The following is a 101,386-nucleotide window of genomic DNA, read 5'->3' as shown; positions in this document are numbered from 1 at the left end:
GTATCATATCTAGTCTTTTGTGATTAATGCTGCTGCCTTAGCCTTGTTTGGAACCCATTTTGAACACAAACATTTCTGTTCAGTGGAATTAGTCGTCGAATCACCGAGAGAAGTTAAGTACTACGTAGAAGCAAGAAGCTTTTGTTTCTTTTAGTTTCGGCAGAGATGTCAAAAATGTAAAATTGTTCAACTGATGGGATGCCCAAAGTATTATCCTTGAACTTGTGTGTGCAACAATTCACCCCTTTTGGTACGAGGAATTTCTATCAACCAAGTCACTGGGCTGACCATCCAACCTATTTAGTCGCTTCTTACAAAAAGAAAACTGGGTACCAATTCTCACCCAGGCTCTCCTGATAGCATCTTCCAAATACATTATTTAACACCTATATTAGGGGTCGGGTTTCACACATTGTACCCACAAAGGCAGTAACACCTAGCTTACTACATGGTGTATGTCGGGACATAAATTAACTTTACTCCTTTTCTATCAATAAATGTCAGAATGACATGAAACACACAGAGACTTTCAAATGTTTAAATACGTCTTTATTTCATGTACAAATAAATAAATATATGCATTGTGGACAGGCAGCATTGGTTTCGTTGAACAGGAAGAAGTGATTGTGTGAGCATCGTCAGTGAGTCAGTCAGACAAGGCATGTTCCAACAATGCATGCATGAAATACAATTAAAGATTGGCTACAACCAAATTCTAGATCCATATGAACCAAAATGATCTGATTCTCTTCATGCCTACATAAGTCATTCAATAAATATTTCCTTTGATGCCTGAAAATCTACCATTACAATTGTTGCAAATGACACTCTAAACAAACATTGCAAGAGCATTATACTATCGCTGATGTAGAATATTTTGCTGGAACTGTTTTATATGCTTTGCAAGAAATGCAAAATTCAAGGCCATTTGCATTGTTAATGTTAATGCCTTAAAAATTAGGCATCCAAACTCAAGGCCTTTTCAAGCTTATAATTATGCACCTTCAATAATTAATCAATGCAAATAAACTGGAAAAGGTCATTTTGAATTTAATAGCAGCTGATGAATTAAAAGCAGTAAAGAAGTCACAATAAATTAATAGATTTTCATCCAGTTTGTTAAATGTAAGCTGAGAAGGATTTTATTTGTCTATATATTTCTTTAAACAAACTGTTGAAAAAATCTGTGGTCATCTGTGATTCACTTCTACAATGATTGTTTGGATTTGATCAAGGGAAGAAAGAATGGAATACATTTTCAATTCTAAACATCATCAACAATACATCATTGAATTTAATCTATTTCAAGGTATGGTTGGATTGATCTAAAGACTGTATCATAATGTGCTGCCTTCCTCCACCCCCTACCCCCCACCCCTTTAAGTAACATTTTACATGTCCTGTCCCACATTTCTGTCATTTTTTCATCCTGACCCCCACCCCCTAATAAATGACAAGTCCCTAAACAAGCGTCTCACATACACAGATATAAATGTAGTTCAAATTTACAAATGACCTTTATTTCAAGGTAATAAATTTAAGATACTAGTCTTGAATGCTGAACAATATATTAAATCGGTTCTGATCACAATCAGTATACCATAGCCAGCAACATGGTAGCTGTAAGGACTGATAGCTGCTGGTTTAGGACAACCACAGCAACACTTGTGATAATCTCTGCAACCTTCCCCGAAAAGCAAAACAGGAAGATTTGACAAGAACAGTCACTGTAGTAATATTCCAGCTATATGACGGCGGTCTGTAATTAAACGAGTCTCGACCAGACAATCCAATGATTGGCATCAGAGCCTGACCACCCGATCCTGTTAGTCGCCTTTTACAACAAGCAGTCGCCTTTTGCGGTAAGCATGGTTGCTGAAGACTTATTCTACCTAGTTAACAAACAATGGAACAGATGATTTGGTTGGTTGGTTTGTTGTTTAACACCGCACTCAGCAATATTCCAGCTATGTGACAGTGCTCTGTAAATAATCTAGTCTGGACCAGACAATCCAGTGACTGATATCATGAGCATCGATCTGTGTGTGTGTTTGTGTGTGTGTGTGTGTGTGTGTGTGTAACATGAAACAAATATTTGCCTGCAAAGACCAAAAAATTCATCTGATTATTTAGTCCACACGGTTATTATTTTTAAGTTCACACAAAAACATTTACCATTGGTATGTCGAAATAAAATGGTCTTGTATGTGTTTATTTAGCATAAAGTTACTTGGTATGGTCGTATGACTGGTTAGCATAAATGCTTATTCTGTTAAAAGTAAAGTGTGTTTAGTATATTACATTAATATGGATGTGCATCTACTTGTCAGGGAAGGAGTGTGCAGTGGCCAGATACTATATGAAACACATTGGATGAAATACTATTTAAGAGTTATTACATATTTGTAGCATTTCATTTTTCTAATCAAATGTCAAAATTAATTTAAACTATTTCTATCTTATATTATGATTGATGCTCTTCGCAAAAAAATAAATAAATGTTGCATTACGTAAATACATATATATTGATCACTGTTATAAAAATATATAGACATCCATATTCATTGAACCTGCAAAAAAACAAATTTACATGTAAGTAACATCATGATGTGACAAATCGTAGTCACTTTTTCACCATATATCTCTCCACAAGTTCAATCAATTTTGTACATTCAAATACTCTAATATTCTCGACTATCCAGTGTATCATATCTAGTCTTTTGTAATTAATACTGCTGCCTTAGCCTTGTTTGCAACCCATTTTGAACACAAACATATCTGTTCAGTGGAATTAGTCGTCGAATCACCGAGAGAAGTTAAGTACTACGTAAGAGAAATGGAGGTGGTGACGTCTCTTCCGAAACAAAGCCATGGTGGGAAATGGGTGCAGGGGACATACGATAATAGATCAAATACACTGGATAAATGAGGATGATACTTTATAGACATCATGTGTTTCTAGACTTGTGGTGTTATTGAGTATTCAAAGCCCAGAAATTTCATTTGGAACTGACGCGCAGCAATTGCAGCAGACACTCCCATTCATTTTAGAACTGGGGGCAGGGGTGGCCCAGTCGTCTAAGGCGCTGCGATTCGCTGTGCAGAGTTGCGTCCCTTGGGCATGCCAGAAACCTAGGATTGTGGGTTTGAATTATGTTTCTAGGTCTGTCAGCACCATACCCGTGCTCATGGCTTTCACCGAAGTGGTAAACGTCTGAGGCCTGCATCACTTCGGACTTTCCTCCCACATTAAGCTGACACGCCGTGATATAACTGTAATAATGTTAAATGCGGTGTTAAACCCAACTCACTCACTCATTTTAGAACTCTCACTTCAACTCTGGGATACCTTGTTTCCTTTATCAGGAACACAATAAAATGATACACCTGTTTGTGATATGTACAGACCTGAGCTTAACATAAAGTACATAGCTGGCCAGAGAAACATGCTTTTAAAACATCAATTTAGGAGGGAATTCAGCATCACTCTTTTCTTACTTTATACATGTTTATGAAAAGAACAAATTAGAGTGGACTGAAAAAGCAATTTCCTTTCCACTAAAAATCTCTAATTATTTGCTGGGCCTCTATGGGGTTAATTTGCCTTGATTTTGTAAAAGGAGGAACACTTTAATATTATGTTTTAAACTTTCTCTCTGCTTCCAGTCGCCTTTTCAATGCTATATATTCGTGAGTTCACCGAGTTTTCAAAAACTGTAAAAAGAATATTCAAGTTTACCCAGATTTCTTAAGTTATCTCAAAACTGAGTTTGTCCTTGTATTTGCATGTTTAACTTATTTGCGTTCATTGAGGACATTAGTAACACAAGATACAAATCACCCAGGCAAAATACAACTATTATTTCAACAGTTCATCACAATGGAGACCTAACGATGACAGTAGGGCTGGGACGGGTAACGGGTACTCGGGTCGGGTGGGTACTAAGTGAGTAGGACCCGGGTACCGATAGGACTACCCGGACCCGTGGTTAGTCACGTGATATATTGTTTAAAGACAAAAATAATCTAGAACTGTATGTTTAAACTACGAGTCACTAATATTCGCAGTTCTTTCTGACAACTACGCCCATTCCTTCTGACTTTTTTATGTTTGAATAAAAACATAACTTCAGTCAATTTCAGTGTATACACCAGATCGTTTTATACGTGTATCTAAACACATTATGCCAGGGCTACAGTCAAACTTTTCTGAATCAGACAGTTTGAGACCTCTTGAGACCTAGTAAGACCTACAGTGGGTACCCAGGTATACGGGAGTGGGTACCCGGGTAGTTAAGCCCTAGATGACAGACAATAAAAGTATGCAAACGATTTTGCTGCACAACCATAAATTGATTATTATCACAGATAATGTTTTCACAACAACTATCACTATGAATGTAAAACAAAATGAGTAAAACTATGTACAAACATCACTTAAAATAACAAATGACAACAAAACACATACACTTATATTTCTGAGGGACATATTTTTCTGTATCAGCTAATCAGTAAAGAACATATTCATATCAACAGATCCATGTATAAATTGTGTAAATGGAAAATAAATAGTTTCATCTGTTGTTTAACTTGATATCCAAAACATAACTTGTGTACATGGTGTAAGCTGGAATATACTCAAAGGCAAAAATCAAGCAAATATATAAATGGAGGATATGGATTATCGGTACCTGATTGATATTGGTACACAGCTTGTTGTCAAGACAACAGTCATGTGATTACATTTAAATGAGTATTGGCATTAAATAGAAAGTCAAATCTCAAATAGTATCTCTTATTTGGCATTAAAGCAAAAATATATCAAGTTGGGATAAATTTCAATTTCAAAACTTCAAATCTTTAGCAAATCCTAAAGGTGCATCTTCAGCTAAATTAAACAAGTTCAATTTTAAATTTTCACAGAAAAGGAGTATGAGATCACAAAATACTCCACAATCAACATTAATTTGGCCTTTAAGTATATTCTCAACAAGATCCTCAGCAGGAGTGATATATAATCAGCATTAGAGACTAAAGGCTTCATCCAAATCGAAAACTTGATGAATTTTTAACTGCAGACACAACACCGCTGCCAATCTTGGAATACAGCTCAGCTTGAAGAGCTTTCTGACCGATTGTTTCATTGTCATACTTGTGCCGAACCTCATCTCTCAGCTTCTGCGTTGCCTCAGCTACTGCTCTTGTCTGAAAATGACAGTTATCACTATTATTTTGTATTTTAGATCAATGACAATTATGGAGTTTCCTTTGAACACATGCAAGATCATGCATAACTTGTTTAGATCATGCATACACATGCTTAGATCATGTACAGGCTACACATACTTAGATCATGAATAGGCTACACATGCTTAGATCATGCATAAGATGCTTAGCCCTTACATACTCATGCTTAGATCATTTATAGGCTACATATACTTAGATCTTGTATAGATCATGTATACACATGCTTAGATCATGAATAGGATACACATGCTTAGATCATGTATAGGCTACACATGCTTAGATCATATATAGTACACATGCTTAGATTATGCATAGGCTATACATGCTTAGATCATGTATAGATCATGTATACACATGCTTAGATCATGTATAGGCTACATATACTTAGATCTTGTATAGATCATGTATACACATGCTTAGATCATGAATAGGATACACATGCTTAGATCATGTACAGGCTACACATGCTTAGATCATGTATAGTACACATGATTAGATTATGTATAGGCTATAGATGCTTAGATCTTGTATAGATCATGTATACACATGCTTAGATCATGTATAGGATACACATGCTTAGATCATGTATAGGATACACATGCTTAGATCATGAATAGGATACACATGCTTAGATCATGTACAGGCTACACATGCTTAGATCATGTATAGTACACATTAGATTATGTATAGGCTATAGATGCTTAGATCATGCATAGATCATATATACAAAAGCTTAGATCATGTATAGGACTTAGTTGATGTAGACAGAACCTCTATGTCAAATTAATTAATGTGGGAGAAAAGCACAGAGTGACGCAAGTCACAGATATGCCCAAACAGGAAAAATATGTGAAACCACCTGCAACACACTAGTGAATGAATGGACGTTGTTTTATGTCCAGTCAGCAATATTCCAGCTATATCAAGACACCATGTTGTTTGCTTGTTGTTTTACGCTGCAGCCAGCAACATCACAGGAAAGTGATGGTAGCCTGTAATATGTGAGTCTGGACCAGACAAACTAGTGGTTGATATCATGAGCACTGACCCACAGTTTGAAGACATGCATCAAGTCACCAAATGTGAGATCTGATCCACGTAGTTGTTTCTTTACGACCAGCCTAGGTTGCTGGGAACTTTGGAGATGTTTGTTTGTTAGTTGTTTAACGCTGCATTTCGTATACAAAATAAACACCCACTAAAAAATCTGTGGGAACATGGTCTCAGTTAAGAGTAGGCCCCATCTATCCAGTTTGACATTAATTATAAAATACAAATGAATCATGTCAAGGGCCATAATTGTTTTCTTTGTTGTTTCACTATCAGCTATACGACCGCTGCCTGTAAAGAATCAAGTCAAACCAGACAAACCAGTGATTGATATTATGAGCAACGATCCATGCCATCAGGGTACGTTGACACGCCATGAACAAAATCACTGTATCCGACCACCCGATCCATTAATTTGTCTCTTACGACCGGCATTGGTTGGCAATGACCAATTCTAACCCGGAATCCCCATGGGGTAAGCTTTTACACATTGGGCACTGGCACCTGTTTTAACCCATCAAGCCCGCAAGCCTTCTATACAGACATTGGAACGGAGATCTACCTGCAAGATGGTGGCATCCTTCTCTTCCTGCAACATCTGGGACTTCTTGTCCTTCAGTTCAATCTCCGACCTCAGACCTTGCTCCCACTTCTGCAGCTCCTTATGCACCCTGACAACACACATCTTGTCTCTAAACCACACATACTGGTTATATGACAGTGAATCAAAACATGACAATATAATATACAGGGAAACATCTTCACCTGAAACATATGCCATCCATAACAGTCATAGCATGTAAGGACACACCCTAGGCAGACTGCAATTCCATCAGCCCTCAGGATACCCGAGACCAGACGACACAGGATGCAGGTTAGTGTCAAGTTGCATCACTGAATATAATAATGTTACCATCATTCTGCCTAAACAATCATCTGATTTAATGGCTAAAACATTTATAAATTCTTTAGTAAGGCTTTAAAAAATTAAAGAATATGTGCTCAGACTAGGACTTTTGAAAATATCGTGCAGGCAGGTGGCGTTATTTTGGTGGGTTTTTTTTGCTTGACACAGATAATATACAGGGAAACATCTTCACCTGAAACATATGCCATCCCTAATAGTCATAACATGTAAGGACACTCCCTAGGCAGACTGCAATTCCATCTACCCTCAGGATACCATCTTCCCGAGGCAAGAGAGTTAACTGACTTTAAATGTCCAGTTTTCGCCCTTGCCGAACTAGGCTGGAATTCCTGGGCTTGATCGCAGCGCAACAAGTGGCTATTACCAGTTATGTCCCTTCTAAGCCTCTCCTTTGGACCAATCAAATTCCATCTCTCGTTTCACATTCATTTGATTTAAACAAATTGGGGGTGCCCAGTCAGGATGATCTGGTCGATGATCAAGATCTATATTGTGATAAAACAGGTCTTACATCGCAAAATGCAACAAATCACGTGAGCACCGTGTTTAAAGACATGAAAAGATTTGGAAAATATCTGTTGACAACGAGTTGGCGGTGCACATGCTTTGCAAATCCTGCAATCAACCGAAATCTGAATGTCAGTTTACGAACCGTATTTCGATTTCGTTGCGCCATGTTGATTGGACTATGCAAAGACTTGTTAGTCCAGCCAAAATGTAACTCCATAATACCAACCTAGTTCGGCAAGGGTGGAAACTGGACTTTCATAGTCAGTTAACTCTCTTGCCTCAGGAAGATGTCAGGATACCCGAGACCAGATGACCCAGCTAGGATGTGTTTGGGTGAGGTGTTTTTTAAAGCTGGAAACTTGTTTTAGGAACAGTTCCACACAATGATCGAAGAAGAAGGATGAAATGCATTGTGTAAGATAGGATAAGTTTTAAATATTATTAATACTACTCAAAAAGAAGTTAAGAACACCCACTACACTTCTTTCATATTACTTTAGTTAATCTACCATGGCATCAAGTGTTCTTAACTTCTTTTCAGTAGTATACATGTGTATTTGTCCATAAACATGAGTTCACAAGATTTTCAGGTGTTATTGTGTATTCCATCTACCATTTAAAACCAGCCGCTGTCGTAGTGGATTTTCCGGACATTGAACACTCAAAAACACTCGCAAACTTAAAATACATGTTTTTATCCAGATTTTGAAACTACTAACTTCTTAATGTTGACTCTGTGCTCCTTCTCCTTGACCTTGCGTTCCTCCTGGAGCCTCCGTGACGTTTCTTGTCGCCGTCGCTCCACACTCGCACTAGCCTTCCTCTCCAGCTACAACATCATTAATAGATTGCAAGCGAGTCTGTGGCATTTGTGGAGCTGTCCAAGCAGTGTTTTTCACATAAACCAAAAAAATTAATAGGCCATTCCCACTAACAGACTGCTGCTTCTTGATTGGCTGATATTTGTATTAATAATTAAATGAGCAGTCTGTGAAGTTTTACTGTTGGCATACTTATTTATAAAAATTGACTTCAAAATGTTTTTCCCTTTCTGGAGGTTTGAACGTAGCCTAAGTGTGCACTCTTTGCAGGTTTACATAGTATGCACACTGAATGTTACGTATATAACTCCATAAACATAGGGGGCAGGGAAGGCCCAGTCGTCTAAGGCGCCGCAATTCGCTGTGCAGAATTGCATCACTTGGGCACACCAGAAACCTATGATTGTGGTTTCGAATCCTGGTTCGCCCCGATTATGTTTCGAGGTTTGTCATCACCATAACCATGCTCGTGGGTATCACCAAAGTGGCTTTCCTCCTACATTAAGCTGACACGCTGTGATATAAGTGGAATATTGTTAAAAGCGGAGTTAAACCCAACTCTCTCACTCCATAAACATAATACATTTTTTAAGTCAATTCTTAAATTAATTGTTTCAAACAGACATTTTCTCTATGAAATCGGTTAATCATTAACTCTTAGAATGAGGTCTGCTCGGACTGCCGGACTCGGACTGCACAAGTCTAGACCCCTGATAATCTTATTTCAATTTCTGAAGTCTGCTGATTTGCTTGATGATTACCACTACATTCACCAATATCCTAGCCATATCACAAACAAAGGTTACAGGGGACCTATTCTAACCCAGAATCCAGAAGGGGTCTGAAGTTATCTGAAACAAGAGTTTGCCACTAATGTGGCTATATCCCCCGCCCCTGTTGCAGAATTTATGACATAATTAAATCCAAACACCACCCTAAAACTTTTTGACCGAGGTGGAACTTGTCCATCTTTCTGCCATGGAATCGTAAAAAATAAACATTTCTGAAATTTCTAAATAGCAAAAGGCACCAGTTCAGCATGTACCTGACAAACCTGCAAAGTTTCATGAAAAAATACTGAATGGTTTATGAGTTATGCTCCGGAAACGAACCCTACCCTCACAGAACCTAAGTCCATCTTGTTGCCATGGAAATGTAAAAAATATAAATTTCTAAAATTTCTAAATAGCAAACATGGCAAAAGGCACCAGTTCAGCATGTACCTGACAGACCTGCAAAGTTTCATGAAAAAATATTGAACTATTTCTGAGTTATGCTCCGGAAACGTGACGGACGGATGGACGGAGCCCATTTCTATATCCCTATAACACCCCTAAAGCCAGACATCACGATGAAGGATGAGGATTCAGCTTGTCACCTGTTTCCTGCGATGCACCAGATCCTGTCTCCATGCCTCCATCTCACTGTCCATCTTCTCCTGGGACTGTCGAGCGTAATCCTGCCGTTTCTCACGTTTACTCCTGTAAAGTTAGTACAATTCTATATTAAACATTTCCTATACATACTAGATAACCATAAATACATCCTTGGGGACATGATCTCTCTTTGGAGTTGGCACAATCTATCCAGCGTGACATAAATCATAAAATACAAATGAATCAGGTCAAGGGCCATATTCATTTGTTGTTAAATACCACAATCAGCAATATTGCAGCTATATGACAGTAGGCTGTAAATGATCAAGTCATGAACCAGATAAACCAACGATTAACATTTTGAGCAACTTCTCACATTGTCCCTGAATTAAACACCCCAAACATTTAGTCTTGTTACTAATACATAGCTTGATGGGGACCTATTCTAAACTGAGACCTCCACAGGATCAAGAGCCACTCTAGCAAAGTAATGTAAAGCAACAGTCAAGTTATCATGACAATCTGCAAATTATATCCCCAGCGTGTGATAGTGTGAACAAAAACTTCATCATCTGTAGGTTGGTTGGTTGGTTGTTGAACGCCGCACTCAGCAATATTCCAGCTATATGACGGCGGTCTGTAAATAATTGAGTCTGGACCAGACAATCCAGTGATTGATATCATGAGCATCAATCCACGCGTTTGGGATGGATGACATGCATCAACCAAGTCAGCAGGCCTGAATACGAGATCCTGTTAGTCGCCTCCTACAACGAGCATAGTCGCCTACAGCAAGCATGGGTTGCTGAAGATCCACCTAACTCAGATGTTCATCATCTGTAGGTACTTCTTAAGTGACTATTAAGTGGAACCTGTCAAATCCGAACTCACACTATAATCCTAATGTGGATCTCTACAACTAAACCAAATTTATTGTATTAACTTGTCACTAAACTCAAATAATCACTACCTTTACTCTGCCCTTAAGCCTGAAACTTTGACACAAAGGATATACTTTTTACATAAGCAACCTTAGAAATTAATGCTAGCCCGCTAGCCGGATACTACTAAATTGTGCTTGGACAAGTAAAACTCCACAGATAGCAGTAGTCCACACTGACCACGAGCATTTGCAGGCCATAGTTCTGAACCAGTTCTCAATGCTTCAATCTTGCTACAAATTGGAACTGAATAGGACTGTAAACATAGCAACCATTTTTTGTCTTTTTCAAGCAGGACTAACTTCATACTCTGAGGTCCACTGAAATAAGGTTTATTCTGGTCCTCTGGACTTGTCATAAATTTCTAATGCATGCAGGTGCAAGTGATGCTCCCTGATCCAAATTACCATTTCCTTCGCGTCACTTCCACTACCAGGGTCATCAATAAGCCTCCATCGATAGGGGGTAATGGCAAAATAATATGCATAGAGCAGCAGCAGTAGACAACGCCATGTATAGGTTAGCACCCTCTTCCAGGGTAATATGGACTACAGTGCACGAGGCGTCAGTCCATATAACCCACTGAGAGGTGCGATAGCCAATTCATAGGTTAGGTTAGGTTTGTTGTTTTACGCCACACTCGGCAATATTCCAGCTATATGACGCGGTCTGAAAATAATCAAATATGGACCAGACAATCCAGTGATTGACATCATGTGCATTGATCTACGCAATTGAGGTACGATGACATTCTTCAACCAAGTCAGCAAGCCTGACCACCTGATCCTGTTAGTCGCCTCTTACAACAAGCATAGTTGCCTTTTACGGCAAGCATGGGTTGCTGAAGACCTATTCAACCCCGATCTTCACGGGTCAGGCCAGTTCATACCATGAGCACGATGCACTATACGCAAGGATGCAAATACAATGAACAAAGGCTTGCTCCCCTCTCGTCTGAATTGAATCGTCAACGTATATTAATATTCCTGATTGAATGGCGATCCCAGGTGGATGTGATGACGATATGGTTGCAAGACAAGGACATTTTATTTTAAGGATTAAAGGATACTTCTTTCAATTGATTTAACTGGTGTGTAAACATCAACAGACAACAGACAGTTGCAATATTTAATAAATATTGTTGCACATGTGCCTTTAGTATTGAATTGTTATGGGACCTATTCTTGCTATAATCTACCCCGGACCTCTGTCCAAACTGGACATTCAGTCCCACACCCTGGTAAAGACAGCATCTATACTCACTGGTTGAGCATCATCTCATGATATTTCTGCTGCAACATCTTTTCGAAGTTCGATCTGGCCGACAAATGTCTCATGTCTACAGAGGAACACAAATGGTTACTTTTCTCTCTGAAACAGAACAAAAACATTATTTGCTAGATTGAAAATCAGTTTCCAACACTAGCCGCATCAGTATCAAGACTTTATTTGAATGCAGTTCTTTTGGACAAAAGGAAATTCTTACACCCTCTTAATGGGACAGGGGAGACAACTCTCATTTGAAGCCGTACTTATACTCTACCTGTGATGTAGATCAATGTTGTAGTCCACTACATATCAGCATGAAAAATAAATGCCTACTCTTTTTGACTTCATAGTGCTGGACTATATGTACAATAACGTGTATACACATGGAGTTAGTCATTTCAGAGACCATGATTAAGTATTAAACACATATGGTTGCAGTGGCTAGAGCCTATATGAAAATAGTTACACGTTGCGAGTTTGTTTTAGTAATTTTATCTTTCCATTATCTATCTTGTCTACTCTATCAAAGATAGAGGTTGAGCAAACAAAAATAACTATAAATTATTTTGTTTAATTTTCTAATTGTGGATTTTAGCTCCGGACAGGAATAACCGTAAACCAAACAAAAAGGGTTGATTAAAGTTATCCTGTTGACAGAATCCCATAGACTTTTACCACTTTCACAAAACCTACAAGCTGCTGTATGGTGCTGACAAACCTGGAAACATAATGAGGGCAAATCTGGTTTTGACACCCATGATCATGAGTTTCTGGCACGAAAAAGAGCACGTCTTCTGGCGCCTTCGACAACTGTGCAGCCAGTGCCTCCTACCCTTGTATTTTAATGGAAGGTTACCACTCGCTAAACCTTCATCCTACCTGTTCAGTCTCTCAACTTGTTGTCTATTCTTTTCAAATATTTCTCTTTCCTTATGATTTTCCAGCATCTTTTTCTGAAAAAAAGAAATCAAATAAATAAGATCAAGATCACAGTGTCCATGGGTATGCTACAAATGGATTAGGTTTGTTTGTTTGTTTGCTGTTTTACGCTGCACTCAGCAATATTCCAGCTATATGATGGCGGTCTGTAAATAATTGAGTCTGGACCAGACAATCCAATGATTGATATCATGAGCATCGATCCACACAATTGGGATCAATGACCTGCTTCAAAGAAGTAAGCGAGCCTGACCACCCGATCCCATTAGTCCCCTTTTAACAAGCATTGTCACCTTTTAAGGTAAGCATGGGTTGCTGAAGACCTGTTCTACTCCGGAATCTTCACGGGTCAAATAGATTAGGAGATATTCTAAGATGTTTCACTGAAATAACACAGTATCACACATTTCTAGCTATAGTCGTGAAAAGCATGCAAATGTTGCTTATTGATACTGTGTGCTTGAGCCAAGTCACGGCAGATATGTATGCATGTGACAGTGACAGGTTTATGGTGCTAGCCCACTGAGATACCATGCAGTTAACATGGATACCCCACTCAGACACATTATACTGTCTCCCAAGTCGACCAGTATTTGTTTTATCTCCTTAATGCCGAGTGTTAGGCAGGGTAACAACAAACACCATCACTTAACGCCTTTTGGTACGACACAGCCGAGGATCAAACCACTGACATCTCTGGGCAAACAGTCAATCCACTTTACTATGGAGGCAGTCTGTCTCTTAATAAGCAAGAGGTGCACTGATCCTTTATTCAGTTTTAGTATTTTGTGTTCGCATAATGTTAGAAAAGATTTCTGGGCTTGTCAAAATATCAAATTTTTAAAATAAATGTCAAGTTTTAAAACAAGACAAAATGAACTATTCCTTTCTGCACAATATTCACAAAAAAATCAGTGAGTTTTACATCACAGGACACCAATATGTGTTACACATTGTACACCCAGGCCATCAAACCCAGACCATCGGTAGGAGGAGCAAGCACTGTCTAGGTGATCCAACTTCCCCAACCGACAATCAGAGCAAATAAGCAAAATAACAAGTCAAAATAATATTTGTGGATTTCCATGTTTTAGAAATAAATCATAATACTGAGATTTCATTATTTGGCCACATGTGACCACACTGACCATCCTCTCGGCGTGGTCTCGCATCTCTTTCTTCTGTTCTGCATTGCGGATCTCAGCCTCCAGCCTCTGTTGAACAAGTTGTCCCACAGCCTCGCGTTCAGTGGCATTCCGCTTCAAACTCAGATCCTGTATAAAGCAAGCCATTGTGCTTCAGGTTATTGATGGTTTACTCTTATTATTATGTTGGAAATGTTTGTTTGTATATTACAACCGAGGTGCTGAGAGACAGAATGATATCACAAACTTAAAAATGCTTTTGTCACTCTAAAATGATCAAGAGCACCAGTCAATACATTTAAAAAATTAGCATCAAATAATTCTGTGTCATGAGTGAATGGGTTTAACGCTGCTTTCAACAGTATTCCAGTTATATCATGGCATGTCAGCTTAATGTGGGAGGAAAGCCCGAAGTGATGCAGGTCTCAGACGTTTACCACTTCCGTGAAACCCACGAGCACAGGTATGGTGCTGACAAACCTAGAAACATAATCGGGGCGAACCGGGATTCGAACCCACAATCATAGGTTTCTGTGCCCAAGGGACGCCACTCTGCACAGTGAATCGCTGCGCCTTAGGCGACTGGGCCACCCGTGCCCCTATTTCTGTGTAGAAATAATTACTTATGATATGGTCGTTAAAAACAAACTGTCTAAATATATCCTGATTTGTGTTTATGCCTTTATCGTGTTTATGCAGCTTAGAACTAAATATGGATGTATTTGTAAATATACTTTATGTCTGTTGCTGTTACATTATCCTACTTCTCATTCAAATTTGGTTTTGGGTACTGGAACTGAATTCTGTGAGACTCATGAAGATCCGGGATAGAATAGGTCTTCAGCAACCCATGTTTGTCGTAAGAGGTGACTAACAGGATTGGGTGAACAGGCTTGCTGACTTGGCTGATGCATGTCATCGTATCCCAATTGCGTGGATCGATGCTCATGATGTCAATCCCTGTATTTCTGGTCCAGACTCTATGATTAACACACCATTGTCACACAGCTAGAATATTGCTGAGTGTGGAGTTAAACAACACACAAAGCATACTGTGAGGTTAATAATCTGATAATTGTGTTCTAGTTGTCTGAGGCCTTTCTAAAAATCATACGTCATTTTTCTCTCAAGAATAATGGTCAGCAACTTGAGACAGAATTTCACAGAAATGAGATATGTTTTTTAATGAAGGCCTCAGACAACTAGAACAATGTTGCATTCATATTACATAATGGTCAGGGCCAGTGAAGATCCGGGGTAGAATAGGTCTTCAGCAACCCATGCTTGCCGTAAAAGGGCGACTATGCTTGTCGCAAAAGGCGACTAACGGGATCGGTTGATCAGGCTCGCTGACTTGGTTGATGCATGTCATCGATCCCTACTGCATGGATTGATGCTCATGTTGTCAATCACTGGATTGTCTTGTCCAGACTCGTTTACTTACAGACCGCTGTCATATAGCTGGAATATTGCTGAGTACGGCGTTAACAAACAAACAAACAAACAAACATAATGGTCAGAAGCTGGAGTGTGGAAGCATCATGTAGGTTTGTGATGGGTACTTGAGTACTTGGTCATGATTATTTCCCTGACCCGAATACCCGACCAGGGGAGATAACTCACATCTTCACTTCTTTAACATGTGATGCAAACATGGAAGTGACAGTGTCTGGGCATATTTTGAGTTATATGATGCCATCAACCTACCTGCATGCTCTTCCTCAGTTTTTCTCTCTCTTGCTTCTCAACTAGTTGCTGTTCCTGCAAAACACATGTTTCATCTTATATCAATTAACCCATTATGATACTTTGCCAACAACAAACATGATAACACCCATGTGCATCCAGGAATGATAACACCCATGTGGATCCAGGAATGATAACACCCATGTAGATCCAGGAATGATATCACCCATGTGGATCCAGGAATGATAACACCCATGTGGATCCAGGAATGATATCACCCATGTGGATCCAGGAATGATAACACCCATGTGGATCCAGGAATGATATCACCCATGTGGATCCAGGAATGATATCACCCATGTGGATCCAGGAATGATAACACCTATGTGCATCCAGGAATGATATCACCCATGTGGATCCAGGAATGATATTACCCATGTGGATCCAGGAATGATATCACCCATGTGGATCCAGGAATGATAACACCCATGTGGATCCAGGAATGATAACACCTATGTGCATCCAGGAATGATATCACCCATGTGGATCCAGGAATGATATCACCCATGTGGATCCAGGAATGATAACACCTATGTGCATCCAGGAATGATATCACCCATGTGGATCCAGGAATGATATCACCCATGTGGATCCAGGAATGATAACACCTATGTGCATCCAGGAATGATAACACCCATGTGGATACAGGAAAGGCATAAAAGGCACTATGATTGTCATAAGAGTCAGTGTAAACGAATAGGTAGAAAGTCCAAAATCTGAAAATATTTGATAATGACAGCTTATTGATGAACATAACTATTCAGATTTCCTAATTTGATAAAAGTTGTTTCCAAGCATGACACTCCCCCCATCTCTTGAAAATGACCCATATGGTTCTTCATTATGAGTTACAAAGGCCACCATCTTTGACTATGCACTGACCCTCATCTGCAGCTGCTTGTGTAGACTGTTCTCCCACTGTCTGCTGGACTCCAGGACCGACACCTCCTTCCCCCGTCTCAGTTCTTCCTCTGTCTTCCTCTTCCTCTTATCCGCTGATTGCTGAAATACCATCAACACCAGTGTCACTCTGTTCCCAAAACTGTGCCTACCTGCCCGCAATTGCCTCTAGCCATTAATTTCAGTTGTTTTTAGCGTTAATACTTTTAATTGAGGGTTCATGTCATACACAGTACCTAAATACTGGATTTTAGGCACGAGTGTCATGAACATTGTATGAAATGAACACAAGTATAATGTTTTATTTATTACCGAAGAAGATGTCTACATACAGAGACAAATTTTAGTGTTTACCTATAAGGACAGCAAGTCACAACAGCAGTAGACCACAATTTGTCGAATGACGTCAACAATCTTCAGCTATGAAGTTTCTAGTATGACATCATTCCAACCTCACATCACAAAAAGATTTGAATGACATCAACAATGACGTCCGGATGACGGAAACAATACACTATTGTCTCGTGGCTTGATATGACCCACCTTGATATTTTTGCCCTCGTAGGTAATAAATATATATGCACTATCATTAGCTGGATGTACAATGGCAAAATGTTGTTTTCCAGACTCGGTCTTCAGACTCATGTCTAAAGTTACAGACAAATGTTACTGCTTACAAAACAAGTGGTGGACAAGAACCCTTCACATATACAAGAATCAATTGCCCTGTCAAACTAAGAATCAAATCAGATCAAATCCATGAACATCGGTATTGCACTGACAAACTAAGAATCAAATAAGATCAAATCCACGAACATCGGTATTGCACTGTCAAACTAACAATCAAATCAGATCAAATCCATGAACATCGGTATTGCACTGACAAACTAAGAATCAAATAAGATCAAATCCATGAACATCGGTATTGCACTGTCAAACTAACAATCACAATCACATCAAATCCATGAACATTGATATTGCACTGTCAAACTAAGAATCAAATCAGATCAAATCCATGAACATTGATATTGCACTGACAAACTAACAATCACAATCACATCAAATCCATGAACATTGATATTGCACTGTCAAACTAAGAATCAAATCAGATCAAATCCATGAACATTGATATTGCACTGTCAAACTAACAATCACAATCACATCAAATCCATGAACATTGATATTGCACTGACAAACTAACAATCACAATCACATCAAATCCATGAACATTGATATTGCACTGTCAAACTAACAATCACAATCACATCAAATCCATGAACATTGATATTGCACTGTCAAACTAAGAATCAAATCAGATCAAATCCATGAACTTTGATATTGCACTGTCAAACTAACAATCACAATCACATCAAATCTATGATCAAAGACCACAGCTTATGACACTAAGGGACATTCATGTTGTTGGTTGTTTGTTTGTTGTTTAACTCCGCACTCAGCAATATTCCAGCTAGATGATAAATGATAGATGATAAATAATCCAGTCTGGACCAGACAATCCAGTGATTGATATCATCAGCATCGATCTATGCAATTGGGATCGATGACATGCATCAACAAAGTCAGCGAGCCTGACCACCCGATCCCACCTTTTAGTCGCCCTTTACGACAATCATAGTCGCCATTTATGTCCCCTACACAATAAGATAACAAACTGTGCTGTGTTCAGTTACCGAAGTTTTCTAACCCCACACCACGTATAGCTGGAATACTGCTGAGTGCGCCGTTAAACAACAAACAAACAACCATGTATAAACAATCCTTTATAATCATGGTAATAGATGTAAATCTTAGGATGTAAATCAGAAGAAGATGAAGCTGTTGTCTCTGCTTGGAGTAAGTACTTGCAAACAGAGTATATCAGGGTTTGATATTGGCTCACAAGGATATTGACTAATTATTATCTAAAAATGACCATAGGACGGACTCCTTCCAAACGTGGACCGCCTGTCTTCCCAGAGAGCTCTATCAGATTCAGGTATCCGGGTGAAACTTAAACTGCAGCATGGCATCTCAGGGGCTAGCACTATAAAACTGCCATAAGTCTGGACTGGTACAACTGGCAGACACACAACTGCATTCTCATCACTTTATACTGAAAGTGCAATAATACAGAAAACATCCATGCACACTCACACATGCATGCACATCGCCATACATGTGCAGTAATGTTGATAGCAGTGTTAAACCTGATTTCACCTTTTAATTTGCCTTTTAACCAAAAACAGGTGTATATATCAAAGCCGACAAAAATGACGACATTGATAAACATTCCAGGTGTAGGAATACATACTGTGGCGTGACATGAATCAGGTGATTGGCAAGAGGCGAGAAGAAGTGCAACAGTCAGACTCTAATCGAACCGGAAGAAGGCGTCTGTTTCAAATGACGTGGTCAGTTACCGTCAGATTCAAACATTAGTTCCCTGAGAACAGGAAGACACAGTTGGAAAAGATTGAGAAATGAAACCCGAAGACATGAAAGTTGTGGAACCGAGGCAAGCGGGGAAAAAACAGGCCAGCGAGTCTGCACATTTGCTGTTTCATTCCTTCACGGCCTTCGGTCTCAAAGGGTTGTGTGAATATGAACAATGAATGTGCATGAATTTCGCTAAATGCCCTGTGCATGACTATCGATACTCTTAAGCAGGAAGGGAATTCCCTCGAATGTAAGTTTGGGATTCCCCGACATTCCGTAGTAACGAAAGTAGTCCGCCTAGGTGGGTGTGGCTTAATTGTTTTACATTCATTGGGAAATGAATGCAATAACATGTGACCAATTCAGCTAATTTAATTATTGTATGTTAAAACCATATGTTAAAGATCTGAGATCTACTCCCCCCCTGGAACATCTCTCCCTTTACCTTCTTCATATGTCGGACTCTGTTCTCCTCCGCTAACAGAAGTCTCCTCTGTGTCTCGGCGTGGTCACGGATCTGCAGCTCCTCCCGTCTCTCGTCGTCCCAGGCCACCCTCGCCTTCTCACGCTGGGCATACAGCTTCCTCTCAGTGATGCGCTTCTTCTTCATCAACTCCACAATCCGTTTATCCTGTGTAAGAAAAGTAGGAACCTTTCAACATAAACGATGCAATTGAAAAAGTTATCAATGTTTATGAAAGTCTTACATTTAGACAGAATTTTTCAGTTCAGAATAAGCAGCCTTTTGACAGGTATATACACTCCTAACAAAAATATCAACACTGAAAACCATGCAGCAACTGAAGTATTTGGAGTGGTTCAGTGAGTGAGTAGTTGAGAGGTTGAGTGGTTGGTTGGTTGAGTAAAGTAAAGAAACATTTTTCTTAAATGTTCGGGTTATATTTATGAAAGTTATTTCATGAGTGAGTTTCATGAGTGAGTTTCATGAGTTTCATGAGTGAGTGAGTGAGTGAGTTTCATGAGTTTCATGAGTGAGTGAGTGAGTGAAAATGTCTAGTTTCCACCCTTGGCTGGATTTCCATAGTAACAGTTTGACTAGACTAACAAGTCTATTTATAGTCCAATAAAAATCTTGTATGGCATCTACAGACATTTGAAAAACTTCATGTTTTAATATAGGTGCTCAAGTTTCATTACAATATAGATCTTGATTATAAATCAGATTGTCTTGACTGCGTGTAGTTTGAAGCAATTGCAAGTGATATGACAGCTGGAATCTAAAGGGACCTAGCATAGCATACCCACTGGTGGAACTACGATCCAACCTGGAAATTCCAGTCTAGTTTCGCAAGGGTAGAAACTGGACTTTCAAAGTAAGTTAACGCCCGAGCCTCGGGACGATGGTGAGTATCATGCATGGGTCAAAAAACAAAACCATACTAACAAACAACTTGACACTACAATCACACTTCACTGACATTTGTCTTGTGTCCAACCCTACATAGGTTCTTCACAAAGGATCAAAAGCACAAGAAGTGATGACTGATGGACCTTTTAGGTCCATGATGGACCTTTTAGGCCCATAGAATCTCGTCCTTTAAGGAATATACAAAACTTTCACAAATCATCATGAATGTTATCAGATTCGTCCATGTGAATGAGACCTAGACGTTCAAATCAACGCTTGTGTTGACATGAGACACACTTTCCCCCAAGCTTATTTTCTGTTATGTAGAGGATACAAACATTTGGTAGAATAATTCATTTTTTTGGACTTGTCAGGACTTGCTTAAATACAGATTTCTGAAAAATCAGTCTTCACCTCTCAATTAAATCAATGCTATTTTTCAACGTTCTGACCATTTCTAGTGTAACAGGGATTAATTTAGTTAAATTATGTCGTGTACATAAATGTATAATTAATCATTTTAATCTTATTTCAGGTTTCAGTGATCCGGCAGATGATGATATACACATGTATATATACAAGTTAAAATTAGTTGTCAGTCCGTCTCTCTCTTGCTTTTATGTTTACTGCACAGTTCTGTGTCACAGGGCTTGTCACATTTTGGGTATAAGGGTATTTGGGTTGGTCTATTTTCCTGTCATTGTCTTTAGTGTTTTAACAATAACCCAGGCCAAGCTTCTCACTTGATTGGTCCTGTTTTCAAATATACATGTCATCCGCCATGTTACTAACCAGTCACACTATCAGGATTGCACACCTGCTTGATTATTGCACAACTCAAAGGTTAGTTAGTATACATTTTAGTTGTTATATAAATTGTAAATTAAAGTCTAATATAAATCATTGCATAAAATAGGTTTAAATATGTTCATGATCAACCTAGTGTAAGTATATACACAATCTACCATTTAACCTGTATGAATGTGCATATGGTTTGTTTTCTATGTTTAATCTGGTCAATATGATGGCTAGAAATTATTGTTTTGTAACTGTTTACTGTATGCAACTGTATGGTGTAATATTGATATATCATCAATCCTGTATTGTTGGTAATATTGTAGAAGTTCATTGTGGTGGTCACCATTTTGTATATATGTTTCACTAAGTATAATGGTAGCCCTTGATCAATGTATTATCCCTTATATAGGTTTACTATACGAGTTTGCTGTCGGGCTACTTGGTGAGTGGACACACTCCCGTGTCACCCACAGGGTAGGTTTCTTTGTACAGACTCTATGGTCTGTTTCATTATTAGGCCATGTTATTTTTATAGTCTTCATGTCAACAGATACTTTGTTCATCACATGTAAACATGTAATCATATAAAGTCACTTGTGTAATCTATTATTGTGTTATACCTGTATATGATGATATATATGCGCATTTATGTACTTAGTTCATAATGATGATAGGTTCACCACGTGTGATTTTAATTCATGTATATTGTTTATTTTTATTATTATTACAGAGTGCCTTCTTCCACTACGCTGGAATATACAGATTGTACCTCACAACCTGTAGCCTGTGGTTTATGTAATAACACCCTAACACCACTATATCATGGCTGCAACACTAGCTTAACATTTTGACATTTCAAGAGGGTCAAAACAGCCCTCGTATCCTCCCACATCCATTCCCTTTCCATCAAAACAGCTGACATCTTACAGTTTCTGGTATTTTCACAGGTGACCTGCTTGTGTTGATCTTTGACCTTGTCGACCTTGTGGATGTGTTACTCCTGGTAGATGTGTTCCGTGATGACCTGGGAATGCTGGTTGCCGAGGTGTTTCTGGTTGGAGAGGTGTTTCTTGAAGCACTGCGATTTCTAAGAACAAAATTTGTTGAAACAGTGACTTTGCAAGAGACAAATGGCAATAGAATTTACCAACTTTTGATATGACATTTAGTACCATTAACAAATTTGAATGGTTAATGTTACTTAAAAAAACGTTTTGGATAAAAATCGGTAAATGTCCAAGAAAATGAACCGATCTGAAACCCGGTTGACACTGAAGCAAACATGTCATTTTCAACAACGATATTTTAGGAATAGAGCTACCAATCATCCACTACAAGGGGTTAATGTTATAGATTCAAGAAACCAATACAGTGTTTGGCACTAACGCTGGTCCGAGTCTAGCATATATAAGGACCAGTAAAATTTAACAAATGCTGGTCCGGTAGTTTGGGGTTATTTGGGGATGAACAAAGTAATTTAAGTTTACCGGTAAAAGTCTTTTGAAATCAGTGACAGATCAATCAGATCTTAGTTCTCGCTACCGCTAAACAAAGATCTGAGGGCATCCCATTAGGGGTCACGTCAGGACGACCTCACAACCGACCAATCAGAGCGTCGCTTACCAGATCATGAAAGTGACAGTCAGAATGTGATTTTTTATCATGCAACCTCGAAAACTTTAACACGGGTATTCTGAACAACATTACGGGCTTAACGACTGAAGCTATACAATCTAGACCATCTATTAGCCATTCCAGAATGTTCTTTTGTTCAGGTTTCAAATTTTTAATCGAGAATTTGTCAAAATATGTTTCGAGGCGTAGTCACCAATTTTAAATTAACGCCAAAAAGCATGTGAAAGCTGCCTTCTGATTGGCTAATGTCGACTTCTTGTCAGTCAGTCCATTGGATGGTTAAAGTTCGCACAAGGTCGATCTAATGTGATTGTTTAACGGTAGTGAGAACTAAGATCTGATTTTTTTGAGATTGGTGACAGATTGACCCTAAACTCTATGCAAGACCTGCAACCTGAACAACCCTGTTCTTGTTCTTGCCAGGTTTCTCATGCTAATTGCAGGAGTACAACCTTCTAAAACTGTTTTAGATCAGGACCACTGTGCCCAGTAGAGACCCAACAGGACTAGTAGAGTTCCTATGAGCTTGTCCTTTGCACAACAGACATATTTTGGCCAGTATCAAGCACTGCTATACATCATGTACTTGCCAGTCGTGACTGAGAGTGTCAAATATTTATAAGATCTGGTCTTCATCGAATTCAGCAACTGGTCTTCAGCAGCCGATGCTTGTCATAAGAGGTGACTAATGGGATCAAGTGGTCAGACTAGCCGACGTGGTTGATGTATGTCATTGTATCTCAGTTGTGTACATCGATGCTCATCATGCCAATCACTGGATTGTCTGGTCCAGACTTGATTAATTACAGACTGCTGTCATATAGCTGAAGTATTGCTGAGTGTGGTGCCAAGCAAACAACACTGTACTTGCCTGACTGCTTTTGACTTGCTGGTTCGACCTTCTTTCCTAGAGAGCAGCTCATGCTTGAGTTTAAGGCTTTCATGGTGCAGTTCTTCAGCTCTGTAACCATGGTAGCAAAAGATTAACATCCCAGCAAATAACTTGATCTGTACAAACAACTTAAACAAAGTCAAAACTAGGTCACACTCCCCCTTTCGCAGCAGGAAGAAAACGTGAAAGCAACCATGGCAGCATAGATTAGAAAAGGAAAGTACATTCAGACAATGTTCTGGTCTGTGTAAGTGACTTTAGTGGTGGTAGAAACTGTTGCAAACATATTCGTAGTAATTGTCAATGGTGAAATTGGGTTTAATGTTGCGTCCAAGATTATTGCACTTATATAGCGAGGTGCAAGCATGTGTGTGTGGCTGCTTGTACTTGTCCGGACTGATGCCAATTTATAGTGCTAGCCGACCGAGATACCATGCCGCAGTTTAACATGAATACCCCAATCAGACACAGTATACTGACTCCGAGCCGACCAGTTTTAGTCCTTTAATGCCAAGCGCCAGACAGGGTTACAAAAAGTACCTCTTTTAACGTCTTTTGGTATGACGCGGCCAGGGATCAAACCCTGGACCTTCCGCTCTCCGGGTGGACTCTACCTCTAGACCACAGAGGCGGTAATTGTCAGTGACAGCAAATGATTTAACTACATGTTCCAGTCAACAATATCAACATGTACCAGTCAACAATATCAACATGTACCAGTCAACAATATCAAGTGTCATCACAGCCAGATTTAAACTGCAGAGAATGGAGGCTACTCGTGTGGATTTGCACGAGAACAAGAGTTGTGTGCATCAACATGGCAGGATTGATTGTTCTTGAGTTTCTGGGTCGGGACAGTTTCTAAAAGGCTAGCTGTACCTGTATAACAGCGATGAGGGCAAATCCCTGCATTTTCAAACTTCTCAAGGATATGGCTACAGCAAGCCATTACATCTCCATGACCTCACCTGTTCTGGACATCCTTGGTCGTGAGTCTCTTGTGGCCAACTGATGTTGCCCACGCTGTCCTCTGTCTCTGTAGCGAGCCCTTGTCAAAACCAACACCTAGAAATGGGCAAGATTACAACAATGTTTCTTAGATGGATTTCATGGAAAACATTGTTTGATCTGGTGATACATCTTGTTGATTTCATGGTTTCAGATATTTTACTAACACAATAACTTTTGTAGGCTGAAATAGAATGATATGCCAATATATAAAAAAAAATGGGAGTGCTAAACATGCTAAAAAAATATGATAATTTTATGATAATAATGATAATGTAGGTTGATTACAATTACATTCACTCACAATCAGGTTGTGATGTGTGAAATCAAGGGTGAAGTTTAGAGAAGATATAAACTGAACAGTCTCAGACCTGCTCTGGAATGAACCCAACCTATATCATGGCTGTAACTGTGTCCAACTGGATCATCCGTTGATGCAATGAAAATGCCAAATATCAAATACTTCAGTACTCCACAAACAACGAGGGGGCCCCCTTCAAGGAGACCTCAGGCTTAAGTCTTGTACATCACGTACATGTTAATCATGTTGGGAAAATCCAAAATCACAGGTATAGTTACTACAGGCTAAAACAAAATCAGGAACTCAACCAAATGAGCAACAGATCCTAACAAATCATGAAAACAACACACAACACTCTACAGAGAATTCCAGCACTTTCAATCACTAGCAGGATGCATTCAAGATTATAGATTACTAGTACAGAGCTACAGATAAGCTGTGTATTTGCATAAAATACCCCCCAAAACTATTCTAAACCCAATTACTTTCAATTCACTTGTGTACAGAAACGCATGCATCAAATGGAAAACTCAATTATTTAAAAACAGCATGTGTAAAAATCCAATGAAACTTTTTTCAGCATGTGTACAACGAAGCTAATTTCCGAAACACAATTAAAAACCTATTTACTTTCCGAGTCAACAATGGTCAAGCCTATATTTAGAACCATTATATACATCTAAAACATTATTCCATTTTTTTTTAAATCTCAAAATGCTTCCTCATTTGGGGAAAAATCCAATAGAGTGATGAATAGATGAGTGGAAAAATATTGGTTACCCTATGAAAAATGTAATAACCCAATTAAAACAGAAACCTTCAAGTAAAATCTCAATTGCTCAAAAAGTTATCTGGAGTTCCGCTGGTATTCATAACTCAAACCACAGCAACTTTCTATGGTAAGACCAGCATCAGCAAATCCCTTCGTCATCAAACCTCACAGTATTTCTCAGCAAAACCAAAATAGAGCATTATAGGGCAAAGTCCATACAAAGTGACCCTGACGTTTATGAGAATGTAAGCGAACTGGGTTTAATGAAACTTTGATCAGTATTCGATTCCGTATTCCATGTAATAAGTGCCCCGCTATGATAAGCGCCCACAGCGTTATTTGCCAATATATTGGCTAATGAACAATCCCAATTAGCACCCTACCGATTGATCAATGCACACAAGACTTATTTATTTGTGTATAATACGCACCTTTGTGTCATATGCACCCTTAACTACGGGGAATTCTGGAAAAATACATCGTGTATAATACGCACAGACTTTTCATTTGTATCATTTCAAGCTGTCAGCATAAACCATAAAATTTAACTCTTTAACCAATTTATATTCTAATAAGAGCCCCCTATTTCTAATTTTGAAAGTACTGGACGCTTATCATGCTTATTACATCTAATACAGTATATCACTATCAGCTTGATGTGGGAGGAAAGCCTGAAGTGATGCAGGTCTTAGACATTTACCACTTTGGCGAAATCCAAGAGCTTGTGTATGATACACAGTCGAGGTGACCCAGGATATGAACCCAGTCCTAGGCATGCCCAAGGGACACAACTCTGCACATTTATGAAGCAAGGGAGGTAATCACTACAAACATGTGACTCACCCGTGTTAATCCTGACTGTGTTTTTGTTTGTCCCTGTAGTGTTGTAATGTGGCTCTGTAGCAATGATCCGGTACCTTTCCTCCCGACACATCTGAAGCTTGCCTGCAATAGGGAGTCCCAAAAACACCAATGAAGAAATGTTACATGTACTGGTAATTTGGTAGTGGGGTGAGCAAAATATACTGTCCTTAGACCAACCTCACCCCAACCCCAATAAATGACCAGTCCCTTAGTTCATGTCAACACATGTATGATACATAACCATGATAACAAAATGCAAATCTTAAGCATGTTAAACTAAAATGTGTCAAAATGGATGTTAAAAATGGTTTAGCATGTTGAAAGTTTTTCAGGAAGCTTTTTATAATATTTAAATATTTGAAACATGAGGAAATGTAGATAAACATGATAAAGACAGTACAAAAGTATGGCCAAAAAATTCATCTTCCATCACAAACTTGCTCCGAGATTTTCTGTTGAAGTTGACAAAATTGACCCATTCCTCTCATTTTAACATTCTTGTATACAGGTGTTCTTAAAGTAAGGCTGGGACGAGTCCAAAGTTACTACCCGGGTACCCACCACCCTATTACTCTACCCTACGCAGTTACCCGGTGTAGATATCTAGAGATAGGTACAAACTGTCCAATTTGGAAAAGTGTGACCAAAGCCCTGGCAAAATGTATTTTGTTAGATATGCGTGTAAAATTATCTGGTCATGCATACACTGAAGTTTACTGCATGAAGTTTTATCTTTATTCAAACATATAAAAGTCAGAAGGAATGGGTGCATTGTCAGAAAGAAATAGGATCATCAGTGACATAGTGAATGCCTAGAGGTTTAGTTAATCTTTGTCATTAAACAATATATCACGTGACTAACCGTGGGTGCGGGTAGTCTTGTGGGTTCCTGGTCCTATTCAGGACCCGACCAACCCGAGTTACCCATACTAAAAGATGCCAGAAGTTAAAATATTGCAGTTGTGAGTATGTAAGAAAGATAAAGGCTAGTTTTCAACCATGTGAGTGAGTTGGGTTTGACGCCACTTTTAACAGTATTCCAGTTATATCACGGCGTGTCAGCTTAATGTAGGAGGAAAGCCCGAAGTGATGCAGGTCTGAACCCCAAGCACAGGTATGGTTCTGACAAACCTAGAAACCTAATCGAGGTGAACCGGGATTGGAACCCACAATCATAGGTTTCTGGCATGCCCAAGGGACACAGCTCTGCACAGCGAATCGTGGCGCCTTAGACTGGGCCACCCGTGCCCCCGACAACCATCTGAACATTTCTGATTTTTTCACTCCATTATTACAGAGTTTTCAGAAACTATAATTTGTCATTTCCTATCTTGTCCTTTGCAAAATGTTCCTACACAAGCATGACAAGCAGCTTGTCTCTACTTACGGACTCTGGCCTGCTCATGTTCATCGTAGATGTTGTAGATGGTACGGAGGGGGATGTCCTGGGGTAGCAGCTCCTCCTGGAACTCTGCCAGCGGCTTGTACAGCAGGTCCACTGGCTGGGGAATGAGAAGACGATGCTTACCTTATATAAAATACATCCTGTTATTTCTTATGAATTGCCTTCAGGAATCTAACTAATTACGTCATTAACTATTTGGGATGTCACTGATTGGAAACTGTAATATTGACATATATCGACTCAAACGTATCATGATATATCGATTAATATGAAAATCAAATTTCTGCCCTCTTATTATCTATCTTTGCCTCTGCAATCTTAACAAATGTAAATGTCTCTGTATCAGTGATTTATGTATCGATATATATATAAAAATCTGCATGGATACACAACTGACAATCAATGCATCAATAAAGCTATAAATGATCACACATATACACAAACTGCCAACACACCTTGAGAAGTATGTTACATGCATGATAACCTCAAGACAGGCAAGTTTCTATGATCATCATCTTCTATAATTAGCACTTGCCCAAGTCAGTTTTACCAATGTTAAAGGTATCCCAATATTGTAAATATTGTCGCTGTTTATGGTGTTTTCTCCTTTATTATCACTATTTGTCATGGTAAAACTATTGAGGTTAAAGTACATCCCTGAGAGTGACTTTATTATCGTTTGGGTTGCAAACTGAATGAGAATGATGAATGTTTCTTCGTTTGCAGCAGAGCAAACCTGACTATCAAAATACCCAATACCTGACTGTCAAAAAACAGTACAGTAACTGTTAAAAAAGTAACAAAACCAGCTTACCTTTACTGAGAACCGTGAGCAAGCCTCAAGTGACCTTGGACTTGACAGCACATACTTGCTGTCTTCAAATTGAGGGTCTTCAAAGTTATTAAGATCAATCTTAATGGGTAGGTAAGCTGGAAAAACAACCAATGACAGTTTCTTCATGAACAAAATCACCTTCATGACAAGCAACCTCACAGTTGTATTTGCTCAAAAGAAAATTATTATTTTAACACTATTTAGTGGCCCGTCATTTATTATAGGGGGGATTGCCGTGAGATTGGAGATTGGGGCAGGAATTGTAAGCAAAATATGATGCAGTTCTAACTTATCTAAGACCAACCCCACATTTAAATAAATGACCAGTCTCCCCTAACATGCATCTGATTGTGAAGTAAATGTATTAAAACAACTTCAGGGTTGGCTACTGTTGCTAAGAAAGCTTCAGAACAGTTGACATACTAACCCTCAAAAACTCCAAAAGTAATTGAAAGGTGGAAATATATACACAAAATATGTGAATTTCTCATATCATAACATATTTCTGAGTGTTTCTGAGTCAGCAGCTTTGATGAGGTCATACCTCCCTTTATGATATAATGCGATAAACCATATCATCGCTGTATTGGTACATCTCGTAATCCACACACCCTGTCAACTGTTTACAAATGTAAATCTAAGCACAATATTTCATTGCTTGGTCGCATACAGGACTTGTTGCGGTATGTCACGGCTACTCAAAAGTATACATGTTAACTTTTTATGATAGTTTCTGGAAAGATTTTGAAGTGGAATTACCCCTACCTCCATTGTAAATATTTAGGAAAGAACCCATTTGTTTTTTACCAAAACTGTGTCGTACACATACTGATTATGCAAAATCCAAAACAGGAAGTGGTGTAAACCACATAATCCACACATATCACACAACAAAAATAGAGTTGCTCGTCCTTGAGTCAGTGATCATGGTGATGACAGGTACCAAACGGATAAAGAAAATCAGCATCGATCAATCCTAATTGATGTGTCATAAAAGTTGGACAAAGAACAAGAAACATTTTTCGTATGACAAAATTAATAGGTTAGAAAGCGTGCGCCAGTACGATCCACTATAAATTAACTACCGCAATAATATAGTCTAGCGTACCATCCTGAATAGAATCTATGGCTTCAGTTTTATAACAAATACAGGCCGGGTATGACTAAATTCTCATCATCCACAAGACCGTGCATCTAAAGTTCATAACATTCTGAAGTTTTCTTAACATGCTTAAAGGTATCGTAAAAAGTCTGCCATTTATATCCACAAAAGTTATGAGTTCTTCAAACGTTTTCTAATTTGCCGCCGAGAAAGAAAAGCATGCAGGTGCTTGCACTGGTCAAAATGTAAATATATCCATGAGATAGCTAAATAATAAAGTAATGCATTATACTAATCAACTATTATAGTTACCATTGTCATATCCCGATGTTTCTGACGTAATACTTATCCTCGTTGTCATCTTGTTTATGGAAAATGTGCCTAAAACAGCATCCAAAGCGTCATTCGACACACATAACAACCGAACGCCACCTTACGGTAAAGTGACGGGTTGAGTAAAAGGAGTAACGAGATTTTCTGGAAAAGGGAAAAAGCAAAATATAATGGAAACGCCTTAGCACACTCAAGACTCTGATATATATGTAAAATACAACAAAACTTGTGTATCTGAATATAGCACTAAGTGTTAATAGCAACGATATAATATGCTATTTACTTTGTGTTCGTTTGAAATATTCCTGAATTTAGTTAAAGCAAGCCGGAAGTCGCATGAGAAATGAGAATGGCAGCCGAATACTTCAGTATCGGAAGTTCTGTTGCTATCACAACATGCCACAACATAGAATATAGAGGAGAAGTTCTTGCATTTGACTGGACGTCAAAAGTCCTTGCTATCAGTATCCTTTTTTATGTAACATTTATCATACTGTTTCTAAAAAAATGTGAACGAATACGTCACGGTGACTGCGTTCAGTTTTCGATCACTATGGTTACTCTAGATCATCTGAGAAGACATGTGTTTTGTGTTTGACCCCAGATCGTATATGTTTATTCATTTAAAGACATTTGTTATTTAGTCCGTTACCTGTGAGTTTTTCATAAGAATATTGTTTATTTTGTAGTTATATGTTGACTTGTGGTTGATTTCAGTGACAGATATGCCATGTCGAAGTTTAGATGTCAAGCAACATAACATGTGTCAATATATTCACATAATGTTTATATTTCTTTAACCTCTAAAAGAGTCTGACCCTACTAATGGAGCCAGGGGTCAAAGTGATGTCAAGCTCATCAACTTGGCCCTGGTCAGTGATGTAAAGGTCCTGAAAGAAGCTGAAGATCCGCCACAAGCCCTCACAAATCTCAATCTACCCAGAGTAAGATAATTATTGTGAAAGGAAGCCTAGTGTATTATGACAGAAGCTGCGACATCATAGCTATGTATTGTGTACTGCTCTACTTTTGCTGTCCAAGATATATTGGTTGCTAAATCATAGAAACAAATTTTTCATACAGTATCATTTTGTTATTTAAGCCAAATGCTGATTTTTTTCATCAGTCTCAATGCTTGAGCGATTAATCTAGAACTGAGGCGAGTATTTTGTCCCCAAATCTGCACCGAATGTTAAAATTGCCAAAGTGACATTAATAATCTCTGTATTTCACTGATATACAATGTAAAAGAGGTTTTGACACTTGATTGTACATTATTGAATGCAATTTGAATTTAAGAAACTAAGTACTTTGAATGAAAGATATCCCAGTTTTGAACAAAATAGCGATGTTTTTCCAAATTTGCCTGCCAAGGGCACTTAGTTTGAAATGCCAGATAAATCTCTGCAATTGCACACAAATTGTGTTCAAATGCACGTTTGACATGTTGAAGAATATCATGGAAATAGGTATCACCCCCATCCAGTTCATCATGTTCATATACCTTTTTTGTACACCAAATAGCAAGGCTATTGATTGTGCCAGACCTTTTGGACTCCCATCTGAAAATATTTCAGTCAACAAGGGTATTGTCAAAATAAGAAAATAGTCCAATCCTGAAGAATTTCTTTTAAAATTGAAAAACATGTATATGCAAATTACTCCAAATGGTCTATCCCTTGAAGTACATTGATGTGGTAGCCTAAGGTTGATCTAACTATATATTCTGTCACGAACATTACCCAATGACTGATCATTTTGTATTACGGACAGTTACAGATACTAGAAGTCACATTGTTTTGATTTGTGAATTAAGTGTTTGTCATACTGATGTATTAAGTCTAAATAAAAGCAAAGGAATCTGAAGAAGTGATAAAAGGCAATGAAATTTTTAACCTGTTTTGCTCTCAAACAGTACCGTCTGCCATGTCGTATTCAATGAAAAGTCGGTCCCAAAAATATTTTGCAGTTGGTATTATTATTTGGGGTCGAATGTAATCATAGTAATGCCTGCACAAAAAGGCTTTTTTCAATATGGTTTTACATAGATGAGTACTAAAATGAACAGTGGGGGTAATTCAAGGTGTATATGCATGGTGTATATTACCAGATCATCATGTTTGCTAATAGACCAGTGAGGGGCGGTCGGGTAGCCTAGTGGTTAAAGCATTCACTCGTCACGCCGAAGACCCGGGTTCGATTCCCGACATGGGTACAATGTGTGAAGCCCATTTCTGGTGTCCCCCGCCGTGATATTGCTGGAATATTGCTAAAAGTGGTGTAAAATCAAACTCACTCACTCACTCATTAATAGACCAATGAAATTGTTTGGACAGATAAAGAGCCGATTGAGAGATAGTCTAGATGAGAAGCGGAGACAAGTTAACTATGTTGGAGTCGGTGTACCACCAGAAGGACAGAAGATTTTCTTTGCAATAACAAAAACGTAAGTAAATTTCCTTTCTTTCACCCCCAGTAGTGATTCCTGGATGACCATGACATGCTTCGATCTCATTAAATTCAGATCTTTGACTCTTTGGCATGAAGATCTGACAATAACGACCTCTCCATATAATGTTCTTGTTAACCAATCAGCATCGAGGCATCACAATTCTTGGTACGGGTGGGCAAAGCATCCAGACGAGCACATCCGATTTCTGTATCTCAAAAGAATCTAAACAACCATTCTGAATGCAGATACAAAGGCTGTGCCTGCATTCACCATCAGAGATCTGGTCAGGTTACTGGGATATATGTTATCGTTAAAATATGTCTAAGATACCGAAAATTTGTGTCTGACAGATGCAACGTTTGAGACACAGATTGCTAAGCAATTTAATGAGGACACTAGCAGGATCAGCACTACATCTATACTTGGAGACCTCTGTGGCTTCGAGTATTTCACCAAATTTAAGACAGTTGGATTAGGTCTAATTACTCTGAATATGTTTTTTAGCTGTGTTGCACATCAGACTGCATTTTTATTATGAAAATGTAAATACCAGGAAGAATCTCAGCAAACGTGATGTTACATTCCTTTTGATAAATGGCAATTACTTTAGCGGGCAGACCAATGGATTGCCATGAAAAACAATTACCAGTACTGACCGTTATTTGGTGCTAACCAGAAATATTCATGTGTAGGCAATTGTCTTTATGTTGATATGTTAGCTATGTCACTGGCGAAGAAACAAGTTTCAATTGGAACTGTATTGACTGTTTTGTCACTGTTTCAACTGCCGAAGGGCAATTAAACTTTAAAATTCTACTTACCCAGCAAAAGCTAAGGGGAGATGTGCAAAATAGAAATGACTAGTCTGCAGTTGAAAATTTATGATGCATCTTCGATTGCTTCAACTTTTTTTGCCGAGCCAGCAGTGTATTTGAACCAGGAATATTTGTGTGTTTGTTATGTTGAACATATTGAGTCTTTATTTTATTATGTGTGTGCCTCTGTGTGTCAGTATCAGTGATGTGCGGTGGGACGGCAGTAACATCATCGTCATGGACGAAGTGGTCATCAAACCCCCTTACAGATATGAAGACTGCAGTGCACGCAAGTCTGAGTCGTCACAAGCACTACAACACGTCAGAAAAATAGTAAGTTCAGTTCTACATTCATGTTGCTGATGGCAATAGAGATTTTTCATGCCAGAAACCTGTGATTGTGGGTTCGAATCCCGTTTCGCCCTGATTATGTTTCTGGGTTTGTCAGCACCATACCCGTGCTCGTGGGTTTCACTGAAGTGGTAAATGTCTGAGACCTGCATCACTTCGGGCTTTCCTCCCACATTAAGCTGAAACGCCGTGATATAACTGGAATACTGTTAAAAGCAGGGTCAACCCCAACTCACTCAAATGGTTGACAACTAGCCTTTATCTTTCTTACATGCTCACAACTGCAATTTTTTAACTCACTCAAGTGCAGGATGTTTAGTATTTTGACTTACGAACTGAATAAACTTGTACACGAGGAGACTGAAGGTCAAGTGGTGTGTACATGAACATTCAACTTTTACAATCCTCTACGCCCTGGTAGTGACACACAAGTACAGAGGCCTATTTTCGGTGAAATATGTTTGTGTGACAATATCAGACATGCCTTAGAACTGCCCAAGGATTTTGTTAAAGCGTGTTCGTTATAAACATAGTTTACTGAGTGATTAGTTAGAAGAGTGATTTTGGATGATAATGGAATCTCTTTTTTAAGTGTCTTTTCATATTGAATATATCAACACGTTGATAGAATTTTTAGACTCTCAGGCTTGTCTTTCATTACCTTGGTTTGAGATTCATAAACAAACGCATCACAAAACAGCCATATATATTCACGGGGTGATTTTGTTCGCTCATCACACCGAAGATCAGGGTTCGATTCCCAACATGGGTACAATGTGTGAAGCCCATTTCTGGTGTCCGCCACTGTGATATTGCTGGAATATTGCTAAACGCGGCATAAAACAATACTCACTCACTCACAGGTGATCTTGGTGATGGAAGAACCTTGTGTATACAAACCCTTGAAATATTGACGATGTTTCAGTGATAACAAAACTCCTTCTCTCTCACAGGTATCAAAGTTTCTTCAGGAGGAGAGCAGTCAGGCAGAAAGGAAATCCATGTCGCCATCACCTGCCCCTTCATCATCCTCATCAACATAGTAATCATCATTATCGTTGTCATGGATACCATAACATTGTGAGAGTGAAGAAACAAATATCACTTTACTCATGTGATGTTTTATCAAGGCAGTGGACTATACTTCAGTTAGTTGATTATTTACAAACACTGCATATACCAAGCTCCTCACAGCAATAGCCACCGTGGAGCTTTCTATACTATCGCTGCCACCAGTCACAGCTCCCCACTGTGCTAGGTGGCTGCATGGAGTTCAACTCGCTATGACTGATCAGTATGTTTCGACAAGTGATGATTGTTGTGAACTGATATCTCACTTCTCTCCCCACAACACCCACCCCTCAATTGTTGTTTTTAAAAAAAATACTGTATTCAACGTAATAAGCGCCCAGGGTGCATTCAAAATTAGAAATAGGGGGCTCTTATTAGAATATTATTTTGGTGAAAAAAACAGAGTTAAAGGATAAATTTGGCGGTTCATGCTGACAGCCTGAAAGAGAGAATCTCACCTGAGTGTCTTTTGATATGAAATATATCAACATGAGGTGATAAAAGTGTTAAAATTCCGAGGCATCCAAGCGATATCTCCTGTGGGAGCCAGTTTTGGATGATAAATGTTTATATACAACAGATATTTTTTACCAGAATTTAATTGCCCATAATTAAGGGTGCATATAACACACAAGTGCGCAATATACGCGAATAAATAAGTCTTGTGTACATTGATCAATCAGAAGGGGTGCTAATTGGGATTGTTGACTAGCCAATATATTAGCAAATATCGTTGTGGGCGCTTATTACGTCGAATACGGTAGTCACTTATAGTTTCCAATATCATGTAATTTGTAAAGTGAGACTGTACGGGGGATGTGTTTCTGTTGGTCTGCTATCTCGAACCAATATGATGAAACAAACTGACCTGAATTCACCTCAGAAGTAGTAAGTTAGTCTTCGACATTTTACAATTCAAAATGATCCTGATTTGATTATCTTGGACAAACACAAAAATATGCATGTCACATCATTTCGTGTTGGAGGGAAAATGTTCAAGATTCTTGTAAAGACACATCCACACTGGTGGCAGCGATGATACCGGAAGAGTTACAAAAGTGTTGCGCTTGGATGGACCTTGTGGGTTTAAAATCCAAGGGAGATAATCTGTTCGACCTTCCTTGTTGAAGACTCAAGGACTCGCATAGTATTGTGTTGTCCTCCAATGTTCTACTGATTAATGACGCAGTCTGGTTAAGTTCTGTTCTTGGGGAGAGTGGAAAGTCTGCCAGAGTCCTAAACTGTTAAGTTGTATTTATTTTAGACAATTGTGATGTATGCCTGTGGTAAAAATATATATTCAGTATTGAGTTCATATGGCACAGTAATGCAATGCTTTAGCTCTTGTAAATAAGGAAATTGAATACAGGGCCCCGTTCCTCAAAGCGATCCTAGCGCTAAGATGATCGTAAGCCTATGTTAAAGTATGGGACTTACGATTACCTTAGCACTAAGATCGCTTTGAGGAACGGGGCCCTGGTCAAAGCAAAATTAGAAAGTCACCACTGTTTGGCTGTTATAGGTCATACTAAGTGTTTGTCAGATATTAAAAAAAGCATTGTAATATGGTATTAATTTAATAGAATAACAATATTCCTGAATCAGGTTACGTGGAAAGAACTTTGGTGATATACTGATTTAAGTCTAACAGTGAGTATTATTCCTGAAACATATAAGAAATAAACATAACGAGCCCTCTTCACAATATCAATAAGCTCATTTTTTGTTGTTATTTATTCCCTTACTGAAACAGAAGTTACCAATTTGATGAAGTTACAAAGTTACAAGATTGAAAAGCAGCCAATTCATAATGTTAGTTCCTATGATGCATTATTGATGCATCTGGTGAGGATCTTTGTAAAAAAGGTATTGTGCATTGACTCAAAGACCTGACAAGCATTTTCTTTGTAATATGAGTTTATTTAAATTTCATGCATTCTGAGTTTTTTATATTGGTAATGCATTTTTGACCATGTTGACTGATTATTCAAGGAAAAGGAAGACTTTCATGTCATTAACTGTGTTGCAGTATTGTTGAATTGAGTAACTGATTGACTGGCATTCTAAAAGTTGACAAGTAAATCAGAAAACATGCAACGTTTTTTATAACAACTTCTGGTTTATTGCATTGAGCGACGTTCAGATGTAGATTCATATACCGTTATCAAGCTCATCACCAATTTTTATCCATAAAGTTGTATCTTTTCTGATTGTTGAGCATGTCAAGTTTCTGTTCTCATAGCAGGAAAGTATTAATAGTGGTGCCAAACATGTCAAGACAGTTCAGAGACGACCATATATGGCAGTGGTCATGAGATAATGTACCTCCTACTTTTGTCATCTCCTGTCTCTGTACACACGTTCCCAGTTGTCTTAGGCGCCGCAACTAGCTGTGCAGACCATATATGGCAGTGGTCATGAGATACTGTACCTCCTACTTTTGTCATCTCCTGTCTCTGTACAAGTTCCTTGTTGTCTTAGGCGCCACAACCAGCTGTGCAGACCATATATGGCAGTGGTCATGAGATACTGTACCTCCTACTTTTGTCATCTCCTGTCTCTGTACAAGTTCCTTGTTGTCTTAGGTGCCGCAACCAGCTGTGCAGACCATATATGGCAGTGGTCATGAGAAACTGTACCTCCTACTTTTGTCATCTCCTGTCTCTGTACACACGTTCCCAGTTGTCATAGGTGCCACAACTAGCTGTGCAGACCATATATGGCAGTGGTCATGAGATACTGTACCTCCTACTTTTGTCATCTCCTGTCTCTGTACACACGTTCCCAGTTGTCATAGGCGCCTCAACTAGCTGTGCAGACCATATATGGCAGTGGTCATGAGATACTGTACCTCCTACTTTTGTCATCTCCTGTCTCTGTACACACGTTCCCAGTTGTCTTAGGTGCCGCAACCAGCTGTGCAGAGTTAGGCATGGGTTCGAATACTAGATCCCCTGATCGGGGTTTACAAGCATCATACCCTTGCTGCTAGGGTCCATCAAAGGGGTAAATGCCTTCGACCTATATCATTAAGGGCTTTCCTCCCAGACTGAGCTCACACTGACATGCTGTGATATATAACTGAAATACTGTTCAAATGGCATCAAACCAAACCACAGGACTTTAAAGTTCTCAGTTCCTCATGAGCATGGAATCGTCAACCAGTCCATATGTCTCTTCTGAACGCTGGGACAAAGATCAACATTGAAAATCATGGTCTGTTACAAGCCCTCAATATATTCTACTTCCAAAAAAGTTAGGACCCCCGATTCGCTCATATTACTTTAGTTACTGTCCTGCCATGGCTCGCAGGAATTGCTATGAATGAATTCCGTGTAAAAATGTTTTCCTGTATTAAGAGGGGTAGGGAAGTCCTTAAGCTAGAAGACTTCCAAGTTGTATTGGAAATGGCACCAACAAGACAGGCAGAGAACTGGCATTTGATTGAATGGCTATTTTTAACTGTGTTGCAGTCAAACTGACTCAACTGAAGCTGTGGTGTCGCAGGGGATAGAATGGATATGATATTTTGTATTATTGTGAATGGTGGTTATTTGACCACAGTGGTCACTTGTAGGTGTTTGTAGACCTTGATGGATGAGCATCTGCATCAGTTCTTGATATGTGGAGTATTTCTCTCTTTCTATAATAAACAGTATATCCATATGCATTGTCTTGCTTCATGTGCAGAAATATTGCCATTGCACTTTTACCAACATAATTTAAGAGAGTATACATTCTTTCTGTGAGTATAGCTCAAAATATTTTATATTGTCACAGCATGTATGTATCCAAAAGTAATGAAGGTATATTTTCTTACACTGGTAAGTTCAGAGAAAGTCAATTATGTCCTAAAATAGGTATTCCACAAACTCAGAATATTCTACAAATGGAATTTTCAAATCAACACATATTTACTTTTAATATATATTTGTCAGTTCTCACTCCTTGCAAAAATTGTGTTTTTACCATGTTAAGTGGTTCAACCTAATGTAACCTCCCTCTGTGAAGGGGGGAGTCCTGTCAACACCATGGGAGTGAATCTCCTTGCCAATTTACAATAAAACATTGCTTTTAAACATGCTCCTGTCCTGAGTCCTGTGTTAATTCTTTTCTCCAGCAGAATCCCTGTGAGTCGAGATAGGTCCCTGGTCTCCATGGTAGTACGTGTGTTGATTTATGATGATCAATAGTCAGTCTCATTTCAATGAGACCTTTTACTCCATAACATATCGCCCGTGAAAATCTGAGGACACCTCTATAGGACACCTTCAGTCATAATGATAAATGTGTGGCTTCTGGAGGTAATGGGGGGCACGGGTAGCCCAGTCGTCTAAGGCGCAGCGATTCGCTGTGCAGAGTTGCGTTTCTTGGGCATGCTAGAAACCTATGATTGTGGGTTTGAATCCTGGTTCGCCCCGATTATGTTTCTATGTTTGGTCAGCACCATACCCATGCTCGTGGGTTTCACCGAAGTGGTAAACGTCTGAGACCTGCATCACTTCGGGCTTTCCTCCCACATTAAGCTGACACACGGTGATATAACTGTAATACTGTTAAAAGCAGCGATAAACCCAACTTACTCACTCACTCACTCACTCACTCACTGAAGGTAATCTGATGTCGGCTTTTTAAAACAATTCGGCTTCATCTATAACCAGCTGGGCCCCGTTCCACAGAGCGATCTGTGCCACATTGACGGTAAGCCTATGATAAAATATGGGAGTTACGACCAACTTAGCACAAAGATCGCTTTGTGGAACAGGTTCCAGGACTCAGTTATATGGTCTTAGCCAAAAAAAAACAACACAGAACACAGATTCAATGGTACACCAAACACGAGGATGTATAAAATATCCACAACAATGTAACAGTGCAGCTTTATTTACATTCATACATATTTACAAGACTGGTTGGTTCAGGATAACAGGGTTTGACTACGTTTTGTTTGTTTCTTTGTTGATTAACATCGCACTCATTATATTCCAGCTACATGACGGATGTCTGTAAATAATCAAGTCTGGACCAGACAATCTAGTGATTGATATCATGAGCATCAATCCACGAAGTTGGGATCGATGACATGCATCAACCAAGCAAGGGAGCCTGACCATCTGATCGTTAGTCGCCTTTTACTGCAAGTATGGGTTGCTGAAGACCTATTCTTCATTAGAAATGCTGTATATTTGGATATAGATATTATACACTGAGCAAAATACTGGAAGTGAAAAATGTTACATTGATACAAAAGTAAATATATGTGTTTATATACGAGGGGTTATCAAAAGGATTTGAGCCTTACACAGTATTCCTGGTCAAATGGTACAATGCGCTACACCTGATGTACATGAATGTCTTAGTTACTTATGCTATGTAGAAACATATTGCTGGCTGCAATTATTTTGTCACAACACTTCGTGGTAGAGACCTACCCCTAGTGAATTGGCAAAATGGACAAATCTGAGTACAGAGCGGTGATAAAGTTCCTTGTCCTAGAGGGTCAGTCTGCCAAAAAATGTGGAAGAGCAATTGACTGCAGTTTATGGAGAGTCTTTCCCCATCGTCTGCAATTACCAAACCGTAGGTGAAGGAATTTCAGCGTGGCAGAGAGAGCTTAGAAGATGATGCCCGGTCCGGACGGCCAACAACCAGTACCAGTGTCACTGTACACAAACTAGTGATGGAAAACCGCCGTATTACTCTCCATGAGCTAGAAGAAACAACAGGCCTATCATATGATTCCATACATAATATAATTCATGGCAAATTCTACATGTCCAAAGAGTGTGCCAGATGGGTCCCGAGAATGCTTACAGATGACATGAAGCTATCAAGGGTCACCATCAGTGGAGCCTTGCTAACTCGGTACAACGCCAACCCAGATGGTTTTCATTTTAGGATTGTAACCAGTGATGAAAACTGGGTTTATCATTATGATCTGCAGAGCAAACAGGAGTCGATGAAATGGAAACACGCCACTTCTCCAATGACAAAGAAGTTCAAAGCCACCAGATCCACCAAGAAGGTAATGATGACCATCTTCTGGGACAGCAAAGGAGTGATTCACATCGACTACCTGCCCCATGGCACCACAGTGAATGGGGAGTATTACGCCAAGTTATTGAACCAGGTGCGCCAATCCATCAAGGTGAAACGCCGTGGAAACATCCGTCGTGGGATTCTGCTTCACCAGGACAACGCACCAGTCCACACGAGCCGTGTTGCAATGACCGCTGTGCAGGACTGTGGCTACGACCTCCTCCCTCACCCACCCTATTCTCCAGACCTAGCCCCCAGTGACTTCCACCTCTTTCCCAGGCTGAAAAAACACCTCCGGGGCCGGAGATTTGAAGATGACGATGAGCTAACTGCTGCTGTGGAGGGTTGGTTAGGGGACCAGAATGTTGACTTCTACCGATCCGGCATCACTGACTGGCAAACTAGGTGGAACAAGTGTGTGGAGTTGGGAGGGGACTATGTTGAAAAATAAAGTAGAAACAATCCAATTCTTTTACTTTTTCGGTGTGAGGCTGAAAACCTTTTTGATATCCCCTCGTTCATACTCACCAAAAGAAACGCGAACCTGAGAAACAGAGGTATGTAACTTATATATATGTATGTATATATAAACAAGTGATTTCATCAGGTGATAAAGTATTAAATATATTTTTTTAAAAACAGTCCAGATATTTGTGCTTGTAAAAAGACAGAGAGGAGTGTGGACTTCAAGAACAGATGTTTCCAATGTGTACCACTAACGACAAAACTATCCATCAAGTGTTTCCACCGAGTGTCTTCCTTATTCCACACTTAACAGGCTAATCCTGCACAGGCAAATGGTGCATCGCGACTCGTGGATCTATGACGTCACACGTGATGCGTTCATGAGCGACGGTGCACAAAACATAACAGTATGGTCGTTTGTGCATCGAACTAATCTAATATCTCTTATATGAGTAATTCTTCATTTATTAACCAACATGTATGTTATTCACGCTGTTTTGGCAGTTAGTATAAAAATATATATAGTTATAGTTATTGATATGATATAAATGTCATATCTATATTAGCACAAACAGTGCATGTACATATTTTTGCGAATCCATTTGGATAATGTATAGTTATTTGTTTGTGTCCGACGCTAACCTGAGCTATCCCCAACCACGACCCTCGACCCCACCAACACTTCTGCACATCTATTTCTTGGATGGCTTATTCCTCTACGACCGCCTCCGTGGTCTAGTGGTAGAGCGTCCGCCCGGAGGGAGGAAATTCCGGGGTTCGATTCCCGGCCGCGTCATACCAAAAGATGTTAAAAGATGGTACTTGTTGTTACCCTGTCTGGCGCTCGGCATTAAGAGGCTAATACAAGGACTGGTCGGCTCGGAGTCAGTATACTGTGTCTGAGTAGGGTATTCATGTTAAACTGCGGCATGGTATCTCAGTGTGCTAGCACCATAAATCGGCATCAATCCGGACTAGTACAAGCAGCAACACACACACTGCATGCACGTCGCTATAAGCGCAATAATCTTGGACACGACGTTAAACCCAATTTCACCTCACCTTCTTCCTCTACACCGCCCGCTCTTCATCCAGTATCTTTAATTTCTCCTCCCTCATCTGGAGCTCGCGACGTTTCTACTCGTCTTTCACAGCTTTGGGCTTTATTTCTCTGGCCAACTGTTGCCTCTGAACTTGCTTGCAGGAGAGGATTGTAATTGGGACATGTTAATCATATCGAACGAATGCACATAAGCATGTCAGTATCAGCGTTAATGAAGCGTTAGGTTTCATCATATAGTCTCACTTAAAGATCACAGATCATAATATTTAATAATAGGACTGTCTCCCTAGAAAAAGGTCGACCCGTGAAGATCCGGGGTAGAATAGGTCTTCAGAAACCCATGCTTGCCGTAAGACGCGACTATGCTTGTCGTAAGAGGCGACTAACGGGATCGGGTGGTCAGGCTCGCTGACTTGGTTGATGCATATCATCGTATTGCGTGGATCGATGCTCGTGGTGTCAGACACTGGATTGTCTGGTCCAGACTCGATTATTTACAGACCGCTGTCATATAACTGGATTATTGCTGAGTGCGGCGTTAAACAACAAATAAACAAACTAGAAAAGGGTCATCTGTGAACTGAGAGATTGAGTCTCGCAATGGTTGGACTAGGCTGTTTTTCTTGATAAAATGCCCCCCGACATATTATCCTGTTTAGGTATCCATGCTTCATGAATAACACCTGTCGACAGGTACACAGATGCCTTGAACAGTTTTTTTAAAGCAGAATTAAACAAAAATAATCCAACCTGCCGCATTATTGAAAAGAAATGGAAAAAAATCTAACAGCTATTTCGCAGCATAGTTGTATTGCTGAAATAACATTATCTTTTGTTGCTGTTAAAATGTACACAAATACCACGTAAAATGAAGTTACATGTAAAATATTTGAACTTCAAATTGTTCTCTGAAGGAACATAAACGGTTGTTTGATATGAATGCAAATATATCTTCGGATCATAGGTTTTCGGACGGTTTTCGATTACTCGCGCTTTAACGGGGGACGTAGCACCACACAAATATTGTAAAAACTCAGATGACGGCTTGTGTTTTTAGAGAAAGTTGTCTTTAATGAGTGAATGAGATGTTTTACAGTTATTCAGGTGATTAGAGAGAAAACTACGAATGTTTCTTAAGTGTCCGAAGACCAATAACAAGGGCATATATTTATAAATCCTATATTCTAGATATAATTGGAGGTTGTTGAAAATATTCCTAAATACGTTTGTATGACTATCACATATATATTAACTTCTCGTACATAAAGAACAAGATCAGAGCGAAGGATTTGTGTGAATCCTCATCGTGGCCATTAGTGGTATTCCAAAGAAAAATAGGCTTACCTCCCTTAGAAAAAATATTCAGATGGATGGACTGACGTTCAGAATCATATTCAACAGGTCTGTGTCGATTATTGGAGGAATTCTATTGGCTCACCACATTCCCCCTTCCAGGGTAGAATGGTAAAAGTGTCATTTTATAATAATCTAACAACAATCAAATGGTAATTACAGTGAAGTAGAATAACGCAGTACGTTTCTCCTCTCTGGTTCGGCGCACTGTAGGAGCATGCCGACCTAAATTTTAATGCCAAGCGAAGTTGCACATGCGTATTAGAGACCACTGTACCTGTTGGCTTTTTGTAACGTGTTCTGCGCCACACAGATAAGAAACCAGTTAAGTAAATGTCATACGTGACCAAATAATTTCAACGCTTTGTTTAGTTGTTGACACAAGACGACTGGGTTGTTAGACTTATTAACTGCCACGCCCACTCCTATTCCATTTGATATCTGTGCAAGGTAACTTAGGCTTCTGGGCCACAGGTAGGCATCACTACATGCATGTGCACGACTCAACCCAAGCTGTTGTGATGCACACAAAACAAAAGTCCTTGATGCACATGTTGTTTATCCACAGTGTAAAGACATGTGTAATGGTTAAAACTCTGACGACGCGATTCGCTGTGCAGAGTTGCATCCCTTGGGCACGCCAGAAATCTATGATTGTGGGTTCGAATCCTGGTTCACCCCGATTATGTTTCTAGGTTTGTCAGCACCATACCCGAGCTCGTGGGTTTCACCGAAGTGGTAACCGTCTAAGACCTGCATCTCTCCGGGCTTTCCTCCCACATTAAGCTGACACGCCGTGATATAACTGGAATAATGTTGAAAGCGGCGTTAAACCCAACTCACTCACTCACTTTAAACTCTGAAACGTGTTTACATTTAAAAAACACTTTCATTCACATACAATACATGCCTCAAATAATCTTCCCCTTATTGTTGACATTCACTAATTCAACTGAACAATTGAATCACAGGAATTTGTAACTTTCCTGTTCACCGACCAGTTATCGCCATTTTTGTCATGTTATTCAGACATATCCCGTGTTCAAAGTTGACTGTACTAATAACTTTAATTTTTGTGAAACAATGAGCAAGAGTGCTTATTTCTGTCCAGGAAATAAGATTCAGTTCATTTCTGTTATAATGATATGATAGGGAATCAAAACAGTGGAAATAGAACTTTCCAGTGGACTTACTGTACCAGTTATCGCCATCGTCTTTACAGCACGTGCCCCATGATCACGAGCCACACATTACATTTTTTAGTGTCTCAGGTATCGCATTCAATTGTATTTTTTATTAAAATGACTAAGAAATGCTATTATCAATTTATCGTCTGCAAACTGACAAAAAAATATTCCCAAAATTCGATCTACACATGCTTATCCCTAACACTATGTACTATGGATTTCATGATATATACGGGTTATGCAGTTTTAGAAATATAACTCTTAATAGGCTTCAGAATTGTATTTTGGGGATAGCAACAAATGACTCAATCTCATTAAAATCAGATCTTTGTTCTCGCTATCTCTAAACAAAGATCTGAGGACATACCATTAAGGGTCATGTCAGAACGACCTTTCATCCAACCAATCAGAGCGTCGCTTACTAGATCATGAAAGTGACAGTTGTAATTTGTTTTCTAATCATGCAAACACAAAATATTTAACACAGGGTCTTATGATTATATCCCTAAAATCTAGGCCATCTTTAAGCCATTCAAGAGTGTTTTAATTTTTTTAATCGAGAATACGTCAAAATATGTTTCGAAGCATAGTCGCCAGTTTGAACTTGTGTCGTAAACCTTGAGAAAGCTGCCTTCTGATTGGCTAATGTCGATTTCTTGTCAGTCATTTCATTGGTCGGTCAAAAATTTGCAAAAGGTCGTTCTGACGTGAGCTGTAAGGGGATGTCTTCAGATCTTTGTTTAGTGGTAGTGAAAACTAAGATTTGATTTTAATGAGATTGCAAATGACTGAAAGTTCATCATCATGTTGTTTGATTTATATTTTCGCGTGAATTAGTCACGTGACCGCCCATGTGCCTTTTCTTAAGTTGTATTTGAGCAAGGTGATTTTGGTGGGATTTTTTTCAAATATTTCCTCACAAGAGCCTGTTTTGTTAATCATTTTTGGATAAATAGTTTTCTTTTCTAATAAAAAAAAGCAATAGTAGAATTGAGATGCGATCATGTGCGCGTTTTAACAGGGAGTTAGGCGATAATTGGTCCTTGGTGATAACTGGTCCCTAGCCAGTACACATATGTAAAGATTAATTTCATAGGTTGTAAATTATAATATTTTTATTTGTGTATAGCCAGAAACCAAAAGTCATATACAAGTCATAAAATAATTCTCTGGTATAGCTGATATTTCATGTGGGTTATTGCATTAGAGATGCAGTGTGATGCATGTTTGTGCATTGCATCCCTGTTTGGTTGTCAAGGTAGGCCCCTAGTAACCTATGCTTGTCATAAGAGGGGATTACGGTAAATGGATCGGGCAGTCAGGCTCAGTGACATGTCTGATTGTATGTCATCGTACTCTACTGACATTGATACATTTCTCATAAAACAACCACTGCGTTGTCTGACCCATGTCATGGTATTGTCATAGCAACTGATTTGGGACAACCATTGTCTGAATGAAGATTTACTTCCTAATATAGGAAAGTCTCAACCTCAGCCTAGCTAAGGTTAGGCTTGGTGCTCAGGGGCACCAACAAAACAACCACTACCACTTTGTGCCGACCTGGAACATAGTGCTTCTTGTATATATACCGTATTCAACGTAATAAGCGCCCCGCTCTAATAAGCGCCCACGGCGGTATTGGCTAGTGAACAATCCCAATTAGCACCCTTTCCGATTGATCAATGTTCACAAGACTTATTTATTCGCGTATAATACGCACACTTGTGTTATATGCACCCTTAATTATGGGCAATTAAATTGTAGAAAAATATATCTGTCGTACATAAACATTTCAGGCTGTCAGCATAAACAACGAAATTTATCTTTCAACTCTGTTTTTTTAATGTTCTAATAAGAGCCCCCTATTTCAAATTTTGAGAGCGCCCTGGGCGCTTATTATGTCGAATACGGTATCTACTTGTGTAAGTAAAATTTGTATAAACCACACACAACCTGACTTAATGTTGCCACTACCTATCTAGAATCATACACAGACCCCTGCATAAAGGAATATGCAAATAATCACATTACTAACATCACATGTGTCTTTTGCATCCAGCCAATGAGTTGTTAGTATTGTTGACTGCATAATTAAACAACAAACAAATTCTACGTAATATAATACAACATTTTAATATGTAACAATATTTATTTACAAATAGGTGTTAAGAAGTGTTGTAATTCTTTCTCATCAATGTCAATATTTCATATGTTCACAACATATCCCAGCTCCGAATCAGTAGATACTCTCTTCACTGAATGCCACATCCCCCAATTAGTAGATACTCTCTTCCATGGATGCCATATACCCTAATCAGTAGATACTATCTTCACTGGATGCCATATCCCCCAATTAGTAAATACGTTCTTCCCTGGATGCCATATACCCTAATCAGTAAATACTATCTTCACTGGATGCCATATCCCCCAGTCAGTAGATATCCTCTTCCATGGATGCCATATCCCCCAATCAGTAGATATCCTCTTCCCTGGATGCCATATACACTAATCAGTAGATATCCTCTTCCATGGATGCCATATCCCCCAGTCAGTTGATACTCTTTTCACTGGATGCCTTATACCCTAATCAGTAGATACTCTCTTCACTGAATGCCTCATCCCCCAATTAGTAGATACCCTCTTCCATGGATGCCATATACCCTAATCAGTAGATACTATCTTCCCTGGATGCCATATACCCTAATCAGTAGATACTCTCTTCACTGAATGCCACATCCCCCAATTAGTAGATACTCTCTTCCATGGATGCCATATACCCTAATCAGTAGATACTATCTTCACTGGATGCCATATCCCCCAATTAGTAGATACGTTCTTCCATGGATGCCATATACCCGAATCAGTAGATACTATCTTCACTGGATGCCATATCCCCCAATCAGTAGATACTCTCTTCCATGGATGCCATATACCCTAATCAGTAGATACTATCTTCACTGGATGCCATATCCCCCAGTCAGTAGATATCCTCTTCCATGGATGCCATATACCCTTATCAGTAGATATCCTCTTCACTGGATGCCATATACCCCAATCAGTAGATATCCTCTTCCGTGGATGCCATATACCCTAATCAGTAGATATCCTCTTCCATGGATGCCATATCCCCCAGTCAGTAGATATCCTCTTCCCTGGATGCCATATACCCAAATCAGTAGATACTCTCTTCACTGAATGCCATATCCCCCAATTAGTAGATACGTTCTTCCATGGATGCCTTATACCCTAATCAGTAGATACTATCTTCACTGGATGGCATATCCCCCAATCAGTAGATATCCTCTTCCCTGGATGCCATATACCCTAATCAGTAGATAGTATCTTCACTGAATGCCATATCCCCCAATTAGTTGATACTCTTTTCACTGGATGCCATATACCCGAATCAGTAGATACTATCTTCACTGGATGCCATATCCCCCAATCAGTAGATATCCTCTTCCCTGGATGCCATATACCCTAATCAGTAGATAGTATCTTCACTGGATGCTATATACCCTAATCAGTAGATATGCTTTTCCCTGGATGCCATGTACCCCAGTCAGTAGATACTCCTCTCTTCACTGGATGCCATTTCCTCCAATCAGTAGATATTCTCTTCACTGGATGCCATTTACCCCAATCAGTAGATACGCCAATCAGTAGATACGTTTTTCACTGGATGCCATGTACTCCAATCAGTAGATTCCTGGATGACATCATATCTTTTTTCCAATCATTATTTTTTTTTATTTTGTTCTTTTTATTTATGAAGAAAATATTTGCCTATCAAAGTGCTATGTTGTTAAGCTCTCTTTTGTTTGATATTTTAAACTGTAAACCAGATAAGATACAGTATGCTTGACATTTTTTCTTTATTGGAACCAACCCAGTCCCCATGGTTATTTCGTGTTCGAATAGGTCCCCAGCAACCTGTGCTGTTCATGAGAGGTGACCAAATGGATCAGGTCCCCAGGGTTGATTTCGTTCATCGTACCCTGATATTATGGATCGATGCTTACAATATCGATCACTAGATCATAAAATGAAAAAGTGTGTCCCTATTTTCTTTCTTTTGTTACAGATATGGCCACTGACCGAGCAGTGTGCCCAGAAGATGAAACTCTGCAGGAATCAGAGGATGCAGACAAGGAAGCCTCCAGTGATAATAAAATACCCAGTGATAAAACAAGCAGGAAGAAATTGTCTATGGACAGTAGAGAGAAAATTAGGGCTCTCCTTCAAGAAGGTTTAACTCAGCGACAGATTGCCAAGCACATGAATGTTTCTTCCTCAGTGATTTGGAGGTTTGAGAAACGATTGAAAGAAACAGGCGGAGTTGAAGACAGGCACAAGGGACGTAGACCTAAAAAGATACGCGACCCTACCGAACACTGGATAGAAATTGGAGGAGAAAGGAAGTATCAGTGTACACATTGTCAAAAAACTTTCGTGCACTTTTCACAAATTCATGAACATGTTAGAGTTCACACAGGGGAAAGGCCATTTAAATGTGACCAGTGTTTCAAAGGATTTGCCCAGTCAAGCGCTCTGAAACGTCACTTGATCTGCCACTCAGATGAGAGACCATTTATGTGCGATTTCTGTGCGAAGTGTTTTGCGGATCCAGCATCCCTTCGCCTTCATGTCCGCACCCATACAGGAGAAAAGCCGTACAAGTGTAGGTTCTGTGACCGACGTTGCACGACAGCTGGGAACCTCAATGCCCACATGAGGGTCCATCGAGACCAATTCGACAACGAGAGCAGGACCCACATCAGGATGACAGAAGGGAATTTGACTCGAATCAAGATAGCCGAAAGAAAGGAAGTGATGTTTGATAATGAATGGGGGATGAAACAAGGGGGGGATGAAGACAGTATGGCCAACGAGGAAGATGCTGTAGGCAGTGAGGATGAAGGCATAGATGATGAGGATGAAGGCATGGATGCATGTGTAGGTAGGAAAGAAGGCGTGATTAGTGCACTGAGGGAGGAAGATGGAATGGATAGTGTAGGTAGGGAGGAAGAAGGCACAGCTGCACATGTAGGCCGGGAAGATGGGATGCACAATAGTGGCTATGAGATGGCATCCACAGGGAGCAATCAAGGTTCACAGCAGTATTTAGGCAAGGAAAGGGAGACAGTCAGTATGATGAGAGAAGATGGGTGTCCGATTAAACAAGAACCACAAGGTATGCATTGTATAATCATAAACAGACATGTGTAAGTTATTGGGTATTTGTCTAATTTGCACATCAAAAACAAATTACCTGAAATATATGAAGCGTTTGGACACTAACTGTGCCCATTCTTAGATGACCAAAAAGAATTTTTAGTGTTGTCCCCCACCCCCCACCCCCCACCCCATACACACACCCCAAAAAGGGCCTGATCATCTTGAGACAATTTTTAAGAAATTTGTATGAAAACTTGACGTGTATTTCTACATATTTGACAAGAAACTTACACATTGTTATCATTTTAGAAACATCTGTTGGTTAAAATAATGAACATATTTGGTTGTACCCAGCTTATTTTGCCATTATTCAAGCAATATTCAAGCAAAATTGCTCTGGTGTACCCCCCAAAAATGTCTTCTTAAATTGTAGGGCTGCAACGATACAGGAGGGTCACAATACGATACGCATCTTGATATTCTGGTCACGATACGATACGTATCTCTATACGCAATGATACAAAAACAAGACTTAAAGCATGTCAAAATTGAACCTTTCATGATTTTGGAACAGTCAACAATATTTTATAATAACAAGACTACTGAAGTTGTTAAGCTTCAAAGTGGAACTTTCTCTAACTTACCTTCAAAACAATTCAAAGTTCAAACACCAGAAAATAATTAATGTACTTCACCTGTGATAGAACTTAAATGAATTTGTATGCAATGGTCAAAGAATTGTATCTGAAATTATTGTTTTATCAGGAATAATATATTCCAATATCATGTTACTTTAGTTGCAGCTTTTACTCTATATGTATTTAAAATTATAAAAACCACAAGCGTAGCATTTTGGTACTGGTGATTGCTGTTGCAGGATATTTTTACGTATGGAACAGTTTGACCAGTCACCGTAGGGACTTCCCGCGCGACAGGTATTTCGATTGCGAAAATGTTATGTTGAAATATATTAGCCAAGTTGCCACAAATATGACTTTTAACAAGTCAAAGTATGTCATTTTTAATATATGTATCCATTCTCTAGCAACTAAAGTTCGTTTCAATGCTTCAAAAGCGGTAATCTGACCGGTTGCTGTATCTCTTCACACACGATTTCACCTAACTTAATGAAAACAATATTAAATGAAAGTTTGAATAAAATTAATAAAATATATTACAAACACATGTCCAGATATACAATGAACACGTTTTAATAGGAAGATGGTATAATGATGGTATTGAATTGCGTACTTCAGTTCGGTTTTGCTGACTGGTATTTCCGGTGATATTTGCTTGCGATGATCAGCTGATAATGTTTTTTGAGATGGGGAAAAAACATCTGTCAGTGTAAAAACCTGAGTTTATCAGAAATGTAAATACTTTTTGGGGAGCCATGCGTTACTTCGCGCTATAACTAAGTTAGCGGTTTATTAAAAGTCACAATAGCGAGGAAAAGCTGTACTTGAGATTTGCGTTCTGTATCGTGGCGTATCGATAAATGGGCCCACATTTATGGCTCAAGTATATTGCGATGCATCGGAATATCGGTGTATCGTTTCACCTTTATTAAATTGTACTCGTAAGTTGAATTGGCACCCGATGGGATAGTTTAAAACTTAACTACCAGATGCCCCTGGATGAATACAGTCAAGTCTCGTTAATCCGACACTCGTTAATCCGACAATCGGCTTTATTCGACACTAATGATGGGAACCAAATAAATCAGTGCTATTTAGACCCGTTAATCGGACAGTCTCGCACTCCGACTCCGACACAGCTAATTTGCAACAAATTACCAAAATCACTCATCAATCAGTCTTGTTAATCCGACACAGTGATCAGCGTACTCTGTGGTCATCTGCCCGCGAGTACACAGCCTGTGTTTTGATGCGGGACGAGTCAGCTGGTTGCTGCATATTACAAAGCTGCAGAGATAACCTTTGCTTAACAATAAACAAGTAATGAAAGTCAATTTTTATAAGTAATGCTTTAAATAAAGAAAACAGGATTAATAACATGCTTAGATTACCTCAATCTCATTAAAATCAGATACAGGTTCTCCATATCGCAGACTATCGATATACTCGTTAATCTGACATAATCATATTTAAGGTTCATACTCCAATAAACTCACAAAAAGTGAGAGTCAATTCTTATAAAAAAATTTATCACAATTTCTTACCTCAAAGGATGTAGGCCAAGATCTAAACACAATTTTATTTAGTACTTGTGACTTCATGTTTACACTGACAGCCATACAACAACCAGTTGACTGTATATTGGACTTGAAAATGCTTTGCTATTCCTGTCTGTTTCAGAGATGAGCACAGACCATTCAATGTCTGAAGACGAAGGCCATGAAGTCCTGCTGAAGGAACCAGAGGTAACATTCTCTGTGCTACCAGAACCATCTAAAACACCGGGCGTCAAAGCAAGCAGGAGAAGACTCTCCATGGATGACAGAGAAAAGGTCCGCGCTCTCCTACAGAATGGTACATCCCGACAGCAGATTTCTCGGATCATGGATGTATCCTTCTCAGTCATCTGGAGGTTTGAGAAACGGTTGCGAGATACAGGCAGTGTGAAGGACCGCCACAAGGGAGGGCGACCTAAAGCTGTTTATGAACCATCTGAGCATTGGACGGAAATCGAGGGAGAACGCAAGTTTCAATGTAATCACTGTCGAAAAACATTTGTTCACTTTGCGCAAATTCATGAACATATTCGAGTACACACAGGGGAAAGGCCATTTAAATGTGACCAGTGTTTTAAAGAGTTTGCTCAGTCAAGCTCTCTGAAACGTCACTTGATCTGCCATTCAGATGAGAGACCTTTTATGTGCGATTTCTGTGCGAAGTGTTTTGCAGATCCAGCATCCCTTCGTCTTCATGTCCGCACCCATACAGGAGAAAAGCCGTACAAGTGTAGATTCTGTGATCGTCGTTGTACGACAGCTGGAAATCTTAATGCACATACGAGGGTACATCGAGATCAAATCAACGAGGAGAACATGGCTCGGATGATTATGGCTCAGATGATGATGACAGAGGAGAGCGTTGCCAAGATGGATGAAGTGAAGGCTTCGGCAGTTGATGATGATGAAGTCAAACAGGAAGATGGAAAGGCAGAGGGAAGGAAGGAAGTTGATCTTGTAAGTGAGGATGAAAATAGATGCCCGGAGGAAGGAGGAAGAGATACTGCAGAAGAAAGCATGGGCAAGGAAGAACATGTTGGCAAGGGAGAGAGTTTTTGTAATGAGACAGGAAGTCAGAGTTGTGAAAGTGACATTGAAGTCGAAGACAGAACCCAGTCAAGGGTGAAAGGTCAGAGAATCGATGGCGAGGCCTCAGACATCGAGATAAAGCAGGAACCCCCTGATTCAGAGTGTGTGACCGAGCAGTATTCGCATGATCAGTAACAGACACACAGATTAAAAATAAACATTATTTGTTATTTGTGCTGTGCACAAGCTTATAAGCTAGCACTTGTCTATAGTCAGAACCACAATTCTAAACAGTTTAGCCAGTGTTAGAATTATATTTTTAGATCATCTGGCCTGCAAGGCCATCTGAGCTTATGTTGTTGCAAGTCATCCGTCTGTGTCAAGGATCAAGCAGAAATTTTGTGTGGATGTTTGTTCCTCTAAGGGAGGGGAGATTCAAGTTTGTTCAAAGCATCAAAATTGGAATTTCAGTATGGTCACCAGGTAGCCACCTTTGACTTGAAACAAGAAAACTTTAAAATTCCTTTTCTTAATAACTTAAAAAGCAAGAGGCGTGAAACTCAGAGTCAGATTTTGCTGCCAGTGGCAATACAACGAAAGTCATGAGTTTGTCAGCGTCTCATCAGAAACCACTGGACCAATGAAGCTGAAACTTCACATACGTGTTCCAACCAATGATTACAGCCCAGTTTGTTTATATAGTATTTATGTGACGAGAAAGAAATCAATATTGTATTCAAGAAAAGCATGAGTATTTTGGACTGAAATGTCATGTAATCTGCGATAAATTCATTAGTTGATACGCAATATTCTCTCATTGGTTTTGCAAAAACATGAATGAAAATTATTACTTACAGTGAACAACTTTCTTTTAACTTGTTGGATGTCTGCCAGTCATCATTTCCGCAAAAATAAATCGAACGGAACAACGATGAAAACTGTTAAATTTGATGCATCGGAAATGCATTCGAGGAGACAGCAGTGCTCCGATGCCATTTTGACAGCTTGCGGGGATAGCCTCTGTTTGGAGTTTGACCTCGGGGTCACACATAAATAATGAGACGGCTATTACACCCCAGTTTTTTCAAGAGGTACAGCAGGGCATTGCTCAATCATTCAGTATATGCATCGTTAGTAGTGGGGTTTAACATGTATATTGCAGTGTCTTTTTTAACACTCAATTTTGAGCTTGATTTGACCTTTGCACTGAAAATTATAATGGCCTTCGCTCAGTCATTTTGTTTTAATATCTATTGATATTTGGTATATGTGTAGTTGGTAGTGGGGCTGAAGATATATCTTTCATTTTTAGCAATAGTTTGAAATTCTACCTTCGAACTTTGGACGATGCTCTTAAATCCTCTGAATGTGCATTTCCTGACACTGTAAACATCATCTCCTCAGAAGCCACTGGACCAGTGAAGCGGAATCTTCCTTTGCTTGTCCCCACCAATAATGACGACGGAATTTTTATCTTGAGGTTTGAATAAAATTTTCAATATGGCCACCACGGCCGCTACATTGAAAAACACTTATTATGGCCACTGCTTTTCCATTTCTGCTCAAGATGTAATGTAATGCTTTTAAATTCTCTCAAAATGCTTCTGCTTTTTGCTTCTGTAAACATCTCTTAGATTGTCAGACTGAGGAAGCAGCACCTTAGCATGTATGGTTCACCTAATAATGACATCATATTTTGTTAAAATCATTGGGATTTTACTGTTTTTGTGAATTAATTGTATGACATTAGAAAAAAATGTCTTTAGAAGGTACAGGCTCACACAAGAGTTGTAACTTTGTATGACCTAATCTCAATTGCTGTGTATTGCAACAGTGTTGTACAGTAGTACATATTTACGTACCACTGCTTGTTATATGTTTGTTAATATGTTTGTTCTCAGCAACTTTTTCATATTAAATATTGGGCACGTGTGGCCCAGTCATCTGAGGCGCTGTGATTCGCTGTGATTCGCTGTGCAGAGTTGCATCCCTTAGGCACACCAGAAACCGATGATTGTAAGTTCAAATCCTAGTCCCCCGATTATGTTTCTAGGTTTGTCAGCACCATACCCCTGTTTGTGGATTTCACCGAAGTGGTAAACATCTGAGACCTGCATCACTTCATAAAGCTGACCACATTAAGCTGACACGCTGCGATATAACTGGAATACTGTTAAAAGCAGCGTGAAACCCAACTCACTCAAATGAAACAAAGATAGCCTGGTGAGCTACAGTGCCGTGGCAATCACAAGTTAGGTGTGCCCTTTGAAGTTGTCATGTGCCTAACTTAATTCAATATTTGGGGTTCCAGCTTGAAGACTTGTCACACGCAGCTCCAGCATTTGCTTGCTCATTTCACTAATTTAGTAGGGGCGGTCGGGTAGCCTAGTGGTTAAAGCGTTCACTCGTCACGCCAAAGACCCGGGTTTGATTCCCGACATGGGTACAATGTGTGAAGCCCATTTCTGGTGTCCCCCGCCGTGATATCGCTGGAATATTGCTGGAATATTGCTAAAAGCGGCGTAAAACCATACTCACTCACTCACTCACTCACTAATTTAGTTTTTTTCTGTCATATCAAGTTGTTTTTCAAAATTAATTGAAATCTGGTTAGTTGTTGGGCAAAACAATGATAAACCAATCATAAAGACTTCAAGAACTGACCTCAACTTTTGATATGGTCACCATGGCGACATTGTAACATGCAGAAGCTAATATCATACAATGGAACCTTGCTAGATTACCCGTATTATTATGTATTGACACATATGCTAAAGGTGGTTAATTGGAATAAATGTATATCAGTACATGATAAAACAGATTTCTTGTGTATTTTCATCTTTGAGAACACAATTGGTCTGGGGGAGGCAATACAAGATTTAGAGAATAAGTTTCAAGCTTCAAGAAATTACCAGAAAGATTTGTGAATAATCTTATTATTGGCAAGAGATGTTTAACATTGATCATTTGATATCTGGTAGTCCAGGTTGCAAGTAGGTTGTAAATTTATTACCCATAGTCTTAGGGCTGGGCGGAGTCCAAATTTACTACCTGGGTACCCACCCCCCTATTACCTGACCTTACCCGGGTACCCGCTGTAGGTCTCAAGAGATAGGTCCAATTGTCCGACTTGGAATAGTTTGGCTGTAGCCCTGGCAAAATGTTGTTAGATACACGTATAAAACGATCTAGTTTTATCTTTATGCAAACATATGAAGTCAGAAGGAATGAAAACATAAGTCACTTATAGTGTAACCATAGAGTTCTAGATAATTTTTGGCATTAAACAATATATCACGTGATTAACCACGGGTCCGGATAGTCCTGTGGGTACCTGGTTCCTACTCAGTACCCACCCGACCCGAGTACCCGAGTTACCCGTCGCGGCCCTACATAGTCTTAATTTGTAGTAAGAAATGGGGAAAAGCCCGGAAAACTATGGCTTTGTGAAATGATGAGGTCAGCATTCAGGTTTTTGTAAAACGTTTTATCCTTGTTTGTTTCCTAGACATGCTCTGACCTCTACTGACATGACATTCAATATTAAAGATTAAATACAAATCCTACCATGTCACAATCATATCTACACCGCCTCCGTGGTCTAGTGGTAGAGCGTCCACTGGAGAGCGGAAGGTCCGGGGTTCAATCCCATACCAAAGGACGTTAAAAGATGGTACTTGTTGTTACCCTGTCTGGCGCTCGGCATTAAGGGGCTAAAACAAGAACTGACTGAAAGATAAGATGCCACATCAAGCGTCCATCTTGTGAGCATGGAACCCACTGACAAAGCTGGCCCCACGAGACTATTTATGACCAACTCGTCCCATTCCGGGACGAGCCGAATGTAAAGGTTACGGAAATATGCCAGTGGTGACGAATGCCCATGAGACATAATGTCTCTCACAGTTGACTGGGTTTATGTGTCGTCCTCCTTCAGATCAACCTCCACAGAGTGGGAGTCAGTGTTTGTTTGTTGATTAACGCCACACTCAGCAATATTCCAGCTGTATGCAGCGATCTGTCAATAATCAAGTCTGGACCACCCATTTCAGTGATTGATATCATGAGCATCGATCTAGGCAATTGGGATACGATGACATGCATCAACCAAGTCAGCGACCCTGACAACCCGATCCTGTTAGTCACCTCTTACAAGCACAGTTGCCTTTTACAGCAAGCATGGGTAGCTGAAGACCCTTCTTCCCTGGATCTTCACGGGTCATTGGCGTGGATGGAGACGGTGATTGAGAGGGACAAAGAGGTGCACACAGGGTGGAGTGTAAGGGTGTGAGGGACGGGCAGTTGGGGCAGGGGCTCAGAGATTGTCATGTACCTCCCAGTAGAACGTTAATCGGAAGGTCGAGAGTCATACGTAAATAGTGATGAAGATGATGAATCTCATAGAATGTATGGTATTGATGTTAGTTAATAAAGAAGGTGGTTCAGGCTAACGTTTATCAAAGAGGCAGTGGCAGTGAGATAAAGTGAACTGTCCGGTGCATGACAGGTTGATGTCAGCAGTGCATGTACTTACTATACGTGTACTTTCTGCAATAGCATTATAACCATATTACCAATGTGGAAAAAAACAGAAATTAGAATGGTATACTTCATTTTGACATTGACATTGTTCTCTAAACCCATATTTTGTTACGTGTCGATTCCCAAATGGAAACAATATATTAACCCAGAAATCTGTACTTAATAAAAATAGTGTGAAACCAACAAACGACCAGCAAGTGTAACCAGTAAACAATCAACAATGTAATACAGAATTAACTAGGTTTATAAATCAGTGCAAATTACTGCACAGCAATTTCAATGGCAGTACATAATAGAGTGGTAGTACAATATTCAGTGACAGTATATATTATGATGGCAGTGGTCAGTGTCAAACATGAAAATACAGTGGTGATAGCAAAAGTCAGTGATAATAATATATTCACCGAGCAGCGACAGTGGTCAAGCTTCCGAGAAAGGCCAAGGCAGGGAAACAGGGGTGATGAGTGATCATCACACGAAAGCTGGTCTTGATGTAATGAAATGTGTGAGAGATACGCTCTTGTCCCGTTATATACAGTCTTATCAGCTACTGGAAATTTCCACACAATGCCATCACAACACATCGCATCTAAATAAAGTAACTTCCTCAAAACTGCATAAACTGTACTACATTCCTAACAACTAATCACTGTCCAAATACAATGCAATGAGCTTCTACTGAATCTGAACAGAAATAATGTAATACAGTTACAATCATTGTTTAACAATAAAATACCCTGTAATATAACAAGTTAAACTTTATCTAATATTTAATGTGCCAAACCCACTTTCTAAAGCAATCTCAAAGCACTACATTATTACCCTGGTCAAAATATCAGTGTCAAATCGATTTTCATTCTCAGCTCCCTGTGGAGTATACAACCCAAGCTGCGCTAGAAAATTAACAGTCCATCTCTTAATAACCGGGTACCCATTCACTGCTTGGTGAACAGAGGCACATTTCTAGCACTATCACTTGGCTATAAGAAAATATTAGGAGTGAAGCTGCCGAAGGCGTCCCCAACTAACGGCTCTCCAACTACTTCATCTGATTTGTGACCTGTGCCCTTTACACGGGTCCAAGTGTCGCCATTTATTTTACAACAAGAAGTGATTCAGCATCATTGGCATTGTATTGCGTGAACTACAAATTGTTCAGAAAAACAAAGGATATTCTTTGTAATTTATGTTCTGTGAAAATATATAGATACATTTTTATCTCACTTGGTAATGATAGAAAATGACCACTATGACATATTCATAGCCAGTTAACTCTCTTGCCTCGGCAAGATAAATCAAAGAAGTTGACATCCAAACAACAAACAAACAAACATCCACGAACTCTTTGGGTTTTTGTTTTTTTCAAAACAACATTCTACTGTAGATGAAGGACCTCCTGATTTAGGCAAAATAAAAACACACCAAGAAACCCACTAAATTGTTAACACTGAACAGAAATATTCTAAGAATATGTATCATTTGGCGACTCACGTGTCAGTTTATTTTTAATTTTTTTCCCATCCCTGCTGTTATAATTTTCAGTTGTCGACGGTAAAACTGGATAACCAACAACTATTCTAACAAGAAAATAACGATGCGGTGCATCAAAACCAATCTCATTGAAATCAGATCTTAAATTTAGTTCTCGCTATCGCTTAACAAAGATCTGAGGACATCCCATTACCGGTCACGTCAGAACGACCTTTCATCCGACCAATCAAAGCGTCGCTTACCAGATCATGAAAGTGACAGTCAGAATGTGTTTTCTAACCATGCAACCTCGAAAACGTTAAAACGGGGTATTCCGAACGACAGTAATGGCCCGTACGACTGATTCTGTCAGTTATCGTCTGTCTCTCGCTTCCGTGGGATAAACATTTGAACGGAGGAGGCACAGTGCATGGGAAGTACTGCCATACAATATCAACCATATATTAGACATTCCGGAATGTTGGTTTGTTCAGTTTTCAAAATTTTAATCGAGAACTGTATCAACATATTTTTCAAGCATAGTGTGAAATGGAAGTCGCCAGGTTGAAACGAGTGTCGTAAAGCTCGAGAAAGCTGCTTTCCCATTGGCTGATATCGACTTCTTGTTATCCGTTTCAGTGGTCGGTCAGAGTTCGCGAAAGATTTATTTGTTTGTTTGTTTGTTTGTCTGCTGTTTTACGCCGCACTCAGCAATATTCCAGCTAAATGACGGTTGATTGTAAATAATCGAGTCTGGACCAGATAATCCAGTGACTGACATCATGGACATCGACCTACGCAATTGGGATATGATGGCATGCATCAACCAAGTGACCAACTCTTACCATCCGATCCCGTTCGTCGCTCCTGACGACAAGCGTGGGTTGTATATAAGCTTATAGTACGGCGTTGAACAAGATCACTCTCGATTCAACAATGCTGAACGTCACAACAGGTCATTACGACCAGGGACCCGTTCCACAAAGCGATCTTAGTGCTCCGACTATTGTAAGCCTATGTTAAAGTATGGGAGTTACGATCATCTTAGCGCTAAGATAGCTTTGTGGAACGGGGCCCAGATTATCAAGTACATTGCCCTACACATTAAACGCCGGGTTTCCAGACTTGGGTGAGCCGGGCACATAGCTGGGAACATGCTGTAGTGTAGACCCGGCGTTAATTCCTTAATCACACCATGTGCAAATGAAAACAAGCAAACAAACCTACTTAACAAGCCGGTCATTAAGCTTTTACTGCCCGTGCATGTGGTGGGAATGGATGGACCGGCCCCTTTGACAGCATTTTCTAGACCAATGAACAAAGGGAGACCACTCTTGTCACACTATTTTCGCGGGTGTATGAGTGGAGATTTCCTAGAGAATTTAGCTGGCTGCCCTTCCGCAACTATATGTGCAGTAGTCCCGGTAATCGTAAACTCACATCACGTGCTACAAACCTGCAAATAGTTCCCATTTAACATGAACGGTCTCTACCAGCAATTGAATAGCCAGTTAGCCAGTTCATACTCGGGCTCAAAACACTGAAACTGCACTTCTTTTTATCACCGACGGAAACCATGACAACGGCCGCCACACCAGCATCTGCTTAGTTTTGTTGAGTCGTTTGCTATTGCGCCGAAAGTTAAGTCTTTAAATTTCCCGAGTGTCCATGGAATGTCTCCACTGAATGTGGCAACAAATGGCTCTGTCCTCAGGTGCTGGCATCTTCCTGTATTTCGCCATCATGTAAGTTGCATATAAACCCGACATTGAACTGTCAGTCATACCCCAGACCCTAGCTTAAAGATTGCCACTTCTGTTGGTTCTGTGGTAAAGTTAGGAAATAGCGATAAATATTGCTATAAACGTCAGTATTCCTGACTGAAAATGAATGCTTAATTTTACTTATTGGTAGTAATATTAGCACGGATTTGGAAAGTGACTATTTTGGGGCTTAACAACGAACAGAGGCGTGGTGAACTATTATATTTCTGGCGTTTGGATATATAGGCAGCCCTTTGAAACATCAAAATCCGGAGTGTTTAGCCCCATGACGTGCAGTAAAGTTGGCAGTTTGGTCTTGCCGGAAATGGACGATGACGCCTCGTTTTGACATGTTCTCCGTAACGTAGTTACCGTTGTTGTGGCCAACGTCCCCTCTGTTTCTAACAGATTCACAATTGCTCTTGCTCGCTATCGCTCTGAATTTCGTTGACTACAGCGTCGTTTCGAGTATTTCTACTGACAAGATGTTTACTAAGCTGCATATGCAAGGTATTTAAGAAGGCGGTAATTGTATTTAAAAGTGTTTAGTACGTAAATTAGTACTGAAAATGGCAGTAATTTGACAGCAGTATCGGTGGTGATGACAAGGCCGCCATTTGCAATTTTCAAAATTCACAAATATGCATCTTTTTAACGTATTTTCTGCTGCTGAAATGACTGTTGTCCATTTATTGATATGAAGGATGATGTTGTTAAATCATTATCGATGAAATCTCTGTATATGAGATGTAGTTTTTGGTATTTATTGATCGTTTAACTGCTCTTTCAAACGTACGGCATTAAATGGCAATTTGAATTCTTTCTCTAACGCCTTCACGCGTGTCCGTCCGTCCGCCTGTTCTAACATTGAAATACAGAGCATTAAATAAGAACTGTACATCTTTCTGTGAAGGTGTGCAGTGTGTATTATATTTTTTGCCTTCAAATATTCTCTTGTGTTCAGATCTTTTCACGTTAACTTGCATTGAGACCTTTGTCAACCTTGTTGGACTGTTTCTAAACGACACATTCATGTTTATCGTTTTATTAGATTTAACTTGTCAATTAATATTCTAAACGGACCGTCTGTTTTGTCAGAACTGGTGATCTGAGGCTGATAATTTTATAGGAGATAAATGGTCCAGTGGTCGTTGCCTACCCTCAGATTTAAATTTGGATTCACTGATTAACTCTGGAATGGAGTTGATAAAACAATAGTACAGCCCAGCGCAACCTGCCGTAAAAGGCGACTATGCTTGTCGTAAGAGGCGACTAACGGGATCGGGTGGTCAAGCTCGTTGACTTGGTTGATGCATGTCATCGTATCTCAATTGCGTGGATCGAAACTCATGATGTCAATCACTGGATTGTCTGGTCCAGACTCGAATATTTACAGACCACCGTCATATAGCTGAAATATTGCTGAGTGCGGCGTAAAACAACAAACACAAACATTCCCTTACCAATTGAAAAGGGTTTAGTTTTATTAACAGTTACTTTTGTAGATCTAGGCCTTTTTGTGAATATTGTGGTTTGCTCACAGATTTTTGTAAAAGTGAGTTTTCTTTCAGCTTATTTTCGACCTTAGATATATCTTGTATGCCTTTAATCAATGAGGTATTGGTTTTCCAGTGCTGTATGGCGCTGTAATAGAATCGATTCGCCAACCAATAAGTGATCAAAAGTATCATAAAAAACTCGATATATCCCAATCTCAAGAAAAATAATTTAGTATATTCGATCTTAGTTGTGTTAGGGTTAGTGTAGGTGGTCACGAACTCTGTCCTTAGCCCTAGGATCCTTGAATGAAAATAGTGGCGAACATATTCTATAGCAAGGTAATGGATGTTGGTTTCTACTATTTTGATAATTGTTCAAAACGTATACACAATCGATTGCCCCAGCTCCTGAAATTAAGCATTGTTCTGGGATCCATATGGATTTTATTGTTTATTTTGTAGAGGTATATTTTCAAATAAGATTTATTGTTTATTTCTGTGACTAGATCTAAATGTTACTCAAGGATCTCGATTCTCCTTTGAAAAATCTGAAATTGGTGTGTCTTCTGATTACGATTTTTGATATCTTAGGAGTAACTTAGATCTGAAGAAAGTTCCCCCTTTGTCTATTATAAGCATGGGGTTCTCTTAGTGAGAAAGGAACCTTTATATACAAATAGATCAGGAATATTTCCAACTATCTGATCCAGTACGGGCCACCAGCCACCGGTTATAACATCGGAACAGCTCCTATAGAACATTGGGATAAGCAATCGATGCCTAAAACAACTGTACTAATGTTCACATGTTTCACAGTCTTATTCTGAAAATGTACAAAGTATGACCACTCGAAAGTTTTACTTACCAGGGGCAGAACAAGTTATTCTGCTGAGCATCACCACACACAGACCACATTTAAGTTATTAAAACTGTTACGTAAATAAACTTTCTACTGGCCTCAAGCAGCGTTAGAAATTGGCACTAGCCCTGTAGCCCTTACCAAACTGCCCAATAGTAAAGATATCCTAAGGACTAGTAGAAAATGGCCCATTTTAAGGGTTTTACTATATGTTATCATTATAAGGACTAGTGGACAAAAACTGTTAGTTTCTAACCCTGGCCTGTATTATATATTACACTGGAGAAAGTGCAGACATAGTCCCTGCTCACTGGCAAAGGTGTACATAAAAACTAAATGGAACTAAGCTTGTTTGGTTCTATATGTCTAAACATAGACTGTTTTCTTTTGTTGAATAAAGTTAATTACAATTACATCACTGCTTTCTGAACACGTGACAGTACTTCAGTCCAGTATACACCAATACACTGCTTTCATCCCAACCTTTAGTAGTGTTAATTGACAGGTGTAGTGCAATCTCACTAAAATCATATCTTAGTTCTCGCTATCGCTAAACAAAGATCTGAGGACATCCCATTAAGGGTCACGTCAGAACGACCTTTCATCCAACCAATCAGAGCGTCGCTTACCAGATCATGAAAGTGACATGCAACCACGAAATATTTAACACGGGCTATTCCGAACGACAGTTACGGGTTTTATGATTATATCCATACAATCTAGGCCATCTATAAGCCATTCCAGAATGTTCTTCTTATCAGTTTGTTTTTTTTAATCGAGAATACGTCAAAATATGTTTCGAAGCGTAGTCGCCAGTTGAAAACTAGTGTCGTAAAGAACCAGAAAGCTGCCTTCTGATTGGCTAATGTCGATTTCTGGTCAGTCATTTCATTAGTCGGTCAAAATTCGCGAAAGGTCGTTCTGACGTTACCCGTAATCTTCAGGATCAACGGGATCATTTTAAAACGCTTTCGACCTCCTGTATACTGTCCAGTTGATCCTGTGCCCTGACTCCCATTCCTTCTTTCCCGACAGCTGCTGACCTCGTGATCAGGTTCCCCTTGAACTTTGACATCTGGGCCCCTCCTCGCCAAGTGCGTGTTTCAGGGAATCAGTAATGTACTAGAGTTACTGTAAAACTGAGAGTGTGTCTTTTGTTTCACGAGTGTATCAGCTTAACCAATTAATCTGTTGCATACATAGTAACGCCATACCAACACATGCATTATTGATTTGAAAACTATTATGGTATATATGTGCAGTACTAACCACGTGTCCTAATCTTTAAGGTTCTTCTAACATTAATTGTCATCTCTTAATCAATCAATTAAACAACTAATCTCTTTCTATACTTCCATCTTCTTTCACTCCCTAAATGTCCTCTCCCTCCCTGTCAGCGTCCTACTGGAAGATACATGACCATCCTTGAACCCCTGTCCGAGCTGCCCGCCCCTCCCACCTCCATCCCAGCCCCTCTCTCTGCCTCCGTCCTCCGTGATGCCCCTCACTTCGTCGATATCGACCTCCATGATGACGACACCCCAACCCAGTCCTCAGTTCGAGTCTTCCTGTCACGAGTGTCTGGATTCTTGAGGAGAGTGTTCCGTGTCAAGATGGACGCTTAGAGTGACATCTTGCTACCTCTTGGACCGCGTGTCACATAATAATTACCCACCATGTGCGTTTGGCATTTTTAGACATTTCGGCCCCTTTTTTAATATTTCGGACTTTCGGTCATTATTTGCTTTTGGATTTGTATCATAAAGTTATACCTTTAGAAACGTATATTTTGAGTTGCACATTTTGGCCCTTTCGGACAAGGTTTTATCTTTCATTATGTGATCATTAAAGCGATCACCAGTGCTAACTATTAAATACTGTCTTGATTTTCTAGCTCCTTTGTTTTATCTTTTGTTACATAACACACGACTTTTGTTTCTTATCAGACGCCTTGACAAATAATACAGCAGCGCGTTCCGTGCTGAGATTACACATAACGTTTATATCATCATCTGTGCATACGGTCCCTGAAGCCTGTTTGCTACACCACAAGCGAAGATCAATTTGAAATCTTGTGGCCCTCAGTCAGTCAAAGATTAGTTCTGTCCAGGGCCCCGTTCCACAAAGCGATCTTAGGGCTAAGTTGATCTTAACTCCCATACTTTAACATAGGCTTACACTAGTCTTAGTACTAAGATCGCTTTGTGCAAGTGGGCCCTGGTACTGCTGGAAACTGGATTATGATCATACCGAAACGACAGTCGTGATTTTCAAGTTACGCAACCGAGTGAGTGAGTTGAGTTTAACACATCTTTAAGCAGTGTTACGAGTCGATTTCCAAATTGAAACACTACGGTAATCCAGAAATTTGTACCAATAACTATTTTGTGTGAAGCACCAAACAAACATCAAATGGTATACATTCAACAATTGTGTTCCAAAATTAACTTGGCTTACAAATCAATACAAATTACTGCATGGCAATTACAATGGCAGTACACAATAGATTGGTAGTACAATATTCAATGGCAGTATAAAATGTGAGAGCAGTGCAAATGACAATGACAAGAATAATTATCACCTCGCCGCAACTGTGGTCAAGCTTCCGAGATAGGCCTGGGCTGAACACCAGGGTGAAAAGTGATCTTCACACGAAAGCTGGTCTTGATGTAATGTCAGATGAAATGAGAGATGAAACAGGCACGTACCCGCTCCACTTATATCGTCTAACTAGCTTCCATCACTTTCCACACAGTGCTAGACCAGTCCAGTGTCATTAGAGTGATCGAGTTTATTCTTTACGTCACATCGGCAATATTTCAGCCATATCGTGACGAGTGTCATTAGAACATCACAGAATAGGCTATGTTTCTATTGTGCTTACACATCACTCTAGCATCTAAATATAGTAACTTTCTCTCCACTGCTCCACTGCCTTCATTAAATAGTACTACATTCCTGACAACTAATCATTGTCTAGATACAATGCAATGAACTCCAGAATCTCAACAGAAACAATTAATACAGTTACAATCATTTATTAGCACTGTTTACACTGCCAAATAAAAAACATATATACTGCGTGTCGGTTTAATGTAAATGACACAGGCCTGCACGTTTACCAATTTGGGGAACCCACAATCATTGGTATGGTGCTGACAGAACAAGAGTGAATTTTAGATTCGAACCCAGGATGGTCGGGACCTGACACGCCGCAACTGCACAGCTATCAAACACCCCCTTAGTCACTCATGCCCTTTGGCATCACCGACATGTAATGCCCATTTTTTCTTCAACAGAGATTACTTAGTCACTATGATGCACGCATAAATATGCTGCCTAGTTGTGTACTTTGTTTCAAATGTAGCATGTAAGCATATAAATATTGTTCTTAATATTTGTTAAGGGTGTATTACACATCGTTCGTAGTTGGGTTCAGAACAATCAGCCACCTCTCGTAGGTTGCTTAGGAGCATAAGTAAGGGGTAAGTACATCTTCCCGAGGCAGGAGAGTCAACTGACTTTAAAAGTCCAGTTTCCACCCTTGTTGAGCTAGGCTGGAATTACTAGGCTCGATCGTAGCGCCACCAGTTGCTATTACCAGTTATGTCCCTTCTAAGCCTCTCCTAAGGACCAATCAGATTCCACCTCTCGTATCACTTGCGTTTGCTTCGCACAAAATGGTGGCGCCCGGCCAGGACGATCTGATCGATAATCAATATCTATATTGTGATAAAACGGGTCTTACATCGCGAAATGCATCAAATCACGTGTGCACCTTGATTAAAAACATGAGAAGATTTGGAAAATATCTGCTGACGAGTTGGTGGTGCACATGCTTTGCAAATCCTGCAATCGACCGAAATGTGCATGACAGTTTACGAACCGGATTTCAATTTCGGTGCATGATTTTGATTGGACTATGCATAGACTAGTTCGGCAAGGGTGGAAACTGGACTTTTATAGTCAGTTAACTCCCTTGCCTCGGGAAGTAGGGTTAATAAGTGTGGAAAACAACGCCTAACAAATGCACGTATTATATCAGACAAGCATCTAGTTATACTGTAGCAATAGTCAGTGTCAGTGTCTGTACATGTGCTATCTACTCAATATTGTGTCACAGTTAAGTTATTCATAATTTCCGTCTGTTAAAACGTAGTTCTCCTCTCGCTATGTACCAGTGAGTAACCTTCGTCATCAGCTGATGTGTATCGCGCCTGTTATAAACACGTACCAGTGAAATGTAATAAAATCCTACAGTGAAAGCTAAACTTGTGTGCTTCTTTATAGCTTTGTTCAAACAGCTTAGTTGTAAATCACTTGTATGAGTGAGTGAACTGGGTCGATTGCCGCTTTTGCCAGTCTCTCCGTTTGGCAGCTTTGTGTGGGAGCAAGTCCTGAAGTGATGCAGGTCTTCGATGTTAAGAACTTTAGTGTAACCCACGAGCACGGGTATGGTGCTGACAAACCAAGAATCATACTCAGAGCGAATCCAGGATTCGAACCTATAGTCGTGGGATGCCGCCAAGCCATAGGTTCTCTTGTATGAACACATGTACGTGTTGTCTTTTCCAGCATGCCAAGCAAAACCTCTGGACAAATTCATTTCTTGTGTCATTGTTTGGAACGACCGCCTCCGTCAGTGGTCTAGTGGAAGAGCGTCCGCCCGGAGAGCGCAAGGTCCGGGGTTCGATCCCCGGCCGCGTCATACCAAAAGACATTAAAAGATGGTACTTGTTGTTACCCTGTCTGGCGCTCGGCATTAGGAGGCTAAAACAAGGACTGGTCGGCTCGGAGTAAGTATACTGTGTCGGAGTGGGGTATTCATGTTAAACTGCGGCATGGTATCTCAGTGGGCTAGCACTATAACTCGCCATCAGTCCGGACTAGTACAAGCAGCCACACAAACACACACACGTACATGCACGTCGCTATATAAGTGCAATAATCTTGGACGCGACGTTAAACCCAATTTTACCTCACCTCACACTGTTGGGAACGCAACAGATTTTCATTTTAACCTCATATTTATTCACCACTGCTTCGTTTTGAGCCGGATTCGAATGACCGGATGTTAAAAAATTAGCCGTCCAATCGAATTACACTCATGAGCGAGTAAGAGACTGCAAAGCAATAAAATATCGCCGCAAATAGGCATCAGTATATTATATATTATATGATGCTAAAAAAACGTTTGGAAAAGCAAACAGATTGAAACAGTCCCTTCATTTAACAACTTCACAATTAACCTAATTTCCACGTGAGTCGACTTGCTTGGGAAAAGCAAAAGATGAAAGCTTAACAAATCCGGATTAACAAAGATCTCTTTACTTATTTTGTTTGTTTGTTGTTTAACGCCGCGCGCAGTTATATTCCAGCTACATTGTATATGGTTGCGGTCTGGACCACACAATCAAGTGATTGACATCGTGAGCATCGATCTACGCAATTGGGATCGATGACAAGCATCAGTCAAGTCAGCGAGCCTGACCACCCGAACCCGTTAGTCGCCTCATACGACAAGCATATATAGTCCTATTACGACAATAGAAGCGTGGATTGCTGAGACGTATTCTAACCCGGAACTATAAAGATAAACACTCTACTCAGGTAGTGTATATCCTTAAAATATAAAAGATATTAGGCTTCAGAAAAAAACGCAGCAATGCACAGTCTCTTTAGCTGTGGTGCCATATTCAAAGTCAAGCTCGTCGATGGCCTCAAAATATCTAGATTCAGTTTAGAGAAACGTTGGAAACGTAAGGAGTATTTTATCAGAAATTAATAGCCACGTTTTCATTTGAGGTTCACTAAATTCCACTGGTAAATGCTGACAGGTCTCTTGCCTCCTTAGGCGCGTAAAGGCGCATGAGCGAACTGTGAAACCTGTTTAGGTCTTTGGTCATCATATTTTTTAGTGGTACTCCAAAATAGCGAATATATCGGGATAACCTCCCTTCGAAATTGACGCTACCTATCTACCTATCTATTACCCCAACAACAATGATTCTTCACAGACAGGTCATATTGACAGTATTAATTTATTTCAAAGTTTGGTGGCAACAGAAGAACCAGAGCAGCCCACTGATCAGGTGACCTCTCCCTCTCGGTCAACTCTTTGTGTGGCAAAAATGCATTTTATATTATTTTACCACAGTGACACTGATCTTGATACTTCACAAGAATCGAAATGTCGAATGTGAGTAAGCATATGAAGGTCGTGTGGCTTTATAGATACCAACAGATACCTGTATGGTGTCGTTATGTGGTAGGTAACTAGGTATTCAGTACCTCAACTGATACTCGTAAATAACGACTCATGCGGTCCATTCAGCGACTGCATTCAAATGCAGGTAACGACTTAGTAACAGCTGGGAGTTTCTCATGCTTAGCCCTTTGATCCTCTTTCCTTGGAAGTGAGCACCCCTATCAAACACCCCCTTACCATAGAGTGTCCACCCGGAGAGCGGAAGGTCGGGGGTTCGATATTCGGCAGTGTCGTACAAGAGACATTAAAAGATGGTACTTGTTGTTTGCCTGTCTGGTGCTCAGCAGTGAGGGACTGGTTGGATCACCTTCTTACATAAGTACACAGACATGTTTATGAGACTATTTTCTCCCTTCTTTCCACAGTAACATCGGGGGCACGGGTGGCCCAGTCATGTAAGGCGCTGCAATTCGCTGTGCAGAGTTGCGTCCCTTGGGCAAGCCAGAAACCTATGATTGTGGGTTCGAATCCCAGTTTGCCCCGATTATGTTTCTAGGTTTGTCACCACCATACACATGCTCGTGGGTTTCACCGAAATGGTAAACGTCTGAGACCGGCATCACTTCTGGCTCTCCTCCCGCATTAAGCTGACACTTAAACCCAACTCACTCACTCACACCACAGTAAGATCAGTAACTCTCATTCAAAATGATTAAATCTAACTGTCCCACTTTTTTGTCACTAGATGTTCGTATGCATACATGACACTTTTGTATGGATAACAACTTCTTTATCAAGAGGTTATTTAAGGATGTCAGCTTCTATATTATGAGGAACACAACATTTTGAAGAATATGTTTTCTCCTTCTTTCCAGATAATGAAGAACTGATGGTGAAACCAAAGTCTGAAATGTCATGAAATCATACAATAAGTTCCAGTGTTAAGACCACAAGCCACTGCCCATCTGGTGCCATATATCAACCCTAAAAGAATGCCAAGTCAAAAAACTATAAAGCATACATCTAGCCCTAAAAATGAAACTTGTAGTGATGAAACTAGAATACCAAGTCCAGAAACTGAAAAGCCTATTGAGAAAAAGTGCAGGAGAAGAATGTCGGTGGAAAATAGAGAGAAAATCAAGGCACTTCTCCAAGATGGTACATCTCGAAGGCAGATTTCCAAAATCATGAATGTTGCTCCCTCAGTTATTTCAAGGTTTGCAATACGACTAAAAGAAACGGGTGGAATTAAAGACCGACACAAGATAGGGCGACCTAAGAAATATCATGACCCTACAGAACATTGGACTGACATAGGAGGTGAACGCAAGTATCAGTGCAAACATTGTCAAAAAACTTTTGTACACTTTGTACAAATTCAGGAACATATTCGTGTGCACACAGGAGAGAAGCCATTCAAATGTGACCAGTGTTTCAGGGGGTTTGCCAGATCAAGCACTCTGAAACGCCACCTCATCTGTCACTCCAATGAGAGACTTTACATGTGTGACTTTTGTGCTAAGTGTTTTGCAGAAGCTTCATCACTAAGGGTTCATGTCCGCACCCACACCGGAGAAAAGCCGTACAGATGTCGATTCTGTGACAAAGGCTGCACGACTGGGGGGAACCTCAATGCCCACATGAGGGTACATCGAGATAAAATCAATGAACAGAGAGGGATACGTATCAAGAAGCCTGCAGAGACCATTATTCGAAGAAAAATCATTGAAAATAAGGAGACACGAATCAAAGATGCTGAGGAAAATATGACTCATATCGATATTTCTGAAATGATTGAAAAGGCAATAAGACAGGAAGAGCAAGAAGAAAAAGGTCATGTCACCGAGGAAGAAGATGTGAACACTGGAGAAGAAAGAAGAGACAATGCAGAAGATTGTCATGGCAGTGCAGAGGTTCAAAGAGAAATGAATTGCTGTGAACTCAAAATGGTGGATACTTGTGCAGAGAACACGCGACAGGAGAGTTATCCTGGAGATGTGTACCAAGTTGAAATAAAACAGGAACCAGAAGATACGATGGAGGAATGTAAATAGTTGAAGGGTCACAGACATAAAGTTTATTTGCATCTTCCTGAGGCAAGCCAGTTAACTGACTATAAAAGTCCAGTTTCCACCCTTGCTGAACTAGGCTGGAATTCCTGGGTTCGATCGTAGCGCCACCAGTGGCTATTACGAGTAATGTCCTTTCTATGCCTCTTCTATGGACCAATCAGATTCCACCTCTCGTATCGCTTGCATTTGCTTCAAACAAAACGGGGGCCCCCAGTCAAGACGATCTGATCGATAATCAAGATCTATATATTGTGATAAAACGAGTCTTACATCGCAAAGTGCATCAAATCACGTGAGCACCTTGATTAAACACATGAAAAGATTTAGAAAATATCTGTTGACAAAGAGTTAGCGGTTCACATGCTTTGCAAATCCTGCAATCAACCGAAATCTGCATGACAGTTTACGAACCGCATTTCAATTTCGGAGCGCAATTTTGATGGGACTATGCATAGACTCGTTAGTCCAGCCAAAAGGTAACTTCATAATACCAGCCTAGTTCGACAAGGGTGGAAACTGGCCTTTTATAGTCAGTTCACTCCCTTGCCTCGGGAAGATGGTTTATTTGATATTACAGTGTAAAGCAGTATCACTCAGATGGAACAAATATTAACCAAATGCATGTTGGACCAAACAATGAAGCCATCATCACCTGTCAATCAAACAACATGATTGTCACATTGTTTCAAGAGACAGTTTGAGAGTTTCAAGTGACACAGAGTTCACAATTTTGACCCACAACTTTAAATCTATGACTGTAATCAAAACAATCTGTGTCACGTCAACTTTCATGAATGTTTTTCTGTACAGTACAATTGATATGTAATATTGATCAAAGAAGTAGAAAACATGAAAGGTTAATAGAATGTCATTTTAGATGCTAGAATGGATAGAATTTTCATTAAACTGCCCGAATGTTATCACAAATGAGCGGGCCACTGTTATTTGATAATTGCTTGACGATGGGTCATTATCACGCCTGTTGTTAGGTGACGTCATAGGGATAGGGGAAGTTGACGTCATGTTCAAACGAGATGTCATCTGGTTTGTTCTATGACGTTTCCCTATTTGTAAAAGTGGGTCCGTGAAGTGTTGATTGCAGTAAATGTTTCAAAACCGATATTGTCAGAGCTACAGATAAGCAGCGTAGTTGCGTTAAATACCCCCCAAAACTATTCAAAACCCAATTACTTTCAATTAACTTGCATACAGAAACGCATGCATTAATTGAGAAACTCAAATGTATAAAAACAGCACACGTAAATACCCAATGAAGATTTTTCAGCATGCGTACAAAGGAGGTCATTTACGAAACACAATTACGAGCTAATTCACCTTCTGAATCAAGCCTATATATTTAGAACAGTTATCATGGTTATATACATCTAAAACATTATTTCATGTTTCATATTTTAAAATGTTCACTCTTTGGGGGAAAAACCCAATAGAGTTATGAATAGATGAGTGAAAAAATATTGGTTGCCCATGAAAAATGTAATAACCCAATTAGAATAGAAACCCTAGACTAAAAACTCCAATGCTCAAAAGGTTATCTGGATCTCAGTATTGTTGTTTATTTTTATTTCATAACAAATTCTATCCATTTTAGCTATATTGATGGTAACACTATTTTTCAGGGCATTATTATTTGCAGAAGCCCTCGGTCCACAGTTAGTGGAAGACCTTAGGCTTCTGCAAATGATAATGCCCTGAAAAATAGCGTTACCCTCGGTCTTTTCAACTGCCCTCGTTCGTCAGAGAGTTAATGGAAGACCTCGGGCTTCTGCAAATGATAATGCCCTGAAAAATAGCGTTACCCTTATTTTATTGATACACGTAATGATGGGTATAATGTGTCCGACATGGTCGCTCACACTGTGGAACACATCATTATCTCTGGCAACGCAACATGTTAGTATACAGTTGAAACAGACATATACGCAGATGACTAATTCTCACCTGATAGTTGGGAACAGTTATAAAGAATGTTAAGTGTGTAAATGGTACACAAAGCATTGTAGTGCAGTATTATTGTTGAAGATAGCGCTTGATCTCACCCAAGCAATATCTTCAGTTTTGGGTGATACATTTTCTTTCATCCTTGTTTGTTCATGATGTTAGCTGGATCCAGTGTTTGTAGCTTGGTGAGAGGGACAGTAGAAATAAGCTGTTGTCTTCAACTGTATTTATTGTTCAACAAAAATAATCAAGGACCTACCTCATGAGAGACAGCTGGCCATGAATGAGATGCTGACTCCCTTGACTTGTATGTATAGACATACATAACTAGTCATTGAAATAAATGTGTGAACCTATATTCTTAATCATGTTAAATGTGTTGAGTGGACAAACAAAGACATGAAAAAATGACATGATGATTATTAAGTAGTATCAAACTTAAAATGTCTCAAGCAGACTACACAGCAGACTGATTCAAACAGACTGAAGACCCCTGCCTCAAACAGGCTGCCGACCCCCTGCGTCAAACAGGCTGCAGACCCCTGCATCAAACAGGCTGCCGACCCCCTGCGAGAAACAGGCTGCAGACACCCTGCTTCAAACAGGCTGCTGACCCCCTGCATCAAACAGGCTGCAGACCTCAGTGTCAAACAGACTGTAGACCCCTGCTTCAAACAGAGTTCAAGTAGACTACACACTGCAGGCTGCTTCAAACAGAATGCAGACCCCTGCATCAAACAGACTGCAGACCCCCTGCTTCAAACAGCCTCAGACCTCCTGCTTCAAACAGACTGCAGACCTCCTGCTTCAAACAAACTGCAGACCCCTGCTTCAAACAGCCTCAGACCCCCTGCTTCAAACAGGCTGTCGACCCCCTGCGTCAAACAGGCTGCAGACCCCTGCATTCAAACAGGCTGCCGACCCCCTGCGAGAAACAGGCTGCAGACACCCTGCGTCAAACAGACTGCTGACCCCCTGCGTCAAACAGGCTGCTCACCCCCTGCATCAAACAGGCTGCAGACCCCTGTTTCAAACAGGCTGCAGACATCAGTGTCAAACAGACTGTAGACCCCTGCTTCAAACAGAGTTCAAGTAGACTACACACTGCAGGCTGCTTCAAACAGACTGCAGACCTCCTGCTTCAAACAAACTGCAGACCCCTGCTTCAAACAGCCTCAGACCCCCTGCTTCAAACAGGCTGCCGACCCCCTGCTTCAAACAGGCTGCAGACCCCTGCATTCAAACAGGCTGCCACCCCCCTGCGACAAACAGGCTGCAGACCCCTGCATTCAAACAGGCTGCCGACCCCCTGCGAGAAACAGGCTGCAGACACCCTGCGTCAAACAGGCTGCTGACCCCCTGCGTCAAACAGGCTGCAGACCCCTGTTTCAAACAGGCTGCAGACATCAGTGTCAAACAGACTGTAGACCCCTGCTTCAAACAGAGTTCAAGTAGACTACACACTGCAGGCTGCTTCAAACAGAATGCAGACCCCTGCGTCAAGCAGTCTGCAGACCCCCTGCTTCAAACAGACTGCAGACCCCCTGATTCAAACAGAATGCAGACCCCGGCTTCAAGGAGACAATACACTGATGGCTGCTTCAAACAGACTGCAGACCCCCTGCTTCAAACAAATTGCAGAACCCTGCTTCAAACAGGCTTCAAGCAGACTATACACTGATGGCTGCCAGCTTCAAGCAGACTACACACTAATGACTCTGTTTTAAGTAGCCTGCTTAAGACAGTATGGCCACACACATTGGTCAAAATGGCCTAAAAAAAAGGCAAAATGGCCACATAAAAAATGCGAAAATGGGCGCATTCTTAAAGTATAAACAGACCTATACACAAAGAAAAAAGTTAAGCACATCCCTATTTCTGAACCATGACAAATGGCAAAAATCATGGCATGGGATGACTGACCACAGGAGTTGGGCGATACCAATGTCATCGGATAGAACGAACATTTGACAACAAATAAAGAAGATATTGGTGAGTTGTGATTGAAATTTGCTAACAAAAACATCATGGTAACACAGATACTGTTTTTGACCTTAGACAATACCTCAAAAAAGTATGGAGCTGCAGGATTAAGTAAACGAGTTACGTTTGATGTTACATGTGAAAATGTTCCTTAAAGTCTCTACTTGACATGACACGTGAAACAGATCAGAAGCGGGTATAAAGGCCACGTGCCCGGATGACACATTCCACCCTACGTCTCATGCCTCCAGTCAGACGTTGGATCTGTTGATGGCGTACAGGAGGATCTCTTGCCTGTATGCGCCGCCCCTGAATATCCCAAACATGTTCAAAGGGGTTCAGATCTGGGCTCATTGCTGGCCAGGGAAGAGTCGTTATTGCATTGGCCCTCATGTAATCCGCGACTGCATGCGAACGCTGAGGCCTGGCATTGTCATCCATGTCCTGAGGTCGAGTAGCAAGAGGGTGGTTGTCAACGGCGACTGGCCTCAAAATATACCGGATGTTTTGAGCCCCTTATGGTGACCAAATCCAGCCTGCAATCATGAGTGAAACACCCCCAAACCATTACCGAGCCCCCGCTGTATGCAACAGTCGTGTTCCGGTGCCCACGTTCTTCCATCACAGACCTGGAGCAGACAGCGACTTTCGTCTGACCAATGGATCCGTTCTCGGGTTCCAGTTCTGTCGCGTAATACACCATGCTAAACGAGCACCTTTGTGGTGATCTGTCAACAAGGGATGCTTTATGACTCGTCCAGCCCTCGGTCCTGCTGCTTTCAGCCGGTTCCTGACGGTTCTGGTGCTGAAACGACAATTGGGCAACCATAGCTGTTTCAGACAAGTACTAGTTAAAAAGTGTTCTCGGCGTATGAGACGAAGACGGTCTCTGGTATAAATAAACATTTCACACACAGACACTTTGACAGAATCATTGAAAACGTGGAAGGATTGGGGTTTTTTATCAGACACTAGGCTGCATCTTTCTTGTGGGATTCGTTAGGGGACGGGTTTTTTCTTTATTATTGTGGGTGGTTGTGGTCTTTCTTTCTCTTGTACATTTCTTTCCTAACCCTTCCAAATACTCGTGCTTTATTTTTTGAATTATGACCTTCCCCTTGTGACTATAACTACCCCAGCCTGAAATCCACAAGTAAATATTGACAGGGCGCCTGTCTACCAAAACGTGTGCAGCGCGAACGTGTAAAATTGCGAGAAATTATTGAAGCGTACGTAAACATTATTTTAGTGGTATCCAAACTGTAGAACATTTCTGGATAACCTCCCTTATGCCTCTTTTTCCAGATCGGTGAATGTTCTCAGACACCCTATGCGGTGCACAGGCATTATACCCCACAAATAACGCCTTGAATTAAATACTTTCGTAAGTAAGCGTAATTCTTAGTTGATGAATATACTACATGTTTGTTGCAACGTGACCCCGACGGATATCACTGACGAGGTTACGACGCACCATTATCAGCTGATTATGTTTATCAGTGTTAATGGTAGCCTACTTCTATGTTCGAAGGTGATGACCAATTTCCGATGTTTAGGAATATTGCTTTGATATTCAAGTTCGATGTTTAATTTATTAAACCATAGAAATGCAATCGTAGTCATTTGTTCTGCTTATTTTTAGCTTTATCGCCCCAGTTTGCAAATAGTAACGAAGTCGCGTCAGCCTGTGGCACAATTATAAACGAACATGGCGGACAGCACTCTCTTACCCTGAGTTCCATGTCACCAGCACAGAACCCCTGTCGGAGTGTGGGCGGACAGGTGCCTGCAGTGTACCGGTACCTGCTTTGGCATTATTGCTCATAAATACGTATGTGTATCGTCTATGTAGAGTGTTTGCTTTAAGGCAACCACATTCTTGGATATGTATCAAAATATGCCCAAAAATAAAGGTGAAAAAAGTTGTAGTTACATCACATATCATGTTTATCCAAAGAGATATAGATACGTCTTTGGTTTATCAAATCTACGTAATGAAGTCATTGTGATTATATGACCGTCTTTATGAATGTGAAACATCCTCAAATACATTTGAAGTAATGTTCAACTTAGCAACTTTATGTAACCAGTCCTTCAAAAGCCTAATATTAAATACAATTTTGAAAAACTGCTAGAATAAAGAAACAGATACCTTCTTCTGTATTTGTAAGGAATGTGCACGAGCTCAGCAGGGTTAGAACTAAACTCAAAAGCTTCACTAGCCCGGGTAAAGATAAAATGAGTTTGTAATGTTAAAACAATGGGGAAATTTGTACTAGCCTGAATGAATTTGTACTAGCCTCGGGCTAGCGGGCTAGTGTTAATTTCTAACCCTGAGCTGCTTCCTCAGTAACATTTTCTCCCGCATTTTTGTCCCCACCATATTTTGCTGCACACATGCATTACATCACGAACACAACTTAAACTAAATGCTTTACTTAAGTTATCTTTAGTTAAGATTATGTTTTGTACTTATTATGTAAGAAACAGTGTTTGCTAAATAACAAGATTCAGTCATTTAACAGGGTTTTAGTATGTCTGCCGGTCACTATTCAGTGTGTCTACCTTTTGCTAAGCGTAAGATCAGTAATTTTGATTCGAAATGATAAAATCTAACTGTTCAACATTTTTTGTCACTAGATGTTCATATGCATACATGACACTTTTTTATAGATAACTTCTTTATTAAGAGAGTGTTTAAGGATGTCAGCTTCTATATTATGAGGAACACAACATTTTGAAGTATATGCTTTCTCCTTTCCAGATAATGAAGAACTGATGGTAAAACCAAAGACTGAAATGTCATGAAATCATACAATAAGTTCCAGTGTTAAGACCACAAGCCATAGTCAGTCTGCTACAATATATCAACCCTAGAAGAATGCCAAGTCATAAAACTGTGAAACATACATCTAGTCCTAAAAATGAAACTTGTAGTGATGAAACTAGAACACCAAGTCCAGAAACTGATGAGCCTATTGAGAAAAAGCATTTGAGAAGACTGTCGATAGAAAAAAGAGAGAAAGTCAAGGCACTTCTCCAAGATGGTACATCTCGAAGGCAGATTTCCAAAATCATGAATGTTGCTCCATCAACTATTTCAAGGTTTGCAATACGACTGAAAGAAACGGGTGGAATTAAAGACCGACACAAGACAGGGCGACCTAAGAAATATCATGACCCTACAGAACATTGGACTGACATAGGAGGTGAACGCAAGTATCAGTGCAAACATTGTCAAAAAACTTTTGTACACTTTGTACAAATTCAGGAACATATTCGTGTGCACACAGGAGAGAAGCCATTCAAATGTGACCAGTGTTTCAGGGGGTTTGCCAGATCAGGCACTCTGAAACGCCACCTCATCTGTCACTCCAATGAGAGACTTTACATGTGTGACTTTTGTGCTAAGTGTTTTGCAGAAGCTTCATCACTAAGGGTTCATGTCCGCACCCACACCGGAGAAAAGCCGTACAGATGTCGATTCTGTGACAAAGGCTGCACATCTGCGGGGAATCTCAATGCCCACATGAGGGTACATCGAGATAAAATCAACGAACGGAGTGGGATACATATCAAGAAGCCTGAAGAGACCATTAATCAAAGCACGATCCTTGAAGAGAATGTAACTCGTATCAAAGAGGCTGAGGAAAATATGGCTCATATCGATATTTCTGAAAAGATTGAAAAGGCAATAAGACAGGAAGAACAAGAAAAAAAAGGTCATGTCACCAAGGAAGAAGATGTGAACACTGAGGATGCAGAGGATTGTCACGGCAGTGCAGAGGTTCAGAGAGACATGAATAGCTGTGAACGCAAAATGGTGGATACCTATGCAGAGAACACGCAACAGGAGAGTTATCCTGGAGATGTGTACCAAGTTGAAATAAAACAGGAACCAGAAGATACGATGGAGGAATGTTAATAGCTGAAAGGTCACAGACATAAAGTTTATTTGATGATATTACAGTGTAAGAGTAAAATTGCAATTGCTCAAAAAGTGATCAGGAGCTCTGTATTGTTGTTTATTTTTATTTGATATTAAATTCTTTCCATTTTAGCTATTTTGACGGTAAGGCTATTTTTCAGGGCATTATTATTTGCAGAAGCCATCGGTGCACAGTTAGTGGAAGACCCTGGGCTTCTGCAAATGATAATACCCTGAAAAATAGCGTTACCCTTATTTTATTGATACACATAATGATGGGTAAAATGTGTCCGACATGGTCGCTCACACTGTGGAACACATCATTATCTCTGGCAACGCAACATGTTAAGTATACAGTTGAAACATACATATATGCAGATGACTCATTCTCACCTGATAGTTGGGAACAGTAATAAAGAATGTTAAGTGTGTAAATGGTACAGCTGACCAGCTTCAGTGGCAGAAAGATTAGTTATGTCATTTGATAATGACGTCATGGTAACCAGTGACGGTCTGCAAAGCATTGTGGTGCAATATTATTGTAGAAGATAGCGCTTGATCTCACCCAAGCAATATCTCCATTTTTGGGTGATACATTTTCTTTCATCCTTGTTTGTTCATGATGTTAGCTGAATCCAGTGTTTGTAGCTTGGTGAGAGGGACAGTAGAAATAAGCTGTTGTCTTCAACTGTATTTATTGTTCAACAAAAATAATCAAGGACCTACCTCATGAGAGACAGCTGGCCATGAATGAGATGCTGACTCCCTTGTCTTGTATGTATAGACATACATAACTAGTCATTGAAATAAATGTGTGAACCTACATTCTTAATCATGTTAAATGTTTTGAGTGTATAAACAAAGAAATGAAAGAATGACATGATTATTAAGTAGCATCAAACTTAAAATGTCTCAAGCAGACTACACAGGCTGCAGACCCCCTGCTTCAAACAGGCTTCAAGCTAACTATACACTGATGGCTGCAAGCTTGAAGCAGACTACACACTGCAGACTGCTTCAAACAGACTGCAGAACCCTGCATCAAACAGCCTGCAGCCCCCCTGCTTCAAACAGCCTCAGACCCCCTGCTTCAAGCAAACTATACACTGATGGCTGCAAGCTTCAAGCAGACTACACACTAATGACTGTCTGTTTCAAGTTGCCTGGTTAAGGGTTAAAGTCAATATGGCCACACACATTGGTCAAACTGGCCTCAAAAGAAGTCAAAATATCCACAGACCCCTAGTCCAAATGACCACATACAAAATGCCCAAATGGCCACATTCTTAATGTATAAACAGACCTATTTTATGGTCCCAGTTATAAATAAACATTTCACACACAGACACTTTGACATAATCATTGGAAACCTGGATGGATTGGTTTTTTTTTTTATCAGACACTAGGTTGCATCTTTCTTGTGGGATTCGTTAGGGGACAGGTTTTTTCTTTATTATTGTGGGTGGTTGTGGTCTTTCTTTCTCTTGTACATTTCTTTCCTTACCCTTCCAAATACTTGTGTTTTATTTTTTTATTATGACCCTCCCCTTGTGACTAATATTTATTTGGTGACCCTCCCGTTTTTCCCTCTGACCCAATCCTATCATAAATTACCGGCCACTAATTACCTCAGCCTGAAATCCACAAGTAAATATTGACAGGGCGCCTGTCTACCAAAACGTGTAAAATCGTTAAATGTGCAGCGCGAACGTGTAAAATTGCGAGAATTTATCGAAGCGTACGTAAACATTATTTTAGTGGTAGCCAAACTGTAGAACATTTCTGGATAACCTCCCTTATGCTATTTTTCCAGATCGGTAAATGTTCTGACACCCGATGTGGTGCACAGGCATTATACCCCACAAATAACGCCTTGAATTAAATACTTTCGTAAGTAAGTGTAATTCTTAGTTGACGAATATACTATATGTTTGTTGCAACGTGGCCACGACGGATGTCACTGCCGAGGTTACGGCGCACCATTATCAGCTGATTATGTTTATCAGTGTTTATGGTACGTCTATTTTCGAAGTTGATGACCAATTTCCGATGTTTATGAATTGCATCGATATTCAAGTTCGATGTTTAATTGTAATTAAGCATAGAAATGCAAGCGTAGTCGTTTGTTCTGCTTATTTTGAGCTTTATCGCCCAAGTTTGCAAATAGTAACGACGTCAGCGCGTGGCACTATTATCAAACAAACATGGCGCCCAGGTGCCTGCAGTGTACCGGTACCTGCTTTGGCATTATTGCTCATAAATACGTATGTGTATCGTCTATGTAGAGTGTTTGCTTTAAGGCAACCACATTCTTGGATATGTATCAAAATATGCCCAAAAATAAAGGTGAAAAAAGTTGTAGTGACATCACATATCATGTTTATCCAAAGAGATATAGATACGTCTTTGGTTTATCAAATCTACTTAATGAAGTCATTGTGATTATATGACCGTCTTTATGAATGTGAAACATCCTCAAATACATTTGAAGTAATGTTCAACTTAGCAACTTTATGTAACCAGTCCTTCAAAAGCCTAATATTAAATACAATTTTGAAAAACTGCTAGAATAAAGAAACAGATACCTTCTTCTGTATTTGTAAGGAATGTGCACGAGCTCAGCAGGGTTAGAACTAAACTCAAAAGCTTCACTAGCCCCGGTAAAGATAAAATGAGTTTGTAATGTTAAAACAATGGGGAAATTTGTACTAGCCTGAATGAATTTGTACTAGCCTCGGGCTAGCGGGCTAGTGTTAATTTCTAACCCTGAGCTGCTTCCTCAGTAACATTTTCTCCCGCATTTTTGTCCCCACCATATTTTGCTGCACACATGCATTACATCACGAACACAACTTAAACTAAATGCTTTACTTAAGTTATCTTTAGTTAAGATTATGTTTTGTACTTATTATGTAAGAAACAGTGTTTGCTAAATAACAAGATTCAGTCATTTAACAGGGTTTTAGTATGTCTGCCGGTCACTATTCAGTGTGTCTACCTTTTGCTAAGCGTAAGATCAGTAATTTTGATTCAAAATGATAAAATCTAACTGTTCAACATTTTTGTCACTAGATGTTTATATGCATACATGACACTTTTTTATAGATAACTTCTTTATTAAGAGAGTGTTTAAGGATGTCAGCTTCTATATTATGAGGAACACAACATTTTGAAGTATATGCTTTCTCCTTTCCAGATAATGAAGAACTGATGGTGAAACCAAAGACTGAAATGTCATGAAATCATACAATAAGTTCCAGTGTTAAGACCACAAGCCATAGTCAGTCTGCTACAATATATCAACCCTAAAAGAATGCCAAGTCATAAAATTATAAAACATACATTTAGTCCTAAAAATGAAACTTGTAGAGATGAAACTAGAATACCAAGTCCAGAAACTGAAAAGCCTATTGAGAAAAAGCACTTGAGGAGACTGTCGTTAGAAAAAAGAGAGAAAATCAAGGCACTTCTTGAAGATGGTACATCTCGAAGGCAGATTTCCAAAATCATGAATGTTGCTCCCTCAGTTATTTCTAGGTTTGCAACACGACTGAAAGAAACGGGTGGAATTGAAGACCGACACAAGATAGGGCGACCTAAGAAATATCATGACCCTACAGAACATTGGACTGACATAGGAGGTGAACGCAAGTATCAGTGCACACATTGTCAAAAAACTTTTGTACACTTTGTACAAATTCAGGAACATATTCGTGTGCACACAGGAGAGAAGCCATTCAAATGTGACCAGTGTTTCAGGGGGTTTGCCAGATCAAGCACTCTGAAACGCCACCTCATCTGTCACTCCAATGAGAGACTTTACATGTGTGACATTTGTGCTAAGTGTTTTGCAGAAGCTTCATCACTAAGGGTTCATGTCCGCACCCACACCGGAGAAAAGCCGTACAGATGTCGATTCTGTGACAAAGGCTGCACAACTGCGGGGAATCTCAATGCCCACATGAGGGTACATCGAGATAAAATCAACAAACAGCCCAAAGAGACCATTAATCAAAGCAAGATCCTTGAAGAGAATGTAACTCGCATCAAAGAGGCTGAGGAAAATATGACCCATATCGATATTTCTGAAAAGATTGAAAAAGCAATAAGACAGGAAGAGCGTGAAGAAAAAGGTTATGGCACCGACGAAGAAGATGTGAACACTGGAGAAGACAGAAGTGACAATGCAGAGGATTGTCATGGAAGTGCAGAGGTTCAGAGAGAAATGAATAGCTGTGAACGCAAAATGGTGGATACTTGTGCAGAGAACACGCAACAGGAGAGTTATCCTGAAGATGTGTACCAAGTTGAAATAAAACAGGAACCAGAAGATACGATGGAGGAATGTAAATAGTTGAAGGGTCACAGACATAAAGTTTATTTGATGATATTACAGTGTAAAGCAGTATCATTCAGATGGAACAAATATTAACCAAATGATAAGCTAGCTTATTTGTTTGTTGTTTTATGTATTTGTTTATCAGCAGTATTCCAACTGTATGATGGCGGCCTGTAAATAATCAATACTGAACCAAACAGTCCAGAGTATGATGTTGTGAGCAATGATCCATGCCATCAGCATACAAGGACATGCTATCAACCAAGTCACAAACCCTGACCATCCGATCCATTTGGTCGCCTCACATGACCCACGTACTGCTGGGGGCACGGGTGGCCCAGTCGCCTAAGGCGCTGTGATTAACTGTGCAGAGTTGCATCCTTTGGGCACGCCGGTAACCTATGATGGTGGGTTCGAATCTCGGTTTGCCCTGATTATGTTTCTAGGTTTGTCAGCACCATACCCGTGCTCGTGGGTTTCACCGAAGTGGTAAACGTCTGAGACCTGCATCACTTTCCTCCCAAATAAAGCAGACACGCCGCAATATAACTGGAATACTGTTAAAAGCGGCGTTAAACCCAAGTCACTCTCTCACTCACTCACTCACTCACATGTACTGCTGGGGTTCTGTTCTTACCACACAGGGTGGTTTATTGAGGGGGATGGTGTCTTTTGTTCTGTATATGTCAAGCCAAGCATGGCTTTTTGGTTGTCACTGACGTAATGTTAAGCTTGTCAAATTAGGTGCCTTCTGTTAATTACTTTAAATACAGATCTGCTATATTATGCAATTTACGTTCTGAGAACAGACTTCTTATATATTTGTATCTTCCAGCATTATCAGTAGAATCACTCTTTGCTTCTTGTGAGAGCCGACTGAACTAAAGATCAGAAGGCCTGGCTCTGTGACTTGGTTGATAGTGAGTGCTTCAATGATGTACATTGTCAATTGACACAAGGGTGATATTTTATATTTTCATTCTTCCAACTATTTCAGTTTGTCAGCGGTAATAAAGAGTGCCTTGTGTGTAAATGGTACAGCTGACCTGCTTTAGAGTCGGGGAGATTTGTGATATTATTTGGTTATGACGTCACGGTAACCAATCATGTCACAATGGTCTGCAAAGCACTGTGATGCGATGTTATTGTAGGTGATATTGCTTGATCTCACCCAGGCAATATCTCCTTCATCACAATTTGATACCAGGATTCAGTGTCTGTAGTGGACAGTAGCTGTTGTCTTCAACTATATTTAGGTTTCAACAAAGATAAGCAAGGACCTACCTCATCTGAGACAGCTGGCAATGAATGTGATGCTGACTCATTGAAATAAATGTGATTGAACCTATATATATTCTTAATCATGTTAATTGTGTTGAGTCAATAAACAAAGACATGACAAAATGACAAGACAATTGTCAAGTAACATGAAATTTAAATGTCTCAAGCATACTACAGACTGTAGGACACCTGCTTCAAGCAAACTACACACTGGAGGACACCTGCTTCAAGAAGACTACACACTGCAGACTGCCTCTGGAGCAGACTACACACTGCAAGACACCTGCTTCAAGCAGTCTATACACTGCAGACTCCCTCCCTCAAGCAGACTACACACTTGAGGACACCTGCTTCAAGCAGACTATTCACTGCAGACTGCTTCCCTCAAGCAGACTACACACTGGAGGACACCTGCTTCACGTACGCTACACAATGCAAGACACCTGCTTCAAGCAGACTACACACTGGAGGACACCTGCTTCAAGTAGACTACACACTGCAAGACACCTGTTTCAAACAGACTGCACACTTAAGGACACCTGCTTCAAGCAGACGACACACTGCAAGACACCTGCTTCAAGCAGACTACACACTGCAGACTGCCTCCCTCATGCAGACTACACTCTGCAAGACACCTGCTTCAAGTACACTACACACTGCAAGACACCTGCTTCAAGCAGACTGCACGCTTGAGGACACCTGCTTCAAGCAGACAACACACTGGAGGACACCTGCTTCAGGCAGACTACACACTGCAAGACACCTGCTTCAAGCAGTCTATACACTGCAGACTGCCTCCCTGAAGCAGACCACACACTGGAGGACACCTGCTTCAAGCAGTCTCTACACTGCAGACTGCCTCCCAGAAGCAGACCACACACTGGAGGACACCTGCTTCAAGCAGTCTCTACACTGCAGACTGCCTCCCAGAAGCAGACTACAAACTGGAGGACACCTGCTCCAAGAAGACTGCTCACTGGAGGACACCTGCTTCAAGAAGACTACACACTGGAGGACACCTGCTTCAAGCAGACTACACACTGGAGGACACCTGCTTCAAGCAGAATACACACTGGAGGACACCTGCTTCAAGCAGACTACACACTGCAGACTGCCTACCTCAAGCAGACTTCAGACTCGATGACACCTGCTTCAAGTAGACTACACACTGCAAGACACCTGCTTCAAGCAGACTACACTCTGCAAGACACCTGCTTCAAGCAGACTACACTCTGCAAGACACCTGCTTCAAGCAGACTACACACTACAGACTGCCTACATCAAGCAGACTACACACTCGAGGACACCTGCTTCAAGCAGACTACACTCTGCAAGACACCTGCTTCAAGCAAACTACACTCTGCAAGACACCTGCTTCAAGAAGACTACACACTGCAAGAACCTGCTTCAAACAAGACTACACTGTGCAAGACACCTGCTTCAAGCAGACTACACACAGCAGACTGCCTCCCTCAAGCAGACTACACACTGGGGGACACCTCCTTCAAACAAACTACACAATGGAGGACACCTGCATCAGGGAGACAACACAATCTCACGTTCGGCTGACGAACAAATACATCCATGGAATTTGAAACAAAGATGGACAATCATTGGCCAGGCTGGCACAGGATTAAAATGGTCTCATCAAAGTCTCTCTTAAGGAGAACTGGAAAAGTTCCGATTTGTCTATCGATCTACGGTCAGAAATGTCTTTGACAATAAGAATTTCATAACCAAACCGACCTGTATATCGATGTAAAGGCAAGGCTCATGTTGAAATTTCTTTTTTTTTAATGTTTGCGTTTCCATGGCAACACGTCGGACTATACGTTTAAATGAGCGTAGGGTTCATTTCCGGAGTTAAACTCGTAAGCTGCTGTGAAACGTTGCATAAAATTCAGACAAGACTGCAGAAATTCAATTTGCTATTCATTTTTATTTCATACATTTCGCGTTCACGATAATAATTGGACTTCGTTCGAATGTATGTAGGGTTCGCTTTTGGACTATTAATCGGATATAAACGGATCACTATATTTCCAAACACTGTACATATTTATATGCAACTGCTAAATTGGTGTCTTTTGCTATTCCAATTCAGAATTTGTTTGTTAATGTTTGGGTATTTTTTACCAATTCACTTTCCACCAATTAAGAACCTCTTATATGGAGGTTCCACTTTTGTATGTTGTAGTTGTGTGCCTTCCAGACATCCATCTTTTGGACAGACTCGCTTATTTGTCTTAGCACTTCAGATGAATTGTGAACGTGTCAGTCAATTTCTTGTGAACAGGTCTGTGAAAAAAACCTTTTATGATAGTGTTTAATTCTTGGTAAGTGTTTTGTTCTAAAACAACCCTTACAGAATGGTACTTTGCCACCACTGCTACTGTTTTAGCATGTATAAAACACGATGAAAAGTAGAGACGAATGTTAGGATCTTCCCACAAAACACTCATCAAGAGGATGATACACAACACTTCCAACTGTTTCATGAGCGGTCGGGTAGCCTAGTGGTTAAAGCGTTCTCTCGTCACGCCGAAGACCCGGGTTCGATTCCCTACATGGGTACAATGTGTGAAGCCCATTTCTGGCCCCGCGTCGTGAAATTGCTGGAATATTGCTAAAAGCGCCGTAAAACCATATCCTATCACTTCAACTGTTCATACCTTTGGGTCTGTCCGCACCACACCAGTGCTGGCGGGTTTCACCAATGTGATAAGCGCCTAAGGCCTGCGTCACTTCAGGCTTTCCTCCCAATCAAGCTGACACGCTGTGATATAACTGGAATACTGTAAAGAGCGGCGACATTAAATTACTGTTAAATCCAACTCACTCACTCACTTATTCATAGCTTTGGCATGCCGGAGTCCCATGACCATATGTTCGAATACCAGATTCGCTGAGATTTCTTGGCTTATCGACTCCTAAGCATCTAAGACCTAAGGATTTTCTCCCACACAAAGCTAACACAAACACACTGTCGAGAGAGGCTTTCGACCCATTTCACTCGCCAAAGCATTCTTGAACAGAGCTCTGAAGAACGCAACAGTTCACTGTAAGATTTTATTACATTTCACTGATACGTGTTTATTACAGGCGCGATGGACTATCATTCACATCAGCTGAAGACGAAGGCTACTATCTGGTACATCTCCAGCGAGGGGAGGGCTACCTGTCTACTACCTGTGAACAGACAGAAATTATGAATAACTTTAACTGTGACACAATCCTGTGTAGATAGCAAGCCTACTGACAGCTTTCTCAAAAATCTGATTATTGCTACAGTATAATCAGATGCGAACTTACCTCTAAAATGTTCATATTCTAACTGCCCCCAACGTGGGGATTTCGGGATAGAATTTGTCCCCAGCAACCTATGTGGGGTGGCTGAAATGTTCTGAACTGAACTACGGAGTATGTGTGGTACTCAATTAACACTTTACACGTATTAACAGCAGGCGGTATATTTATGCTTGGTATAAGAAATAAAATGGCATTACATGTTGGTAGTGAAAGAGGGCACGAGTGATTTGGTAGCTGTCAGTTGCGCCTTGTCAGGACCTGGGTCCCATATCCTGGATCTGAATCTTAAGTTCACCTTGGTGTTCACTCATGTCATGTCATCACCCGACCCGTGCTCGTGGGTGTCACCTGCGTCACTTTGGACTTTCCTGTTACATTCACCCGCCGTTATATACAGGGACAGTATGGATAACTCAGTGCTACTAGTATTGTACGTCTATGTTAAAGGAAAGAATATTAGAGTTGGACCTGGCACCCTATCAAATATGTTGTGACACATGCAACGAAATGGGGTAGAATCCACAGCTGTTATATTTCTCACAGTTGTAATGTGTGAGTGAGTAACCTCCCCGTAGTGTAAGAACAGGACCCCGGCAGTACACGTGAGTGAGTGAGTGAGTTGGGTTTAACGCCGCTTTTACCATTATTCCTGTTATATCACGGCGTGTCAGCTTAATGTGGGAGGAAAGCCAAAGGTGATGCAGGTCTCAGACGTTTACCACTTCGGTGAAACCCACGAGCATGGGTATAGTGCTGACAAACCTAGAAACATAACCGGGGCGAACCGGGATTCGAACCCACAATCATAGGTTTCTGAACAGCGAATCGCGGCGCCTTAGACGACTGGGCCACCAACCCGTGACCCCCAGTTGTAATGAATCATAGATGATGATAAAGATCTTATATGCAACTTCTTGGTTTCAAGATAAGAAACAAATGTCGTGTGTTATATACAACAAAAGATAAGACAAAGGAGCTTGGAAGACAAGACAGTATTTAATAGTTAATACTGACTGGTAATCGATTTAATCAAATAATAACTAACGTTAAACCATGTCCGAAAGGGCCAAAATGTAAAACTCAATATATACGTCCAAATATACGTTTCTCAACGTATAATACAAATCCAAAAGTATAAAATGTCCGAAAGTTTAAAAAAAACGTCCGAAATGTCCCAAAATGCCACAAGCATGTGGTAATTAATTGCATGAGAGAATTATATGACACAAGGTCCAAGAGGTACGCGATGTCACTCTAAACGTCCATCTTGACACGGAACACTCTCCTCAAGAATCCAGACACACGTGACAGGAAGACTCGAACTGAGGACAGGGTCGGGGTGTCGTCATCATCAAGGCTGATATCGACGAAGTGAGGGGCATCACGGAGGACGGAGGCAGAGAGAGGGGCTGGGATGGAGGTGGGAGGGGCGGGCAGCTCGGATAGGGGTTCAAGGATGGTCATGTATCTTCCAGTAGGACGCTGACAAGGAGGGAGAGAAGGACATGTAGAGAGTGACAGAAGATGGAAGTAGAGAAAGAGATTAGTTGTTAAATTGATTGATTAAGAGATGGCAATTAATGTTAAAAGAGCCTTAGAGATTAGGACACGTGATTATTACTGCACATATATACCATAACAGTTTCCAAATCAATAGTGTATGTGTTGGTATGGCCATGTGTTCGTAACAGATTGATTGGCGAAGTCGATATACACACGTGAAATACAAGACACTGTTTTACAATAACTCTAGTACATTACTGATTCCCTAAAACACGCACTTGGCGAGGAGGGGCCCAGATGTCAAAGTTCAAAGGGAACCTGATCACGAGGTCAACAGCTGTCGGGAAAGAAGGAATGAGAGTCTTAAATAAGGATAATTGACACAGGATCAACTGGACAGTATACAGGAGGTCGGAAACGTTTTAAGTGATCCCACTGGTCTTGATGATTACCTGTCAATTAACATACACATTTAAAAGTGAATGGGATGATTATATCACTGAATCAAGTCTGAACACCCAATAGAAATAGGACTGATCATCATCAATACCAACTAATAAGTAATGTTTTGAAGATTAGTACATGCAGGTTGTTGTAGATATAAATTACACTATCAATGATGATGTAATATAACATCAAATCACACAAACCTTTGATGGATAATCTACACTGTATTAATAGGCAAAATGCTTTGGAACATGTTGAGTTGCATTAGAATTATGTAGGATATGTGATGACATAAATATATGAGTGGACTGCTCACTAAAGGTTGGGCTGAATGCAGAAATGTATATAGAATATTGCTGTAGACTGAACGTACAAGCATAAAGCAGTTACATTAATGTAATTATTTTTGTTCAACAAAAGAAAGTGTTCTTCAGATTTATGCTACTCCTAAGATTTAATCATAATTAGGCCTAGCAGACACAACTTTTTCTTTTCTTTGTTGTTTAACGCTGCTGTCAGCAATATTCAAGCTATATTACGACGGTCTGTAAATAAGTGAGTTTGGACCAGACAATCTAGTGATTGACATCATGAGCATCGATCCACGCAATATGGGATACGATGACTAGCATCAACCAATCCCGATCCCGTTAGTCGCCTCTCACCACATGAATGGGTTAGCAGACACAAAAGTTTCACAAATTCACACCTCTGATGCTATCAATGGAAGGTTACGCAAAATAGAATGTTACCCTTGTCTAACATCTAGTCCAAAAAATAAATAATAAATTCTAACTAAAAATATATATTTACAAAATACAAAATAAAATTCAAGTGGAGCCCAGCACAATCTAGACTTGGGTTGGATTTATTGCTTAAACTGTCTAGGGTCTGGGAAACTATGAATACATATGGTTTGTTTGTTGCAAAATAACTGTTTATAATAAGACTAAACAGGACAGGCAAACGAATCACAATGAGTTTAGGAAATTACAAGTTGCAGTGGTGTATTGTCCTGCTTAATCAAATCACTAACATTTTAGAGACTTAATCAGAGAATTTTAAATTTACATATGACGGTAAACAAGGATCACTGAACCATTAATTTCCGAGAAAATAATCAGCGTTAGACTAGATCTATCAGTCCTGACGGAACTCAACTGACGAGTCGTTTAGAATACTCAAATTAAAAAATTAATTGTAATACAACGATAAAACATGAATGTGCATAAACAGACGGAAAAGGTCTAATGAAAGTGGAAACGATCTTAACATGGGACAAATGTCATATTTGATGGCAGTATATTCTGGAAGTTTCTTTTCCAAAGGCTACTCCATATTTAATTTGTAAATATACTGGAAAGGTCATAAAAGAAAGGGAAAAAAGAAACAACTTATTTAGAAACAAACATATACCTTGGGAGTATGCGCTCATGGTGTTCACAAGCGAAGATGAGCAAAACGGGAGTCAAATAGCAGCAGGAAAGTATAGCAGTGTGATAGCAGTATGATACAAGCTCCTTCCCAGCGCGTGACACCTTCGTTACACTCTCGGTAACATCGCTGCCACCAGTGTGGGCGCGGCCATTTCAAGAATCTTGAAATTTGCCCTCCAACCCCATATGTAGTAACGTTTATACTTTTGTTTATGTCTCTGGGAATGCCATCATATTTCAATTTGAAAAGGTTTACGACTGACCATGTTTTCCAGATGAATTCACTTTGTTGTTTTGATAATCAGATTGGTTCGAGATTGCAGACTAACGGAAAATCAACCAACTTCTCCCTTACATTCTTACTATATCAATAACACGATAGTTTTAATGAAACAGAAATTCAAATTGACAAACGAAGAAAGTAATTTAGCAGCGATAAGTGTATTCGGCGTCACGACAGTCGTCACTTGTTTGTAAACATAACGGTCATTCGGTTGCGAGTTCAACTCCAAGCATGGTTGTGGCCACCTATTCACAGTGGGGAGTTTTGACTGGTGGCAGCGATAGTATAGAGAGCTCCGGGAACGTACTATCGCTGTGAGGAGCTTGCAGTATGATAATCACAACAATGGCGATATCAGTAGTGAAACTGTCGTCATGACTACGTCATAAATCTCGCGTGACTGTCATAGCATCACGTGACGTTAACAGTTCGACGGGTTGTCTTCCTGCTCTACGCAAGTCAGGATCCCAGTCATGTTTCCAGTTGTAGGGTGGGTAAATTTTGGTTTGTTTCTTGCTTACGCCGCAGTCTGCAATATTTCAGCTGTATGACGGCGGTCAGTAAAGAATGGAGTGTGGACCAGACAATCCAGTGATTGACTTCACTAGCATTGATCAAGCAACTGGGATACGATGACATGCAATGAACCATGTCAGCGAGCCTGACAACCCGATCCTTGCATTACATTTTAGTCGCCTCATACGACCAGCATAACTTGCAAGTGTCCTAGGTTTTACGCTAGTTCGAAACGAGGGAGTTAAATAGAATGTCTGCATATCAGACAAAAAAATAATCTCTCAGAGCATCAAAATCTAATCGCAAACATGCACAAGTATATGACGTTAAAAAAATTTGTAACAGAAAAAAACAAACAAATTAATAAATTGAAACAGTCATTTTGACTACACTGTGTACTCTCCGGTATATGTGTGTAAAACTCGACCTTCGTATTAGAAGTTGTGAATTTGAAGATGAAGTGAACTTGGTAAAACGCTCAAACAGAATGAAGCGCCTTTTATTATAGTCAGTTAATTCCTTTGGCTCGGGAAGATGACTTCCGAAGTCCCAAGCAAGCCCAATATGCTTATTCGAGGATTTATTGAGTTTGAGTGAGGACGCTGCCATTAACAAACCTAAGCCATGACGTGCTCAACTGTTTGACCAAGCTGATACCTCTAATGGGGCCTTTACATAGGATGGCGACCTTTGTGCCTCCCGTGTGCGACCATAAAATATGCCAGGTCGTCGTTGGAGGCTCAGAGGAGGCAGAATGGTTGCCTAGGTCGTTCCAAAGTGGTACACAGAAGGTTCAGACATCGCCATGGACGCCATGGTCGCCACGAACTTTTGAATATGTTCAAAACAGTCGCACTAAGGTCGCTGAGGAGGCTCAAAGGTGCTCAAAGGTTGCTCAAAGGAGGCAGAAGGGAGGCCACAAGCTTTGCCGTTGTTGCAGAATGAAGGCACAGTGGTCGCCCACTCGTCACCAGGTAATAGATGCGCTCTGCAGCCAATTTGTCCGTCAGTCCTGGGCAGTGCTTCTGCCTCCCGTGTGCCTCCTTTGGGCGACCAACAGCGTGCATTGAACGAATCTCTCCCTCCCATGCCGCAGTTTAACATGAATACCCCACTCAGACACAGTATACTGACTCCGAGCCGACCACTCCTTGTTTTAGCCCCTTAATGCCGAGCGCCAGACAGGGTAACAACAAGTACCATCTTTAACGTCTTTTGATATGTCGCGGCCGGGGATCGAACGCCGGACCTTCAGCTCTCCGGGCGGCCGCTCCACCACCGGACCACGGAGGCGGTCATCTTGTTCAAATGATATCAGGGTTCGTTTTGGAACATTATTCATAAACGGTTCATAACCAGTGATGCTTTATTAAAACAAATGTTGAACCTTTTGTTTTTCAGGATTTTTTTTAACGGTTTTGCACTCCTCTGGCAGACATTTCAAGTGAGGGTTTATGTCCAGTGCCGAACTGATAAACGTTTTCAGTGTTTCTTTAGTGATATGAAACAATTATTTCATTGTGAGAACTGGGTCTTGTTTCAACAACTTTCTGTATTGCGTCAGCCGGATTTGCACACACATCATGGCGCATTTCGCTTAGATATTCAGCTTGTTTATGAGGTGGTTGCTACTGTTTGGGTAATATTAACAAATTCACTTAACATTCCACCGATTTTGACAGCCTCTTATATGTTTGTTTGTTTTACGCCGCACTCAGCAATATTCCAGCTATATGACGGCGGTCTGTAAATAATCGAGCCTGGACCAGACAACCCAGTGACTCCCATTACGTTTATTGGTTTATTTCATTTGCGGCTCGAGGGTTCTTGTGGGGCTTTCGTAATCTGCCGTGGTTTCATATCAACGCACAAGAGTAAATTGTTAACATTAGAGTTCATAAGATTCGTTTACGTTTATGTTCAATGGGGAAGACTGCGTACAACCATCGCGGTATGCAGACAACGTCTAACAAGGCGTATGACTATGATAATTATAGTTCGGTTTCTATGTTTCAGTATAAAGAGACCGCCTCCGTGGTCTAGTGGTAGAGCGTCTGCCTGGAGTGCAAAAGGTCCGGGTTCGATCACCGGCCAAAAGACGTTAAAAGATGGTACTTGTTGTTACCCTGTCCTATGTTCAGCATTAAGGGGCTAAAACTAGGACTGGTCGGCTTGGAGTCAGTATACTGTCTGAGTGGGGAATTCATGTTAAACTGCGGCATGGTATATCAGCGGGCAGCTGGAGACGGTTTGATGCTAACAGACCAAAGATATGTCACAACATGGGCGAATGTGGATCAAACTTAAGGGGACGCAACTCTGCACAGCACATTTCGGTGTTTTCATCCTGTTTCGGATCGTTGACGTCTGATTCCTGTTACGTTTGTTGGCATATGCAAGTAACCAGGATGTGTCACCGTGGAGTGAGTGAGTGAGTGAGTGAGTGAGTGAGTTGGGTTTAACACCGCTTTTAACAGTATTCCAGTCATATCACGGCGTGTCAGCTAATGTGGGAGGAAAGCCCGAAGTGATGCAGATCTCAGACGTTTACCACTTCGGTGCGGTCTGTTTATATCGTTATTTATTTTGCCACGTGTTCTATCGCCATTTTGTTATGGAGCTATCTGAAGATATTTACAAGAAACTTGATAATACTCTACAGCAGTTATCTACATGTCGAGAAGAAGTTGACAGGTCTGTTGAAGACAAACTTGTTAATTTACAAGATAGCGTGGCTCGAACAGCGGCTGATATTCAGAAACTCAAAACTGAAAAAGATTTCGTATGGAAACGGGAAGGGCACCGCCTTCAGTATAATTTCAATTCAGAGACCCTTGAAAATCTGAAACAAATGAAATTTGCTATTTCATACTCAAAATTGGACTATTTGCAAGATTTACTTTACGCGGAGGTTTCGCGCATTGAGCGTAGGAATAAGCTGATTAAGCTTGCCGACTCATCAGATGGAGGTTGGGAGACTGTTCGCCAATATGACTGCAGTGGTCTTGCTGATGATTCTGGCGATGATCGGCGTATTTCCAGAGCGGAATCCAGAGCTATCAAGAAAATTGACAAAAAGAAATCAAAATCGTCAAGATATGCCCCATTTAAGTTTTCTAGACCGACAGCAACTGTCACGCAGGCTACAGTTGGGGGCGGGGCTTATCCAGTCGTTCATTTCGCCCGAGACTTAGAAACTGCACGTGTTTTGCGTGCGGAGAACTCAGCCACTGGAGACGAGACTGTCCGTATGTCAACTCTAACACAGTCACGCCGACACGTCGACCGGATGCAAGAATACAGTCACAGAGTAAACAAGGTAAAGTTGAACTTACAAACGATTATTATGAATATGAGCGTGGAAATGCTGAAATCTTAGTGAGGGGTCGTCTAAGACGCTGCATACAGTTTTGGCGTGACATTGGTTCTACTCAATTTGTGATTGATGTAATTGTAAGTGGATACAAGATACCATTTTATTCTACTCCCGACACCTATGGAATTAAAAAACATGTCGGCGTTGCGGCATTCTGATTTTGTTTGTGAAGCTATTACAGATTTTGTGCGGAAAAATTTAGTGGAGGAATGTGAGGAGAGGCCTCGTGTTGTTAATCCGTTGTCTGTGTCTATTGCTTCTTCTGGAAAGAAAAGATTAATTCTTGATTTGTCTGTGGTGAACAAGCATGTGTTTAAACTTTCAGTCAAATACAAAGCCTGGAAAACCGCTCTTATGTATATCGAAGCTGGTGATTGGTTAGTTAAATACGATATACATTCCGCGTACCATCATATTGAAATGCATACTCCTCATACAACTTTTCTCGGCATTTCATGGATTTGGCCATGGGGCAGGAGGTATTACAAGTTTGTGGTTTTACCTTTTGGTTTGTCATCTGCGCCCTATGTCTTTACAAAGGTAACTCGACAATTGGTAAAATGGTGGCGTTACCTCGGTTACAAGAACGTTATGTTTCTTGATGATGGAATTATTGTTGAAAATTCTATGTCAACTTGTGCTGTTGTATCAGATCAGTTCAGTTCTGGATTTGTGCCTAAAGTTTAAAAGACTTTATGGACGCCTTCACAAAGTTTGGAATGGCTGGGATTTCACGTGAACACTTTACATTTTACTTTAGCTGTACCGGAAAGGAAGTTGGAGAAGCTATTCATTTGCATCACATCTCTCTTAGTCCCCAACACTAGGTCTGTGTATGTTCGTGATGTATCTTCACTAGTTGGTCAAATTATTGCTATGTCACCAGTTGTTGGTTCAATTAGTCAACTTATGACGAGGTCACTCAGTATAGATTGTCTGACGGCTAACTCATGGAATGACTGGATTGTTTTATCGGGTCAAAGTAAGGATCAGTTAGTGTTCTGGCGGGACAATATTCAACATTTCAAGTCACGATCGTTGTGTTCAGACAGTTCCCCTACCAGGGTTGTTTATGGCGATGCAAGTGGTGTAGGTTACGGTGGCTATTGTGTTCAATTTGGTGGAAGGTTGGCACATGGTCAGTGGTCCGAAAGCGAAATGAATCAAAGTTCAACATGAAGGGAGTTGAAGGCTGTATCTATGGTACTGACAAGTTTTCTGTCTTTTCTTGGTTCTCACGCAGTCAAGTGGCTTACGGATAATACCAATGTATGTGCTGTTATTAAAAGGGGTAGCATGAATACACATTTACAAAATGTTGCAATGGTTATCTGGCAGTTGTGTTTGAGATCCTGTATACGTTTGGAAGTAGACTGGGTTCCCCGAGAACAAAATGATCAAGCCGATTTTCTGAGCAAGCTCACTGATAGAGATGACTGGGCAGTTGCAGACTGTTTTTCATGTACTCGATGAAACACGGGAACCACATTCAATAGATCGTTTTGCTTCTTACTACAACAAGAAGATAAACCGTTTCGATTCTAGGTACTGGAACCCTAATTCTGAGAATGTGGATACTTTTACTTCAGATTGGAGTAATGAGGTGAACTGGATAGTACCACCAGTGTATCTGGTCTCTCGTGTGTTGGGCCATATGCGCAAATACAGAGCAAAGGGTACGTTGGTTGTACCTCAGTGGTACTCGGCGAGTTTCTGGCCTTTGCTATGCAAACAAGGTACATTTTTCAAAGAAGCTAATGTTCCCAGTCGTATTGGGGGAGGTTTATTTGGTGAAACAGATTTAAAATTTTCAATGTTAGCGTTGAAAATCGATTTCAGTTATTGAAATGCTTTCTTCTGTTTCAGATGTGTTAGACAGTGTATATCATGATGTTATATCTACCCTCCCAGAAAGTTTAAAACCGAACGTACAAGGTTTGAGCATATTATTAAATGAGGCTAGATCTGCCTCTACAGTGAGATCATACAACTTGGGATTCAAGAGATTTTCTGATTGGGCAGATTCTCATGGTTTGCTGACTTTATTGCCAATTGCTCCTGTGCACTGCGCACTTTATTTGTTATCTTTAATACAAAGTTGTGAAAGTATTTCTCCTGTCAATACAGCTTTTTACAGCATTCGATATGCTCATGTTCTTGTTGGGTTATGCAGTCCCACAGATAATACACTGGTACGAAATGTATTGGAGGCTGGTAAGCAGAGATTGGCTAAACCAGTACACAAAAAGAAACCGTAACAATATCGCAACTTAGTTGTATGGTATCGTCTCTAGAATGTGAGAAATGTTTAAAAGACAGCAGAGTTCCTGCAATGATTTTAGTTGCTTTTGCAGGTTTTCTTCGATCAGTTGAACTATTGCACACATTGCACGTTCAGATATCATGTTTTTTTAACATTATATGTCTATATTTATTGAACAGTCCAAGACGGACGTGTACAGAGATGGTGCATGGGTAGTCATAGTGGTATCCGATTCACTGCTGTGTCCTGTTATGCACTTACAACGTTATTTAACGATGGCAGGGATTGCCGAGGATTCTGAGGAATATGTGTTCAGAGCACTAAGTACTGTTAATGGTAAATATGTGCTGAGGAAAGAAAACAAGCCACTGACTTAAACAAGACTCCGTGAAATATTTCGTGTAACTTAGTCCCCTTTTGTCAGTGATGTGTCAAGATATGGCCTCCACAGTTTGAGGTCGGGTGGTGCTACAGCGGCAGCAAACAATGGTGTACCCGACCGTCTTTTAAAGAGACACGGGCGCTGGAAGAGCGAGAATGCCAAAGATGGGTATATCAAAGACAGTGTTAAAGCCAGATTAAGTTTGTCCAAATGGTTGGGTTTGTAATATAGGTTGTTTTTCTGTATTCCCTTTCTTTGTTTCTCATGCAGAGTAAATGCTTCGGGGTGTGCCACAGGGGAAGCCACATGTGTGTTTGTTGTTTATATCTGGCTTGGCGAGGTTTTGGAAGAGAAATGAAATTTCATTCGGTTGAACAGTGAATTAGACTGAAATTGATTTCTCTTGAAGGTAAAGCCAGATATAAAGGGAGGTTATTCACGGTAGATGGCGCAACCGTGTGGGTTATATATAGGAATTGTAAAGCCCGGGTAGTTCAATCTCTCCTGTGGTGCCGCCGCCGTTACAGTGCGGTCTGTTTATATCCTGTGCGTTATGGTGATGAACATTTTCTGTGGCAGGTGTTGGCAGTCTTGCTGCAAGACAAATGTCGTCACAGTGACGAGTATGGTTCTGAACCGCAAAGCATGGATGGTACCTGGTACATGCATGTATCTTACAGTAAGATGTTACAGTGTCGGTGACTGGCGTGGTTCTGAGATCATATGGATCAAGGCTAGTGACGCCACTGGTGTTTGTAAAAGGAAATTTCAATGCAGAGTAAATGCCTCGGCGTGTGCCACTGGGGAAGCCACAAGTGTGTTTGTTGTTTATATCTGGTTTGACGAGGTTTTGGAAGAGAACTGGCCATATCATTGTTATAGCCAAAATGACAGGGGCTCCCTAAAATATTGTTCCTCCAACATAATAATCATTGGATTCACTGGGGACGTGTAATAAAAAACAAGTAAGTCAATGCTATAAAATAGTTTATTCACTATTATATACAGCTATTATATACCCTTCGGCTACATAGCACCTTATGCTGAGGTGAGTGACACAGTGATAGGCACACCAACACCTCAGAATACATCAAAGACAACAGTTCATTCACACGATGAACCCTTACTGGTTCCCATAACAAGGTGTTCATATATCACGGCAAACATATTGTTATTATTGTAAAATAAAGAAACATTTAGTAGTTCTTGGAATGACAAGAGATTTTCTTCCCCTCTGACATTAACCTACTTTGGAGCATTTATATTACAGAAATATTTTAAAACACTCAAGTTGATAAAAACCTCTCCCTAAAATGATAATTAGATTCTGCATTTCCAAAAACTTGGTTTGGCAGACATGTAGACCAATTAATAAAGAAATAGTGCATTACCTTAACAAACAATGAACTGTGAGGAAGCACAAATTATCTCTCCAAGGCTGCATAAAAAATGTTTCTTGGGCACATTTAAAAAATGAAAGAGAGGGAAAACACTCTTTACTTTTCCCCCACCAAGAATATCAACACACACACTAGGCAAGAATGGAAAACAGCATCTGTTTTATTTGATTCAGGAAATTTGAATTTATTGTCAATAAGGACTGACCCGCTTGCTGATGCCCAATAAACATGTTATTTTTTTAGCCTATAGTGAATAAAAGCATAAAATCACAAGGGTGCGCTAATCTGTAAGTCCGATGTGGTAAGAGTTGTCTTTACAAAACATGAAAATAGTGTGCACAGAAACTGGTACATCGCAAGCATCAGATCCTGTCTACATCTTCATTCTAACATTGGGGCACCATGGCCTGTTTGGTCTCCGTGGTAACAGATGTCCATAGATTGTTGTTTAACACCACACTTGGCAATATTCCAGCTACAAGACATTGAGGCTGTAAATCGAGTCTTGACAAAGACAACCCAGTGATTGACATCATGAGCATCCATCCATACAATTGGGATAGATAACGATCTAAATCGGCGAGTTTGACCACCCGAGATCCCATTAGTCGCCTCTTATGACAAGCATGGGTTGCTGAAGACCAAGTCTAACCTGGATCTTCAGCAAAATATCTCCACACTGACCTCTGAATTTAAAAACTACAAATTATGTATCAAATGCAAGAGGAATTAGTTACATGTACAAG

At 40.2% G+C, this 101,386-nt stretch overlaps 5 protein-coding genes across 5 annotated transcripts; 3 read left to right on the top strand and 2 right to left on the bottom strand.

Moving 5' to 3' along the window:
• Window positions 1-4,914: 4,914 nt before the first annotated feature.
• Window positions 4,915-30,650, bottom strand: LOC139464735 (coiled-coil domain-containing protein 177-like). The gene is made up of 17 exons (XM_071246249.1): window positions 30,602-30,650; window positions 29,167-29,282; window positions 28,335-28,449; window positions 26,927-27,028; window positions 24,971-25,067; window positions 23,982-24,071; window positions 22,403-22,562; window positions 19,754-19,939; window positions 16,855-16,974; window positions 15,934-15,987; window positions 14,230-14,355; window positions 13,022-13,095; window positions 12,137-12,244; window positions 9,935-10,037; window positions 8,455-8,564; window positions 6,860-6,968; window positions 4,915-5,205 (listed from the first exon to the last, which is right to left on the bottom strand). The coding sequence occupies exons 1-17, from the start codon at window positions 30,648-30,650 to the stop codon at window positions 5,041-5,043; spliced, it is 1,884 nt and encodes a 627-aa protein (XP_071102350.1). The 3' UTR covers window positions 4,915-5,040.
• Window positions 30,651-30,965: 315 nt separating this feature from the next.
• LOC139465012 (protein LSM12-like) lies at window positions 30,966-36,054 on the top strand. Its single transcript, XM_071246678.1, has 5 exons — window positions 30,966-31,086; window positions 31,433-31,566; window positions 32,959-33,068; window positions 34,087-34,222; window positions 35,194-36,054. The coding sequence occupies exons 1-5, from the start codon at window positions 30,966-30,968 to the stop codon at window positions 35,281-35,283; spliced, it is 591 nt and encodes a 196-aa protein (XP_071102779.1). The 3' UTR covers window positions 35,284-36,054.
• Window positions 36,055-41,117: 5,063 nt separating this feature from the next.
• LOC139464733 (histone-lysine N-methyltransferase SETMAR-like) lies at window positions 41,118-41,801 on the top strand. The gene has a single exon (XM_071246248.1). The coding sequence runs from the start codon at window positions 41,118-41,120 to the stop codon at window positions 41,799-41,801; it is 684 nt and encodes a 227-aa protein (XP_071102349.1).
• A 2,452-nt stretch (window positions 41,802-44,253) lies between these two features.
• LOC139464732 (zinc finger protein 236-like) lies at window positions 44,254-85,746 on the top strand. The gene is made up of 12 exons (XM_071246247.1): window positions 44,254-44,342; window positions 49,506-50,615; window positions 52,918-54,015; window positions 64,991-65,049; window positions 65,353-65,534; window positions 71,110-72,216; window positions 73,046-73,057; window positions 74,701-75,258; window positions 75,392-75,645; window positions 79,000-80,097; window positions 81,919-81,922; window positions 83,358-85,746. The coding sequence occupies exons 2-12, from the start codon at window positions 49,508-49,510 to the stop codon at window positions 84,457-84,459; spliced, it is 6,582 nt and encodes a 2,193-aa protein (XP_071102348.1). The 5' UTR covers window positions 44,254-44,342; window positions 49,506-49,507; the 3' UTR covers window positions 84,460-85,746.
• Window positions 85,747-90,288: 4,542 nt separating this feature from the next.
• Window positions 90,289-92,419, bottom strand: LOC139464731 (uncharacterized). The gene is made up of 3 exons (XM_071246246.1): window positions 92,401-92,419; window positions 90,816-90,874; window positions 90,289-90,516 (listed from the first exon to the last, which is right to left on the bottom strand). Exons 1-3 carry the CDS (start codon window positions 92,417-92,419, stop codon window positions 90,289-90,291), a joined length of 306 nt encoding a protein of 101 aa, XP_071102347.1.
• Window positions 92,420-101,386: the final 8,967 nt, after the last annotated feature.

Source organism: Haliotis cracherodii, unplaced genomic scaffold (assembly GCF_022045235.1).
Source record: "Haliotis cracherodii isolate W230 unplaced genomic scaffold, xgHalCrac1.p SCAF_17, whole genome shotgun sequence".
Lineage (NCBI taxonomy): Eukaryota > Metazoa > Mollusca > Gastropoda > Lepetellida > Haliotidae > Haliotis > Haliotis cracherodii.
The sequence above is the reverse complement of the archived record's forward strand: the minus strand, read 5'-3'. Positions and strand labels throughout refer to the sequence as shown.

Bases quoted from the DNA above. Each gene is read 5' to 3' on its own strand.
- LOC139464733 (XM_071246248.1), top strand. From the start codon at position 41,118: ATGCTTACAGATGACATGAAGCTATCAAGGGTCACCATCAGTGGAGCC.
- LOC139464735 (XM_071246249.1), bottom strand. From the start codon at position 30,650: ATGACAACGAGGATAAGTATTACGTCAGAAACATCGGGATATGACAAT. The intron at 13,096-14,229 runs GTCAGTGTGGTC...TCTTTTTTTCAG, and splicing joins GAGACCACGCCGAGAGGATG to AAAAAGATGCTGGAAAATCA. The intron at 8,565-9,934 runs GTGACAAGCTGA...ATGATGTTGTAG, and splicing joins TGGTGCATCGCAGGAAACAG to CTGGAGAGGAAGGCTAGTGC.
- LOC139465012 (XM_071246678.1), top strand. From the start codon at position 30,966: ATGAGAATGGCAGCCGAATACTTCAGTATCGGAAGTTCTGTTGCTATC. The intron at 31,567-32,958 runs GTAAGATAATTA...TTGTTTGGACAG, and splicing joins CAAATCTCAATCTACCCAGA to ATAAAGAGCCGATTGAGAGA. The intron at 33,069-34,086 runs GTAAGTAAATTT...TCTGTGTGTCAG, and splicing joins TTCTTTGCAATAACAAAAAC to TATCAGTGATGTGCGGTGGG.
- LOC139464732 (XM_071246247.1), top strand. From the start codon at position 49,508: ATGGCCACTGACCGAGCAGTGTGCCCAGAAGATGAAACTCTGCAGGAA. The intron at 50,616-52,917 runs GTATGCATTGTA...TGTCTGTTTCAG, and splicing joins GATTAAACAAGAACCACAAG to AGATGAGCACAGACCATTCA. The intron at 65,050-65,352 runs GTGCGTGTTTCA...CCTCCCTGTCAG, and splicing joins TCTGGGCCCCTCCTCGCCAA to CGTCCTACTGGAAGATACAT.
- LOC139464731 (XM_071246246.1), bottom strand. The intron at 90,517-90,815 runs GTGCGTGTTTTA...CCTCCTTGTCAG, and splicing joins TCTGGGCCCCTCCTCGCCAA to CGTCCTACTGGAAGATACAT.